This window comes from Centroberyx gerrardi, chromosome 11 (assembly GCF_048128805.1).
Source record: "Centroberyx gerrardi isolate f3 chromosome 11, fCenGer3.hap1.cur.20231027, whole genome shotgun sequence".
NCBI lineage: Eukaryota > Metazoa > Chordata > Actinopteri > Beryciformes > Berycidae > Centroberyx > Centroberyx gerrardi.
This window is the reverse complement of record NC_136007.1, coordinates 28,955,931-29,077,105: the sequence shown is the minus strand read 5'-3', so window position 1 is coordinate 29,077,105 and position 121,175 is coordinate 28,955,931. Positions and strand designations below refer to the sequence as shown.

The window sequence follows — 121,175 nt, the reverse complement described above, 5'->3', positions numbered from 1 at the left end:
ACAAGGTTTTCAAATGTACAGTATGGTACCTTTCATGGAGGAATCACAGTCCACCATCAGGTAAGGTATCCTTTAATGTGACTGCATTGAGCAGATGCGCTTTCACAGTGTGTGGGTGTCTGAAAGTACCGATGTATACAGGTCCTCGGAAGCGAGGTATAACTATGACAGATGTTAAACCCCGCAGTGTATCGACATGAGGTCTTGGATAGCCGTGACCGCAACGAAGCCCCGCTCATGTCCCGCCTTGACTGACTCCTCAGGAAATAATGGGAAGCGATGTCTCCTATAGAGCAGATATGTCAGCATATGGTGATGAAGAGAGCGGTACCGCTGTGACCTGTGGGCTGGTGGGAGGGTGGGGCGGTTATGGGACACACCTTATGGGATAAACATGAGAAAGGCCTGACCCTGCCGCCATACGATAAGATCCACAGCCAGGAGGGAGGCTGAAGACAGACACTTGATTGGCAAGGACTCACACTAGAGTACAAGCAGACTGAATCAGCCAAGAGCTGATATTGTGTGCTAATACTCAATATCTTTAAATTTGACCATTTTCACATCATAAAATTACAAGTATTCAGAGTTTCTCCCAGAATTTTATTCTTGTCAAGGTGGAAAAGCCTGTGAAACAGCATTTAGGACATGGGACACTGAAACTCTCCATTGAAAGCCACGATAATAGATAGATAGATAGATAGATAGATAGATAGATAGATAGATAGATAGATAGATAGATAGATAGAATTCTTGTTTTCTTACTTATGTTAACTGTTTTTGTGCACAAAAAGGATAGGAACATAGCTGAATAATGTATAAAATAAACAATGGATACAACAAAGTATATATAAAATAAACCCTCCCATGGGTCAACTGGCAAAAATAATGAATGTGGAAGTCTGTACCCACAGATTAGTCAATCGTGAGCACAAATATGTACATTGATAACGTCAGAGAGACACCACAGTAGTCCATAGAGTTGCATATAACATTTATAGATGCATGCATTAACATGCTTTTTCAACAAGCAGGAGTAAATAGGTTTCATATTGTCACCAATTTGGGAATAAGATGAACACACATCGGATCATAAATTATACCTACTGGTGTGATCAATCAATGGTTATGGTTCACATATAGGCCTAGATGCCTAATGGCTATTATAACTCACTATATGTATGCCAAGTGGTGCATAATGGCTATGGCTCACTGTATATAGGCCTAAACGTCCCTCATTGACATTATCAACATACAACACAAGTATTAAACCAATGACTTAACTACAGATAGTTCTACCAAACCAACAGTACAAACTACATTTCCCAATCTAAACTCACTACAACATTATATATCATGTAACATAATTGAATTACTGTGTATGTGTCCTGGAATCAAAAAACAAGCACAGATCCAGACCCATGGCGCACCTGTTCAATTCAATTCAATTCTATGCACTGAAGCACTGCGACACGATTATTGGTTAAATTATGTAATTCCACTAATTTTACTTAAATACCATATGGTAATAACGTTACCTACCATTAAAGTTTGTGGCACAGCAGAAGACTGTTACTATTTACAAATACCGTTGCTCGTCACTGGCAACTTTGTAACAGTCTGTGGAATGTTAAGTTTCACTTTCTTTTTCAAACCGGGAGACTCTGTTGGATTGAGAACAATCCATATCAATATCAATATAGTGTGACAGCAAGGCTGGCACACTATATTGATAAGGGAGAGAAGCTACAATAGCTAGGTAATACACCAAAGACCAACAACGTAACGGTCTGGGAGCGTGCAAGTATGAACGTTTTCGAAAGCTACACTACAGTTTCAATATAGGTCTTTTCCACTCAGTGCGATTGTACGGAAGAGGATTAGGGCCACATGTGAAAGAATTTTTTGAGTTCTAAGAATAAGAGAAAAAAGTCAGAATTCTGACTTTATTCTCAGAATTCTGACTTTTTTCTCAGATTTTGACTTTATTCTCAGAATCTCAGAAGTCTGACTTCAAAGTCAGCCAGCTTCCTCTTCTCAGTTGTTAAAAAAGTTTAATCTGGATCAGAATGATCCGGATTTGGAAATCCCATGTTTTGCTATCCAGGATCAGGTAATCCATTTTACTTTTGTGCCGGTTTTTCAAAGCAACATTGGATTGGATCACCCTGATCCAGATACAAACTTTTCAAGATTACAAAATCCGGATTACCAGTGCTCTAAATGGGACTACATATCACAATATAGGCTATTAGCTATGTAAAGAACAACAGGTAGAATAGCCAGCGTGGGGTCACTTTAAGTGTTGTTATTTGAAGAGACAGAAAACAGCACAATAAAACAATACAAACATCCCCTTCCATTTTCAATTTCTTTTAAACAGTCAGACCCCTCATCTGACCCACAACAAATAAATAAAAACAAACAAATAAACATTATTCACAAATACATTGTGGATATTTTGAACATGATTTTTAAATCATAAAAAGGCTAAATGTCCAATAGTTAACAAAATAAAGAACGTTCAGAGTTCTTCTTCATTTGTGGAGAGACCAGCTTTTTGAAGCCCTGCTTTTAGGAGGCAGATTTCAAGTCTGGCTTTGGTTTGCTGTAGTTGGGTAAGAAGTGACTTATAGGCATCATCTTTTTTTTTTTTTTACTGTACTGAAAGGCTTAATAGGTAGCCTAATGTCTACTTTATCTACTTTATCACTGTAACGGTTAAACAAATCAAGTGCAAAATTTAAATAAATGTATATATACTACATGATACAAATATTGTATTATTTGACCAATTTTAAAGTTTTATTACATTTTGTTCCTGAAATCCACCCTGAATCCACCCTTCTGCTGGGATCAGGATAATCCTGATTTTTTTGGATCAAAGGTATCCCAATCCTACTAAAAAGTTTTGTCAACACATACTGAAGGTTTGATCCAGATCAAAACCAAGACTGGATTATGTGATCTAATCCGATTTCAGAATCCTTTTTTTCTTTTGAACAACCCATTATCAAGATTTGATCCAATCCGATAGCCGAAATCCGATCAGATTACTTCTGAACAACTGGGCCTGGAGCTTGTTAAACTCCAAGTATTGCTTCCTCTTTCTCAGAGCTGCTCAGCAGCCCCAAGTCAAGCTTCCTCTTCTCACTCATTACTTTCTTACTGAGACCTGTGCCAAAGTTCATGTAATACACATTCGTTGTTTCCAAAGAATAACTGCAACCTCATACTGATGTGTCATCACTGCTGCTCCTTGTGGCTGAGGGTCAGCAGCTGGAGACACCTGCTCTTCTGCTGATGCTTGCCACTGATCCGATAAGACATAAGTCTTTCCTTCTTCTGTCATCACAACAACTTCCTTTAGTGCTGGCAGGGACACAGGTGTAGGTGGAGGTGGTGCTGCAATGGATTTACCCCCTGTGAGGCCATATGGGTCTCATACCTCCTACATCTACATCTACATATGGGAAGCGGGACATTCGAGATGTCCGGCCTTTCGACAATTTGAACCCACACGGCTGCGATTAGGACTTAGCCTTAATGGTATGCAGTCTACCGGTTGAGCCACCGGGGCGCCCCCTGGCTTCAGAAGACTTGGATTATGCTCCTACCATTGAGATAGAAAGAGTTGCGTCAATGGAGGGTCGAAAGCTAGACGGTCACATGGCAGTCACATAGCTCTGAAAGTTCCAAGCAGGCAATTTGAATCCAGTGTTTTCTAGAGGGAACAGTACTAACAACAGTAACTCTGCATATAATAAACAATATGACAATTGATTTTGAGTATTGTGCCGAGTTAGATGTATGTAATACATACTACTGTTGAGGAAATCAGCAAAGACTCAGACTCGGGTTAGTAGTGTCCAAGTATGGCCGTTGTTGCTCCTCTGAGATAGGGCTGACAATTTATACAGTGAAACAAACAGGAGCATCGCCTCACTTGTCCTTGAAGCAAGATCACTAGGACAAAGACATACTGTGAGAAATCATGAAGTAACAATTGTTACACTATAAGCTATTCACTCAAGTTAAACACAGGCTGCTCAAGTTCCCTACATGTAGTAATAGGATCAGATCACAGGACCTACTTGACTATGCAATAACCACACTTTCAGATGACGTCACCAGAAGGCAGGTTTGGCCAGCTCCTCTCCTCGCGCCACCCTCACCAATAAAAGCAGTTGTCGTCCAAGTTGTGCATCACTGCTCTGCTCCATCACTCCAGACAACTTCAGCCCATTCAACATCTGTTTCTCAGTCAGCAGAAGCACCTGCTCCAACTGGTGAGTTGCATACCTGATAAAATGATTGGTATCGGTAAACAGAGTAATGAATTAATTCATCAATTTATGGATACATCTGTTCTATCAAACTGGAGAGGTTTTTCTACAGTTGGAACAGGAAAGTTGCCAAGACTTAATTTTTTGGTTATTGTTAAGAGTTTTAAAGATAAATTCTCCACAAAATAATTGCATTTATTACTAACAAACCTGAGGGTGTCTTTCATACAACTCAATGGGACTTTAGCATGTAGGGTGAATTTTGCTTGACAACACAGAAGCAGAATGTGGAATATGTGGTTCACTTATGTACAGTATGTATGTCATTTTATTCCAGTTCCTACGTGTCAAAGAAATAATAAATATTCACCTGCTTGACACAACATGTGAAAATGAAGGTGTTCCCTTAGTGCAGTATTGGTTGTCTAATTTTAATTTGGAAGTAAATGGGAAAATTTTGTGCAAAAATAACAAGCAAAAATTCAATTATTATAATTATTCAATTATAACACACACACTCAAACCCTAGTTGGTATTATTTTCAATGGAAATATGTGTTTTTGCTGATACAGCCACTGTGTTACTGGGCACCCTTTGTTACCCAATCAAACAAAGGAAGCGCTGGTTGTGGCTCTTGTTGTTGCGACACAGGTTTCGATAAACCAATTGCAGCTTTAATGAAGCAACAGTCCGTCCTTTCCATTAAAAACAACAGCAAAAGGAAGATAGCAGTGTGAAGAGACACCTAAGTCCCCATGAGTCATTTAGTCCCCATTTTGTCCCCAGAATCATGAGCCAGACCTTCATCAGTGCTGACCAGGAACTCCGTAAGGGGGATTTCCTCCTCAGCAATGATGGGAACTACAAAGCCATCTTCCAGGTGAGGAAAAGAAAAAAAAGTGCTTATTCTGGACCAAACCAGAGGCTTGATCTAACTTTTATCTGCTTGATGACTTTAAAAGGTTTTAGGTGATGTCATGATAAAATCAAACACCTAATTTCATTGTGGGCCCCAAAATGTAAAGGTGGCAGGGCAGGTTAGGAAAAACATATTCAACATTAGCAATAATGTGAGAAATTACATGAAAATTAAGTGCAATCATAACTTGCAAAAGTGTGCTCACAAGGTCAAACTATCCAGCAGCCAAGTTAACAAACAATCGTAATTTTGATTTAAATAATTTTGTGTTTAAAACGAACAAAAACTACTGTAATACATATAGGGGATACCGGGAATGATTGTAACACTTTTCGCATTTCTCTCCATATCTCTTTGCTCATTTGAGATATGGTGTAAACTTTTTACATCTGTCTGTTACAAAATTGAGCAATGTCAACATCTCCGTGGTACACAGAAATAGAACTATTCTGTCTCAAAGACAGGGAGAGAAATGTTACATTCTACCCCACATCCTGGGTTAGTAACAACACTTGTGGTAAAATGTAACACCTTTTGTAAAATCATAAAAAACTAAATTGGATCCAAACCACGCCATTCCAACTAAAATTATTTGTGCATTCACGGTGAACAAATAAAGGAATACACTGACCTTTTGGCACAATGTTCTATCAACTTACACTTGTGTGATGATTTTGGTAGCAGTTTCACGTGTGTGTGTGTGTGTGTGTGTGTGTGTGTGTGAGAGGGAGAGAGAGAGAGAGAGAGAGAGATATAGAGAGAGAGCACTATTAACAAGCACCTTATTAACTAATCACAGGATGACGGCAGCTTGGTCGTCTACAAGTGGTCTCCCATTTGGACCACGGATACCGTTTCTGCCGAGGCGTTCCGAGTCCTCCTGCAGCAGGACACCAACCTGGTTATGTACACCAAAGAAGACAGGCCAGTGTGGGACACCGGCACCTACACCAACAGTGTGAACAACAGGATGCGGCTCACCCTGACTGACCAAGGCTTCCTGGTTGTTGACAACAATGGTCAGAGAATTTGGACCTCTGAAAACTCTCGTGGTATTAAACACTAGTCAGAGGTTCAGCCTGAAGTCATGATGTGTGCACATTCATTGGCGTGTGCCACCAATCACATGATGCGTTCTGCTCTGCGAGTGAAATAAAGAGCTCCTATCTTAAAGTACATGCGTTTATGTGTATTATCGTGTCAATACTTTAGTATAATGCACCTTATTGAATATAGACACACATATTGATGTTAAACTTCTAATTTCTGGGATAATAAACAACAAATAATATTAGTTTTCTTCACTGATTTGAAACATTTCTCCAAACTAAGGTCCACACTCTCAAAATAGCCTTCATAATTTTGCAAAACTAACTGTACATTTTCATTATTTACATGTAAAATACAAACATCACACTGACATATTTCAATATAATTAGTTTAAAATTAAAATTAAAACACTACATTCAAAATGCTTGTTCTAAATTATTACATATTTAATTATATAAAGCACAATTTGTATTACCTGAGAGTGTATTTTGTTTATTATAAGAACTTCTTTGGATTGAAACTAAGACATTTTGCAATGTTCTATTAGAAATAAAACAAATAAAATCTACAAATAATGAATATTTCTTCATTATTCATTATTTGTATTGCCTTATTTGTCTTCTATCTAATATATCATTATTAATGCATTTTAATTAAACCAAAAAATAATAAATACATTTGTGTCCCTAAATCTACTGTAAACCCTGTTACTCTTAATAATACTCTGACAAGTCATATGATATGATATTTCAGGAAGTGAGTATGTAGTAAGTGTGTATTAATTTTAAGATATTTAATAAAAGCATGTAAACTCTCATGCATACTCTCATACATACTACATACATGCCATATGTTCCCATATGTTCCCATGTTCTTGCTACATACAGTAACAGGGTTGACATTATGTTAAAAAAAAAAAAAAACAGTCTGTAAAGCTATTCATTACTTAGAAATTGTGAATTAATATTGTAGATATTAGAGATTAGTGGCAGTTAGGGGAAGGGGGGGTCTAAGGGGGATCTAAGGGGCTAGGGTCCAGGGGCACATTGAAGAACAGCCTGCTCTGTCCTTTCCTGTAGAGCCTCAGTGTTGTCCAGTCCAGTTTATTGTTGAGCTGCACTCCTAGGAACCGATAGGAGTTCACCATCTCCACCTCCTCCCTCTGGATGGTGACAGGGTTTGGGGGCCTCCTACTCCTTCTGAAGTCCACCACCAGCTCCTTGGTCTTCGTGATGTTGAGCTGGAGGTGGTTGTTGTCACACCGACCTACAAACCTCTCCACCAGCTCTCTGTATTCCACCTCATTGTCCTCCGTGATGCAGCCGACAGTGCGTCATCAGAGAACTTCTGCAGGTGGCACGTTCTGGAGTTGAAGCAGAAGTCCGAGGTGCAGAGGGTGAATAGGAATGGTGACAGTACGGTTCCTTGGGGTGCGCCGGTGTTGCCCACCACCACGTCTGACAGGCTGCCCTGCAGCCGGACGTACTGAATCAAAGGTTTCTTACCGTTACTGTTCTTTTACTGCAAAATGTACTGAGAATAGTATGCTGAGGCTTACTTGTATTTCATTAAACTTAATAAACTTAAAAGTGGTAGTATACTAAAAGCATACAGATATGAACATAAAGTTGACTTAAAATATACCTACAAGTATTTAGTCCCAAGTAACAAACTAGTACACTTAAAAGTCAACTAATAGTTTACCAAAGTCAGTAATACACTTCAAGTTTACTACTTTATTGTAAGGGTTGCTCTTCACCTACTTAAAATGCAAATGTCCCAAGAAGAAAAAAGATATTCTTTTCTAGTTTAACCATTTCATACCTCCCACTTTCTGCCACCTTTCTCAGTTCATATCAGCTGCAGGTGAGAGCCATTCTCCTCACACTGTGTGTGAGCTTACTGCCCTCTGGTGCTTATATGAAATAAAATAGAGCGCAGTGTAGGAAATATGGGTTAGAGGAATAATGCTGCATTCAAGTGCTGTCGGAAATTTCAGCTTAAGTGCACATTAACACTCAAGAAAGTGTTAAATACAAATGGCAAAGTGAGAATTTTCTATGATATTTCTCTTCATGCTGTTGCTGCATTGGAAATGAGGTCATTCCACTTGTTTCCAATGCAAAGTGACTTTTTTTCAAGAATTCTTCTTGAATCAAGTCTCATTTTCTTGCATGATCTGCCTTATTCTACTTCTTTCAACGTATTGACGCTTGTTCCTGGGAATCTCCCTAAAAGAAGGTGAAACTGCATTAGAAACAAGTGGAATTATCTCACATTTTTAAGACTTTTAAGAGTATGAGACTTGATGACTTGTTGAGATGGATATTGTTTGTGTTGATCAGCGGTTCTCAATGTCAAGACTGTGTCCCAAAGAGCCACATCTGGACCAATGTTCCCTCTAAGCTGATAGTTTGATAGACCTACCTCTATTCATTTATCTCTTTGACCAAATACTCATATATTGTCTGTCTTCAGTCTTTATTCCACTTTGTCCCCAGATGTTTAGTTGCTAAAAATGGGTTTGGAAGTTTTGGTGGCAAATGTAATTAGATGCAGGAAGGTTGCTGTACTGCACCTTGGGGTTTAGTCAGTCGACGGCCTTGTCTGCACCTTCTAATGAGAAACGCAAAGTGCTCTTGTAAGATCTTCCTGGAAAAGGAAGTGTAAGCTGCTCCCCTTGGGGTGACGCTGTAAAGGTAGGAAACAGGAGACGGTGGTTTTGCTGATTCTGAGGTTTGTGTTTGCAGTGCAGCATCTCCACTAGCAGGTAGGCCTGCTGTAAAATGAGTAATTATGCGGAGATGCTGTTGGAAACTGTGTGGGAAGTTAATTTTGCTTTTGTCCATGTGCTCATAAGAGGAACTCTTCAACGCTCCAGTGACTTCATCAAGGTCTGAAGATGCTTCAGTGTCCCTCGGGGGCAACACTGGAAATCTGAAAAACTCCATTTCTCTAAAACTGTCAGGGGGGGAGATAAAAGGGGAGATTTTTAAAATTCACTAGATGACTCTCAACAAGGCTTATCATTTGCAACGGCTATCTCTATGTTAAGTGTTAAGTGTCTAGTTGTTGGCCCAAAAACCCAACTACCTCTTGTTGCAGACCTTACTCTAAACTTTGGGGATTGCTTAATTACCCAGAGTCCCACAGTTAAAAACCTTGGCGTTAGTTTCGACTCAGCTCTCTCATTCGATGCTCACATTAAGGAAATCACTAAGATAGCATTCTTCCACCTTCGCAATATCTCGAAAATTCGCTCCCTGCTAAATACGACGGATGCTGAAACCTTAATACACGCTTTTGTTTCATCAAGACTCGATTATTGTAATGTCTTACTCTCTGGCCTACCTAACTGCAGTATTAAAAAACTAAAACTGGTGCAAAATGCTGCTGCCAGAATACTAACCAGAACTAGAAAATTTGACCACATAACTCCAATCCTAACCTCCCTTCACTGGCTCCCAATTCAAGGAAGATCTGACTTTAAGGTGCTTCTGTTAGCTTATAAATCGTTACATGGGCTTGCACCATCGTATCTATCCGACCTCATCATCCCTTATATTCCACCTCGTGCCCTCCAATCGCAGGACGCTGGCTACCTTACTGTCCCTAGAATCAAGAAAAAATCAGCACGCAGTAGAGTGTTCTCCTGCCAAGCTCCCTGTCTCTGAGAACCAGCTACCTCTTACAGTCAGGGAAGCTAATTCTGTCGAAATCTTCAAATCTAGACTCAAAACGTATCTTTTCTCGCATTCATACGACCTACCTTAGCACCATTGGCCTGGGCTCGACACAGTCTATTCTCTTACCCTAGCCTAGACAGTATTTATATAGAAATTTGCCATTGGGAACATAGCATAGGGCTGCCTCCTGGTTACACTGTGTCTAATCACTTTCTATCTGCTGTCTGTATGAGCGTGCCTGTGCCCAAATACGTCAGAGGGTTTTTTGCTGCTTCTGCACAGCTCTGTGTGTGTGTGTGTGTGTGTGTGTGTGTGTGTGTGTGCGGCTGGTTTCTCCACCCTTTCTCAGATTCCTCAGACCCTGATGGTCTTCGGGGCTGGCCTTAGTCCCATCCCTGACGCTGCTCCCACCTGGATCTCTCTCTCTCCGTCTGTCTTCTCTCCCCTTCCCCAGACTCCGGTCCAGTGTTCCACCTGCCAGTGGACAGGTGTTGCTCCGGCCTGGCGGTTATCGCCGCCGGCCTTGGTCCTGCTCCCACCCTACGCGTCTCCCGTGTGTTCTGTTGCTGCTGCTTTCTCCCCCTCCTCTCTCCCCTTTTCAGACTCCGGTGCAGTGCAGTGGTCGTCAGTGCCGGCCTCGGTCCCATCCCTGATGCTGCTCCCTCCCATCGTGTCTCTGACCCTGTGTGTTCTGTGTGCAGCTGTTCTCTCCCCTTCGTCTGTACGTGTGTGTGTGTCTGGGTGTGTTGTGTGTGTGTGTGTACGCTGCTTCCTCTCTCTCCTCTTCTCTGACTCCAGGTCAGCGTTCTACCTGGCAGTGACGGGTGCTGCCCTGGCTCTTCATCGTCAATGCTGGCCTTGCTCTTCCTTTCCGCTGTTCCCACCTGGACGCTGAATTACGACTGCTGTCCTCGCTTCTTTAGTGCTGGCCTCAGCCCCCTCTCATCGCCGCATGCAGCTTCTCCACCCTTTTTGTCTCTCTCTGTTTTCTCCTGTCATCATTGTTGCCCATGACTCTGTCAATGTTTTGCCCGGCACCTATTGCACGCTAAGCCGTCCCGGGGGGGATCTCTATTTGCCTCAGCCCGCCCAAGGTTTCTTCCAAGTTTTCCTACTAATGTTTTTCCTGGGAATTTTTCCTTGTGTGCATTTAGGGTCTAAGGCTGGGGTGCCGGGTAGGTTAGACTATGTAGAATGGGTATATTGTTTGTCTTGCTAAATCTGCTCCTGCCTACCTTGTGTTTTTCGCTATGTTTGTCCTACATAATTTTGTTCACCACTGATTGTGTTTAGTTAGATCTAGCTAGACACATTCTCTGTAAAGTCCTCTGAGACATGCTTGTGATAAAGGGCTATATAAATAAACTTGACTTGACTTGACTTGACTATGAGTTTTAAAAGGCCTCATATGCTATTATTATATGTAATTATATCTAAAAATTACCATTTGACAACTGAGGTTATGATAAGCAAAGCACTGTGGTGTCAATTTACCTCTCTATGTGAGCAATAATTAATCCTGGGGAAGAATTCACAGATTTTGCTTACATTTATAATGAACATATCACTGTGTATAACACAAGACCTTGTATCTCCAAAATATCAACTTTTCAGCAACTTGTTTTCAGCTTGATGACAATGCATCACTGAGTTTATCCAATGGGGCTTTGAAAGGTTTTCATCAGCCTAAGTGTCGTGGAGTTTTCTCAACCCATAGTGGAGCATGTAATCCTTCAATTGAAGTTAAAATCATCAAAATTGGAGTTACAGGGTTTTGACCTGACATATTTTTGATCTTTTTATTGTTTGTAAAATTTGCTCCTGTAGCAGACAAATCAAGTTGCTTAATAATAATAACAGAGGAACAAACAAAGTTTCAAAAAGTTTATTTTTTTCTTGGTCTACAAGTTATATCTACTTAGATTTATAATGAGCACATATTTGATATCTATTAGTCCATATTTAAGTAAGTAATCAAGACTGTTAGTAACATTTGTAAGTAACAGCTGTAAGTAATCCATATCTTTCCCATATTTCCAACTCATACAGTCTACTTAACGTGTTGTGAATTGTCAGCTGAATATGTTCATATAACCCCACAATTGTTCATATTCTACTTTATTGCTTTGTTTTTATGGTTTTATTATTTTCACTATTCTTACTGTTTTACTTCTTTCTATTCTCTTGTTTTTTATTGCCTCATTTATGTTCTATTTGCGTGCTTATATTCTATTTCCTTTTCCCTCCTGGCTGTATCCTATTACAATCAATACAGATCAATAACGTTTAATCTTTTCTCACACCCTCTGAGAACGTGCCTTTACCCAAAAATGACATACTGGGAAACTTTGAACTGAGTATTGAATATATCGAAATTCAATATATCGCAATACAAAAATGTGACAATACGTATCGTGGGGCAGAAAAATGAATGGTGATATTAGCTCCATCTTATTCTGCTGTAGTAATCACAAATGACACGCTTGACCATCACAGTTTTACAAGCTCTCCATCCAAATATTATTATTATTATTATTATTGTCACTCTGTAACAACATTTTTTAATTGTTGTTTACATTCTAGCAAGCCAATGCCATCGCTAGAAAGATTTGTGGCTCAGAAATAAACATAATTCTGCACAGTCAGACTTTGTTGTCATTGAACTTTTATTTATTACATCATATCATGGTTATATTGCATTATGAACCCCAGTATCGCGTATCGAATCGTATGGTGAGATAAACTCACAACAAGAACACCAAGAGTTTAGGAGCTAAACGAGTCACAGGCTCATGACACACAGGTAGCTGTCATGGTGGAGTTGCTGAGTAAGCTTATCTCTATCTTTTAGTTTGAAGTTTGATATTTTGATTTGGCTTCTCCATGCAGACAGACAGAGCGAGCTCCAACTCAGTAGGAGTTTCATCTGTCCATGGCAGCTGGAGCTGACCGTGGTGCTGAAATGTTTTCACTGAGTTACTGTGGATGCCAGACAAACACAGCAACACTTCACTGTATGGACACTGGGCATCTGCTAGCTTTGGATGAGCTGCTAAATTTGACAAAAATAAACTAAACCCAAAAATGGTTGGCAGTTGCACTCTCAGTGTAACTGCGTCTCAAAATGACAAAAATGTAAGTCAGTTCAGTTGAGTTGATTTATTTTGATCATGTACAGATAAACAAACAAGTATACAACAAAGTTGTATATAAAGTCATGTTTTGGCCGAAACATGACCTTGCCGTGGCTTTAAAATGGAAGTGAGGCACAGGTACAGAGGTTACAGTCATGATAAAGATGGATACTGACTTCAGTTCCCTCTACAGCTGCAACCACACTGTTGTCTGCCATGCAAATGTACAGTTTCATATAAAATATTGAGTGTTGAATGTGTTAAGTCGGTAGTAGCATTCTATTTTAAAATAGAATAGTTTGCAGACACATGCTTTAAAACTTTAAGACGCCTAACTCTACCAATGTCAGAAGTCAGTCTTTGTTTTTGTGACATCACGCTGATAGAACTGAACTACATACATTACTAATGAAGCATTATGGGGTCACACTTTAGAACTCCAGAACACCAGAATATATACAGTAACTGTGAGTTTGAGTGTCATTTTTCATCTGAACTTCAAGATATCCGGTGAACTTTCAAATCCAGAGTGTTGAAACTCTTCTGATTTTCGACGACTTACCCGATGTCCCCCCCTTGCTGATGTCTCTGAGGGCTCCTGCGGTCAAGATGGATGCTGTTGAGGACATGGAATGGCTGCCATGTCCCCCATTCAACGATGATGTTGAGGACATGGAATGGCTGCCATGTCCCAAACACTCCAACAAGAACAATAATGATGTTGAGGACATGGAATGGCTGCCATGTCCCAAACACTCCAACAAGAACAACGATGATGTTGAGGACATGGATTGTCAGCCTCTTTCCCAGTCCTCCATCATCCCACCAGTGAGGTGGGATGATGGAGGACTGGGAAAGAGGCTGACAATCCCAGCCGTCCTCATATCACCATTCAATGGAGGAAAGTCCAGCTCCAGCCGTGCCCTGGAGAAATGGAAGGCCTCAGAAAAGAGCAAACAGAGGGAAGGGCCAGAGGAAGGCATGCCTGCAAAGAGGAGAAAGATCATGCATTCCAGCCTGGGGTCATCCTAAACCCCCTGCCTTCAGGACTCTGACAATAAACCTTCCAGCAAGAGGCTCTGGAACAGTCTCTTCCAGAGAGAGAACTGACTGAACAGTCCATCAATAATTGGACTAAGGAGAACAGCATGATATATTTTCTGTTCTCAAATAAACATACGTTTAATATAGTATACAGTATTTATTGTAGTCATTACATTATATAAATGTAGAGTCGATAATGAAATGGAGGAACCTCCTGTCTCTTCAGATAAGGTTTTCATAATGAATAATAATGCTGTAGACTTACTGCATGTGATACTGTTTTCGTTCAAAGCAGTTCTATCTATACTGGAGGGAACATTCATAACATGCATCATATATCAAAATACTTTCTCATCAACTCATGGTGTTTAACTGTCTTTAACTCACATACATGGTTTTGTGTGAGTAAATGCTTGCAGTGACCACTGTCTGGTTAAATATTGATTGTACTGTATATCAGCATATGCAAATTTATATTTATATTTAAGAAAATGATGCCTATTTAATGCAGACTATTACCTGTAGTCAGTAGTAGCCAATGTCTGTAAGCAAAACAGTCCAGGGGAAACAGATGAAAATGGTATGCTTTATATAATGAAGGAATCTATAATTATTCATGATGGACTCACCATATTACAGGACTTATTGTTCAATAAGTGCAAGATGTTATGGATCATTGTGAACTGTGGTGCAAACCAATTGAACACTTGGTTCCAATGAGCATTTATAATTAAAACAGAAAGCAAAGATGAAGGTTCAGAACAGCAGTACTGGCCATAATAAGATAGTTCAGTCATGTCAGCTTGTGCATCTAAAAAGACAAATATCAGGATGGATTTATATAGCCTGAATATAGAGTACAGCTAAAACTAACCTCACACAGAGAGTGAAAAATATACTATGGCCATTAAACAGTACATGTCACTCTACATAAATACATAATACACATGTTCCTGTTTGCTGGACCAGCGGTTTCATAGAGTATATAGTTTTATAGAGGGACATGTCAGAGCCTGCCTCCTCACACTGTGTGTGAGCTTACTGCCCTCTGGTGCTTATATGAAATAAAATAGATAGCAGTGTAGGAAATATGGGTTAGAGGAATAATGCTGCATTCAAGTGCTGTCGGAAACGTCATAATTTCGACTTCAGTGCACATTAACGCCCAGAGAAAGCGTTAAATACAAATGGGAAAGTGAGAATTTTCTATGATACTCGAATTGCCGAATTGTACACATAGTGTAGATGACAGTCATTGAGTGGCCAAAATATATTTTGGGTATTCTTGCGTATATATGAAGAGCACACAGCAGGAAAATGTATTTCCAGTGTCCAACATATATTTCAAATGAGTGTCATCTGGAGGACCGTAACTGCCAAAATCAAAAATAAATAAAGAAATAAATAAATGACTCAATAAATAAACTAATATGCCATTAAATGCACCAAAAATAATATTAAAAATAAATGTAGGCATTAATTAATGGATAAAATGTGACATAAATTTATATTTCTGTTTTAATTTGCTTCTGTATTTATTTACCTTTGTATTAATTCCCCTATTTATTTATATTTCTGTTTTAATTTGCTTCTGTATTTATTTACCTTTGTATTAATTCCCCTATTATTTATATTTCTGTTTTAATTTGCTTCTGTATTTATTTACCTTTGTATTAATTCCCCTATTTATTTACTTACTTACATTTTTTGCCAATTTTTTGTAAGTTTTGAAACATCTCTAAACATACTCTTAAGTATATATGAAATGTATTGTTTTGTAGTACTGGAAATTAGGTTTGCAATCCAGTCCTGTGGTAAGAACACTGTGAGGATATCACTGTAATCCTACATTTGTCCAAAGCACAATCAGAAATGCTCATATACATGAAAATCAAACTGTCCTAAATGTAGCGGACGTGCAGGAAGTATTGGTTTACTTTAACGTAATAATCTGCAATATTTTCAAATAAATACTGGATTTTAGCCCTTCCCATAATGCTTTGCTTTACTAGTTGTTCTGGTCAATTGACCTTATTCACACGGCGGCCATTTTGAACTCCCAGGGTGAGAAACTCTACCCAGAAGATTGGCATAAATATATAAAACTAGCATTACTTTAACACATAAGCAAAGAGTTCAGATAGACCAAACAGTTATCAAATTAGCTAGCGATCTCGGGAACAACAACCACAACAACTGCTTGAATTTAGCAGGGAAGTTAGTTAGCTAGATAGCATTGACCCGTCAGCCCAGCGGTGGGAATGGTCAGCAGCTGAAGACGTAGTTGGGCGAACAGTCACATGTATAAACCATTTATGATTATTTATGACTATACATTACTACTACATTACTACATACATGATCATATATGCAAACTGCTCTTGTCACGATTCTTTGCAATTTCACTCACCACTTTTATAGCTTTTATATCACGGCACTGTAATAGTTTGAAAAGAAAATACATACACATAGAATGTAAACATATTATGTTTATTACTACTATCATCATTATTAGTAGTAGTAGTAGTAGTAGTAGTCTAATAATAAAATCTAGCGCAGTACATGACTAGATGACTTCTGTTGTAGATGAGCTAACTATCTCAACTGTCGTCTAACGAGCACTAATGCTACCTCTAATTAGCTACTTTTCCTTGGAACAACTGTTATGCGATCAACCCTCAGCCAAGGTAACTGGTAATATGTGATATATGGCTGAATTAGTTGATATTGGTTACTGTTACTGTTGATCTGTAGCCTAAATAAAGCATGTGATTTGATTTTTTCTTTTCGTTTGTCTTTCATCATAAGCTAAGGAATTCACATCTTAAAATGTAAATAGATTACTTTATAATTCATGATTCACTCAAAGAAGACTGTCACTGCCATCTTCCTAAAGACTTAGTGGCCGTCAACTTGACAAAACTGGCAAATTACAGAGTTACTATTACCGATGTATAAGTCCGTTAACAACTTTGGGTCAAATCAGAATCAATAACGTTACCTAAGAAAGCCAAATATATCAGCATAAGATGCACTGTAGCAATTATATTAAAATACATTTAACTAACGTTGGCTAGCTCCCTAGCTAACCTAGCTAACTGTGACCAAATATCTCAAGTAGCCTAATCCAAAATAAGCTTGTCTCGGCTGATCTTCTTCATTAACAGTACTTGGTGTTCCACTGATGAGTTGGAAATGTCCAATGCAAGTAATATTAACACTAAATTAGTTGTTTATAGTCACTTTATTAAGTTACAGCAACAATATTACACTCTCTTCAGTACGACTGAACGGCAGTCGGCAGGCAGTGTATTGACCAGAACAACTGGTAAAGCAAAGCATTATGGGAAGGGCTAAAATCCTCTATGTCTGTTTTGCTACTGTCTATTGCCATTTGATATAACACAATATTGATCAACCTATATTCAGTTCATGAAAGCTTTTACATTGTCTGTTCTAAACACCCGGCGTCTGGTAGCTCTTTCCTGGGTAAAATCCTCTGGCTCATAGGAAGTGATCAAGTTTGTTTGGAATCAACAGAAGAAGAACTGGGTAGTTAGCATGAGCAGTGATAGCAGCCATGGCTGAACAGACAAAGAAAAGAGCGCCACCTACAGAAACTCAAACTGCAGAAAATCCAAAGAAAAGGACGGAGGCTCAGGCAACTATAACATTAATTGACATTTAGCTTTTATTGTGGTCTCAAAAAGTACAGCACAGACAAATGAAGCGTACGACTGTATCATTTCTAGAGGGTGTCTCCTTTTGCCCTAGGCTTTACAGTAGAGTACAGGATGCCACAGCGGTGACAGTGTGAATATTACCATGCAGATTCTGGTCTCATAAGCGGTTTCAAAGCAGTATGTACAGCAGCATGTATCTAACTTCATCTACATCATCGTGGGACATATCGGCCCCTTATACTCCAATAACACAAATGACTGTTTCGTTACCATAAAGGAAACAGGTTTTTTCACAATAGCGCACTGCTGACGATAGCGAAGCGAAACAAAACGGCGAGAGATGAAACCAGCACTGACATTCACTGAAGTAAACGGCTGCATAATACTGACAGAAAGCATTGACATTCACTTAAATGTAACAAAGATATTAAATACTAGGCCAACACAATCGACGGTGCAAGCACGGCGTTCAAATGATATCGTACATTTCGAGGTTCGCGGTGACGAAGTTTGTCCAAGCTGGCAGCGTCGACCGCTGAGCGAGCGATAATGGTTCTAAACACAACGTTCGCATGTTAAAGAAAACCGACATCGCTGCAAATAAGTACGGAGGCTTTGTGTTCAGGTGTGTCAGATGTGGGCTTTTGTCGATTTGTCATTCAGTGAAAACTTCGAGGTGTGATTCAGAGCTGAGATAACAGCCAAACTGCGGCTCCAAAGACAATGAATGGGAGACAGATTTTCTGGCTTTTGACACCCAAATACGCATTATCCTCTAGCAGTGTTCACAGTTTTGAAGCAGATAAACGCGAGAACATCTCTATCGAGTGCGATCAAAGTCACTTTTACTGTCTTTCCTAATTCATTATCTGTGGAGCAGCTCTAAATTTAACATCTTAGTTCTCCGGTTGCTGCCTTTGGAAGAGAGAACACTATGTGAGCTATGTGAAGCGTTTTGTAAATCAATCCATCACTGTCAAATTAACTGTGATACCTTGGTATAATTAATGTAAACAAATAAAATCATGGTTGAGATGATTGGTAGCCTCTATCTCACACTGATGGTTTGCTAGTGCTAGTGTTTCTCAAGATTAAGACCACATTTCTCATAATCCACATTGCTTCCTTTTGCAAGGTCAAAGATTTTCTCTCTTGCTTTACATGTTGGATGTGATTTTTCCATCGGCCTTTCATTCCTTCCACCATCTGCCATTTTGAGAAACTCTGAAAGCTTTAGCTCTGTTTGCTCTGGAAGAACAGCGCCCTCTTCCTGTTTTGTGCCGTAAAGCAATCCAGCAGATTTCCCTCCAAATCTGATCCAGTTGCTCACACTGTAAAATGCAGTGTAGAGGCTGCCAGTCTCTCCCAGCGACGGCCTCATTTGTTTACAGTAATCCTACTAATGTTTCAACTCTGAGTCAGAGGCTATTAAACAAGCAAAACAAATACATAGGCAGGCACGGTGCAAATAAATACATTTTAAGAAATGTGCACTGGAATGAATGTAAATTATTGCTTTGGCTGATAAAACAGTGGTTAACAGTGTCACATTCAATGAATCAAAAGAGAAAATGCACATCAAACAATCATGAATATGATGGAACATTCATAAAAGAATCTCTGGGGTTAACTCAAAGGCAAAACTTTTGGAAACCTGTAAAATGATGTCCGGAAAATATTTTAGAACTTGTACGTCGACTTTTGTGAATGTGTAAAAAAGTGAAATAGATGCAAAATATGTGAAAGCATTTTGTTAACCAGCAAAAATTTGACATGGTTGCCTAATTAGCCAGTTGGAGAACTTGATTTTACCTGTTTTTTTTAGTATCCAATCAGGGAACAATGCTGCCCATGCAATTTTTTTACACACTCATTTGAACATCATTTTGCAGGTTGACAAAACGTTAATTTGAGCTCACAAGAAACAAACTGCTGCTGTGATTGTGAGTTCTCCACATTCGATATTTTGGCAAGGAGAAGTCTTAAGTGTTCTTGTCATGCAGACATAAAAAATACAGTACAATCTATAGTAATTAACTAATACAGAACAAAACCATTAGATAAATCGGCCCTGTCTTGTTGGATAACATTTGGTTGAATTAATATCAGCAACATTTCTTTCACATTTCAGCAGGTCAGTTAGACCTACATAACTTTCACATCGCTCTTCTCCATTTTTTAAAATACAAAAACTTGTTTTCGAAGCTTTTGGCTTCACGCTGGCTCCGGCCCGACCGGCTACATCGCCAAAATATTCTAAACTGGTGATCGATAGCAAGTCGCATTCAAAAGGGGGATTATTCGGCTGAGAAAGCAAAGCATTTGGTGCGTTCGAAGAATAAGAAAAAGGATACATGACTGTTGAGTCAAGGCTGTGGTACAATCATGTCATGAACCGTTAAAGCAACTGCTAACAATGAGTCGGTGATGGTGTGGTGCAGCCTCCACATGCACAGCTACAATCGCTATGGTCATCTCTGATGCTGGTGGTCTAACGGTGCTGTGAGGGCATAGAGGCAGTGTGTGTGTGTGTGTGTGTGTGTGTGTGTGTGTGTTGGCTGAGTGAGCTGTTGGCAGTGACGTGACATGACGTTAGCTGGGAGGAGGTGGGTTCAGCAGAGAAGGAAGAGGAGGAAGAGGAGCTCCCTAAGACGTCTTGAGGATCCTCCTGTTTGAGTGGAACCAAAGGGTATTCTGATTTCTGACAAGTATTCTGCCTACCAGACATCTAGGGGAGACCTCTACTGGGTTATGGTTTGGGGGGGGGGGGTCGTAGGTCAGGGGTCATGTTTAGAGGTTGACCAGGTGAAGGTCGGAGGCGGAGAAGTGGGGGCACAGCGCCATGTCGGGGTTTTTCAGCTGGCGGAGGATCCTCCGATGGAACTTGGAGCGAACCCGGTTGAACTCCATGATGTCGCTGGGATCCTCCTCAATCCAGAAACGGTGGAACTCCTGCATCAGGTAACCTGCGGTGGAGGAACGGAAGACTTTGACTTTTCATCCTCTTTAAAGAGTAGCTAAATCCCAAATCCAAAACTGTGGTGAAGCCTGACAACTAATGTTGAAAAGTAGGATATTGGCTAATCTTTGGTGCCAGGTGATGTCACCACCTTACTTACTCTTTAAGTCTGTGATCGGCAACAGTTTTATCATCTCGTCCAAGAACTCTGCCTATATAGTGCACGATTCAAGGTTTATTTTTCACATCAGTGTAAGGTGGAGCGCGGCTAAAGTTGAGACATTTTAAACTTGCAGCATCCCCCAGAACGCACTGTGTCTGAAACACCAGGCACACAGGATTCATTGTTAGCAGCAAGAGGCTAACAACGGGAGCTTGCCATTTCAACTGACAGCTGACTCGCAAGCCAATATTGTCTGCAGGTCCAAGTACTACAGCTATGTAAGAGGCAAATTATATAGAATATAAGAATATTCCAGAATTGCCAAACTTATCCTTTAAAAAAGCGTTCTGTCATCACAGCCCAATGAGGCATCTCACACAAAAAAACAGAGGGGAAAGCAACTAAAATTACCTTAGAAACCAACTGCCACATATACCCACCTACACACTTAGATACACACTAGTTTTCAACCAACATTTGTTTTTGAAAGCCGATACCAATACTGTTATTTTTTATTAAACCTGCCGATGAGCTAGCTGTTGTTATTGTAATGTTATTTCATCTTTTAGCCTTGAAGTTTGTGTTATTGGATGTCACTGTATGTCCTAACCCAAAGGTATGTGGGTGCAGCCTCTGAATGTTTATCAATACTGATTGAATGATTATACATGAGACTAAATCATTTTCAAAATATTAATAAGGATTATGCTCCATAACCACAACTAAATTGTAAGCAAAGGTTTCAAGATGAGTAAAGTAAAATGCAACTTACATCAAAATCATACGAGCAATGAATTTCTAAAAGTACGTCAATTTTTCAAATGGTGAATGTTAGGCCGATTGACTGATATAGGTTTCTGATACATATGCCAATATTTTTAGATTGAAGCTACCAATAGCTGATATTAAATATCTTTAACCTTTGACCATTTTTATGACAAAAAAAAGTATTCAATATTTCCCCCAGAATTTTTATCTTGTCAGGGTGGAAAAACCTCTGAAACCATTTAGACCATCATGGGACACTAAAACTCTCCATTGAAACCCAGGATATTAACAATACTAATGCTAATACTAGTGTTACTACTACTACTATCACTACTACTAAAATACTAATAAATATTCATGCATACTTGTGTGGAATCTGATTAAAATGCAATATTATATTACCCAATTTCCCACTGACAACCAATGTGGTATTAGTAGTACTGATTACAATAAATATGTAATCAATCCTGCATCATATCCATCATATCAGAGGCGGACAAGATCACATTTTAAATATAAGAACACAATCAGCTTGGTATATCTACAAATGGATATATCAGTCTATATATTGATGGGCAGTTGTACAGAGATTCAGAGATCACTCCGTGGCTGTTTTAAAGTTTTGACTGCCTTGTCTGTCTGTTTTATCTTTTAGAATGAAAACGCGACCTAGTCATACTGACTCTATTAATTTACACTTGTCAAAGAAAGGTTTACATATCGCTCATGTGAATGTGAACAGTTTGGTAAATAAGGTGGATGAGATACTAAATGTTGTCCAGAAGAATAATCTGCATGTGCTTGCTATTACTGAGACTCATCTTGACCAAACCATAACAAATGGACAAATTGATTTGAAAGGATACAATATTATAAGGAAGGACAGGAACAGAAGAGGAGGAGGTGTTGCCCTATATATTCAAGAGCATCTGCTGTTCAAAGTGCGGGATGATCTATGTGTGAATGGACTAGAGATCCTGTGGATTCAAATTCACCTCCCTTTCCAACAACCAACGTTAATTGGATGTGTTTATAGGCCCCCAAAATCAAACACATTATACCTGGATAAAATATGTGAAAGTATTGATCTTGCTCTGGATGAAAGGAAGGAATTATTTATGCTTGGGGACTATAATATTGACTGGAAAAGTAGTCACTCTGATGGGAACAAGACTAAGTTTACTCAATATATAGAGAGTCGTAATTTATTTCAAATGGTACAGGATATCACAAGGTCCTCAAGAAACAAATTTGGGCACAGAACTGAAAGTATTATTGATCTGATATTCTGTAATGCTCCGAATAAATGCTCAAATGTTAAATCTGTCCCGTTATCGTGGACAGATCATAATATTGTGTGTATTACTAAATACACCAAAGTGCCAAAAAGACCTCCTAGAGTGACTATAAGACGGAGTTTTAAAAATTTTAACTTAGAAGACTACCAGACAGATTTGGCCGCTGTTCCATGGGACCTTGTGTATCTTGAGGATGATTTGGATTGTGCTGTTGATTGTTTTACGAAATTGTTTACTGATGTTGTTGAGTACCATGCTCCTATAAGGAAAAGTACAATTAAAGCCAAATCATCCCCCTGGATTGACCAACAACTAAGAGAAGCAATATCTCAGAGGGATGAGGCAAAAACTGTAGCATCTAGGTCAAGATTAGATTCAGATATTATGCTATATAGAAAATGCAGAAATTTTGTTGTAAAATTGAATCGTCAGAAAAAGACCCTATATTATAAAACAGCTTTTGAGGGATGCAGAAACAATTCAAAACAGATATGGCATACAGTGAATGGTTTGCTTGGTAGGTCAAATAGTACAAGTCCTGTTAGTGTGGAGGTTGATGGAAAGATTAGAACAAAACCAGTAGACATTGCCAATTACTTTGCTGACTATTTTGAATCAAAGATAAATGATCTCAGGTCCAATATGAATAACAATGCCTCAAATGAATTACTGGTAGGTGAAGTAGACAAAAAGATTATGAAGGGGAAAAATTGCAGTTTTGTATTACCAGATATATCATTAGATGACATTGAGAAAATCTTGATTTCACTTCCTGATAATAAATCCCCAGGGTACGATCTTATTGACAACAAATTGTTGAAATCTGCAGCCCCATATATTGCTAGACCTGTAAAGTATCTATTTGATCTTTCTTTGCAACAAGGAAAGTTTCCCACAGAATGGAAACGTGCAAAAATCTGCCCCATTCCTAAGGATGCTAAAATAGCTTTTACTGCACCCAACAGTCGCCCAATTAGCTTACTCTCCTCCTTAAGCAAAATTTTGGAAAGAGTAGTAAGTGATCACATTTGGAAATATATGGAAACTAATAACCTTCTAACCCATGCTCAACATGCATATCGTAAAAATCATTCTACTGAAACCGCTCTGTTACATATGACGGATGAGTGGCTAAGTGCCCTGGATCAAGGTAAACTTGTGTCGTTACTTCTTCTTGATTTCACTGCAGCGTTCGATTTGATAGATCACACAATTCTACTTAAAAAATTAATTCATTATGGCTTCAGTAAGAATGCTATTAATTGGATGAAATCTTATTTAAACGGTAGAAAGCAATCTATTTATGTTAATGGCTCCTTTTCTTCTCCACGTATGATTACCTGTGGCATCCCACAAGGGAGTTGCCTCGGACCATTGTTATTTATTATATACACAAATGATCTTCCCTTAGTGTTAGCCAACTCAAATGCACATATGTTTGCAGATGATACAACCATCACTGCAGTGGCAGATTCACAAACTCAGTTGCATGAATATTTATCAAATGATTTTAAATGTGTCATCAAATGGGTGGAAAACAATAAATTGGCATTAATGTAAATAAAACGAAAAATATGATTATATGTACTACAAGAAAGAGGAAGAAATTGAAGCCATGGTATTTAACATATGGCAGTGTTCAAATTAAAGAGGTTACAGAAGTCAAATTATTGGGAGTTAAAATACAAAACAATCTCTCATGGACGGCTCATATTACAGATCTTTCTAAAAGAGTGATGAAAATGGCAGGAATGGTTGGACGAATTGCAAAGTTTTTATCTAAAGACATTCTAAAGGTAATATCTCATAGTCTAATGTATAGTCACATTAATTATTGCTGTGCAGTGTGGGGCAATGCAGCTCAGAGAGATATGAGGAGACTGCAGATCACACTTAACAAGGCAGCAAGAATGGTCTTAAGGTGTGGGTTTGAAAAAGGAGTGAGTGAACTACATATTACAATGGGATGGCCCACAGTAGTAGAGCATGTGAGACAACATTCTATAGTACTAATTTCAAAAATTCAAAAGTTTAAAAAGCCAGTTAGTATTAAGGACAAACTGCTATTAGTACGTGATAAACATCAAGTTAACATAAGAATAAGAGATAAAAATCACTATGTACTACCAAAAATAAAAACTGAAATGGGAAGACGGACTTTTATTTTCAGAACTGTTAAATTATGGAATTCATTACAATAACTCACTCAAGAACAGTACGGCGGTTGGATTGTTGATTGCAAGATTTCAAGATTTAAATGTAGTTATCATCACACTATTGTATTGCACTGTCAGTAGGTTTGTAGAGTGAACACATGTAGATTAATATGTGTATATATGTAGGTCCATACGGGATAAGTGTCAATGTATGTAGGTTATATGTGTCATGCATGTATGTATATGATATATGTGTGTCAATAATTATGTGTTGTATAATATGAATTATTGTATGCTTAAATGTTTTTAATATGGACTCTTGGAAGATTAGCCAATAGGCTAAAAGAGATCCAAATAAAATAAAATAAAATCAGTCTAACCCTAGTGGACAGCTTATTTAGCAGTGAAACTCCTCATGTATATCAACTCACAGAAGGTCTGCTGGAAGTGCAGCAGGCTGGGCATCTCCGGGGCCACGTTGTACAGGTGGGTCTTCAGAGCTCCGCTCACCAGCAGAGAGTAGGCCAGGTCTGTGATGTTGATGCCCACGATGGCAAAAGAATAGCTGGATGGGAGACAATAGAAATAACAGATTTAAGTGTGTAGAAGCCTGTTTTCTGAGGGTTTCAGTCAGAAGCTATACTAAAGGATGCTAGTGGGGTTATGGATGGGTGCTAAAGAGCTACAGTGACAGATGAAAAGAACATGCTATACCTCTGCGGAAAGGATTCATTTAACCTCAACAGATTTTAGTTGCCTCATTTCTACTGCATTTTATGTAAATAACGATGAGTTTGGTATGATGTTGCTCTGTTAACCCACATGGTAGCATTTCAAAAGAAGAAAAGCCGACGCAGCAAATATTTGACCGATGGCGATGTGCAGGAGTTGGCCAGGTTTAACATCAACCCAAACAAGCACACAATTTTCACAATATGGTATTATGGCAGGGAGAAAAATCATATTAAAACAGCTTTGGAAACTGTTTTGAACTGAAATCCCTATTCAGAGGTCCCTGTTTCGGAAAACCATGCAGGTAGCAGCTACGTCTCAACTCTCATTTTGGAGCTGTATTTACATGGGTTAGGCCATCACACCAACATCTGTTCTATGCTGTATGGGCCACTATGTAATACAGTGCAAACAATATCCATCTTAACAGGTCATTTAATCTAGTATTGAGTCAAAAAAGTTTGCTTTCCTGAAAACGTGAAAAAAAGCAAGATAATTTGGTTGGATTTAATTCAGGAACATTCTTGAAACAAGCTGATTTGCATTAGAAACAAGTGAAATTACCTTCACCCTGGATGTTTTTTTTTTCATTTCTCCTAAACAATTTTACAACTCAATACTAAATGATGTATTAAGCAGGATTCTTTTTGCTGTAACTGAAACACTGAATAGGCTTGTGAAGATTTTACATGTCCATGCATGTGTGTATGTGACTGTGTGAGCTTTTGTGTGTGTGTGTGTGTGTGTGTGTGTGTGCGTGTGTGTGTTTTTCGAGTCAGCCCTTAGCGCTTATCAGAACTAATGCAGACTGAAGGCAGAAGGCGGAGCAGTAGCTTTCTGCTCAGCAGCGTGCACAGTAGTGAAACACCTCCTGCCATTTTAGGCACAGGCATGGAAACTCAAACACACACATTCCCCCTCTATCGCTTACATACACACTGTCTCACACTTACACACACACACACACACTGCCTGGAAACCCACGTCACCGAGCTCCTCCACTGCTGAAACTGCCCTCTATTGGGGCCAAACCTCCAGACAGCTCCAGCAGCGGTAGCCCAGATCTGATCCCCCCACCTTGCACACACACACGTACACGTGCACGTGCACGTGGATGTACACATGCACGCGTCTGTGCACGCAGACACTTACCCGATAGCTTTGTCTACGCTCTTCTGTTCCCATTCGGATTTGCTCATCTCACTGTGAAGGACACACAGTTCAGTCATGTACCGTCTACAAATGAAGTGACACTGCGCATCGTAATGTGGACCTTGTGCACAAAAAACCTACTGGAAAATCTCAAGGAGTATCCTTTAGTAGCATAGCCATGTACCACAATTGATATATTTTAGACGTGTTTATATATGATTATGAAATGTTTTTGCATTAAAGCTGCACTATACAACTTAGTTGGTGGCTCCAGATGGTAGTAACGGTTTGAATTTGGAGGATTTCATTACCCAGAAATCATGTAACGTTATGTTTTGTTATGTTTTCTTATGCTGCGTTCCATTCAAAGTCAGAAGACTGAAATTTCCAGCTGGTAGATTGTAATTACAACCTCTGTGTGTTCCAGTGGTCCGAAAAAGCAGATTTCCCACCAGTGACCATACCAACACCAGAATTTAATTTGTCCAAATAGGGTGAATCCATGGAGTCTCTATTAGTGGAGATGGGACGCTCTTCTCTGTTGCTGCCCCACTTTGTGATTTAGGCTGATAAGATGATATTTTTACATAAAAACATTGCCTAGCGCAGCTTTAAATGCATGAAACAACAGTGTGTGAAACATCAAAGCATAAGAGAAAGCTATGAATTCAGCACAAAACTTGTGAATGAAAGTGAAATCAAGTACCTTGGCTTTCTGTGTGTGCTCCTACAGTGCATGTGAAAAAGAAGGAAGCATGGGCAAAATGGAGATGGAAGGGAAAAAAAAGAAGAATAGTGTTCATTTGTGAAATGAGACAGCTCACTGAAATGCCGATGCCAAACGATACAAGTGAATGCTAGCTTCGTCACAGCAGACCATCAAAGACGACACAGTGAATGACATTAAGTAGTAAGAATGAACGCGATCAAGCAGAATATGGTCAATGCAGAGAGCTATGAGTGGTATAGTGCAGTTTAGTTACTGTTAAAGGGATACAGCAAGTTTTTGGGAGATTGTCCCGTTGGTCAACTTACCTGTTAAGTGATGAGAACATAGACATCAAAATCATTCATGTGTCCCCGGTAGATCATTGGCTCCAGACCTCCATGCTAACACTTTAGCATACACTATGTTGAGTGATAGTAGGCCTGCCATTATCCAAAGTAAGAAGACTGATGTTTTAGTAATAAACAGTTGTTAATGCTTTTTATTATATGGCCTGTAGATTCATAAAAATAAAAAATGCAATATCATCAACTCAGTATAGTTGATGTAGCCAGGTTTGTTGTTGGAACTATTTCAGGTGAGCAATCACATAATCTTTTACTGTGCAGTGATTTTTAGCTGTACACAATCTCCCATCGTGCAACACATTTGCTGCCTATGGAAACAGGGAAAGTAGTAGTTTGTTGTGTTAGTGTTAGCATGGAGCCTACTATCGCTCAACATAGTGTATGCTAATGTGTTAGCATGGAGTCTATTATCGCTCAACATAGTGTATGCTAAAGTGTTAGCATGGAGACTACTATCGCTCAACATAGTGTATGCTAAAGTGTTAGCATGGAGCCTACTATCGCTCAACATAGTGCATGCTAAAGTGTTAGCATGGAGCCTACTATCGCTCAACATAGTGTATGCTAAAGTGTTAGCATGGAGCCTACTATCGCTCAACATAGTGTATGCTAAAGTTAACATGAAGCCTACTATCGCTCAACATAGTGTATGCTAAAGTGTTAGCATGGAGCCTACTATCGCTCAACATAGTGTATGCTAAAGTGTTAGCATGGAGCCTACTATCGCTCAACAGTGTATGCTAAAGTGTTAGCATGGAGCCTACTATCGCTCAACATAGTGTATGCTAAAGTGTTAGCATGGAGCCTACTATCGCTCAACAGTGTATGCTAAAGTTAACATGAAGCCAACTATCGCTCAACAGTGTATGCTAAAGTTAACATGAAGCCAACTATCGCTCAACATAGTGTATGCTAAAGTGTTAGCATGGAGCCTACTATCACTCAGCATAGTGTATGCTAAAGTGTTAGCATGGAGCCTACTATCGCTCAACATAGTGTATGCTAAAGTTAACATGAAGCCTACTATCGCTCAGCATAATGTATGCTAAAGTGTTAGCATGGAGCATCAGAGCCAGTGATGTACCCAGGACACCTGTATGATTTTGGTGTCTATGTTCTCATCACTCAACGGGTAAATTGACCAAAAGGACAATCTACCAAAAACTTGGTGTATTCCTTTAATGCATTCTTGGGGCTGGTAAAAGTAGAGAAGAAGGGGGTTGACATACTTGTGCTTAGGTTGCAGGGAGTCGTGGAGCACCTGTAGAGCGGTGGCCTTGTCATGATCTGCAAAATACCTGCGGAAAGATGCAGAAAAACCTCAAGGAAAGGACTTTCAGAGCACAAACTTTACCATTGCATCATGCAGCTGTCAGACTAAACATTTTGCAGCATTCAACATTCTGCCTCTATTTACAGATTTCTCTATCATACAGTCACACACACACACACACACACACACACTTACAGCAGGTTGTGCAGGCCCAGCAGGCCCATGCCTCTGAAATCAGTCTTGGGATCGCTGCCTTGGAAACCGATCTCACACCACTGTTTGGAGATGCGGCCGGTGAGAGGTGTGTCAGGACGCAGCTCCTTCCATAGCTGTAACACACACACACACACACACACACACACACACACACTTGTTCCTTCAACAATTGCATGAACTTGTAAACAATGAGCAAGGTTGCATGCATCATCATCATTTTTGTTACATTTTTGGTATTAACATCATTCTTGGTACTGACTTTAGCATTGATGAACAGGTAACAGAGGGAACCATTTACAAAATTAAGTAATTTTTATCATTTAGTAATTTGTAGAAAGTCATTCATCCTTTTATCTCCTTGTGTTTAGACTACTGTAACTCTCTTTATTCTGGCATCTACCAGAAGTCTTTCACCGTTCAAAATGCAGAAGCTCGGATTTTCAATGCTACAAACAACAAATCACATCACTCCAGATCTGGCATCTCTACACCAGTTACCTATTAGATTTTGGATTTTACTAATTTTACTGATATTATAAGATTTAAGACAGATATAAGATAAGACAGATCACTTTTAAAGCGTGGTTAAGTCTGGCTCCAAGATATAACATAGACCTTTTAACCACCTATGAGTCAAAGTCTAGGCCGAAGACCAAAGGTGAGCAGGCTGTTGGCATTGGAGCTCTACAAAAAGTATTATTGTTGTTGTTGTTGTTGTTGTTACTGTACCTTCATCAGCATGTCCTCGTGGTCGGGGTTTTCACAGTCGTACGGCTCCCTGCGTAGCTTCTCCACCTCGGCCACCAGGCTCCTGTAGCCCACAATCTGAAACAGGCTGGCCTGGAGAGAGATGCTCAGCCTGGGGACAGACGGGGAGTGGAAGGGGTCAGACTGGAAGAGTCTCCTATTGTTAGCCTGCCTGTCTTAAGGTCCTCGTCACACAAGCAATGTATGTACGAGCTTATGAAGTTTTGTGTGTGCGTGTTTGCATGGGGAAGTAGTAGCTACTGTTGTAATAGAGCTCAGATGTGCCTGGCCACTTACGTTCCAGATGTATTTAGAGATAGTTTACATTAGATACATGGGGAGCTCACACCCACAAATGGAAAATAAAACTGTTCTACTGTAACATATGTGACACAGTAACATAGTAATGTGATATGTAATGCAGCGTCTCACTGTGGGTTGGTGTCAGGGTTGATCTTCTTCAGGGCCATGATGTCGTCAATGGTCTTCTCCACTTTGTCAGGATGGACGCTGAGGGCAGACTGCAGCAGCTAGGGAAGGAAAGAGGAGAAAAGACAGAAGAGGGAACAGGACAAAGGGAGAGAAAAAGAGAGGAGGAGAAAGATGGAAGGGGGAATAAGCAAGAGACAAAGGTAGAGGGAGAGTGAGGAGGACACACACCTGTAAACAGATTGCAGCTAGACAGATGCCAGTTGAGTTAAATGCATTGATCTGATAGATTCAGAGATACTTACCTCATTCCTGGAGTACCTGAGAGACGACTCTGGAAGAAAATAGTTGCACAGTGTGAGGCTATTTTTACAGTGTAACGCAACTAGATAAAGTCAAATGAAAGAAATTGCAATTTAGTAGCTTTCAAAATGTATATTTTTACGTTTTGAAGGCTGATACGATACAGATATATTTTGGATTCAAACTGTCGGAAGCTTTAAATTTGACAATTTTCATACTAAAAAGTTTCAAAAATTACAAGTACTGAGTGTTTCCCCCAGAATTGTATTCTTATCAGGGTGGAAAAGCCTCTGAAACAGCATTTAGACCATTATGGGACACTAAAACTCTCCACTGAAATCCAGGATAATAACAATAATGTAAAAGGACAATATTCGAATAACATATCAGTGTAACACTATTTTGACCAATTGATTCGTTCTGCTTGACGCTTTTAGTTGCTTTTAGTTGCAAAGACCTACATAAAGTAATAAAAAGCTATACAGGCAGTGTATGGGCCTACCGATCTTGAGGGTCCTGCGGGCTCCGTGCTTGTTGTTGTAGCAGATTCGCTGCAGCTCGCAGCGTCCCGTAAACTTCCTGACCACAAACTTAAGTCCTCGCCACAGACATTTACAGTACAGGAACACAAAGAACTGGGTCACAACTCTGGACAGAAAAAGACAGGGGGAGGGGTAATAGATAGATAGATAGTTAGATAGATAGATGGATAGATACATGTAGATATACATATTACACATAGATACATAGATTTTTTGCACATTTTCTTTTGCTACAAAATTAGTTTGAAACACATATTTGGGATTTTTGGTCTAAAATTCATGCAAAATTCTGGAGTGGAAATGTTTTTTGCCTCATGGGTAAAAACATTTAATAATATTTTTTTTTCTTCATCTTGAGGTAATAGTAGTATAGGATTTTAGACCACAAAAATCCCACATAAATGCATTTTGATCAAATTTTATTGCACAAGACAAAAAGTCAACGGGGTGAATAGTTTTCATAGTCACTGTAGATAGACAGTAGTATCACTGTAGAGATAGAGAGAGAATAAGAAGAGAGGAGAAGGAGGGAGGGAGAAAGAAAGAGAAGGAAGTCAGTAAAATGTATTTTAGTTCTTTCCTACCAGGGGAGATTTGCAACAGATCAAAGTGTGCTATTTTTACAGGTGACACTGAGAAACAAAATGGAGACGTGGGCGTCTTGGGAAATGCATAGTGACCCATTAACAAACTGTGGAGAATAAACGGTTTCCGGCCCTCACTTGTCTCCCTCTGCACTGAACGATAAGTCTCTTCAACTGTGGAGAAAGTGTTTGCATGTGTGTGTGCATGAGCTTAGAGACAGATAGAGAAACAGCCTCCCTGTTAGCTGCTATACAACAAGGTAGGCCTCAGATAAGAGGGAGGAAGGAAGGGAGGGAAGGAAGGAAGGAAGGAAGCAAGGAAGGAAGGAAGGAAGGAAGAAATATATACAGTATATACACACATATATATATATATATACACTGTATATATATATATATATATATATATATATAGAGAGAGAGAGAGAGAGAGAGAGAGGAAGGAAGAAAGAAAGAAATATAGACAGAGAGAGAGGACGAAAGGAAGAAAGAAAGGAAGAAAGAAAGAGAGAGAAAGGAAGGAAGAAAGAAAGAAATATTGAAAGAGAGAGAGGAAGGAAGGAAGGAAAGAAGAAAGGAAGGAAAGAAAAAAGAAAGATAGAAAGAAAGAAATATAGAAAGAGAGGAAGGAAGAAAGAAAGGAAGAAAGAGAGAGAGAAAGAAAGAATGGATGGATGGAAGGAAGAATGGAAGGAAGGAAAGAAAGAAAAAGGAATGAAGAAATAAGACAGAATGAAAGGATGGAAGTAAGGCAGGAAGAAAGAAAGAAAGAAAGAAAGAAAGAACAAAAGATAGATAGATAGATAGATAGATAGATAGATAGATAGATAGATAGATAGAAAGAAATCTAACGCTATTCTATAATCTAACTATAACCATTCCTCCAATCTAATCTAGAACTGATCTTGGATCTGTGGTTCACTGGAAAGTCCCATTAAAACACTTCAAACACACATACACAGCAGGTGATGCTCACAAGCAGATTTACACCAATAAGTAGGGAGGCAGTGGAGGGTAAACCCATCACAACTCAGTTCACCCTTAGCTGTGTATCCTGCAGGAATCTTATTCTCTCTCACACACCAGCTTTTCCTCATCTATTATGAAAGCACACATCGGCAGTGAAGCCAGGATCTGTGGAAAATACATCTGTACAATATCTGCACTGTCAGTTTAACCACTGTTTTCTATTTGCAGAACAGAAGTTAACAACCTTGCAGGGCTGAAATAAATCTCTCTAATGCTGTATCATCATAGTATAAGTGTCGAAGTGATGTACATTATATGAGGACAGGCAGTCTTTGAAGGGGAATAATGAAATGAAAGTATAATTGATTTTTCTTTATATTGGTGGTCTGTTGCCTTATGAAGAGAACCGACTGAAGGTCATAGTTTACCCACACTATATAACTGAAAATGCCACTGTCTCACAGTTGATAATAGCATGCAGCATCTTCCATGTCAATAAAAAGAAAGTGATCATAACTACGGTCCTGAAGGATGAATTCCCCTCTATAGGCCTGTGGATGAGACTGGCATGTTAAGCAGCACGTTGAGAGAGGCACTCTGTCATTTTTGTCATTTTGGGACGGGGTTGGGTAACCAAGTGGTCACAGGTTCAGCACCGCCGATATGTGTTATCTCAAAGTGTCTTTGAACATGACACTGAACTGCCAACCTGCAAATCATTCCAAGTCGCTCTGGATAAAAGTGGTAGATATAAACCAAAAACCTTAAAGGTGCTGTGTGTAGCATTTTCAACATCAATAAGTCATTATCACATTCATTTTGAGACATTAGTATGATTACTGTAAACAAATGAGACCATCGCTGAGAAAATTGGCAGCCTCTACCAGCCTCTACACTGCATTTTACATCGTGAGCCACTGGATCAGATTTGGCGGGAAATCTGCTGGATTGCTTTACGGCACAAAACTGGAAGAGGGCGCTGTTCTTCCAGAGCAAACAGAGCTAAAGCTTTCAGAGTTTCTGGCAACGGCAGATCAGGTCGGAAAAATCACTTCCAACATGTTGAAAGTGTCTTCAGGGAGGGGGAGGGGAGGCAGGAAGCAATGGGAGTTTATGGGAAATGTAGTGTTAATTTTGAGAAAAGCCAACACTAACAATACCACCGGTGTGAGACAGAGGCTACCAATCGTCTCCACCGTGCTCGCATTTGTTTACGGTAATTATACAAAGGAAGAACTATTAATTTGACAATGATATATTGATGTTTAAAAATGCTACATGTAGCACCTTTAAGTGTACATTTAGGAGAATTGCTGTGTGCCTATGCAGACTGTATGTAGGGCTGAGAATATGTAGAGGTGAAATTTATCACTCAATAAGAGAACTCTTAACATTAATAGTGATACCAGCGGAGGTGGGGACTCGAGTCACATGACTTGGACTCCAGTCAGTCAGACACGAGTCACATGACTTGGACTTGAGTCAGACTGGAGTCACATTTTTATTTGCTTAAGACTTGGCTTGGTGCATTAAGAGAAGACTTGAGACTTGACTTGTGTTCTAGTGACTTGGGACTTGACTTGGACTTGTACTTTGATGACTTGAAAAGGTTTCTAAAGTCTTTGTTCCACCAGATGACTGAATTTATCTTATATCTACTATATCTATCTTATATTTTTGATTCTAGAAATCAAACACATGATGCTCTTACCAAGTTTGTATCCTATTAAAACCATATTGCATTGGAAAGTCCTAGATATTTAGTTTTCTTTAAGATATTAAATGAATACTGGACTCTGACATTAATGACATGGACTTGACTTGGACTTGACTTGGTAATCTACATTCAGACTTGGGACTTGACTTGAGACTCGTGCCTCAAGACTTGAGACTGACTTGGGACTCGAGCAAAGTTGACTTGGTCACACCTCTGGATGCCAGCAATGATTTTGTAAGAATAGGAGTCAGTTTTCTCAAATAGAGTTATTTCACAATGAACCTCTTCATACAGAGTGAGCATTAGAATAGGACAGCAACAACTAGAATAGACAGAAAATACCACTTATAACTAATAATACTAATAATAAGAATGTTACTAAGAATAGGCTACCAATGGGGAGCATTTGCTTTTGTACATGTGCTCTATAATTAAGAGGCCTCTTCTTGCACTCAAATCTATTTAGACCACAACAGCCACTTACTGGCCATACAATACCAGCCATCGATTGACTAGGGGTTTCAAATGGGAGAAGTGGGAATTCAGATGCTACAGTATTCCGTATAAACATGGCCAGGCTGTGACAAATCCCTATTCATTACAGTACACCCAAAAGGCACACGGGGGACACGTGGGGAAGGGGGGGGGGGGGTTAACTCAATTTAACCTTGTGCATTCCTGCATCTTTTAAGACCTGTATCATATTTTGTGACGACTAAGAAAAACAAAATGTAGCACAGCACCCATGCAATGATGGAGTCTCCTTGGCGTCTATTTACCTCAGGAAATGCTTCATCTTGAGCGGCCGTCACTCCCGTCGTATCTTCGGCGTTGCTTTGGATGGAGTGATTTTCCTGGAAAAAGATGAAATGACAGTGAGAGAGGGATTCTCTATGATTCTACCCACAGAGGCTGATGTAACGCTGTCATGTCTCCGCTTTATCCAGCGGGGCCCTTTTCTCTCCGGAGCTGTCCGCGGTGCTGAAGGATTAACACGCATGTAATCTGCGGCTGTCGGCTACACCTCGGTGCTATGTGGCGTTTCTATTTCATTCGGTGCGAATAAAATCGAAAACAGACATGGAGATCCCGTTTGCAGCCCCTATGCATTCCTCATAGATCCAGTAAACGCGGCTATTCCCCGTCTCCAGACTGATTAGCGACCCAAGGCACAGACACCATTCATAATCCGTACAGGTGCAGCCTGTAACGTTGATCGCACCCAGAAATAAAACAACCCACATGCAGAAATAGGAATGAACGCTCCCCTCTCTTACCGATTTGGAGAATTAGGCGGAAAAAAAACGGATGAGATGCGGCGGGTTGCAGCGTTTTGTCCTCTTCACTCGGTTCCAGCCGCCTGCTTCTCCTCCATGATGACAGAGTCACTGAGGCTGAGGAGGGCTCAGTCTAAAAGCTACAACACAGCATCGCAATGCAGAACACAGAGGGTCAGAACCACAAATCAATAGGCCTCTGATTGAAACCCGTGATCGATTGACAGATCACTAAACTTTTGGTGGGATTGTATTCATGCCTTCTATTCTTATTTGATGAGATTTTGTCCTGAGGAATCCCATCTGAATTTTTTTCTTTATTGTTAGTATTCAGTGTAGAATTGCATAACTATCCTTAGTATATTTTATATAGAATGATAACCTCGGGGTGGAGAGTGAAAACATCCTTCTATATTCTCTCATAGTAAAAACGTCAAATAACAGTGAAATTAAAGGAGCAGTATGTAATTCTGGCCTTTACTGGCCTCTATAGGCGACTAGTCGGAACTGCAACATTGATAAAATTTATCTCCTGCACAAGTCTCTGGGCCTCAACCCATTTTCACAATAGAGAGGAGAGTTGCTAATTAGAGCAGAGATCCAACAGAAACATAATGAAGAGGTGATGTATCACCACGATAAAGGCTTTTTGATTTGCTTTTCTGTCTTGAGAACGAGGCTTTTTAGCGGTCCAGAAAGTGAGTTTTGAAAGCCAGAAATCTCAGCACGTGCTCAAGTAATCATTGAGTCATTGGTATTGATCAATAACCCGATCAACTCTCCGCAGATGTGTTATGTTTTTATGCTATGAGGCAGAAAAGTACGGGAACCACTATTCTGGGCTATGTGGAGGTAGGCTGTCAGAATCAGCAACCAACACAATTACATCAAAAACATCTGTCTGTGGGATATACAGCCAAATGTGCTTTGCTGTAAAACACATGATAAAATTATGATCACTATGAACCATATTATATTTTCCAACCATAAAATGTCCTACATACACCTCAATCCTAGTCAAATTAGCATGCTGATCCGGATAATGTGGATGTTTTGCTACATTAAGTGTAAAATGTAATATTGTGTAAAATCTAGTCTAAATTCTACAGTAGCTTTAAGAGAGACTGACTCACACAAATAGGCACATTTAAAGTGGCAAGTAATTGAGAAACAATGTGGACCAAGAGATAGAATATAAAATATCATTTAATAGTAAAAGACCTCTTGCTGCATGTTATCAGGCATTTCTTTTGGCAGAACAAAGCAAAGAAACCCACGCGCTATATATCTGGCAGACTACCAGAATGACATGGGATTCTCAAAATTGTAACCATAAACCGTGAATAAAAAATAATCTGTTTTATTCACAATCTGTCTGTGAATAAATTCAGAAATAAACTTTGAACAAGTGCAAAAACAAGTGCAGCAACACCATACAGAGGTTAGTTTAAAAAAAGGAAAAGAAAAGCACTAAATAAAATGTAAAAAATATTTATATAAAACGGACAAGTAACAGATCAGGATTCAAGGCAATATTACTGCATGGCTTGTGCTTACCAAATTTACATACAAATGCAATAACAGGTGCCATTTAATAACGGTTAGTCATGGTTAAAAAAAGACAAATAAATAAATAATAAATCTATAGTCATTTTCCCATAAATAGAAATCTGGAATTATGAAAAAAAGAAAGACAACGACAAGGCAATGCAATGAGATTTCAGGACTGCATTTTCTTCCATAGAGAATGCAAAAAAAAAATTTAAAATGGTTAAAATGGAACAAAAAAATCTCTTCAGAGCGTTTAGGCGAGCCACAATAGGAAGAACCTTCTCTTCTCAGTTTCAGTCACACAGGTCAAAGCACGGCGACCGCTGCCGGCGTCTCGGTTCTGTCGATGCCTTTCTCCGCTGGCAGCAGGCGGTCTGAGGAGGTCTCCGCCGTCTGACCGGCGAACTCTCCAGCGGGGTCGTTACAGTTCGCATCTCTGGAGTCGTTCGCGGGCGAGTGCGTGGGCACGGCGTTGAACATGACGAAGCCCACGGTGATGACCACGAACGAGATGATGTACAGGCCCGAGAACTGGGCAGGAGAGACGAGAAAAACAAAAACCCACCTGTGTTTTACTGTATTTCACCATCTTAAACCTGCCAAATGTTTTTTAAGAATGGAACAGCTCCTACAGAGGATGGCTGGTGGCCTGCCAAAGTGACTGGCAGGATAAAAATTGTAAATTTACAATTTGTTGAGGAAGGCTTACTAACTGAAAGCGTTTTGTGTCCCCCCTCAATAAACCTTTTACTCCTGCCACAGTTAAGATTTGCCTGTATCTGGCTGGTGGCTGGTGTTAATTTCCTACTCCAGTGGTCTAAGGACAAGCATGTCTTTTATCAGTGGTCGTTTGAGTAGCCTCAAAGCTTTTTTTTTTTTTGCCACCCCAACAGAACTGTCTACCATAAATTAATTCTGATTGCTACCACCTCCTTTAAACACGCTTTTTTGCAGTCTAAAGAAATATGTCGACCTCTACCAATTCTATTACATACTTCTGCTGCAAGTGAAGTGGGGAGATCAAGGACATGTACTGCTGCTGTGAAAAATATTTTAGGCTGCGGACAGGTCACCTGACCAATTTTCATGTCTCTGAGCTGGCAAGGTATAAACATTGACCAATCAGATCAAGCTTGGCTAGATTTCAAACTCATTGTTTTCAGTGAGAAAATATTTACAGCAAAATTTGCCCTAAAGATTTGCCTGTGTATCATCACTTTAAGAATGCTTATTTTGGAATTAGACAGTGAGATTTTTAAGGTTTCAAGGCTCCTAAGGGTTATGAAGCTCAATAAACACATAAATTACTATGTAAATCTTCAATTAAAGTATAAAGAAAACACACCCAGGTTGGATTCATGTAGTTTTTACCTGACATTTTAGTAACAGCTACTGATGTTTTTTTTTATTATTATTATTTGCTTGGCATTTTTGCCTCTATTACATAGTTCAAGGTTGAGAGACGGGAAAGAGAGGGAGGGAGAAAGAGGGAGAGAGGGAGACCACTGGGCGCCCCTTGACGATGCTTGTTTGATGAGCCTTACTGTGTAGCGGAAGAGGAACAGGCCGCAGAAGAGGCTGAAGAGGTCAGCGGTGAGCAGGGACAGATTGACCGCTGTGGCGCTGGTCATCTTCACCACCACGGGCATGAAGCTGTAGAGTGCATACATACACAGGGCATAGACTGCAAACAGCATGCCTAGGGAGAGCAGAATGGACAGACTTTAGTAAGGGCGGGTGGAGTGAATCAAGTCAAGACAGCTTTAGTGGTTGACATTGTGCTGTGGTATTTGTCTAGTATTTGTGATTTCAGTGATGCAAACATTACTTACCAATCTTGAGGTTCCACTTTATTGCCTTTACTGCACATGGTTCCAGTATAGCTCTGCAATGCCAGACAACACAGGGTTGGACAGTGAGGAAAATGGGTGTTTTCACAAAGCAGCAGGTAGGCAAAGGAAGCATCCACCCTAAAACACTGGAACACTGTTAAAAAAATGCAAGAAAACACCAACTGAAGTATAAGTAGACTAGGCAGGTTGAGGGAAAGTGGGTACAATAAAAAAGTAAGTAACAAAAAATAACTCCTGGAATGCATTGAACATCACAGTTTGATGATGTTGAACAGTGTATGGGTGGGTGGATTTTTCCTTTAAGAAAGCAGTCTATTAGTCAAGGTTACTGGTTAATTCCCTAGTACAGCCAGCAGCCAGTACTACTGAAAATCCACTGAGAAAGGTCACCAAACCTCCATGTACATGTGTACCAACCTTCTCTCACTAGTATTAAAACAAAGGAGGTAAAAACAGTGTTAGAACATGTATTCTTTCCCTGTATTTTTGTAGCATGGTGGTTCCGGGTTAATTTTGTGTTTTTGACTGAAGGTCTTTGGTCCCGGTATAGGTTTTAGCGCAAGTTTGCAGTGCTAAAACTGGTCTTATTCAATTGATGCTACTTACCATGATGTATACTATGAATTTACCACATAAAAGCTTAATGTCAGGGGAAAAAAGGTGTGTAAACAATTTTGTAAATAAACTCAGTGGGTAAACTGAGCTTAGGTGGGTTAAGTAAAACTTAAATGATACTTGTGGGGAAAATGACTTGTTGCACCAACAAATAAAAGGACAGAGCAAAGAAAAACAGAATATAAAAAGGAATATAGCAAACAATAGGGGGCAGTAAACATAATGTAACAACTTACAGTTGCATGCCACTGATGAGCGTTCCAAAGAGGCCCATCATGCCTAGGAACTCGACTCGGCTCAGGTTCTTCACTGTGTACTCCTGACACACGTTGGACACAGCGTAGAGAACGGCACTCAGCAGGACCAGGCCATCGCCCAGCAGAACGTCACTGGCTAGAGGGAGAGAAGGGGGGTATCTTTAGAAATGGATAGTCTAATGTTTTTCGTGGATTTACACTCTTGGGTGTTCTTTGTTCACAGTAAAAAAGTAAAAATTGTACTTGTACTATATGTCTTAGGAAGTTTCCTGGAAAGAACCATGAAATTATGTACTAATTATAGGGGAAAATAGAGAAAGAGTTCAATGGTAGTTGGTAGTTGGTAAGTTCCTCCAAGTTCTTCTGGAGTTTCCAAGACAGAACCATGAAATTATGTAGTAGTTATATAGACATTTTTAAATTAGAGGAAGGAATTCAACAAATAACTATATTATATGATTATATGAATAATGACTTGGGTTACCAAATTTACCTCTGCCTATTATTTTTCCAATAAATAGTTTATAGTTTTGCAGTTCTTTCCAGGAAATTCTTTTAGAAATGTTCAGTATCTTATCGACTCCACCAGACTGCTGACATTTTCATCATTACATGGTTCTTTCCAGGAAACTTCCCAAGAAATTAATAGGAAATTAAAGCGTTGCAAACTAGGGTTGGGCGGTAATACGGTAATACGGTATCCCGGGGTATTTGAAAATAGCAACGGTGTCCGTTTCATTACCGTCATAAAAAAATTTCTGGCAGAAGAAGAGGAGAGAGATGCCCAACCTGCACCCCCGAAAAAAAAGATAACTTTGGGCAGTCTCTTGCAAAAAAAAAGCTGATGCGGCGGGCGCGGCAGGTCCCGTCGGACTCGGCACCATAGAGGAGCGAGCAGAATCAGAGATGAATGCCTACTGTCGCGAGCCTGTGATTCACGGAGACAAAGATCCCCTTCTCTGGTGGAAGTCAAATGGAGCCAGCCGCTTTCTGCTGATGTCGAGGGTGGCCCGAAAGTACTTGTGCGCGTGTGCCACAAGCTCACCATCAGAGCGGGTGTTCAGCACCGCAGGCAAAGTTGTAAGTCCGTTACGTGCCCTGCTCAAGCTGGAAAAAGTAAATACCGTATTTCCTCTAATAGTGGCCTGTAGTCAATTAAAAGCCGGGTCTCCGATAATGGCCGGGGCCGTGGTCGACACGAACAAATAAAGGCCTCAAATACAGGCCGGGGGAAAAAACTAGGTCAAAACCTAGTACATGGCTTGACCATGTCCGTCTCCTCTCTCCGCCGCTGCCTCTCCACCGCGCCCACGGCCCGCATTGATCCTCCCGATCCAAGCCCCGGACCCCCGCCGAAATCTCGGCCGGATCACCGGGAACACATCGGTGCCCAGGTTCAGTTAGCTTCAGCTTACATGCAAACAACGGTGGATACTGGTAAACTCCTGGTGCCTGTTTGTAACTGTAGTTTGTAGTAACGTACAAGTGCCACAAGACGGCTCGGCCGGCGGAAGTCTCTGGAGCATGCCGTCGTCGATTACCGTAATTATCGTAATGCATTGCAGTAACAAAAAAACGTCTACCTAACGTACCGTAACAGAAGCAGATCAGAAAACAAGGAGGCTTCGTACTAAAATAGGAGCAAATATACTTATCAAACAGAGGGAATTAGAAATAAAGATAGATGACATGTTGTTAATTTTGTACATGTTTTGTTGTTATTGTTTCAATATTCTGTTGTAAATATGCAACGTTTGCTATTCCGTTTCTGATGTTGTTCAGAGAATAAAACTGGAACATGTATCACATTTTTGTCGTGGGAAAATCACAGTTGAAGTGCACTGCAGCCACCTTGTGGCGGGAAACGGTATAGCAGCGACTACATAAATTCATCATTTGGAATTGGCGGCTCCCTCCAAGCCATACAATGTGATTTTTAATCAGATGGTAATACCGTATACCGCGGGAAAATTTGGGGAAGGTTTAACGGTGTCAAAAATTGGATACCGCCCAACCCTATTGCAAACATTGTCAACAGTTTTGGCACATAAACGATGATAGAAGTGTCCTTACTGGATCCCTGGTCTCTTCCGGCCAGCAGGTCGGCCCCTACCATGGCCCCCACCCCTAACAGACAGACCGCCACGGCCACAAAGTGGACCGGCCGGTAGCGAGTCTTCAGGAGGAACCGGGAGAGCACCATCAGCACCGGGATCACAAAGCAGTCCAGTAGCTGAAAGACACGCCGCCGCCACAATGACACACCAGGATTTCATTGGTCTGTGAGTGGGAAGGTCATGCTAGGCAAAAACACTTAGGAAAACATGATAAGCTTTGGAGGTCACCACTGTCTATCAAGAATTAAAAGACTTTGCCTACTCTGCTAGGATTTTTGAAGGCCAATATTAATAGTTTAGGATTAAAGGCGCCGATAGGCCAAAATATTACAAGTATTCAGTGTTTCCCCAAATTTGTATTCTTGTCAGGGTGGAAAAGCCTCTGAAACAGCATTCAGACCATCATGGGACACTAAAACTCTCCACTGAAAATCAGGATACTACTACTACTGGTAATAACACATTCATGCATGCAAGAAAATATGTTTCAGTAAAGGTTAGCATTGGCCAAATACTGCATAGTACTGGGAAATTTGACAGATCACCACTAATGCTAATTCCTAACCAGTAGGAATCATGACTATCTTGTCTTACCTGTATACTGGTCAGGGTGGTGAACTGGTAGGCCTTCACGACTGCGTAGTTCGCCTCCACGTCTGTCAGACCCATCAGCAAATACATCCACCACTTGGTTTTTAAAATCTGTAAAATGTTCCCATCACCTTTAGAAACAGACAAGGGTTCATAAGATTAACCCCAATTAAGAAAAACACTTTCCCCCAGTCTAAATCTCCTGCTGTCCATCTGCATCAGTGCTATGATTAGCATTTATGATATACGATTACAAGGTGAGGACAGATTTCTCCAAGTTACATTTCAGAGCTTTGTGGCCTTTTTAATTCCAAATTAAAATTCATTTTACAACTAATTTCACCTCCAAAGAGTATAAAATAAGTTTGGCAATATCATTGTATACATCTTTTTAACTTTTTAAAGCCTCAGAAACCATACTGAAGACTCAAAAGCAACATTAAGCCATATTTAAGACCTTTTAAGAATTTAATTTTAGAGTTTTTGTTTTAATAATTTATATATGCATATGCATGATCATGACAGGCGCAAAGAGGCTTTTTTTTATCTTTTATTTTATTTATCTATTTTATTCTGTTTTATTTACTGCACTTTGAAACCATGTTTTTGTGTCCATTTTTATTTTGCTTCATGTCTGTGAAGCACTTTGGAACTCTGTTTTTGAAAAGTGCAATAGAAATAAAGTGCAATAGAAATTACTATTTTATGACCAGTGCTCTTAATTACGCAGCTTTTCCACTCATTGCGAATTGCTGATATAATACACGCTCCTTCCTGTGCAAACCTTTATCTGGGTGGCAAGACTGTTTTTTCCAGCCACCCTGGATAAATGGCAGTCTGACCTTTCCTGGTACAGAGGTAGGACGTATAGACGAGCAGCAGCAGGGCGTAGTTGAGGAAGCTCTGGAACATGGGCGTCTCCACCCCAGCATCAGCCAGGTACTGGCAGCTCACTGCCGTCCCACAGATCAGCAGCGACAAAACCTGGCCCATGGCTATGGTCTTCAGCAGCCGCCTGGAGAGGGAGCGAGAGCAAGTCAATTATATGCACAAGATCAGTGATTCTCAACCTTTTTCATATCAAGAACCCCTAATGTAGTACACATTTGTAGTAAAGTAGTACCCCCATTTGACCCAAATCTGAGAATATTTTTATTGTTATATACGATTTTGTCCAGAATTCCATGACTATCTGTATTGTAGGTAGAGAGATAACAGTGAGACTATGATCAAAATAGTCATTCTTCTACATTCTCTAGTTGTGTTAACTTCTTGTAAATTAAATAATGGTCAAGTTTAACAATTCATCAATTTGCTGGGGACCCCCTGGAACCCCCACAAGGACTCCTGGTGGTCCCCGAACCCCACATTGAGAACCACTGCACTAGATTGTGATTTACACAGGCATGGTATAGTATGCCAATATATGTCTGGGATGCTTGTTAGGGTTACCCTGATATCAGTGTGTCAATATATGGGGCTGATATTTGTCTTTTAGTAAACTTTTTAGTTTGGCATACATCCAACACACAAAATAGCACTTATTTCAAGAAAATGTCAACTTTTAGAATTGGTTCACCTGTTATTCCCACAATGTTGTTCCACCAAAATACACTGTGGGTGGCAGTGGCAGGCAGAATGAATCAATTCTAAAGAGTCGGATTTTACTGAAATTAAGTGCTCCTTGGTGGATCATCAGTGCGCCGAATTTACCAGAAGACCCTAATGATTCTTAAGTTATGTTCTACCAGGTGTGTACATTAGCCAATGAGCAGGGCAACATTAAATGCCCACATTCTTTAATGGAGTTTGGCGTGACAAAGATAGACCGTGGCTTTGACATATTAGGCGATAGAGCTGATTGATACGCATGTCTTTTGCTAGGCGGTTGGATCAGCGCTCACCATGTGAATACATCCTTTAGGTTGTAGCTGTACAGTCCACCGGCAGCCCTCCAGCTCCCACACAGCCTGTCCCCTACAGGCTCCTCCATCTCCTTCAGAGCTAAGCCTGGAACGAGACAGAAATGGACAAAAAGAAAATTATGAACAAAATTAAAGAATTAGTGTCTTTCGCATTTACCTTCTACATCAGACGGCCATGAGAGCAGATCATGGTACCCAATAATCTCCTCCGGAATGTAGCGTGGTTCTCTAGGGATTCTCCTTGTCCACTTCTCACAAGGATTATGCTACTAGTTAACACAATTCGATATGAAGTTAGCCCCGACAGGTACTGTTCTCTCTAGTATGGAGAGAACGTCACACTGAAGTGCATTCGGAAATCTAGCAACTCAAAGTTTCCTTGGTTATTGACAAATGTACACACCTCGCAGAGCAGGACTTTCTTTATCTTTATCTTTAGGCTCTTCTGGTGAATTCGGCATGCAAGTGATCCGCCAAGCAGCACTTAATTTTAATAAAATCTAAACTTTTTCACACTCCATCTGCCCTTCGCAGTGTATGTTGCTGGAAGATCACAGCAGGCGAACCAATTTTTAAAAAAATATATGAATTACTGAAACAAGTGCTACTTGGTGTATTAGATGCCTGCCGAATTAAATAATAGCTCCCAGTGATTCGTAAACGGGGTTAAGTCGTGTTCTAACAGGTAACGTTATGTACAATAAGCCAATAAGCAAGTCAATATTAAACTGCCATATTTGTAACGCAGGCGCCGTGCTCTCCATACAAGACAGCACGTCATGTATCGGGGCTAGCCAAGCTGCAAAATATGTAAATAAGACTGAGCAACTGCTACATGCTAATACGTTAAGAAACTCTACCTGTACATCCGTTTTCGTCTTCATTCATGATAAGTTTGAGGAAAATCGTCAACTGGGAAGAAATTTCATCTTTCTTAACACACCCCCAGGGTATGTTACAGTACAATCCATGCGGCATTCACTCTGGATCAATCTAACTTTAATATTATTGGTCGCTATCTCGGACCGCCTTCTGTGCTTTGATTGGTCGAAGAGCCTGTCACTCGGTCAAGCAAGTGGCGTCTGCACCGTGCAGTCAAACGTAATGTGTACCGTTAACGAGAACGAGAAGTTAATCGATTCATTCTTAAAAAAGAAATACATTTACGTTACATTACGTTCCAATACATTTACATTAAAATATGACTTTAAGACTTTTCCGAATCTTTACGGGCAGCTTTTCAATTCGGCACAATTACTTATTTCAATAAAATATCAACTTTTAGAATTGGTTCGCCTGTGTTTCCTGGCTGGTGGGCGGCAACGAGCAATATTTAAACCTTCGTGAAGGTTAAGTCCTACTGCTGTGTGTGAGAAAGAGGTTGACCGAGAGACAGACATGGAAAGAATGATAATAAATATCAAGTTTATTGTGAGAAACTCTAACCGTCCTTGAAGCTATAAAAAATATTGTCTTCTTGCCTCCGATTTCACTCCCCTGCAGATGCTGTGTAGACTACACGACGCCTGTTATTAACTCAACTTTTTATACATTGCTTTATTGATTTCACCATATAGGCGTTGTGAAGCCCCTTGAGACTGTAACAGTAACGGGCTATACAAAGACAGAATTGTATTCTAGGCAGGGTGCAAAAGCCTCTGAAAAAGCAGCAAATAGAATATAAATATGAAAATAGCAAATGGGGATTATTAAACATAATGCAACCGACAATTTCTACGTGTTGAGAACGTATTATGAAGAAATATATGAATGAAAGGTATAAAAGATGTTAGGAGGGTGTGCAAAATAGTCTAACTGCAGTAGACCATACACGACGAAATTGAGTGAAACGGTATACAATATGAAAATACACTAAAAATGAAAAATTTGCAGTATAATATACAATAATAATTATTATTGTTTATCGAAATATGTGCAGTAACTTTTATTCAAGTGAGATAGAATATGGGGATATGAATAAAACAAATATCTGAGTTTACATCTTATATTTTTACATTTAAATTAAAGCAGTTATCATTCATAATTATCTGAAATTATTATAAATTTGATTTATAGTCAGTGGCAAGTGAATGATTCTGCTTAATCCTGAAAAATACCAAAAATAATAGAGTCGAACTACCGACGTACAGTCCACGCGAGATTTTACGAGAGGATAAGTTGAGGGAACATGGCGACGTCTAATTTGCTAAAGGTAGGACCTACTTCAATTCAATTATTTTTATTTAACGGTTAATAAAGTGGCTGTCACTGGTTTAGTGTAACGTCACCATTCAGCTCTAACTTGAACGACTAGTACGCTGCACCCATACACGACTGTATTGTCAATATTTACTTTAACTGGGACCAGTTAAGTTACCTCTGGCTAACATTAGCTACTTATCACTGATTTAGCTGGCTAAATAGAATAGCTAGAAAACAGCTACCATTTGATACACAGAGAGGGAGAGATAGACAGAGAGAGACGTAACGTTAGCCTACGCCAACTTGCAATCTTTGCCCGTGTAAGCTAGCTGCATTATGAAATCTCATAGCTATCATCTGTCAGCCAGTGCCACAAGAATCTGCAGCTGACATGCCATTTAAAAACATGAAAAAGGGTAAACACCAGAATCAACTGGCGTCAGTATTTTGTGCCATTAAGTGAACGTCAATCCACTGCTGGTAGCCTGCTAGCTAAGCTAGGTCTGACAGGCATATATGGCAGAGGGAAATACATGTCGTCTAGCAGAAGGACAGGGGAGGTGACACAGGAGAAACAGACCAAATTGTGCTATTCAACAGGACAGTGACATTGCAATCATAACTGAAGTCCTGAGAATTTTACCGCAGAAAGTTAGTAACTGTACACACGGACAGTCACGCAGTGCTGAAGCATATACATGTAATGTTACTCAACATTATAGCTAGCCTTAATGCATTCATTATACTAGCCCACTGCCCATTCTGCTCTGTTCTCTCTTTTTCCTGTGTTCATTGAGGGTCTAAGGTTGGTGGTCCCGGGTAGGCTAGGCTCGGTTAGGTAGATAGGTAGGCCTGCTATGTCTTTACAACATGTTACTTTGTGTTCTGTGCTTTATTATTTTGTTGCATACTGTATTACATCTTTTTGTTTTGATTGTTGATTAGTTACAGGCGAGCTTGTTCTCTGTAAAGTCCTTTGAGACATGCTTTGTGAAGAAGGGCTAAATAAATAAACTTGACTTGACTCTTGTATGTAGAGAACAGAACGACAGACTGTTAAAAAGTCAGTTTCATGTTGCTTTGGTTAGCGGCAAAGGTACACATCTGGTAGAACATGACTCAATTTGGCAAACATCCCATACATCAGATAGATATCACTCATTCCAATAAGATTTTAGAATTTGTTTGACTGTTATTCTCACAATCTTCTATCACCAAAATACACTGTGGTGGGCAGTAGCAAGCAGAGTGAACCTATTCTAAAAGTTGAAATCTTACTGAAATAATTGCTGCTTGATTGATTAGCCTATATGTGTGCTGATTTTAGCAGAAGGCCCTAACAATTAGGTCATAAGTTATGTTCTAACAGGTATGTACACTGCCAGATTTTTGAATGGTTTTGTGCAGTGGTTTGGTGCAATGTTCTCTCCATACAGAAAAGAAGGGCAGGTATTGGGGTTACACTGTAGCTAACACTAATACATTGCTTATACCAGCAGTTGTGCTCCAGTGTTGTTAATTTTCCACATTTCTGAAGAACAAGCCATACCCCAGTTATATGGCACATAAACAATTGGTATTACGTAGTTTACTTCATTCTTGTCTGTTTCCAGAACAAAGGCTCGCTTCAGTTTGAGGACAAATGGGACCTGATGCGTCCCATAGTCTTGAAGCTCCTGCGCCAGGAGTCCGTCACCAAACAACAGTGGTTCGACCTATTCTCGTAAGTTTAATGTGTTAGCGAGATGCATCTGCATTCAGCTAAGGCAGAAATACCCAGCTGGTTGAAGCAAATAGTTTGATAATCCCTCCACCATTGTTTTTCCTCCTTGTTTCCATAGAGACGTCCATGCAGTATGCCTGTGGGATGACAAAGGTCCAGCTAAGATCCACCAGGCCCTGAAAGAGGACATCCTAGATTTCATCAAACAAGCACAAGCAGTAAGCATAGAACTATGATGGGAATTGTGTTAGTCATGGGATCTGTAAAATGATGCAATTTCATGTCACAACTACTGTATGTTCTTGCTTTTCCCACATTAGTCCACGTCTTTTACCCCTTAGGTGGACTAATGAACGAAAGGAAAAATCCACCCTTGGATACTTTTACCCTGTTCAATGTCATCAATTTGTGATAATTTTGTGATGAAGTGGTGTAATTTACTTTTTGGTGTACCCACTTTCACTCAACTTGCTTTGTGTACTTCTACTTCAGTTGGTGATTAACTGAACTTAACTAACGTAACCTGTTCCTTTCAATCAAAGGTGGGCAGATGGGCATATAAATATAGTTAGCTAGCCAACTAGTTGTTGAACATTGTGGTGTGTCTATGATTGAGGCTGCCCTTGCTCTTTGATTCTGAGAGACTGACACCAAAACCTGATGTTAACTGTCGATGTTATGGATAGCATATGTGACGTCACCTTGTCTATGTTTGGCCAGGTATCCACAGGAATAAGAAAAATACACCATCAAGCAACAAAATTGACCAAGAAATGCAACCTGTGTTGCCAATAACAGTGTTAGTGTTTGAGGGTGGATTTTTCCTGTAACACCTTGTTTTTACATAATGCCCAAATAGTTGATGGCGGTAATGGTTTGCCACTGTGGGCATTCATAAGGTTCTCCATCGTTAGCTACTTTGCTGGCTGAGTATCTGTCAACCAGCAAGACTTTCCTCCTCTGACCATAGATCCCTTAACCCTGTCCTACCCTCCATTCCCACCCTATCCAAGCGGGTGCTGAGTCACCAGGATGACACAGCGTTGCTGAAAGCCTACATCGTGGAGTGGAGGAAGTTCTTCACGCAGTGTGACATCTTGCCCAAGCCCTTCTGCCAGCTGGAGATCACCCTGATGGGCAAGCAAGGCAGCAACAAGAAGTCCAACGTGGAGGACAGCATCGTCCGCAAGGTGAGGAAGAGTAGGAACAGCCATCAATCAGTTAGAATAGACATTCACTCTACATAAGAGATCAGTGATTGGCCTACTCTGACTGTTTCGTCTGATTGAATGAAACTATGACTCTTAGACAATAAAATAGAGAATCTCAAAGCCCAACTCATCATTACATTCTCTGTATCCCAAACCATGTATATCTTGTATGCTGTCACCATATTGTGAGTAATACTTCATTCTGCTTGTGTGTCTCCTGTCTCTGTCCTCTCTGTGGTGTCTACAGTTGATGCTGGACACATGGAACGAGTCCATCTTCTCCAACATTAAGAACAGGCTACAAGACAGCGCCATGAAGCTAGTCCACGCCGAGAGGCTGGGTGAGGCCTTCGACTCCCAGCTGGTCATAGGAGTACGAGAGTCCTACGGTGAGAAACACTACAGTAGAAGTATCATACGCCATCTGAGGGTGGTGGACACGCATGTTGGACCATGAATGCATTCTTTTAAGAGTGCAGTCGCACCTACAGCATGTTTTCTTTGGTCCCAACCCTCATGGAGAAGTTTACTTCATTGCATTTTTATATCTGGTTCATTTAGGTTCACACTGGCCAATTACAAGCAAACCAGGGCTTGTAAACAAAGGTCACATGGACTCACAAGTAGCTCGCTTATTTTATTTGATGCAGAGATTTGATTTGAGATTTTGGTGGCAGGGGGAGGCAAAATAAATCTGATTCCAGCCCCTGTTGCTTTAGCTAAATATGATGGATTTGTCTGCGCTCTCCAGGTTTGCTCTTTGTTCATTTTTAGCCCAGCGACAGGCTATCTTTATATAGATGTTGTATAGATAATACAATGATATTCAGTGTATAAATCAGATGATGGCAGTCTTATGGTAATTATTATGTTTTCATATTATCTATGTAATAATATTATCCAGAATTTAGGATTATTCAGAGTTGGTGCCACCAACTTCACCAAGTTATGGCACCAACCTCAGATCTGTTCTTATAAAGCAGAAGTAGGTCTCTTGTAAGTGTTGCATGGGTAAGCAGGTTAGGTCTGGTCATGCCGCTAAGGTTGCACATTTGTTATGTTATATGAATTTCAAGGGAAGCAGGCAGCTTTGCCCCCTCTACAATATTTTTTCTTTATTGTGATATTAATTGGCTGCTCCACTATCTCGGTGTGTGATTGTATTGCCTGTTTCCTCTGAGCAGTGAACCTGTGCTCCAACCCTGACGACAAGCTGCAGATTTACAGGGACAACTTTGAGAAGGCCTATATGGACTCTACTGAGAGGTTCTACAGGACACAGGCGCCCGCCTACCTCCAGCAGAATGGGGTCCAAAACTACATGAAATATGTGAGTACAAGCTGGAGCCAAGATGGAGCCCAGGTTTCCCGCTGGTCATGGAGTTGGAGGTCGCCATAGCAATGGAGTTATTCCAAGGCGTCTGCTATAGTAAATTTGTGTGGTAAAGACATGTGAATCGGCCCTAAAGCTTCTGTCAGCAACTTTGGAGAAATGAGCAAGAATTTGAAAGTACACAACAAAAAAGTCCACCCCCTCCCTCTCTATGCAACAAAATTGATATAGATTTCTATTGCTTTTTGATGTAAATGCTTATTTCATGTTGAATTTCTCTGAGGTGAGAGATACTTTTGAGTTCTGTACTTAGATCAAGTGTGTGTCTGTGTGTGTGTGTGTGTGTGTGTGTGTGTGTGTGTGTGTGTGTGTGTGTGTTTTCCAGGCTGATGCTAAGCTGAGGGAAGAGGAGAAGCGGGCACTGCGTTACCTGGAGACGAGACGTGACTGTAACTCTGTACAAGCAGTGAGTACACTGGCACATCTTATATTGCTGATAGATCTGGGGTCGAAGAATAAGTTGAAAAAAACACATCCAAATCACAATATCACCCACTGTTATTTCCAAATTGCTGCAGGTTGCCATTTATAAATATTTATATAAGAAATATGATTACACATACCTATATTTATACATACTTAAATGTACCTATGGATTTCATGTCTATTTGCTGCACTGTTTTCCCTCTGGACAAATCTCGTCATACTTGTGCACATTTTCTCTTTACCAAGTGTATGCACACTAATGCACATGCAAACATGGACACTAATAATTTGATCTTAACCCAGTAAGGCATATTTAAAGGCTATTGTCTTTAACTGATTATCTTATTTGAGATAATTCGAGTGAACATAACCCAGTGAACACACACTTCATTTCTGCTCAATCTTTCAATTTTTTTAGGCCATGTTAAATGCCTTAGTCAGATTTTGATTATTAAACTGAATTGAATGAATTGAAATATTGATTACTCCCAGTTATGAGGGTATTGGTGTGTATGTAAAAGTACTCATTGTTGGCAGCATATGATTACATACCCCCACAATTGTTAATATTCTATTTTATCGCTTTTATTGTTTTTATTGTTTTTAGCATTCTTATTGTACTGTTTTTTATTGCCGTCTTTATATTCTATTTGCATGCTTATATTATTAGTCAGGTTTTTCCATTCTGAATCCTATTACTTTTGCTGCTGCAATGACATAATTTCTCCATGGGTGTCAATAAGGTTTTACCCTATCGTTTAAGAAAAATAAATTACTGTATAAAAAGCTGTGTCCACTTGTACTGAGAGGGATATTACAACCACAGCATTCAGTGAAAATACACTCACCGGTCACTTTATTAGGTACACCTATCTACTACTGGGTAGGGTCTCCTTTTTCCTCCAGAACAGCCCGACATAACATTCCATAACACACCGAAATGTATCACTCAGTGCATCTTTGTGTACTTTTTCTTCTCAGCTAATGGAGTGTTGCGTGAACGCGCTGGTGACGTCGTTCAAGGAGACCATCTTGGCCGAGTGTCCAGGCATGATCAAACGAAATGAGACAGAGAGTGAGTACGGCAGGACCGCTCCCGCCAAAGGCTCAGCCAGCTCAGGTTTGCACAAGGAAACGGCCCTGTCCAAAACCACCTCGTCCAGCACCTTTTAAACCTGTAGAACACCCATTTGTGTCACCACCTCTGTCTGACATTAATGTCTGATCATACACTGAGCATGTCTGTCCCGATCAGTGTCTAGACTGTAATAACCACCCATCATGTGTCCCGGGGCTGTACTTCTAACCACAGTGTGTGTCCGTGATAACGTCACCATATGTAATGGAGTATCTGTGTAAGTCTGTGCTTTTGCAGTATGGTTTGAAAATAGACAAAGGGCATCCAGTAGGGTATTTTAAAGCCCTTTTAACCCATCTTCTGTTAATTTTAAAACAATGCAGCTGACAAATGGATTAGCTTAGTATTCAGTACATCACATCAAGCAAAGGGTTCTCCATTTTGCTATTTCATTTCTCATACCGTTTTGTTTAACTCTGAGATGTAGCAGGGAATATATTTTTGTTTTATTTGTGTGTTAAGTTGCTCTTTAAGGGCTTATAATGTAACTGCAGCAATTAGTCACCCTTACCACCAGGCTACTGTGGACTCTTCCTAGCTCAGAATCCCAGTTTCTCCAGTATGTGACTGCAGTGCTTTTTCCTCCGTCGCAGAGTTGCACCTGATGTTCTCTCTGATGGACAAGGTGCCCAGCGGCATCGAGCCCATGCTGAAGGACCTGGAGGAGCACATCATGAGCGCTGGCCTGGCTGATATGGTGGCCTCAGCGGAGACTATCACCTCTGTGAGTGTCACATACATGCAAACATGTAAACTGATCAGGTTGGAAAATGAACACCAGCTTGTCTACCGCACCAGCCAGTTTTGCAGGTGAACAGCTATTACTTGTAGGTCCTGCTTGATTCTGAAAACCTACAACAGTAACATGGTTGGTGAATTTTGGGATCTACCAACCAGTGTGGTCAATAAAGAAAAACATTACTGGCCTGCCCTGATACTGATGCAGTAACTTGACTTGCATATTTTCAAACTTGAAGATTCTTATGCATAAGGTATGTGGACAGACGTCTTAATTCTCTGACACACCAACAGGGCCTATCTTTGCTTATGCTACTTGTGCTTCTTTGTAACAGGACTCAGAGAAATATGTGGAGCAGCTGCTCACCTTGTTTAACCGCTTCAGCAGACTGGTGAAAGAGGCCTTTCAGGATGACCCACGCTTCTTGACGGCTAGAGACAAAGTGAGCCCGACTTTTACTAACTTGTCCAGTAACAGTATCACGCCATTTGTAGGATACACCTGTTGGCAAATGTGCTTCATTGACTGCAATGCTGTTGTTCTATCCTCTTTGCAGGCATATAAAGCTGTCGTGAATGATGCCACTATATTTAAATTAGAACTTCCTATGAAGCAGAAAGGGTATGATATGCTCATTGTATATATACATTTTGTCCCTTTACTGATGAAGGCAGTGATGTGTGGCCGCCGTGTTGACGCTCCGCTCCTCTCTCTCCTGTGTTTTTCAGGGTAGGTTTGAAAACCCAACCGGAGTCCAAGTGTCCAGAGCTGCTGGCCAACTACTGTGACATGCTCTTGAGGAAGACCCCACTAAGCAAGAAGCTCACCTCTGAAGAGATAGAGGCCAAGCTCAAGGAAGTGGTACGTTTTGGGGTGTTTGGGCGAGTCCTTCTTGGAAACGTCCGTTCAAAGAATTGTGGGCCAAACCAAAAGATTGGCGCAGTCCTTTAACATTTCCTCATGGGCTTCAACTACAGATTGCTAATTTGGAATGCGCTATATTTGAGATGTTTATGTGTGCTCTTCTTAGCTGTTAGTGCTGAAGTACGTCCAGAACAAAGACGTGTTCATGCGGTACCACAAAGCCCACCTGACCCGCCGGCTCATCCTGGACATCTCGGCAGACAGCGAGATAGAGGAGAACATGGTGGAGTGGCTCAGGGTATGATCTGTGTGGGTGGGTGTGAGAGAGCGAGGCATAGCAGTATTCAGTATTCACTTGTTTGTCTACTGGTCTGAAAAGTTGTTTATTGCTCAGGTCAGTAATGTTAAATATAGTCAAAAAAGTAAGTTTCATTTGATATCACCCGCCATTGACTGGCTATCTGTGCTATCTATCTGTCATGTATCGTAATAGGAAGTAGGAATGCCAGCTGACTATGTCAACAAGCTGGCCAGGATGTTCCAAGACATCAAGGTGTCAGAAGACCTCAACCAATCCTTCAAAGAAATGCACAAACATAACAAGCTTGCTTTACCAGGTAAGGTATACGATTAGAGAATAGCAGTGAGCGTGCATTACACTTACATTAGTTTATATTCTCAGTGCAAGTGACAAAGTCCTCAGAAGAAAGTAAGGAGGGAGGAACAGGTAGAGGGGAGGGGGGAGAAGAGAGGAGAAAGTGGTAAACAGTGTCTGGGTGTTGCAAGTAAATTATTAGATTTGAATGGATAAGAAAATAAAATGGTGGTCAGAAACATTGCACAGAGCAATAACCAAAGCCTCGGGGGTGTTTATAACAAAAGTCCAAAAAAGGTAATAGGTTCTATTTCTATTTAATATGTTTCTATTTCCTTTTTTGGACATACTTACTACCTGAATGATGACTGAAATGAATCTGCACAGACGGACTTTATAGTGAAAGATTTGTATTCAGTAGTCGAAGTTTCGGGATTTCAGAAATATTTTACTTAAAAGCAACAACGTTGTTACAGTCATCAAAAACGTATACAGATGAAAACTTAAATTGGGAGCTGCAAGGTAAGTCGACTTCAATTCAAAGTTTCTGCTAAAACAGGACGGACCTGATGTCTCACTTCCTTGTATGTTCCCCTGCAGCGGACTCTGTCAACATTAAGATCCTGAATGCCGGTGCGTGGTCGAGGAGCAGCGAGAAGGTCTTTGTATCCCTACCTACAGAACTAGAGGATCTGATACCAGAGGTAGAGGACTTCTACAAGAAGAACCACAGTGGCAGGAAGCTTCACTGGCATCACCTCATGTCCAATGGCATTGTGAGTCCTATAGATCTGCTCGGATAAAAACACAAATGCACATAGATACACTTAGAAAGCTACATGATTGGGTCATCCTGTCTCTAGAAACACTCAGAATTGACCTCATCTGCCTGTTTGCATGTTGTTCATACTTTAATTTGTAGTTTGACAGTCACACTAAAATCTTACATTGCATTTATCAACCTTGTATGTTCATGTTAATAAGAGTGTGCTTATTCACGTGAGTAGTTCATTAACTAAATTCAATCCCAATGCGTCAGTATTATTTTTGGTGTTCCAACAGTCATATTTTCTTAGTCACTCTGTTAAAGTACCTGGCAGATTTGACCAAACTGGACCTCCTTCATCCATCTGTCCAGATCACTTTCAAGAATGAAGTTGGCCAGTATGACCTGGAGGTGACCACGTTCCAGCTAGCCGTGCTGTTTGCCTGGAACCAGAGGCCCAGGGAGAGGATCAGCTTTGAAAACCTCAAGCTAGCCACGGAGCTGCCAGATGCCGAACTGCGACGCACTCTCTGGGTAAGAGGAGGGAGGTCCGGGGCAGGGAAAATGTTGCGAGACAAGTGCTGCTGATAAAACTGCTAAAACTCATCGGCAGGGTTAGAGTGATGTTATGGGGTTAGGGTTACCCCCTTTTGATCAGTTCTGATCCATCATGTTTTTCTCCATCTTCCCAGTCTCTGGTGGCGTTCCCCAAACTCAAGCGGCAGGTGTTATCGTACGACCCGGTGGTGGCTTCACCCAAAGACTTTGCGGAAGGAACACTATTCTACGTCAACCAGGAGTTTTCTCTGATGTAAGGAACGTTGTAAATGTAGTCGTAAAAGTCAGTTTGCTCAACATACCTCTTCTCTTGACATGTGCAGTGACTCAGCACATTTTGTTTTTTTAATCCAACCTCACAGAAAAAACTCAAAGGTTCAAAAAAGGGGGAAGATTAACCTGATTGGTCGGCTGCAGCTCACCACAGAGCGAATGAGAGAGGAGGAGAACGAGGGTATCGTCCAGCTCAGGATACTAAGAACACAGGTATGGAGAACAGTTCACTGCATGTAGGATTAGATACTGTTTGTCTGGCCGCTGGAATGTAACACCACCCACTGTGAATAAATAGTCTGACGTTTCCATTTCCCATCATTGAGTTTCACATATAAAACAAATCACGCTCTTTCTCACCCTCCTTCCCATTCCCCAAATCCAGGAGGCCATAATCCAGATCATGAAGATGAGGAAGCGCCTCAACAACGCCCAGCTGCAGACGGAGCTGGTGGAGATCCTAAAGAACATGTTTTTACCACAGAAGAAGATGATCAAGGAGCAAATGGAGTGGCTGATAGAGCACAAGTACATAAAACGGGATGAGACCGACATAAACACCTTCATCTACATGGCGTAGCACAACACAGCACATTACGAAGACTCGTGTCGACTGTGGTTTCGGTGGGTCAGGCCTGATGGACACTAGAATACTTCCAGGCCCCCTTCCTCCATATATATAAAAAAAAAAAAAATGTCTTGTGCAGGGAGGCATGAATTTAAGACTGAGACCTATTTAAAAAAAAACAAAAAAAACAGTGGAACTTCCTGCCTTAAAATTGTATAAAGAAAAAAGAAAAAGTCTGCACCAAGCGTTTTATAGTTGTTTCGAGTTGGAGGGAGTTTCCTCGCTGTCCAGAGAGGCTGTAATTGTCCGTTTTTGATGCCATGGTGTCTCCCCGCCACCGTGATGGCCAGTCACCCCGGTAGCCCCCCCCCCGCAACACTCCCACCGAATGCTTGTGCGAGTCTAAAGGCATGCTGAGAGGAAGAAAACGGAAGAACCTCGGCTCTCACAGTACCCGCAGTCCGGTTTTAATCCAAGTCGAACCCAGAACATGTGAACCTTGACCAAAATGTGTCCCTGTCCGTTGTGACACAGAGAGGATGCTGCTTTAACGCAACGTGTTGAAGCAGCGATGGCGGTGACTCTCTGCGGTCTCAGGTAGAGTGATCAAACACGCAATCTGGACATTCAGTACGTAAAGAGCCAGAAAAAAAGCACTTCACTGTTTTCAGAACGGAAACAGACAGTGAGTGGAGCCAATTCCAAAACTTCTCAAGCCTCTGCCCCTAGGTAACGAGTAGAATATGGAAAAAATAGCATATTGCTATACAAAATATGAAATCCATTTTGAGCTACCAGATGTGCCCAGGGGCTAGAGGTGGAATAGGAATTGAACCAGCAGCTCCCTTATGTTGGCTACACCCCTCCTTTCTGCAGGTAGCCTGGGAGAAGAGGGTGAGGTCAGTATTACACGTTAACTACTACAATTCAAAGCTATAGGAGAGTGTACAATGGGATGTGAATATTGAAATGATTAAATAAACAGCACCTTATTATAAAACACACAGGCTTGTCATTCATCCTATTATGCGCTTACAGCAGACAAACCATCATCTTTTTTGGTCGGCATATATCTAATCTCTAATTTTTTTAAATCTGAAATTTGAATAATGTTTAGCTAATACGATGTTCAAATCATCTGAATCTGAATCCTCCTCTGGCCAGATCTGATTACACATGGTATATAATGAATTGTGCTGCATTTTAAATGCAGATAATTTTTCTCTGTGCCTCCCTTTGCTGATCTGAAGTTCGGGAGTGCCTAAGCATGTCAGCTGTTTCTTTATACCCAGCTACCTCAACAGGAGTGATTTGTGTATGTGTGTGTGCCTGTGTGTACATATATACACATGCATATGTGTAGGTATACAGCTTGGACAGTGCCTTCAGAAAGTATTCAACCCCTCAACTTTTTCTGCATTTTGTGGTGTTACAGCCTGAAATGGATTAAAAATGGACTAAATCAAGATTTCTTAAATCACTGATTCAAGCAAAATAGCCCATAATGTTAAAGTGGATGTATTTATTTACATCTTTTTTTCACAATCAATTAAAAATGAAAGGCTGAAATGTTTTGGGTCAGAATAGTATTAAATATTCAACTCTTATGCAGTGACAGTCCAAGCTACGGTAAAGTGCATCCAAATTCCTTTGAATGTCCTTGAGATTTCTCCAGAACTTTATTGGAGTCGACCTGTGGACAATTCAATTTACTGGACGTGATTTAGAAACAAACACTTACGTCTGTATAAGGTGCTACAGGTGCATGTCAGAGCAGAAACTCTACCATGAAGTCCAACTGACCATGAAATTCAGTGACAGAATTGTGAAGAGGCATAGATCTGGTGAAGGTGTAAAACAACTTCTGTTGGGAGTTCAAAAGTTCACAGAAGGCTCCATCATTACGAAAAATATGGAACTAGCCAGGCTCTTACTGAAAGTTCAATCAAACTGAGCAAAAGGACAAGAAGGAGCTCGGTCAGTCAATAAGCCAAGGACCACTCTGACTGTACGAAAGAGTTCCTTGGCTGTGATGGGAGATTTTACCAGAAGGATAACCGTTAGTGCAGCACTTCTGGGCTGAATGGAGGAGTCCGCGGAAGGAAGGCACTCCTGGGAAAAAAAGGCAAGTTGTAAATGGTAGTGACTCAGTGACTCTGAGAGCATGAGTCAAAAGATTCTGTGGTCTGATGAAATGAAAATTGACCTCTTTGTGTGTAATACAAGTGCTATGTCTGACATAGTGTGGGCACAAATCATCACCCTTCTAACAGCTTCCCTACCACGGAACATGGTGATGGCAGCATTGTCTTGTAGGGGGACTTTTCAGCAGCAGGGACTGGGAGGCTTGTAAGGTTTGTGGGAACAATGAATGGAGGCGAACTTGCTTCAGAGGTCAGTAGAGACTGACAGGAAAGTGAGGGCAGAGGGGGGATGACATGCAGCAAGGGCAAGGGCCAGATTGGAACCCATTCCACTGTGATTAGGATTCGCCTTAATGGTATACGCTCTACCGGTTGAGCCACCGGGGTGCTGTGACACTGTATATCTTTTGCACCACAAGTAAAGTGTAGTACAGCCCAGGCCTCTCATTCCCTGGCATCCATCCACCACCACCTCTTGAGGGGTCCCAAGACGTTCCCAGACAAGCGGAGAGATATAATCCCTCCAGCGTGTCCTGGGTCTTCCCTGAAGCCTCCTCCCAGTCAGATGCACCTGGTACACCTCCAAAGGGAGACGACCAGGGGGCATCCTTGTTAGATGCCCGTACCACCTCAGCTGACTCCTTCTTACCTTACCCTTCTCACCCTATCACAAAGCGTGAAACCTGCAACCTGACGGAGAAACCTAATTTCCACTGCTTGCATCCGTGACCTTGTTCTTTCAGTCGCTACCCAAAGCTTGTGACCATAGGTGAGGTTTGGGACGAAGATTGACATGTAAATAGAGAGCTTTGCCTGGTAACTCAGCTCCTTCTTCACCATAACGGTCGGATAGCGTTGCAGCATTACTGCAGCCGCTTCACCCATCCGCTGGTGAATCTCACGGTCCCTCTTACTCTCAAGACCCCGAGATACTTGAACCCCTACACTTGGGGCAGTTGCCGCATTGTTCCTCCTGAATCCGAGGTTTGACTACCAGTCCGAGTCTCCTTTCCAGCACCCCATAGGCTTTCCCAGGCAGGCAAGTGTGATCTATCAATAGAAAGACACCTTCCGGTCCTCTTTTTTAAATATGGGGACCCCCACACCTGTCTGCCAATCCTGAGACACTGTCCCTGACCATCCATGCGAGATGAGGAGGCATGTCAGCGCCCCAGAATCCTCTGGAACTGTCTTCTGTACAGAAGGCGTGTCTGTCGGGTTCAGGAGTTCCTCAAAGTGCTCTTTCCAACGATATCCCCAGCGTTACCCCATCCTTGCTGAAGACAGCCTGGACAGTGCCCCGCCTTCCCTTCCCGAGTCGTCAAGTTGTTTGAGGCCACCTGGAAGTCCTTTTCCATGGCCTCTCTGAACTCCTCCCATGCCCAGGTTTTTGCTTCTGCAACCGCTGCAGCTGTGGCCCTCTTGGCCTGCTGGTACCTCTGCGATGAATCAGGTGTCCCCCATGCCAACCAGGCATGGCCGACCACCATTTTCAGCTTGACAGCCTCCCTCACCACTGGTATTTCAAGATCTAAAGAAAATCATCCGTTGAGGACTGAACCTTTATACTTCTCAACTTCAGCGCAGCGACAAAACCACTCGATCTCGACCATGGCAGTCGCATGGTTAAAGAGAAGTCTGGACATGTAATGAATGGGACTTGAACCGAGCATCATAAAATGTGCTTTCATGTAGCATAAGCTCTTGACCAACAAGGAAGACAGAAGAGAAATGGAAACTGAGACTTTATCTCTTTCAGTCTCTGAATGTACCTTCCACATGATCACTTTTTCATCACTAACTACTCAATTTTTCCAATTTTATCTTGCTGGAAATTCATTTGGGTATAAACACTCAGCTCTTACACTTGTGTGTAATGTTGTTCCTTATTCCAATATACCAATTAAACAGTGCTATTGTTTTTGCTGGCAGCTGGTTCAGAAGTCAACAGTGACTATTACATCAGTCATTACTCTCAGCTGGAAGACTGAGAGGCTTCCTCAATGCATATTTCAACTTTATTATGTAGCACCCTCTGCCATGAACATATATAAGCCTTCTGAAATTATTCTTTTTAAAATGTATTTTATTATTTTTATTTTAATTCCCAACAAGGCAAAAGTTAAAAACATGCGAAGACGTTTTGTAGATAAAGGGAGTTTCTTGAAAAATGTAAATGAAAGCACTGTGCATGGGACAGTCATGAGTTTATTCAGAATTAGTGCCACAATATTATGGCACCAGCTTCAGATCTGAGCTCATAAAACTCAATAGTACTGTCTGCTGAATTCTCATTAAGTGTTGCGTGTAAGCAGTTTGGTTTGGTTGTACAGCTAAGGTTATGTTTGCATTACCAATTTAAGGAGAATAGACAACCTTGATTCCTGAAAAAAAATTCTCTTCTTTGAGACAGTAGATGGTGCTAGAGCACTGGCCAACCCGGAATAGCATGGGGAGTGGGGGGGTTTGTCTTATTTTAAAATAATTTTAACTGTTTTTATTCAGCGAGACAGTGTGCAAAATGCATTACCTCTACAAAAAAGTGTTAAACTAAAACCTATCTTGATTTTTTTTTTTTTTTTAAACTGTCTCTGTCCCAGTTCTGCTAGAGGCAGCTCCGTTACTTCACACCAAGAATCAGTTTTATTGGCCAAGTAAGTTTGCACATACAAAGAATTCAACATGGTGGGAAAGTAGTATATAAGTATAAGTAGCCTAGTGTATAAAAGTATATATTAAAAAAATTGAAATTTAGGAAATGGTCTCTTTTCTATACAGAATGCACATGGTTCTCTCTTGGATCCTGACTGATTGCACTGATAGGAATCTATGGAATCAGAAATAAAAGAAAACAAACTAAACAGAAATATATACAGATCCAGAGAATATCACAATGGGTTCTGGGTGTTTTGAACACTGCAGGGGAAAAGGAGTGAAAAGCAACTGCACACATGACTTGGCATGGTATAAACAGAGTAAAAATAGATACACATATATAGCTATGCAGCCAGAACAGAGCTGAGTATAAGAACTGACTATAGGATAGTAGATGCAGGTTGCATTAAGTCATTCTGTGTTAGTGCCTGGCCAGTTAGGACCTCTTAATTAATGGAAAAGATGGGATTTTTTTGGTGGGGAAGCTCTCCCCAAAGCCCCAGGGTTAGATTGCCATTGATTTCCCAGCCAGCACTGACTTGAGAGGGATCCGAGTGGAGGGAGAAAGTAACAGTGGGGAAGGTTCTGGTGGGAGTCAGTCCTGGGTATTTCTGGTCCCAGAGGTGAGCCATGACACCTCTCCGCTGTCTCTGCCATTGATTCTGTGTGAGTGTAAGATGGAGCCCGTGGTTTCCCACCGGTCACAGACTTTCCAAAATGTCACGCGATATTGAGAGGAGTAGAGTCAGTCAGGGAAGTCTGTTTTTCAGGTTTATGTTCCTTTTAGCCACCAAGTGAAATTGCAAGGGCAATACAGAATTGATAGGACAAGGTGGGAGGGGGGAATTTGGTCACAATTGTGAATGGTGATACCCATCTACAAATTGTGCTGTCAGTATCATCCACCTCTAATATGATGGATATGAAGCAGTTTGATTGATTCCATATTTAGCCTAGTGTAGAATTAATTAATACTACACTGGTTGTCTATGAGAAGCCTTTAACCTGAATTGATTCTAATTCCATACTTTGATTGGATTCCACACAAGTATGTTTTATTATTTTCACTATTAAATGCTGCTTCAGAGGCTTTCCCACAATGCCAAGAATACAATTCTGGGGGAACCACTCAATACTTTTTTTTTTCTTTTTTTTTGCACGGAAATTGGTTTGATAATTGTTTAAATTACTGATTAAAAGTAAAAAGTGTGTCAGTCGTTACATTATAAGTTACTACACAGAATAAAAGCGTCCACCTAATGGAACATGTAAACGTTTGTCATCTAATATTTCTGATTTCCCTGTAAGGTGAATAGCTTAATATAATAAGTGAATATCCTCATGCAATATTTCAATATTTTGTTACTGGTAATGATTGTGATTTATTTTTCTCTCTCGAAAAGCATAATAAAGTCTATATCACAAAAAAGAAAAAGAAATGGACGTTTTGGAATATTTTGAGCTGTCAAATAGCAGCGTTGAGACAACTGGAAGACTGTAATTAGGTGGATAGCTTTTGTTAATTACAACATATTGCATCCTCTTATTTCTGACAAAAGGATTACAGCAGGCCTACTCGCTTTGCGCATGCTCAGTCTGTAGCCCCCCCCCCCCCCCCCCCCCCCCCCCCCCCCCCCCCACCTCACCTCCATCCCCTCCGCGCGCAGGCTCCTCCTTGGCGGTGCGCGTGAGGACCAGTGTCAAGACAGCAGGCATAAATAATAAACCTTCCGGTCATTACCGCCAAAATAAAACCCTTGTTGAGGAACTCATTTCAAATATATATAGAATATATTTATGGAGAAATCTGTGGTAAATGATACTAGTCTACTTTTTTGGAATTCGTCCATTTTTTACAACATATATTAATAGCCAAATAGGCCTCTGCAAGATCCCACCTGTACAAGGTATGTTCAATTTGTAATGCCTAATCAAATTACAAAAAATATTCAGTCACACGTTTTGCGCTTTTATTTTGAAAGCCATACTTCATTACGTCCGGTTTTACACTGTCTGTTCCCCGGCAGCTTGACGCCGCTGAGGAGAGGAGAGAGAGGAGCTCCGCCAGCGGACCGGAGAGAGAGCGGGGTGAGGAATCCCAGCAGCCCCTGGAGAGTGAGAGCCGGACTGGCCGGACCCCCGGAGGAGGACCCGAGAGAGAACCACGTCGCCACGGGAGAGGCCTCTGTACAGGTAACAGTACCGGAGAATCGGTTCGTACCACTTCCCAGGCAGGTGGTTTCTAACGGCTGCTGGTGATGGAGAGGCGACGGCTGGCGAGCAGCATGAAGCGGCTTGTTAAATCCAGGAGCTCCGAGATCCTATTACTTACTTACTGTAGCCGCCTGATGTATGGCCTCTCTGTCCGGGATTGTGCTGCCGATATAACCGGGAGGGAGGGGGGGTGTTTATTAAACCGGCGTGCTTTACCGAAGTGAAATGGGTTTATCTCCATGGATTTGCTTTGCGCCAAAATAGCGGCATAGGTCGGCTACCAGAACCGCTGTTTCCCCTTTACTGCCCCTATGTGATGTATGCTGTTGAGCCTATTTTCCTGTTCATTAGACATGGGCGTCAATTGGGTATGGCAAGGTGTGGCATTCACCATACTTTACTAAATGAGTCCAAATGTTATCTTGTTGTTTTTACCATTATAGTGGAGAGCAAAGATAAAGCCAGATGTCTATTTGGAAGCCATATAAACGCACAACAGGGGGAGCATTCAGCACCAGTGTTCCCTCTTAAGCTGATAGTTTGGTGACCTAAGACAAATAATTTATCACACTGACCAAATAATAATATCTTGTCTGTCGTCAGTCATTGATCCACTTGCAAGAGGTTTGCAAGTTTTGGTGTCAGTTGATGTTAGGTGCAGGGACTTTGTCATCTGCCTGCCCCTATCTGATGTTGTTGAGCCTGTTTGCCTTTGCATGGGGATGGATCGGCGCTTGCAGTGGTAAATGATTTCAGAAGTATGTTGTTGCACAGAGGACCAAGTTGGGAGTGAATGCACATAGACTGTGTCCATGCGTATACCCCAAAATCTGGCTATTAGCCTAGTATAGTGGTTCCCAAAGTGGGGTCTGGAGACTCCCAGGGGCCCTTGAAGGAGTAAAATGAGGAGTGATGAGTTTAATGTCACTACAATTCACTAGAAATTATTCCAATTAGAGAATGTAAAAGAGTGACTATTTTAGGCCAATCATAGGTTTCACTTTCACCACCATTATCACCCTATGTGCAGTGCAGATGGTTCTGCTATTCAATACTTAATCAACAACCACTAGAATCTTCCCATATGGGTCCCTGGGACTCAATCTGATCAGATGGGGGTCCCTGACTGGCAGCACAGAGTCACACTCAGCCCAGCCTTAGTCCACCTCAAATGAGGCTCTTGAAAATGGAAAATAACCACAGCCTAATATGAGCCTAGTTGGGATGTGGGCCATTTGTCAAACCATATGCCATCATTAGCTGGAGAGAGAGTAATATGATCAAACCTAGAGAAAAATCTCTATAGTATTCTCATAGGAACTCATGAGAGAGTCTGCAGTATTCAATAATGAGTTTATAGTGATCTATTAATGGTGTTTCCTGTCTCCTATGGAAATTCCTGTAGGATATTCTCTATAGTTTATAGTTTTACTGTGATATTTGGATAGTATCCTTTGAAAACATGTTTCTTTATTGTAAAGGGAGAGTGCAGGTGGAATGAATCGGAGGGAACCAAAAGTCTTTCCCCTTACATAAACAAATCCCGGCGATGTTGCCTCGTAGCAGGCGAGCGAACGACGGCTTCATTCAAATGCGCGGCGGATCGCGAGGTAGCGGGAATTAAGCGGAGAGCGTCCAGCCGGCTAGACTTTTAAGCAGAGGAAAGTGACTTTCAGTGCAGGTGTCGTATGTCATGGCCAAGCCTACAGTAGAGCTGGCAGGGGGAGAAGACACTGCAGAGGGGGAGATCACGATGCTGGGAGGAGGAGGATGGGATGCTGGGATAGCCCTCCTCCCTGATGCGGGAGGGAGGATGGATGAGGGATGGTCTGGTGCACCCCTCCCTCTCTCTCTGCCTCTCTCTCTCCCTCTCTCTCTGTCTCTCTGGTATACTGGTGCATTACTGCTCGCTCCCGGTTCACTTCTCGGAGTGTAATCAGTCTGTCAGCAGAAGCAGACTCAATCAGTCATCCCGCCCCCCCCCCACACACACACACACACACACACACACCCCCACCCCAACACACACACACCACCACCCTCACCCCTAACACTCACTCTCCCGATCTCTTGACCAGAAAACAACCACAATCTGCTGCCTGCTGTGTAGCCTCTTTCTCACGCACTACTGCCCTGATTCTCTGTTTTGCGAACAATTCTAATCATGACATCTAATGGGAAAAACGGAGACGACAGCAACGCATCTGTACAATACAAGCAATGTAACTGGAGAGGGGGTATGGGCACAAGAGAAGGACAAGAGAGTGAGAAATTTGTAGTAAATTTACAGTATGTTTTTCCTAATGAAAAATCACTATAGTATTCCTATAGGGACTTATAGTGCATCTGTGCTCTATAGTGAGTTTATAGTGGCCTTATTGTTCTTTATCTCCGATGGTATCACGATAATATTGCTGTAGGATATATGTAATTAATCGTTTGTCTGTGGTATTTGTATATTCATTCTAGAATTTGTTAAAGGGTTCATAATGCAAGCATAACATACATGTATAAGCACTTAACTAAGAAGAACTGGTGTATTTTTCTGTGGAAATTGGTTGACGCTTTCTTCAAAGTCTGATTAAAAGCCTCAGTCTTTACATTTATTAGGGTGCAATCACAACTACGGTTTGTTTCCTTTGGGCCGAACCATAGAGGAAAAGGTTATATTGTTGCATTTTTGTATTTGGTTTGTTAAGGTTCACGTTGCCCAATTACAAGCCAACCAGGACTTGTAAACAAAAGTCACATGGACTCTTAAGGAGCTTGTTTATTGGACAGAGTTTGGTAGCCTGTCATCCAATGAAGTTAGAGATGTTGGTGGCAGCAGGGGGAGTCAATTCTGATTTCAGTCTCTGTAACTTGAAGCATGTCAGACTTGTCTGTGCTCTTAAGTCATAATTCACCTTCTCTGCTTCATACCAGTTAAGAAGACATGAAGAAATAGCTGAGTATGAGCATCAGTCCAGACTGTGGTTTGCCCTCATTTATTTTATTTTATTTTGTTATGAATATGCACACTGTTGCTTCCCTCAGCCTTCCAACTGATTAACAAATGCTTTTTAGCCCAAACAGCTCTTGGGCATTCCCAAACTGAGCAAATACTGCACATAGGCTGTAAACACAAAACTGCTTTGCTAACTCTGTATTCTATAATTTGGGCAATGACTATTATTATCCATCTGCCATGGGAGTCCATTTGAGTATAATGAACCTTAAAATCCCAACCACTTTTTTTTAGGCATTTTCATCACTTCTCTTTTTTTGAGCTATGATAATAGTAGTCAGTATTCCACCCAATCCCATCCTTGGTCACTGAATCCATGTCCTGCAAATCCTCTATAAATTATAGTATTACATTTTTAGCAAGGTGAAAATAGCTAAGCTTTTTTGATCCAGTAGCCTAGTTGGCAACTGAATTTCATACCTTGAACTGTTGTCACCCTCCCTTTTGTGTGTCCCATACATAGCTACCATGAAAAACCATCTGTTATTTTAACATTTTGTTAATGTAAGAGCAGGTAGTGCTGATAGTTATACGCTCATGCTCAGCTATTTCTTCATGTGTTCTTAACTGGTATGAAGACCAGAGAAGGATACGGCAAAGAGTGTATCATGCTTAGCTAAAGTGTCCAATAAACAAGCTTTCAACAAAGTTAAACTTTTCCACTATGGTTTGGACCAAAGGAAATTAACTGTAGGTATGAGGTTAGAGAAAGAAATTAAGAGAAATAAAGTAAGCGTTGCATGATTTATCAGAGTTAACAGAGTTAGTCATTCCAAATCAATTGCCTTCCCTCCACTTTCCCATCAGGGTATTGATCATTGTTGGAAAAGGGCTTTTCCCCCTCCCCAACACAGCAACCGATCCCATAGAGACCCCCATCAACCTGCTCATCTGTCTTTCACTCATTTGGGCCTCAGCAGATTATTCTTTATCTTTCTCCGCCAGTCATGACAGCAACATATTATTTCTCATTCTTTGGCGTTTCAGGTCTAGGAATTCTGCCTTCATTTGTCAATCATCTTTTTGTAACGTTTTGTTGAAGCTCTCCTGTATTACGAGAATAAGCTTGTCATTCAAGCCGATGCCATTATAAATGTGAGTAAGAGCCCAGTTTTTGCAGTAAGTCCAACTTTGGCAGTTTTTCTCTCATGCTTACCATCTTTACCTCGGATTTTTCACTCAAGGCTCAAGTCTTTCATGGACATTTAGGATCTGCTGTTGAGATGTATAAAATGTATTGCTGCAGTTCTTCGTTTTTTCAGTATACTTTATTTACATTTGGTGATTCATTAAATAACTAAGTATGATGAACGGTGAGAATGCCGTTTTGCATCCACACCTTGCCAGCCATCTTCAATCTCTCCTTCTTTATCGTCCATTTTCTTTCTTAATGAAAAAATGTCCCCTAAGCAAATTAGCCAGTAGGAACCATTGTATGACCATTCCTGTTTCCAACATTAGGTATCATTTGTATTCTGAGGTTTACTGGACTGCTGCAATGCAATCCTGTTCCCCCCAACAGTGTAGCCAATTTCTGTTTCGTTTCCACTGTATTCCTTCTAATACTTTCCCATCTGTCTCTCTCCTGTCCTCCACTCACAGGAGGGCTGAACTCATACATCATCACAGATAACTTTTCCCCAAACATCTGTCCGCAATCGAACTTCAGCATTTTTTTGCACATACAAGCATCCGTGCCCACCGGTATGCCGGTAACGCTCACGACAACATGCCTAGCCCTAATTCTTATCTTAAAATAAGCAGTTTTGGTTGCCTTCAGTTTTCACAATGCACCAGATATCAAACACCAACTCAGTGAGTTCTTTTTTTAGCGTCTTATTTTGTAATATGGTAGAGTGAATACAAGTTGGAGGAATATTTTTTAGCAGCTGTGAATGTTGCGGATTTCATCTATCTTCATGGGATTACTGCTGCAAAGGCAGGTAGAGTGTCATTTTGGCCCTCAGTTTTTAAGGGAAGTTCTTCTACTTTTGTGAGCAATGAGCATTTAACAAACTGATTAAGGTAAACTAGTTTTAATCTCAGACTGGTCACAGATGAAATAGCCTATGTGCATATGTAAAAAGAAGCAGTTGATAGCCGGATTTCTTCAAAGAAGTAAGAAAATGTCACATCAGTGACAACATCAGAAATTTTCCCCCACTTCTTTGTATTAGGTAGAGCAGAAACGTCAAGCATGGTTAACTTCATTTAGACCAGAGACACATGGCATCCCAAGTTTCCCATCCCATAGTTTGTTAGATGTGTAGAAAGTTTGAAAATGAATAAATGAATCATAACAAGAACGATAATAGCAATGCGGAGCAACCCAGGTCGAAGGAGTCCTTCAGATCTTGAAGAGAATGAAGTCCTCCGTGGTTATAGATGTCACTATATAACACTATATATAACACAAATACCCGCACAAGCAAGTGAACGACATTGAACCAGTTGCAGTCAGAGGATCTCCGACCGTGGCCCGTAGGAACTGTAACAACATCAACAGAACTTGTCTCCTCTACCGCAAGTCTCTGGCACAAACAAAGTGACATTTTCACGATAGAGAGAGAGAGTAAGCTCGCTATTTCATGCAAAACACCAAGAATAGTATTGCTTTGTCATTTGCTATTTTGGGCGGTTCCTCGCTCGTAGCAGCGTCCTGTGTCGCTGAGCTGTTGAAGATGCGAGCGTGGGGTACGCATTTATGAGGTCAATTATTTCGGTGTGATCTGATGCGACGTGAAGCCAGACGGACTTAGTGCCGTTATCCCTAAGCTATTTTACAAATTCATCGAGCCCATTTCAAAATCTGGATCTGAATCTTTAATTATGTTATGGGAGCGCTGAGCTTGAGCTATGGCGATGCCGGGTAGGACCGGGACATAGGATGGTTGGGGACAAATTTGACATACACAATGGGTTTATCCTGAGGCCTAGATGTAGTCCATGGGCTATAGTTTGTTCTGTCTTAAATGTAGCCTTCAGTTCTAATGGAGAGCAATAGGCCTTGTGAACCTTTTAATTCAGTCTAAGTTCCATAAAGGAATGGACCACAGTAGTAGAGCCATACAGTAGCCTCTTAGTATTCATTCTAGCAGGTAATACTGTTGGCGCGCTGTACAGTGCGCATGACAGCATGGTTTTTCCCATTGCAGTCACGAGCCAAGACACCACGCCATCTGTCACATTTAGCTTCCAACTGCGACCTCTTCATTTCCCCAGGAATTTACTTGGTCACTCAGTCAACAGTCAGCCAGCTTGCTTATTCCTCAAAATTGATGTTATTGGATATTTTCGTTAATTAAGGCTGCATTTTTGCTATGCACGGACCTTGAGGTAATGGCAACAACACAGGCCAAGTGTTATTTGTGACCTGGGCTTGTGGACCATCTTCACCTGTTTGTTAGGCTGCTTAAGGGGGCTCTATTACAGGCATACTAATTTCCCTCTATTTATATTCATATATGATCATAGATGTTTAATGGGGACATTGTTAAAATTAGATTTTGTCTGAATGGTTAAATTTCCATCCAGATCTATAGATCCAGTTATCTGCAATTCTGAGAGAGAGAAAGAACTAGATCGCTTGGAGTTGGGACGAATAAATTGGGAGTATGAGCCTGTGAGCATGAATAAATTCACTGCCGATTTGAATGAATTGGAGGGGAGCAGTTGATTGTTATGATAGACAGCTCTCATGGAGCTAATGCTAGCTTATTGTAAGTTTTTTTAACATTAAGTTTAGTTGCAGGACTGCTGTAATGCCACACTCAATGGTAGACGCTGATGTTGGATTTAAGTGTAGGCTTATGTTTTATAATGCTGCCCAGCTGATGTTGGGATTCAACATGTGGGTGTGTTACACATTTGAAGTAGATGAATCTGCTCTCCTTATTCCTTCTCCTGGGTGTCAACGTTTGGTCTTTACGCCCTCAATATAATGTTAGGAAGGTGTTCAGACTTACTGTTGTGCTTTTGATTTGACTTTCATCCATTTGTTTTCTGGTCATTTAATTTCCACCACATGAAGATGAACAAATCAACTAGGCCTAATTAAAAATGACTTCCTTTGATAGTGTTGCCTGGTAGTACTGTGGCATTAAGAGACCTAACTGGCTTTAGTTTTATTACTTGTGTTGTATTGCAGTGTGCACTTAGGAATAGTGTATGCATTTTAAATAATGCAATTACGTTGTGGCTTAGATAAGTCAATTGTACATTGCTGTAGTCTTATGGTAAAGAGAACTGAAAATATGTACATGTTTGCCCAGGTCTCATTCTGTAATAAATGTATTTTATCCTATAGTATTGGATTCTAACTTAATGGATTCAGTCTTTGGAGTCGACCCTTGTCTTTGTGGGAATTGTCCATGATGTTCCTGCACTGGGCAATTTGTCTGCAGTTGTCTCTCATTGCATTCCCATCCCTGCCATGACTGACAAACAACATCAGAGGAACATTTTGTCAGAGTGTATTACAAGAGTTTGAAAAGCTCTAGAGGAAGGCTAACTGTCCCTCCTACACCGTATGAACATCTCTCCCCTGTCTCTTTGTTGGAGCGTAGCATTCGTTACAGGCTGTATGTGCTGAGTCCTACCAATTCTATCAAATGCCTGAAGCAGTTAGATTATACCTAGATCCTTTTTTGTATTCAGTATGTTAGAGTTTCATTACAAAATGCTCTATATCCATTTTGGCAAAGTAATTCTTACCTGATGTTCATTGCTGAATCTAGAGAAAACATAATTACATTCCTTAAATGTTATTCTATTGCAAGTATGGGTATTAACAAACCAAATAACTTAAACTTTTATTTTCATGCCAGCAATCACTTTTTTAAATGGTTTTTATCTCATTTTGGAATGAAATTGTTCAATCATTTACCATACAGTCGATATGACTGGGTGCCTCTGTTGATATAACTTGCACCTCTATCTTATAATTTTTTAGGTGCTTGTTGGCAATTAAGTCAAAAAATTGCAGGCTGTCAAATTAACCTTTAGGACAAGATGTCTGTATTGATCTCCATGCAAATGAGGATTTGTCAAGCCTTGATCCATACCACGTATCGTGACATGGGAAGGTCAATATTGTCAACATGTCAAGTGTACATAGGCCAACTTGTGCTTCTGGAGTTCTCTCACTCGGTGCCACTTGTCTCCGGTCATGCATATGTATGTTGGTGACAGCAGCATGGATGATCGCTGCATTGTCTGTGGTGATGCCGCACGGTTTCCTCTCATTTAGATTCTGTTCTTCCAGCGCTCCAAGCGGCACTTCTGCAATGTTATCTGCGGTGTGATTCTCTGGAAAAAAGCTGGTCTCGAGGCATGACTTAAAGGGCAACCAGAGCTCCCCGCTCATTTGCCAGCAAAAGTCCGCTGGGTGACGCAAAACGCATTATCCGGCGGACTTTGGAGATCGGCCTTGGACTACAAACTACGTTTCCGCATTTTCTGTAGTGGTGCCTTCAAGGACGGTAAAATGTGGGTCTCCCAAAACACTCCTGTCCCATGCTACGCTAGCGATAGGGAAAAGCAGACACTAAAATATCATACTATTAAATACTTTAAAATATCAGTATATTTGGAAGAAAACTAGTTTCATGATACGAGGCCGAATATCGCGCTGTTGAATCAGACACAACAGAGTCTGGAAGAGGAAGCGACCGCCGGACTGGAGCGACGTTTCAGCCGCAGCTAAGCTAAGCTAAGCTGCTAAGTTTCTCCGTGATTCATCCAGAAGAGCTGAATCTAACACAAAAAAACAACTAGCTTTACAATATAATGTCGGAGCAGAGATGTGGCGCCACTATTACAACTTATGAGGCCGAATATAGTGCTGTGGAATCAGACAAAACAGAATGTGGAGGAGAGGGCGACCACGGGAGCTGTAACAGCGTCAGCCAAGAGAGACGCGCCTGCAGCCGGGGGAGGCTGAACACCTGTGAACGCCCGGTGATGATCGTCAGGGGGACAGACAGAAAACTCCGCGCTGCAACAAACTTCATGGTGCTTTGGTGAACCTGACTTTGTTTTCTGACAGAATATTATATCAGACTTTGCCAACTCTGAATACAGAACAACAGCGAACAGCGACTGTGTTAACTTTACCTGTAACTTGAGGCTACATCCAGCAGCACCGTTCAGCACTCGGTAAGTTGATCCACTGACTCCAGCGCGCTGGTTTGTTTTATGATCCTTTGAAAGCGGGCGCGATTTATCCAGACTCGATGAGGAAAAACGTTTTGTGAATGAAAATAAGCCTCAGTAAAGAGATATAATGCTACTTTGTCTTTGGTGCTACATTGGCCGTGAACACACCGTCAGAGTCAGTGACGTACGCAATGCATTCTGGTTGTTGTAGGATTCCCCCTTAAGAGCGATATGGGGAATCTACAACCGTTTTCTCAGTTTTCTCTGGTCATAGGGCTCCAATTTCAAAAATAATTGCACATTTCTACTACATGGGTGACCTAGTTTTAATAAATCATCATATTCACAGCAGTGAAGTAGGCCTTTAATGCCTGTTTCTCTACCATGCGTAAAGACAGCATTTCCCTCGCAGTGAATATGGTGACTGCGGTAGTGCACGCTTTCCATCTATGGCTATCCTTTTTGTATTTGCCTTATTTGGCAAAAGCCCTATTGGTTGGCTGTGCGATGGGGACAGTTGGCCTGGGTCGTTGAAGTGGCAGGGGCTGCTGATGAAGGGGCCGAACACGATGCCTCCGTTGTTGATGCTGACCTTTCGCAAACATCAGTATGGAAACAAGGAAGACGGATTGGCTGTTGACGGCCGATGACTGCGAAAAGTTAAGCCGTGACCGACATTTCTCAGCCAACAAGCTTGTTGTCAGCCAAATTTCCCCGGTGGCTCAGCTCTACAGGACATGAATGGACTTCCGGTCACTTGTTGATCGTGTTACTCACAGTGTGAAAGCCTGGGCTACTCTTTTCACTTTTGTTTTTTGCTGTTTGCCATCAGACCTGTCTTTGAACTTTCACCTACAATTGTTGGATGTTGGGTGCCGGCGTCATAGGCAAATTTCTAGGAGTTAAGGCATTTCCAGCATCGACTAAAGCCTGGCGTTCTTGATGTATATGATTCATTATAGTGAAAAATATAATTGACTCTCACTTGGAAGTTACCAGCTATTGCTCAGTCAGAGATGGAGGGGGTAGCTGGTGGGTGGACCGTTCTGTCTGTGGTTAGGAATATTCTGTTAGTGTTAGGGTCAAAGGTCCATGTAAACAGATTAACTGAATATGACTTTAAGTGGAGTATGGCCAATAGCCGGGTTACTCCTAGCCAAAGTGTGTAACAGTAGAATAACCTTCCATTCCTAGATCTCCAACATTACAAGCAACCAGTAAAAAAAAGGAGTGCAAGGGTCAGAGCCATAGTGCCACATTGGATATACAGTAACAACCCTGTGTCCCTAGAATGATCATGTATGATAGAGGAGCACTAGGTAATGGAATAACAACCAGGAATAAAGGTAGAAACTTTTTTTCCCTTTGTCTAGTGATGCAATATTGATTGGCCTTTCAATGGTTCCATCTTAGTTTCCCTCTGCCCTGGCTCGCCATTTCCTCTGTATGCCCTGCCAGTGCTGATCAATGTGTATAAGGCTTGTTCAACGCATAGCAGTGATAATTAGGCCCCAGGGATATCGGTGAATTGACAGGTGAATCATTTTGACCCGGTGACTCCAGGTTGCGCTCAAGGCAGCGGCGCACATCGACTTTCCATTTCCACTGAGAGCTTTCACTGTTAAGGTATTAGGGCCTGCTGGACTCTGCTGTCAGTCAGCTGTGTGCATGAGTGTGTGTGTAGAAGTCTAGGAAGGAAAATTGGTTACTGAAACGCCAGTAGAGTTTACTTTTTGAAGGGAAAGTAGTTTTTGAGGTAATATACACCATAGGTATCCTGTTTGTGTGTGTGTGCAACTTGACTTTATCTTTAAAGAGTAAGTAAACCCCAAACCCAAATCTGTGTAAAGCCATCTAATGGTAAAAGACATACTACTGAAATTGCCATCTGCTATTGGCTGATCTTTGGTACCATGTGATGTCACCACCTGTTGTACTCTATAGAAGGTGACACCTGGTACCAAAGATCAGCCAATAGCAGATGGCAATTTCAGTAGCATGCTTTCTACCATTAGATGTCAGGCTTTAGACAGATTTGGATTTGGGGTTTACTTACTCTTTAAGCCCCATCTTTAGTGCCCCATCGGTCTGACTGGTGCCCCTCCTTGTCCTCTGTGCTGTGTTCTCCAGGGCTGCAGCATGTTCACTTCAGTGAAAGCCTTTGAGGGGCAGCAGTACTCCACCCTGAAGAGGCAGTGCTTGCAGAGCGGCCTGCTGTTCGAGGACCCCCGCTTCCCCGCCACCGACGACTCCCTCTTTCACCAGGGCAACAGGATCGGACGTGTGGTCTGGAAGAGGCCGCGGGTAAGTTGGCACAACAACTAGGGTTCGACCGATAAAGGATCTTATAGGCCCATAACGATATTTTTAGATTGAGGCTGCCGATAGCGGATAGTTTGTGTGTATTTCCGACATACATTTAACCATTATCAGCCTCCCCTCCCCCTAGAAAAATAAGTATTCAGAGTTTTCCCCAGAATTTTACGCTTGGTGGAAAAGCCCCTGAAACAGCATTTAGACCCTCATGGGACACTAAAACTCTCCAGTGAAATGTATAGTGATGAAATTATTTTACATGTAGGTAGGTTAGCAGCTCCTTAAGGCAGGGTGAGGCACGTTTCACTGCAGGTTTTACAGACCGTTGAGTCAAATCCTCCCACACCACAGTAGAATGATTTCTCTGGTCAGTCATCTGACTTAAAAATTTATAAAAATAATAAAACATATTCATAAGCTGCAGTCAGGGAGGAATCTCCATCATATCAGAGGTGGACGACATGACTGGCCGGTATCCGATTTTTAATAAAAAGCCAATATCAACCCCATATATCGACAAGCAAATGTAAAGGTCTAACTCTAACCAGAACCTCCAGTAACTGGTCCACTCCTCTCCTTTGAAGCTGTGATACACCTTAGCTACATTTTAGCCAGCATTACTGAATGAGTTCAACTTGACACTCAATCACTACATTGATTATATATACACTAGCTTCTCCCTCACTGCATCACTCCATCTTAACAGGTGATTTCATCTAATATTGACTCAGAAAATCTTGTTTTTCTTAAAACAAGTGAAATTTACCAATGGAAAGGGAGGACAGTAAAAAAAACTTGATTTAAAGAGAAAGGAACTCCCTTCCAAATCTGTATCTGTATCTGTCCCAACTAGCCTCTCCCACTATTCACTCCAGATCTACATTTATTCAACACCTTCCACTGTCTCCCAGAGATGTCCTTCACCGCCACCACCCATGGGTGTCAATTGGATATGGCAAGGTATGACACTGTCCAAGCCTTCGCCTAAGTGAGTCCAGATTTGAGCTTGTAGCTTTTCATTTTGATAGAGAGCAAAGATTCCAAAGAGTCCAAAACAGAATACAGGTTGGAAAATGAGTTTCAAAAGCCAGAAATCTCAGCACCTGGCCAAGTAATCGTTCAGTCATTGGAATTGATCAACAATCCTATCAAACCCCTGCAGATATATTACATTTTGTAGTTATTGCACCTTTAAAACATTCACATCTCGTGAACATTCAGTGCCAGTGTTCCCTCTAAGCTGATAGTTTGCTGATCTTCGTCTAATAATTTATCACATTGATCAAACCATAACATCTTGTCAGTAGTCATCAGTCATTGCTCCACTTATCCCCAGATGTTTAGTCTATTATTTATATATGCAGGTATGTAAAGTTTTGGTGGCAAATGATATCAGATGCAGAGACTTTTTGCCGTACCTCAGCCTTTAGTGAGCTGACTCCCCTGCCGCCATCATCCCATTTACCCACCAGGCAGCAGTTCTGGATGGAGTAACCTCCTTCTGCATGCGTGGCGCTGCAACGACAGCTAGCGTTTATTGCCATGGAAACTGGGTCACACAGATTGTATGTTTCGGTCTCCATGGTGATGTCAGCCATGCAGACTGAAAACTGGAAGATGTCAAGAGGAGGAAAAGCAGGAACGCCATCCTCTTCATTTTCGCCGGTTCACGATGGCAATTACTGTCTTCGCTGCCAGTGTTTAATGTCAGGGGTTCTAGCGTGTTTTCCTGTCATGTAAGACAAATAGACAATCATTAGGCTTCCAGATTTCATTATTTTGTCCCAGGGACCCATATGGGAAGATTTTTGTTGTTGTTGATTTAGTATTTGCAGTAATGTCTACACATATACATGGGGAGATAATAGTGGTGAGAGTGAAACCTACAGTATGATTACAATCGTCATTCTTATACATTCTCTAATTGTGATCATTTCTAGTGAATTAAATAGTAACAAAATTAAACTTTTACTCATTTTACTCATTTTACAGGGAGGTATATGGATAAAACGAGTGAAGAGGGTTCAGACAATTAGTTGGTGTACACCACACATGATATCCAGGGCCGTACTCAGATATTTTGGAGGACAGAGGCTTAGAATAAGACAGATCCCCCTCGCAAAAAATCACCAACACCACCACTACAACTTGATCTACTATCCCTACACTTTCAAAAAAGATGTATCATTGTCAGCACATCCGTGTCTGTAGTTTTGGGTAACACACAATTTTGTTACTTTTCAATGCGAGATGTATTAATTACAAAAGTTGTTGATGCAACATCATCTATTAAATCTCACCTATGTGACTATATTGAGTATAAAGCTAGAACCACTTAACTTTGATTGTATTCTAAAATGTGTGTGCATGTGTGGCTTGATATTTTGAATAAGCTTTTGTCAGGAACTTCATTAAGTTTGATTGTTCTGAACATTTCATTCTCCCAAACCCACTCAGTAGTTTATAGATAATTGATGTTACACTTTATTATTGAGCACTCCCCCCTGCCCTTCATTGAATGAAACACTGCAATGAGAATTGGCTTTTTATGACCACTGAAAGAAATTCAGGAGGAGTTTCCAAGGTTTCCAATGAATTGGTATTATTAGAATTAAAGTGCAGAGGTATTCAGTATAGTGCCATGATCTAGCCTATATAAGCTTATAAGCCTACTCTCAGTTTATTTGTTCAAACGTTTGATAAAGATATCAGATGTGTTAGGCAATTTACTGTAAGTGCCATACATCTATGGCTTTTGTGTCAGTTGCTGGTGCTGCTATGGTGTAGCTAAGTATAAAGTGTTGGTAGCTCTGCCAAGTGTTAGACAGTTGGAGTGCAGTTGTACTTTTATGGTGGTGGACGTTGCATTAAATGTCTAAATGTAGACCTAAATCTTCATAGTGTCCTTAACACCTTCAAGGTACACTGGAAAATAGCCGCAGTTAGGACTTTGCCTATGCGCTCTACCAGTTGAGCCACGACGGCACCCCCTTTATGTAGCAGGTTTTGTGGGTGCATGTTAAGAAAATGTTTAGAAAAATGTGTCATTCAAGCTGGTAAATCACCTCTTTAGGGACTTCCAGGTCCCTAAAAGACTGACCTACAGTCTCTGAATCTGTACAATATGCACTATATACAGCAAAGGCATGGCAGTGACTATTGTGTCAGAACGACAATAGGCAAGGAAAAGAGCCTACAAAACAACAACCCATTTTTGTTCACACTCTTTCATCTCACATGAATTATCTTGATATTAATGAATAGCAAATCACTTTGAGTTTTATGCAGTGCAATCCAACTACTGTATGTTATTCTAACACAAACACTAATAGGGATATTAATATGTAAATTCAAGAATTAGGGTGTTTTCAAACCCGTAGTCTGTTTGCTTTGTGGTTCCTTTATTGCATTTACGCATTGGCTCTGTTACGTTTCGTACAGCGAAATTTCAAGCAAATCATGATTTATCAACCAAAGCTACGGTTGCAGCCATTTTCTTAATTTGTCAGAATTGGGTCCAGGAAAGGACTTGCTTATGGGGTACACCTACCTCGTCCTTAATCCATAATTCATGGTGTGTTTGAACCATAATCCTTAGTGCTTCTGATAGATGGGTGGGATCATTCCAAACACAGCTCCATGGTTGGATTGGTCTCCACAAGGTCTCGGTCCGATTGCTGTGTTCTCATATTCCCAAACAAACCGGACTGAAGCAGAAAGCGTGGCAGGGTTTGAAATAACTGCTCTAAACCAACTGCTCTGAACTTTCACTAGGTGTGAAAATGCCCTTGCTCTGCGTTGACAATGCGAGCAACATGATCGACAAGTTGGCCCATGTGTGGACAGTCAACAAGCTTGTCGGCTGAGAAAGGTTGAACTTTTCGCGGTCTTCTGTGATTTTGTTTCATGAATAATAGCTCCACCTGGCAAGTGCAAAATGAACGAGAAATTGATTAAAGCCATGCAAAGCTTCTTAGTTGTCCAAAACTTTAATATGAAAGACTACTGGAACGGCTGCATCCATCGTCGGGTCGATGGAAAGCTCGGAAGTCATTTTATGGATTTTTTTCTGTTATTTTTGATTAATCCTACCTCACTGGTGCTTGCTAGCTATGTCAACTCATCAGAACAATGTAATGGTATGAAAGGCAATACAAAACCACTACATAGGCTAGATGTAGTAGAGCCTCTGGCACCGCCCACAATCGGTCAGAATGGAGCGACCCATCAACCAAGTTGCTCGCAGTGTGAATTCAGGGCTAGTGATCCAAGAAGGCATTTTATCAGTGGTAGGGTGAAGGTTCATAGGCTTAAACCCCCCTAGAGCCCTATCGCGCTAGGTGTTATCCTTGCTCAAATGGATCTAGGCTATGTTTATGGCTGTGATGAAGTCCCAGCGGCGGAGTGTGTGAGCATAAATAGCAGGCTCTAATAAAATATTCCTCCTCTCTGTCTGTCTCTCATTCTCTTTCTCTGTCTCAGCCTGTCTCTCTCTCCTGCCACCCTCTCCCCTCCCACTCTCTTCCGTATCCATCTCTTCTACAGATTAGTTGAGGTTATTTATATCTTGACTGACAAGAAATAAAATTTGAGGGCCATTTATTTGTTAGTACAGGCCTGGCTTCGCTGTCCTTCCCCAACGAGGATCCATACCACACTTTACATCTTTACGTCTTCTTGTGCCTGTGCGTTCATGTGTGTGTTGTATGATTATGCGTGAACGGGGTGTGTGTGTGTGCATGCTTGGTTGTGTGTTTGTACACTGTGGCTGAAGGCTCCTGTCATAAGCTGATGGATGTCGTCGGGGAGGCGCTATGAAGCCGGCTGGCAGGTTCTCAGCAGCAGGGTAAATGATTAGGCTCTGCCAGCGACAGCCACGATATTCACATTACTTCAGTGTCCGTAGGGCCGGGCGGGGATCTATTACTCCTCCACCTGAGCCAATCCCCGACCGCCGGGCCACCGTAGGGAGCCCCGACCGCCGCTCAGACTCCGATCAATGGTAATGCAGACAGAGAAAAAAAAAAACGTGATTAGAGATCTTAACTCTCGGTCAGACACAATTCCACGAAACGGCATGCGAACGTATGCGTCGTCTCACGCAGTCGCGCGCGCACGCACACACACACACTGCAGACGCTGCCACTTCCACGCTGGTCTTTGTAAGGTGAGAGGGACTGCTGTGAGAGACTGGGAGGCCTCCAGGGAGCTCTGCAGCAGCTTCGGCCTCTGATTAAAAGTTTGCTTTTGCAGCGATCAGCTTTGTGCTGAGTCAGCAAATTACTGACCTTGGTTGTGTCCTGTGTGGGTGTGTGTGTGGGTGTGTGTTTGTGTATGTGTGTGTGCGCGCGCTTTTCTGAAGGCCACACTTGAACACACACCCAAGTGTACATATTCTGTGATCCGTATTTTTGCATAACCACATACACACACTGAATAGTGCAGGGTAGCGTTGGACCGATATGGGTTTTTAAAGGTCGATACCGATACCTTTCGATACCTACCTCTCTCTCTCTCTCTCTCTGTCTTTCTCTGTCTCTCTCTGTCTCTCTCTCTCCCTCTTTTACTTTTCTACCCCTAGTTGAGTGCTGCAAGTGTGTAAAGATAAAGAGCTGTTAAGTGGTGCTGTGCTTTCCGCTGTCTGTTGAGTAATGGCCGAGGTGCCCATCGACCCGCCAGTCCCATAAAACAGAGTGCAGAGAACAGGCAGACCGTTCACACCCAGACTACGCCGAGCAATGCTGTACGGGCAGCAGTAAAAACGAGGATCATGCTGATATATATCGGGCTGGTATTAGCCCTTTATTAAAAATCGGATATCGGCCAGTCAGCGTCGTCCACCTCTGATATAATGCAGTGTGTTTTATTTCATTTATTGCAGAACTGATCAATACTACACTGGTTGTCTATGGGGAGCCCTTAACCTGCATTGATTCTAATGTGACATTTTGGACATTATGATCAGATTCCACACAAGTTTACATGAACATGTTTTATTATTGATACTAAAGAGTTTTAGTGTCCCATGATGGTCTAAATGCTGTTTGAGAGGATTTTCAACCCTGACAAGAATCAAATTCTGGGGGAAACACTGAACACTTTTTAGGCATGAAAATGTTCAAATTTAAAGGTGCAATAAGTCAGATTTTTACTGCCCCATAGCACAAAATGACCATAATATGTCTGTGGGGGTTGATAGGGTTGTCGATCAATACCATTACTTCACCAGGTGCAGAGATTTCTGGCTTTTAAAACTCACTTTCTGGCCCGCACTCTGTTTTGGAACAAACTCCCCACCCACTGGAGTTTCAAGACACTCTCACACACTCCCCAAAATGTCGTTATCGGCAACTTCAATTAAAAAGATATCTGTATCGGCCTTCAAAATGTATATCGGTTGAGCCCTAGTAAAAACCACTCACACCAGTTTTTATCTCTCTGTAAGACACTCCTCTCTTTTCACTACTGGCCAACTTTCACTACGATGAAAAGGCTCAGGCCAGCCACAAACAGAATATTTGGCTGTTTTACTTCGAGGTGGTCGCATTGTTATCCCGCACGTCGCCATCAGCTCATTTCCCCCTGCGGTCATGGAGCTCCATGACGCGCTAACAGCTCCCTTCCCTGCATTATCTGCGTTGACAAGAACCTCCCCTGGGCAAGGTTTCTGAAAAAGAACCTACTAGATACACAGAAATCTTCAAATAAACAATTGGTGCTCCTCGGAACTTAAAGAGAGTACTGAAATATTCCCATGGTGGAATTGTGTATAAAAAACGAAATAGGTTAAAACATTTGTCACCTTGATTCCATGTTATTAGTTGATAATAACAATAATAATAATAATAATAATGTGCTCTATTGATCTCTGTAGGTGTGTGTGTGTGTGTGTGTGTGTGTGAAATTTTCAATAAGTTTGATTTGAGGCAAGCATCAGTACTTACCCAAGCACTCCACTATGCAGTGTGTAATATGAACTGTTTGTAATATGTTTATGTAGACAGATGGAAATATAGGCGTTGTGTTCAGACAATAGAGAGGACAGTGTGTCTGTCTATCAATGGATAGTGTCGGCCCACAGCCCAAATGAATCATCCCACACATTATCACAGGGAACGCAGCGTGCTTGTGTGTGTGTGTGTGTGCATGTGTATTTGCATGCATGCACGTAGGTGGGTGGGTGTACGAGTCTTTCCTGTGCACATGAGAGAGAGAGAGAAAGAGCGAGAGAAAAGGTGATGGAGCACCGTATTGTTCGCTGTAATAGTGGTCTGTCCACACTGCGGAAGAAAATGGAAATCACCACAGCAGCCACAGGTAATGTGATTCCACAGATGCACAGAACCCTCCCACACTTAACGGGGTAGATTTTCTAAAGATCCTGAAGTGGAAATGTGGGCGTAAAAGGACAGATGGTCTCTTTCTGATGTATGAACTCGCCCCTACAATCCATTTATGCTCCTAGCTGTGTCTTGCACTTTGTACCATACACCCAAACGGATATATGTCTACCATAACTGTTGTTTCACATGCTTTTCCATCCTGCCAAGAATAAAATTTGGGGGGAAACACCGAATACATGTCATTTGAATTTGAATGAATTTTTTAGTATGAAAAGGATCAAATGTAAAGATATTAAATATTGGCACAAAATATTGGCTATCAGGGCTTCAATCTAAACAAGCACAAATCCTGTAGAGGCCCACGACGAATGTGTTCAATTCAATTCAATTCAATTTTATTGGCATTGTACAATGCACAAGTACAGGTACAACGAAACATGGACTTGCAAGCTCCCAAGAGTACAGTGCAAACAGGTATCCAAAAATTTGGCATTTAGAATACCACAAAATAAAGCGAAACCGGCCATAACTTCAATTTAACAGATAATAATCTGCGCAATGTGTATAGGCAATAACATCCATAGTTAGCTAGCTAGCTAAGAGTTCAGGTTAGCTAACAATATGCTATAGTGTTATATAGCGCAGTTAACTGAAAAACACCGACTGTATCTTTTTTTTTTTTCCTCAGCTAGCGCGACACAGTTATCGGTTAAATGACCTAATTCCACTAACGCTATTTGAATACCACAAGGTAATAACGTTACTTACCGTTAAAGTTTGTAGGGCAGCAGAAGACGTGGATGTTCCTAATTTAACAGCAGAGAGTGGGACTCAGTGTGCGGGAGTCAGTGTGGCATTTAGCTTATAGGAGAGAGGCCAGCCAAAGACACCCTCTAGAGGCCATGTCTTGAAGCATTGCTGACCGACTGCCTGCCTGCCTGCCTGACCTTGATGCACCTAAAAATATCAGAAAATACCGTGTAAACGTGACGCCCTGGGTTCGAATCTGGACCTGGACCTTCGCATGTCTTCCTGTCTCTCTTCACTAATATCTAATAAAGGCAAAAATGCCCAAAAAATAATCTTAAAAAACAAAAATACACGTCAAACCCTTTTTAGGACAGTGGTTCTCAATCCTGCTCCTCTTCTATCCTACCAGCTAGTTAATTACATTCACCTGGTGTAATCACATAATTAACTACCAGGTGAAATAGAAAACCAAACTCTAGCTCCTTAGGACCAGGATTGAGAACCACTGTTGCAAGGTATTTGGTGGTTGCTGCTGGTTGAAGCCTCACCTTGACTTTAAATTGGGTAGGGGAACTTTCTGGTTGCTGGATCGCCACCTTTGCGATGACCAGATGAAGTAAGCTGTGTGGCAAGCGGCCCAGATGAAGCTGTGACTGCAGTTCCTTGTTCTGTTTGCCAAATTCACTTTCTCCAACCTCCAAGATGCCACGTGTTGTACCAGCCGGCAACTAATTTACCTTTCCTTTGTCTTTCTTTATCTGTTTTTTCGAACATAGGAGCTGTGCGAGGACCCTCACCTGTTTGTGGATGGCATCAGTGCGCATGATCTGCACCAGGGACAACTGGGGAACTGCTGGTTTGTAGCAGCATGCTCCAGTCTGGCCTCCAGAGAGTCTCTGTGGCAAAAAGTAAGTGTGTGCATGTGTGTATGTGTTTTTCTCTGTTCTGCAGCGTTTATTTCTTACCATGAGCACCAGGACACACTCATGGTTAAATCTCATATGGGTGTGTAGGAGTGTGTGTAACTGTAAGAGTTTTGTTCCAAAATGAGATCTGCACCATTTGAAAGAAGTGGTGCCTACTCTTACAAAATGGTGGATAGTACTAAATTAAAACCAATTATGCAACTTTTTAAAGAAAATAAGGTAATTTAAGTCTTTGGTTGAGAAAGTGATAACGCTTTCTCCAACAAGATCCTTTATTATTAAGAGATATTGAAAGATGAACTTCAGGTAATGATTTTTTTTTCTCCAAAAAGAATATAATGTATTTTGGAGTAGAACTCAATTGAGTACACTTCATGTACTCAGTTGTAAATGTAGTGCACCATTCCACCTCCAGTGTGTAAGTGTCCATTAGGAACCATTACATAAAGAGGAGTAAACACCAGAGGACTCATTACAGCGCATCAACGCCTCCCTGGGTCTCAGCAGACCCCACCAATCGGTAGAATAATTGAGCCCAAATTAGACTCTCACAGGACTGGCTGTAAGCACGAAGGTTAGACCGGTGTATTGGTTTTTGTCGCTAGTGAATGTTTCATTTTGTTTTTTAATTTCACATTGCTGAACAGAGAAATCATTCCAGCTTCAGGGGTGTGAGTCTGTAAAACCTGCAGTGAAACCTGCTTTGCTTTGCCGTAAAGCTGAAATACAGGATTTCCTCACATTGTCTCCCCCTCTGCCAGCAAAGTATTTGAAATTATGTTTGGACTACAACCAAATAACCACAGAAGTATTATATTATCAATTATATTATCAAAAAAGGTGTAGCAACCAGTGTGGCTCAATTTGACTTTCAATGACTAACTTTGGTAATGAAATTAGGCAATAACATGGCATATGATGGTGTAAATATTGTGACTTGACAATAATAGCAGCCTACAGTGTGTGCCGCTAGCATATAGCAAAATGATTTTCAATGTAAGCTTTTTGGCTAGGCTAGTATGCTAACTAGCTAGCAGCACTCGGCTACCTGACTCCAGTAACCTTTGTTAGCTAACGTTAACTGGATAGTTAGCAGACTGTCGCGCTACTCGGTCAAAAATTTCAATAGTGGCCTATGGGGAGCGTCTTCAACCATGATAATACTGCCAGCTACTGGGGACACATGGATGATTTTGTTGGCTATATCTTTGCTACTCAACAGGCCAGTTTCCCCAAAAACTTGGTTTAGTCCTCTAACTCATGTTCATAGGGTGAAGAGCAAGTGTCAGCAAAAAGGACACATGACTATGAGGCCATTGAATAATGACAGGAGTGCGTGATTGATATTTATACGTTCAAGACTGTAGCGAGTTTGATTTAATTGAGACTCAGGAGATTGTGCAGCAGTTTCTCCAGCTCTGCAGAATGGGAATTTCTATTGGAGAAAAGGGGGTTTCACACGCAAATGGCTCGACGGTTCAGGCGGCAGGTTGGTTACATGCTTCGTTCTGATATGAAACAAGTGTTCTGACGTCTCAGTTGTTTCCTTTTGTTTCTCCTTCAATCGGACACAAGGCTTCAGTTCTCATTCACAGTCACAGTTAGGCTACCTCTCCATCCCCTGTGGCATGGTAAACCACCAAGGGTGACACCTGAGGGGGAGGGGTTGTTGTGCAGATGTAATCCCCCCCCCCCCCCCCCTCCCCCCCCTCCTCGTTTGTCAGGGTCACCATGCAAGATGGAGATGGATGAGGCAGCAGGAAGCCGCTTCCCTGTCCACTGGGGCGTACACACACACACACACACAGAGTGTCTCTACCCATTATCTCATGTGGGACTCATCTCTACCAAGCCCGTCAAGGCCGGCTGTTTGTCAAACAGGAGGAGAGGAAGAATAACATTTTTGCTCACCACATAGGCGCAAAGTTCAGATGTTGTTTCAGAAAATTCAGATACACCTTTTTGCTTTATTTCATTTATTAAAGATTTATTTGGATTGCAAATAGATTAGAATTCTTAAAAAGTGTATGTAAAAGACTGGATAAATAACTCATGATAAAGTTGTTACACAGTATATTGTTGAGCACCTTTGCTTCTTGAAGAATATTTATCTGTATTATGCCCAACATCATAGTAGCAAATAAATTAAACATTTGTCCAGATCAGCAAGTCCTAGTACCAGTTGTAAATAATGTTTTTGTAAGTGCGATAAGTTGTGTTGCAAAAGGATAAAGAGAAGGATAGAGAGTTAGTGTAGCCTACTGTCCCTTCTTGAGCCCATACATGATGTCACATATCATGGCAGGCTGGGCTTCCTCCTCTGTAACAGTCTTTTGCTGACGCTGGAATGGGAGCCATCCCTACAATAAATGCAGTTTTAACCTAAAACTTACTACACATACCCAGCCGAAAGCACATTAGCTCAGAACAAGTACAGTCACAGTCAGGTGAAGCATGAATTGTCAGCGAGTATCTTTCCAGTTATTGATACCCAAGTCTCAACTATCCACTGTGAAGGTGATGGAGCAGTCGACGCTCGCGGGGCTGCAGCCTTCCTCAAATGCAAACAGGAAGTACATCACCTTCCTCACCTTGGCCAGCTCGGCGATCCTCTCACCAAACTCTTGGGCGTCAGCCTCGTAGCAGTGGACGGCCGCATCGCCGGCGTCGCCCTGGGCCCTCCAGAAAACCCCGGCGGGCTCCAGCAGTTGACGGGTCATCAGGTGGGTCAGGTCGGGCGTCCAGAGCTGCGAGGTGGCTGTGACGGTGAGGCGCCCCCGCTGCGCCAGCCGCACCGCCCAGTGCGAGAATTGGAGGGACTGTTGGGAGAAGTCCAGCCGGTAGACGGCCTCGTCGGGCCGCAGCAGGCGCTCGCCCTCCTGCCGCCTCTGGCCTCGCTGCTGCAGGGACTGCACCCGCAGGCGCATCACCTCCGTCAGCTGGGGGTCCGGCCGGAAGGGCAGCTGCAACTCGGCAGACATGCTTGGACGTCGCACTTCAGCAGGCTAATAGGTCGATAGCAAATGCAAGGCTGGATTAGATCAGCGGCTGTGTCGAGACCGAGTGTCTTGGCTTCCACCTCCTCCCTGTTCACTTACTCTTCTCTCTCCTTTCTTTGCAGACTTCACAGACTAGCTAAGTGAGGCACGACCACGTATAGGTACCGCTTCTTGATCTCTCTTCACTTACCACTGTCTCTGCCTCCCTCTCAGTCTGTAGCACTCCTGTAGCACTCTCTGTGCTCTTTACTGCGTGTCTGTGTGCATGTGTGCGTAGCATCCATATGCACATACAACCCAACAACCTAAAACGAGGGTGGGTTTTGCACAGAGGTGCCGATGAGCAGAGGTGCTAGGCAACCAGATCTAATGACATTTGCTGCTGCAGCGTGGGGATTGCCCTCGGGGAACTGTGCACAGCAGTGTTTGCCACATATTTGTTTATCTCAGGTTCTTCGCTTGATTACAGATCCTCGCCTGTTATGCATTCTGCATAGCTGACGTGAAGTGTCACCAAAGGCAAAAGTGCCCGGTGCCCAGTGGCTTGCATGAGAGGCAGTGCAAATGTGAAATAACAAGGATGTGTCGTTAGAGCAAGGAAGTCCCTTTTTACATTGGAGTCGGACTCTTAAGACAGGTGAGGGGGAGGAGGAGGAGGGAGTGAGGGGAATGCCTCCTTACTCCCATTGGTCTGCGCTTAACAGACTGCGGGGGAAGCTGTCAGCCAAGGCGCCTTCCACTTGTGTGTCGGGTCAGCCAGTGCGCTCACCTACCCGAGTTCTGTTATTATAGAGCCTCATTGGGCCCTGGATGAAAGCTGAGACAGATAGACCCCTTTGCTTTCTCGCTCTCCACAGTACAGAGTCTCAGAGTGTAAGCAATAGCGGGGTGGGGTGCAAGAGAGACTGCCTCCCGAAGGATTACAAAATGACTCCGAGGTGTCTGTGGTGCAGTGCTTTGTTTTTTTTTCTTTCTCCCCCCCTCCTCCTCTCGTGTTTTTAAAGGAGCTGTCGCTACTTCACATAGCCGGCCCTCTGGAGAGGCCGAAGTCCCTCTATCAGCAGAACGCCGCCTCCCGCAGAGCCACTTGACAAGAACCGCTAAGGCCGTTTAGTCCGCGCTCCTCGCCGTCTCCAAGGACGACCGCTACAACACTGATTCATTTGATTCCAATTTAGCCTCTCCACTCTGCAGAGACTTTCATTATGTACAGTTTTTATCACGACTCGTCTTATTTATACTGATGGATGTCTCACCAATGTAAAATGTATAACAGGTGCGCTTCCTCGTGTAGCCTCTTAGTTGGGCGCTCTGCTGCAACATGGAATCACAGTTGGACCATAGTCCAGCTGTGCTAGTGGCACTTCAAAAACCCTCTTAAACACAGTTTGCCATTTTTATTTATAATAAGTAATGAGTAAGTGTGTCTTGAATGGATTCTCTCTGATCTTGTATGGGCTCTTAAAGCATTTGAGTCATCACAAAAACATATTAGTCATTCCTCCAAATCGGTGCATTTTAAGTCCCTCTGACATATTTCAGTATAATTTGTGTAAAATGTTTTACCAACGCTACATTCAAAATTACATATTTCTTTTAATACAGCACAATTTGTATTACCTGAGAGTGTATTTTGTTTATTAGAACCACCATTTTTCAGTGTACCCACAAGTATGTTCATCCAATTTCTAATAGAATTGAAACTAATCTACAAGTAATGTAACAGTTGTAAATTGTATTGCCTTAGTTGTCTTCTGTCTCATAATAATGCATTCTTAATTAGAAAAAATATTACAAAATACATTTGTGTCCCTAAATCTAATGTCAACCCTGCAACTCTAATGAAACACGCCTATAAAATAATGGATATGATTTTCAGGAGGTGATATCATTAGGAGAAACAACAGTGAGAAGGAAAGCAAGTTTTCCCAGCTCTATTTTGTCTTGTTTTTGAATCTTTTGAAATTTTAAAAAGTTAGTTAATAAATGCATGTAAACCTTCACTACATGCATGCCATGTGTCCCTGTGTGGCTGATACAAGCTTGAAGGGTTGATAGGGTTGACATGTTTTAGAAAACAGTCTGTAAAGCTATTAATTAAAATGTGTGAATGAATATTGTAAATATATACATATGAGTCCATCAAGTCAAAATCAAAAATTGCTGAGGGACATTCTGGACATTCTGGACAGTCTTGAGACGTACTGTTGGAATAACATAAGTTATTCATACTTCTCTTACTGTCTATTTTGTGTGCATAGTATGCTCTGCCCATTTTGCTTCTTTTTTGATGATGGGTCTGATCTAACTAACCAATTTCTGATACCATTGTGTGTGAATATGCTGTTCCTTTTTCACCTCTGTTGTGGAGAGAGGGAGGCCGGGTTCAAGGGGTTCCTTCAGAGCCCAAAGTGCAGGCAGGCAGTCAGTCAGCCAGTTATTCCCTCTCACCTATGTCCTGTTACTGCTGGATTTATGACTGGAAGAGCCAAGGTGATAAATTTGTCCCCTAATCCTGAATGCATCAGCAGACATGGGGGAGCGCTGTCGCCGGCCGCTCCACCTTGACATTATTTATGATCCGCGGGCCCGATGGCTGCTTGTTTGGCTTATTCGCCTTCTGCTCATCCTACCTTACTATTTCCCTCCTCCCCCCGCCCTCCCCTTCCCGTTCGGCAGGTCATTCCCGACTGGAAGGAGCAGGAGTGGGACTCGGAGAAGCCCGACTCCTACGCTGGGATTTTCCACTTCCGCTTCTGGCGTTTTGGCGAATGGGTGGACGTGGTGATCGACGACCGGCTGCCCACAGTGGATAACCAGCTGGTCTACTGCCACTCAGACGACAGCAACGAGTTCTGGAGTGCCCTGGTGGAGAAGGCCTATGCCAAGTTAGTATCGGTGCCAGAAAATACACAGCTCCAATTATAGAGATGAAAGACAGCAGAATAATCGTGGATTTCGTGATTTTACCCCTCTCCCTCCTCAAAGTTGAAACTATGAAACATTAATGATATTAGCCTAGTGTCCATTTTTCATCAATTCAATGCAACAGGCATTATTGGTATAACTTTTGACGTGCTACCAAAGCAGGTAAAAATGATAAAATGCTAAAAGAATGACAATAGAACAATAAGAATGGCAATAGAAACTGATCAAAATACAACATGTATTATCTAGATAGTGGTCACTATAATAATACAACAGTAACAATGTTGACATGTATGACAAAGGCATGACATACAGTATATTTTAATATGCCTCTCATAATCGTCATCCTCAGAGACCAATGACATCACTTGTGCCAAAATGGGCGGGGAGTGCACTAGGGGCGAGTGTCGATACAAATCGGGTGGCGCAGCGCAATTATGGGGTCCAAAAATACACTTGCGCCCCCACCTCCTTAGACCATGTTTTAACACAGATGCAGCCGTTCTGTGCTGTTTTCATGGGTTTAGTTGATGGAGACGCACCCACATAGAGCTCTCCAAAATCACGTAAATCACTTTTATGTGTGTTATGCTTGCCTGTTTCACTTTGATAGAAATTCCTCAACCACTAGACGCGTTTACTTGGACATCAACAATACAATTTTAAGGCAGAGTCTGTGCTTGGATAGATTAAACGGTGATTCTTACCAATATCTGTCACCCACAACTGCTTGTTGGATGTATGAGGGCCGTCCCTTTCGGTTGATTAAATCCGTACAGCCATCTGAAGGCGGCAGGACCGGTATGTCATTCCATCTGCAGCCTCATGTGGTGCGCATTTTCAAAGCGCTGTGCAATTAACGCACACCTCATCCAATGTGGCTACCTTGATTAAATCTTGCGCAACTAGCACAAGGCTGTTGCAAAATACGCTTAAAAAGTCAACATGGGTTGAATACACGTCTATATCAGCATGCAGACAATAGATCACTGACTCAATGATGATAATACAAAAACGCTAGCATAAAAATGCACCATAGACCTAATTGCAGCATTTACAGTAGATATGGATATGAATAGAAATAAGTATACTCAATATTTACATTGCAGTGCAGTCCAGTCAACAGTCAAGAATAAAGAAGCCCAAAAGAAATGTGATGATCTTCATTAAGACCTGCAGGTTGTACAGTACCATGCGTATATGTGTATATCCATATGTTTCTCTCTTTGGGAGGCGGCTGTAAATGTCACCTCCTAAGCATGGAGGGATCATAAAGACCAGATCAGTGATCCTGCCTGTGGGTACCAGTAACCAGACGCCTCCTCCTCTCCCTGCAGGGTGTATGGCTGCTACGAGGCTTTGGACGGGGGCAACACAGCTGATGCGCTGGTGGACTTCACGGGCGGCGTTTCAGAGCCCGTGGACTTGCTGGAGGGCCAGATGGCCACGGATGAGGCGGCACGCAACCAGCTGTTTGAAAGAGTACTCAAAGTCCACAACAGAGACGGTCTCATCAGCTGCTCTATTAGGGTGAGCGAAGAGTACTCAGATACTGCCTGGAAGATGCCTTTTGGACTGCTCTCATTTGAATGCTGAGGTCCTGAAAGTTAAAATAGCTGCCGACGCTTTTCAACTGTATCTAGGTCTTCATCAGGGCATGTCCAATGTCTTGAAATTACTTTACATTTTATTATTACATTTTATTCTAAATCTTAAGCCACCCCAATACCATACCAGTGTTTCTCAACCATGTGCCATCAAGGCCTAAGAGGCTGCAGGTTTTCATTCCAACCAAAGACTACAGCAGCTTTACTTCGCTGATGAGTTCCTCTTTTCTGGTCTCTTAGGCATTGACGGCACATGATTAAGAAGCACTGCTTTACACCCACCTCAGGGGTGCACTAGGTGTGCAGCTTCATGCTGGCTAAAAATTAACTTATTTGATTATTATTCTAACATTTCAGCTTGTGCTCCCCCGTCGGGAGTGTCTGTTACAGCTGTTGGTTTGGGAACACACTGCAGCCAGAAAGAAAGAAGAAAATGCATTATTACAATAGAATGCTTGCTAAATGATTCGAGGCAAAGTTACACAGGACTCGCCTGCAATGTGTTTCTTTTGTCTCTCTCTTTTGTGAATTCATATCTACTTGTTCAGAAATCAAGTGTATGCCCTTCTGTCTTATTCTCCAACATGGTCTCTCATTTGGTCCATTGGCATTGCTCAAGGTTTTTGAATGCAGTGTCCATGGCCATCCATCCATCAGTCTGTTGTCCATCTGTCTAGTAATTACCTAGATATTATTAATCAAAGTACCTTAACACATTCGTATGAATTTCACTCACCCTTTGTCTCCTGTGTCATGATGGTCCATTCCTAGACTACCAGCTCCGGCATCAACCAATTCACAATTCTCTATTGTGATTCCAAATTAAGTGCACCTCAGCTCTTAAGTGACGTGGCTCCTTTATATTCATGAGGTTTCAGCCTGGAGAATCCGGTATTCAACAGCGAGAGTGCAGAGAGCACAGCCAACATGCCAAGTACCCTAAAAATACCTTTTCTACCTTCCTTCGTAGCTCTTATTACTATAGCTAGCATTTCTCCATCATACATTATCATTCTGGGAACACAGGAATACGTGTTACATCTGCTGTCTGGGCACTATAGCTTTGACCCGGCACAACCTGAGACAGGAGGGTGAGGAGATATTCTTTGTTGGCCTGACCCTCACTGCCATGGTTGTTTGGTTATTGGTCCCTCTGTTCTCTTTTTGTTGTGGGGTTATCTGTTTCGAAGACCAACCTTTTTTTCTCTTTTCTTTGCTCTCCTTCCTCATTCCCCAACACTAGTCAGGTGAAAACTCAGGGAATGCTCAATATTCCTTCTCAAAGCCCATATTTGGACAGCCGCCTTGCTTAGCATGCCAGAAAGTAGCAGCATCTATTTGTCTTGTCTGTCTACCTGACTGTCTGTATGTCATATTAATCAGGCTCTTAGTTGTAGCCAGGAGAATACTATATGAGATCTGCAATGAAAAGTGTCACATAGAAGCAAAGTGCGTTCAACACATAATTATTGGATCGAAGAACCAATTTTCTGATAAGACAGCCTGATGACTCTCTCTCTTTTTCTCTTACTTTTCTCAGCTTTCGATGCACAAGTGGTGCATTGCAAGTATTTTAAAGTGTCGCATCACTCTCATTTGTTCTCGAATCACATACACCCACCGAAAAGCCTCTGTGTGTGTGGTTCCCCAGGCGACCACGAAAACACACCACAAAAACCTCGCCGTGTGTGGTTTCCGAGGCAACTACGAAAACCTCCCGGCATGTGGTTCCCCAGGCAACTGCCAAATTCTCAATGTGTGCGGTTTCCCGGGCAACCACAGAAACGTCCGTGTGTGTTGCTTCCCGGGCAACCACAAAAATCTCCCTGTACGCGGTTCCCAGGCAACCACGAAAACCTCCCTGTTTGCGGTATCCCAGGCAACCATAACAGCCTCCCTGTTTTATGGTTTCCCCGGCAGCCATAACAACTGTTTCACGGTTTCCCTGACAACCACAATAGCGTCACCTCTTTTGCGGTTCCCCAGGCAACCACGGTGGAGGACATGGAGGCGCGGCTGGACTGCGGCTTGGTGAAAGGCCACGCCTACGCCGTGACGGATGTACGGAAAGTGCGACTGGGTCACGGGCTGCTGGCCTTCTTCAAATCGGAGAAGCTGCACATGATCCGCATGAGGAACCCCTGGGGGGAGAAGGAGTGGAGCGGCCCCTGGAGCGACAGGTAAACACAATAGTTCCACCTGCGGGCCTCTAAACCCGAACCATGAGGAAAAGAGGACAATACAGATTGTCGTGTTTCACGGAGGCTCATGGATCCTTCTCCATCTTCATCCTCCTCATCTGTCATATGCAATATCTCAGACACCACCGATCTAGGAAGGTCAGAAGCGGAACGTTTCTAGAGATGGGTTAAAACTCAATAAGGCAATACAACTATGTGTCACCTTGTTTTGACCTGTAATTGTAGAACCTCTCTCGGACCAATCAGTTTAATTTTGAAAATGCCAGAACACAGCGGTGAGATCATTCCCCCCCGCTGGTTTCTTTAAAATTGGATCAAGATATTGCGTGTGACGAATGAACAAACAAACAAAAGCAACAAATGTACGAACGGAGAGCGATCCATTGTCCCCGTGACATAGACAACAACAAAGCCGCACAATGGGAAATGTCCTGTGGAAAATGAAAAATAGAGATGCAATCAAGGTAATGGGCCAAAGAGCGAGCAAAAACGTTGCTTTCCTTCACTCGATGAATCCGGCCCTTTTAGAGCATTGTTTGTTTGTAGAGAGCGATACCAGACAGCGCAGTGCAGTTCAGATACCATCATGCCCAGTACACTCCCGCGGCATCCAAATGGGCTGAATTCAAACGTCTGGGTGAATCAGAGTGACAGGTTTGTGCGAGTGGCCATTTAATCAGGTGGACAGAGCGATCTTTCCTCCGCAGAACAGACCGTCTCGTTCCAATACCCCTCTCCTTCATTACTCTCTCCTTTACTCCCTCCATTCCCGCTGCACCCTGGAAGAGAATAGATGAGGCCGGAATGAAGTTGGATGCCGCAAGACTCCATCTCTGCGTGTCTCTAAGTTGTTAGTCACCAGGCTCGGCGAAACAAACAGAGAGGTGGCGAGGCTGGATCATAATGGAGCCTGAATTTTTGATGAGAAAGAGAGAGAGATGTTATTAAAGAGAAGTGAGTTCTCTTCTCTCTCTCTCGCTCTCTCTCTCTCTCTTTCTCAAGCATTCGCTCACTCTGACTGAATAATTTATTTACGGTTTGATAAAAACTGTTACTGTAAATGGCTTCTGACAGACTGTCAAGATGCGGAGGCTTGTCAGTGAATCATAAACACAGAGCCATAAACACCGAGCTAATGTGGCCAGGAAATGCTTGTGTTTCCCTTGAGCAGTGAATACAGAATGACCCTCGATGTTTAAGTGTGATTCACAGTAATAAACACACATGCAGAAGGTTTTTTTTTTTTCTTCAACTGACACTTTAACCCAGCGGCGCTCATTAGTCCGATCCCTGTCTCAGTTGATATAACATTTGAAGAATTTCATTCCAAAAAAAAAAATGTGATGCTACTACTCTGACAAATTCCTGGCATGAAAAGTAGAACTCAGGCTTGAGTGTTGTTGAAGTTATTTCACTGTTTGGTTCTATATCAAATGATAACGTTTAAGTGGATGTGTTCACTGCAGTTCGGAGGAGTGGAAGAAGGTGAGCAAGAGCGAGAGAGAAAAGCTGGGCGTCACCGTGCAGGACGACGGCGAGTTCTGGTGAGAGCCATAACCGTTCCGGCCATTTTGCTGTTCCTTAAATCATCTCAATTAGGGTTAGACCGGTATAGACTGCTATTGGCCTTTTTTAAAGATATGATACAGTTTGATTGATTACATATTTGTTGTATAATTGATTAATACTATACCAGTTAAAGAGTCTTTTCCACCCTGACAAGAATACAATTCTGGGGGAAACACTATGCTTGAAATTTCTTGGGAATTTTGGTGTGAAAATGCTCAAATTTAAGATATCAGCAGCATCACTCCCCCAAAATATTGGTGTTGGCTTTCAAAAACCCATATCGGTCCAAACCTAATCTCCTTCCACGTCGTCGCCACAAATCCCAGTTCCCCTTTAACATGTAACACTTCCCTCTGTCCCTTATCTCATTTCCTCTATTTTTTTTCCCCTCATTTGCACTATTCGAGGTCTTCCCTCCGAGATTTCCCCTCCAGTCGGTGTCCACTCTCTCCAGTATCTTCTCTCCTGTCCTTCTCCTGCCCTCCTGCAGGATGACGTTCGACGACTTCTGCCAGTACTTCACCGACCTGATCTTGTGCCGCCTCATCAACACCTCCTACCTGAGCATCCACAAGACCTGGGAGGAGGAGGTGATGAGGGGCTCCTGGGTCCACCGCCAGGACCCTCTTCGCAACCGGTCCGGAGGCTGCATCAACCACAAGGCCACCTTCTTGCAGAACCCCCAGGTTAGTCTGTGTGTGTGTGTGTGTGCGTGTGTGTGTGAGAGAGAGAGGGGTGTGTGATCAGAGTTGGAGTGTTATATCGTGTCCTCCTTCCTTTCCCCAGTACGTGTTTGACGTGAAGAAGGTGGAGGACGAGGTGCTGATCTGCCTGCAGCAGAAAGAGAAGAGAGCCACGCCCAAAGAGGGCAAAGGGGAAAACCTGGCCATAGGCTTCGACATTCACCGGGTATAAACACACACACACACACACACACACACACACATCAAGAAACATACAAAGACCTTGCCACACACGGATGCTTTCTGCGATAGTGACTGCCCCAGCATATCTATAATATCTTATAATGTTGCCTTCTCATGCTGCAGGTGGAGCTCAACCGGAAGTACCGTATGCACTCAGCCCAGCAGAAAGTGGCGGGCTCCATCTATATCAACTCGCGGTGTGTCTTCCTCAGGAAGGAGCTGAAGGAGGGCCGCTACGTCATCATTCCCACCACCTTCGACCCCGGGCAGCAGGGCGACTTCCTGCTCCGTGTCTTTACTGATGTGCCTTCAGACTGCAAGTAAAGCCGACCGCTTAAATGATTGTATAGCTATGACAGAATATATTCAAGACATGCAATAAATTGGGCTTGTAATCTCGCCACTAGGCCGATGTTGTATTACAGAACACTACTGGTCCAAATTTGCCAGAACTTGGGTGAATGACGCATCTTGCCTCTGCATTTCTGCATTCACAAATGTATAGTGATTGGCCAAAGGGTCGGGGATGCTACAATTACAGGTCAAAATGAAAAATGTTAAAGGAATAGTTCACCCAACGTGAAAATTAAGTCATTATCTACTCACCCTGATGAAGTCTTTGGGGACCGATCTTTGGGGACTAACAAACTTCACCTGTTTCAACTGGCATGAGGGTAGGAGAGTAGATAATGACTGAATTTTCATTTTTGGGTGAACTATTCCTTTAACACTCCATATCTCCCACACCAGAAGTTTGATCAACGTGAAATTTGGCGCACATATCCGGCTGTCCTTGCTCTTCAAGTTTCCCTTCAGGACCACTATTCTATGCCATATTGGATTTTTTTTTACTTATTGAATTTCTTGAAAAACAGTTCTTCCCCTAAGGCTTTTTCATTATTTGGCTTTTCAACACCAAACCTGGACCACAGCATAGGAGGCTGAGTTCGTTTAGAGCAGCTATTTTGAGCGGCTTCCTCTTTGGTTTGTTTGGGCATATGAGAACACAATCGCACTTGGGTGCCAATCGCACAAGACCTTGTTAAAAGGGTGGTTTCTCAGTACGCTTCCAAACCGACCCAGGAGCGCTTTATTTGGAGCGATCTCACCCAACTACATGAAGTACTGTGCATTAGTTGGGTCGGATCACAGCCAACACAGCTGATGCTCAATGTTAGTTTACTATGGAGATCAAACAGTCTCATAAGGAGGCAAAAACAAATGCCACACGATTATTGACCATTTGCATACCTTAAGCTTAAGCCAAAGTCACTTCTGGCCGTTCAACCTTCAAAGTAAAAGCATAAAAGTTTAAACGTTCAAACCCTAGCAATTGTGGATTCCTTGGCGATTCACAGGGATTAGATCACTTTACACTTTTTCAAATGGTGGGTTACAGTTGCAAATCACTCTGCATTCATTATATAGTGTTTTTTGTGGTGTGGTGTCTGACATACCTATTCCTGAGTCGTGTGACATTTGTTTTTGCCTCCTTATGAGACTGTTTGATCTCCATACTTTACCCCAGAAGAAAGATCCCGCACCAAATTTCTGACCAGTGAAGGAAATGATTGCTCCCACATGGCATTTGTTGATAAATGATGGTTTGCTCGAAATGTCATGTGAAACATAACTGAACCAATGCCTAAATGCAACAAAGTAACCTGTCCCCTGATTAGGACTAAAGAGAATGAACTATAGGTTTGAAAACACATCCCTAAACTACATATATTGATTGGCCCAAGGGTTCAAAGCATTATTCATGGGGGATAACATGTTCACTGTTGCCTTGTTGTTTTTGTGCTGACCTTTGTATCAAAATCCAATACATCGTTTTTTTCCAAGCCCTCGGAAGGCACAGGGAATTTAGTAGAGTATTGTGTTACAATACACTGATGTACAAAATACTAGGGATGTCTTCCTGATATTGATTTGCAGCCCCTTTTGCTCAGTCCACATCTCAATTGTCTCAAAGCTTAAAAACTCTTAACTCATCTGCTTATCTTTATCTACATATACTCCTTCCTTCATATACTCCGTCATTCCATTGTGATTGGTGTAGATTTAATAAGGGAAATCAATAACTTCAATGGCTACTTTATGTGATGTAGCATCAGTGCAGGGTGGCTAAACTTCATGTGTATTGTTCCTCTACCAGAGAGTTGACTCTGGACGAGCCTCCCCAGACATGCTGGACGGGGATGTGTGGCTACCCTCAGCTGGTCACTCAGGTCCACGTACTGAACGCTGAGGGACTGCAGGGACAGGACTCCAATGGAGGTAGGACCGCTAGACACAGTGGATAGAGGAGGTCTACAGAACAGATAGACGAAAGCATTGAAAGGAGTGGAGAAAATATGAGGGATGTGTGCGTTTCCTGTTAGGATGCTCTGAACTGCACAGCGAAAGTCTGCTCAGCAGCTGTATCTTGGCTTGTCTTAGAGTGTGCATTGTGTTCAGATGTTAATGGTCGTGTCCCTATCTTGTAAAGCACTGTAAACTCCTTTGACCACCCACAGAGCTACACTGCCTCAATCCCAATAGGAAAAGGCACCTGACCAAAGCACGAGGTACTACAGCACCACCTAGTGAATGTGAATGACTAGTTATTTACCTACTTCTAGTCTGCAGTATACTCACTCCCTTAACTCTCTTACAGTGTGTGCATAACCCTCTCTTTTACCCTTGATCCACCTTTAATCTTTAGATTCCTTTGCTGTGGGAACAGATTGTCAGCTGGTCAGAGAATCGGTTGAAATGTATGTAGTGCAGGTGAAGAGTTTTATTCCAAAATGAGATCTCCACCATTTGAAAAAAGTTCCGCCTACTCTTACAACATGATTGATGGCACAAAATGAAAGCAAGTTGTGATGCTTTTTAAAGAATAGTGCCTATCTTAAGTCCTTGGTGACAAAATGATAACATGTCTGCAAAAAGGATCCTCTGTATTTGACACACTATGACATTGAATGAACCGCAGGTGATTATTTTTTCCAAAATGGATCTACAGTATACTGTTTTGGAAATGAACTCTTCACCTAATCAACCCAAATAAGCTGATACTGACATGCGTTATTCGTAAACATATACATAGATACACACATACTAAACACACTGGCCCATATTTCTAAAACTCATCAGCAGGATTAACAGCACGGTAGTGGGTAAGACTGGTGCTGCATTTTCCCTATTCATAAGCAAGGTTTACGGCCTCAGTTTTACCATTTCTGCTATTTTGGCACCACTGCCTGCTTCTGATCATTTGCATGTCCCGTAAGAGATTCATAAAAGCACACCACTGCGCAAAAAATATTACTTGCTCTGGCAAGGTGGTGTAGTTCCAACTTATGATTGTCCACATTTAGATGTTACACTTTAATTACTTAACAAAATATCTCTAAAACCTATGATTTGTCAGTGTGTCTGTCCTTGGAAACAGGTGTTAGTGGTTAATAAATTTAGCATTGTGTGAAACAACTTCTTCTCTTAATATACGGAGTTCCGTTGGTGAACAGCTTTCTTTGCCTTTCTGACAAATGCGATTCATTGTGCTTGCACATGGATGATCAAGGGGGTGTTTAATATGCAACACTTCATTTACATATCGATTCTGATTGGCTTTCGCCTGGGCCACCGCAGACAATAGTGTCTCTGCAGCTGTAGCCACCGCCACGGTAACTTTATGAATCACCTCAAATTACTGCGGCACAGATTTCACGTTATGCAATGCTGTTACCACTGAGTCTTATGAATATGGGCCAGTATGTCAATTATCAGCACAATGTAGTGATTTAAAGCCTTCTTCCCACAGCCTCAGATCCATATGTGATCATCACCTGTGAAGGAGAGAGGGTGCGTTCGCCAGTTCATAAGGACACACGGTGCCCGAACTTTGACGTCAAAGGCCTGTTCTACCGCAAGAAACCCAAGGAGGGCATTCACATCGAGGTGAGCTGTCAACCTCTAACACCACAACCCACCCCACTGTGGCTGAGTGCTAATACTTGCTGATCTGAACATGCACGGCTGTTGCCCATCTGAGGGCACTTGGTACTGAATTTATAACTGTAAAACATAAACAAGTTATATTGTGTTTCAGTCCAACACCACGCCATTGTTTTTAATGTACTACAGCATTATACTGTAGTCTTTGTGCAGGTGTTTGCACTAGCATCTTACTTACTTAACCTCTACTTGTAATTTGTTATGACAGCAGCTTTCATTTTCATGTATCACAACAAAAAATGATACTGTAGCTGTCTACACTGTCGGAGACGACATATGCCCAAACAAACATCTCATGAGACCGGTGATTTCCTGAAAGCTTACAACCTGCAGCAGTAAGCGTAGATTTTCCACAATAAATCCCTCTGGACGATGCTATCAGGCTAAAGTGAAAAGCTAACTACAAATGCATTCACGTGACAGAGTTGCAGACTACTCAGGCCTTGTTACGCTGTTACGGTCCTGATATATCTAACTTGACTGCATACAGCGTCTGCAAGATTTAACTGAATAAACCAATTGCATTTAGAAAGGTAGATGGATAGCTAGGTACTTTATTTATCCCAGAGGGAAAATAAAAAAAGCAACACACACTTAAGACACGGTACACAACATAACAAAATGCTATAATACAGCTAATCAAAATAAAAGTGCTGTGTTCACCTCCCTATACAATCAGCCCACCTCTTAATATAGCAAAATATGACACATATGACACAGTAATCACAAAAATTCTGCCCCCATAGAAATCAACAGTTGTCACAGTAAGCAATAAACAATAGAAATTCTACAAAACAATAATTCCAGTAAACGATACTACTGAAGTCTAATAATCCATTTTTACTAAAGATTTGAATAAACAAAAGAAATTCCATGCCCTCCCCGATAAGCTACATAATATAAAATATTTACCAAATCTGGCTCCATATATTACATAATTATATGGCATATAATGTAAATCCACATCTTCATTGCCCTTGTTGCCCCAGCTGCACATAATGGCATATCGACAGATTGACACTGACAATGAAATAATGACACAGTGACACATGATGGCACACTGCACATGAACACATAGGAAGAGATGGCATGTTGACCTATCAGCCACCACCTGAAGTGTGCTGACACTTGTGTCCACAGGTGGTCCAAAGAGGCAGGGAAGAGTCCTTTAGCACCCTTGTTGTATAGTCTGATGGTGTTGAAGAAAAATGAATCCCTGAAACGATCCTTGGCATATCCAGGTGGTATGAACCGGTTGCTGAAGGTGCTCCTCATCACGGAAAACTCATTGTAGAGTATTTGGGAGCTTTTGTCCATGAGTTTTTCTACCATTCTTTTTTGTACCTTTGCGTCCAGCAAGTCCAGGTTCAACCCAACAACAGAACTGGTTCTCCTGACCAGCTTGTTCAATCTACATGCATCCCGCTGAGTGTATCTGCCAGCCCAGCAAACAGCAGCATAGAATGACACTGGCCACGACGGACTAGTAGAATATGTACAGAAGTCTGTAGCACACAATCTTAAGCCTCCTAAGGAAGAACACACTGCTTTGCACCTTCTTGTAGAGGGCTTCAGTATTGGATGGCCATTCCAGTCTGTTGTCCATGTGGATTCCAAGGTACTTGTAGGACATTTGGCTGTAGGTGATTCTTTTTGCACCACGTGACAAAGTTCTCAGCCAGGCCCCTTTACTCATCCTTCTCGTCACTGATACAACCTATAATCACAGAAACTGTGAGCTTCTGTAGGTGGCCACAGTTGGGGTTGTATTTGAAATTGGAGGTGTGAAGAGCGAACAGGAAGGGGGACAGTAGAGCTGTGGAACTGTGGCCTACTGGTGAGATAGTCCATGATCCAAGACACCATCAGGGCATCCTTCTGCATCTCCCAGAGCCTATCCCTCAGTCCCTGGTGTCAAAGGAACATGGGAAAAGGATGGTTCTCAAATGTTGCCAGCTTTACCCAGGTGGGAGTAGGCCCAGAGGGTCTAGATGGGTCAGCACCAACCTCTCAAAGGTCTTCGTGATGTGTAATGTTAGTGTCACAGGTCTGTAGTCATGAAGAATGAAGGGATAACCGCCTATTAGGCATTGGGACTATGCACAGTTGTGGCACTCTTTGCAGTGGCACCCTTTGCCGATACTTGAATAGGCGCTGGAAGAGTCTGCCCAGCTGATTGGCACATGTTTTTAGCACCCTAGGGTTGATGCCGTCTGGCTGCCTTGCCCGAGTGGAGCCTCCTCCGCTCTCTCCTCATCTGATCATCAGAGATGGAATGACTAGGGTGAGGGAGGGAGGCAAGGGAGGGGCAGCTGCAACTAGGCTGCCTTTAATATGGCATGTAACGTCACTTACCTTCATACAAAAACCGGGCTTCATCTCTACACTTTTTCATTTTTCTTTTCTCTGCCCCTGAATCATGTTGCCATATTAACAACCATTTCTCACCTGCATGCATCCCTATATGCGTAACCGTGCACATCGCCGGTGAGTGGGGCTGTTGTGGCGATTTGCTGAACATCCATAACCAATCAATTAGGAACCCTATATCAGCCATTACTCTGAGAATATAAGCCTATCTACTTGTTATTGGAATTATTGTTTGTAATATTATACTGTTGGATATACTCAATCAGACCTGTGAAATTGCATCATTTATCACAGTAAGTGGAGCGGAGCTGTGGATGCTCTGTGGGTAGGTAATGCCTGAGTTCGCTGGGCCTGTTGATCACTTCCAAGTCCAGACTACAAACAAAAGGTGACCGGGCCTCTTCTGATGAGGTCTCTGGACCCTACAGTAGACTTTGGAATGAGCTGCCTAAGGAGATTAGGCTTGCCAAATCAGCATCTTTTTTTTTTATTTCCTTTTTTGCTTTTCTATTTTCTCTATTTTAACTGTTTTTATGCTCTGCACTCCTCTATTTTTAGATTTTTTTTGTGCATTTTTTAAAATTAAATATAAAGTTTATTGTTTTTGAAGAGTGCTATGTAAGTAAGGTTTGTTATTATTACTTAAACTCCTGTACATCAGCACTTTTCTTATCCTCACTCTCTCTGTGCTTCTTGGTATCCCTCCTCTACCTTCCATCAAGTTTTAATTTCTCTCTCCCTTCTGTGTTTTCTCCTGTGGAATCTATATTGTGACTGCTATTGCTCAGACTTTTTCCTTTTGTGTTTTTTCTCCCTCTCTCTCTGTCCACCTCATTTGCTATCGGGTCTCCGCCTTCCTCCCCTGATTGGCCGACAGATTTATAATAAGAATGTGATTGTGGATTCCTTCCTGGGTCAGGTGACCCTGTTCAGCGACCCCAACGAACGGCAGGAGCAGCACACGCTTCACCTTCGCGACAAGGGCAGTCGCCAAGACAACGACCTTCCAGGCACGCTCACTGTGCGCCTCATCACCTGCACCACGCTCACCAACATCTGACGCAATCGCCGCCGCTGGTGGCGTTTGACCACGGCCTCCATCCATGTCTTCGGTCAGCCGCGCGGTCCGTCCCAGAATCATCCTCCAACTCCCCTCTGGACCTCAGTGTCTTTTTCTGCCTCTTGCTCTTTCTGTCTGTCTGTTTTTTTCTGTCTTGCTGTCTTTCTCTTTTTCTCTTGCTTCAGCATTAAAATTAGGCTTCGACCGATATGGGTTTTTGAAGGCCGATACCAATATTTTTGGATTGTGTCAATATTCAGTATCTTTAAATTTGGCAGAACAGTCCAACTCATTACAACTATTCAGTATTTCCCCATGAAATTTGTTCTTGTCAGGGTGAAAAGCCTCTGAAACAGCATTTAGACCATCATCTCCATTGAAATACTATATAATAATAATACTATATATAGACCTATACTAATGAAATTCTTTTAGGTGGATTAGCAGCGAGGTGTGCCAGGGTAAGCCAGGTTTCACTACAGATCTTTTAAGCCCCTGACACACCAAACCGACAGTCGGCCGTCGGCCAATGTCGGGCCGTCGGTAAGCGCCGGTGTCCCTAGTTTTTGCGTTGTGTCCCGCACCGTCGGCACTAGTCGGACCCTGTCGGCGGCTTTTCGGCCGATTGAGCATGTTGAATCGGCGTCGGAGCCGTCGGTGAGAGAGATCACTCTGATTGGTAGTTTGTGTTTTGCCTCTGGATGATTGGACTGATAAATTCCTTCAACATGTGGAACTGAACAGGAAAGAGCCGAGCGAAAATTTTAAAATCGGAGGTTTCATTTATCTCCAGCTCTCGACACAGGTTCGGGAAAGCCCCTTGAGCCTGTCGCTGGAGTAACGTTATTCATGATTTCACCCATTTAGTGCGGTATTATTTATTTTTCGCCTCCGCCTCTTCCTTTCTTCTTCCACAACCAAAGACCAAGGGCTGACAACGCCAGTGCCATTTGCAACTTCTTATCAGACATATGGTTATTTCCCTTCACGCAGGCGCAGAACGTACGTGCTAGTTGGCCGTCGGCTGTAGTCTTTGCGGTGTGTTCAAGTGCAACTTTTTGGACCAGACACAGGCGACGTGAGGCGACGCAACAGTCGGCCTTCGTCGCCGCTGGTTCTTTGACGTCGGTTTGGTGTGTCAGGGCCTTTAGACAGAACCTCCATATATCCAATATCGGCAGTGGATGTCACCGACTGGCCTATATCCAGTTTTTAATAAAAGGCCAATATCGGCCCGATGTTTCAGCAAACGAATATATCGGTCTAACCCTAATTGAAACACGCACTCCCACTTGCAATCCTCTATATTCCTTTCTGCATACTGTCATAATCAAACACAAAAACACATACCCCCCCCCCACACACACACACACACACACACATGCATAAATACATGGACATAAACATGCACACATGCACGCACGTATGCACACATGTTCCTGCACTCTCCATGCATGTGCCAGTGTTTCTAAGGGCTATGCATTGCCTTAAGGCTGAGTCTGTCTGTCCAACCCTGGGACCGGCCGTGTATGTTGAAGAGGGGGGGGCGGGGGGGTTGTGTTAAATCCTGGGTGATTCTCTCTGTGTGTTTTTCTACTCCAACTGTCTCCAATTTTAGCACGGCCTCCATTTCAGCTCCTTGAAATCTGCCTCGCTCGCCACCTCGATCGGCATCATCATAACCATGGTCATAGTTTGTATCTCCTATTTATTGACGTACTGTATACTCTTTTCTAACTGTGGATAATACTGATCATCTCCCCAAGTGTCTGCCCACCCAGACACCTCAAGTCTTCTCCAGTTTGCCAGTGCTTTGGTGAGCATGCACCACTGTCTGTCTGTCACTTTTTACTGTGGACTTCACTAACAAAAGCCAACAGCAGCTATACTCTCCCTCTACTGAGAGCTTGCGTGTGTTGTTCTGTGAGTGCGCTCGTGTTTGAAATCTCACCTCCCGTCTTCCCTCACCACCATTTGAAACCCCCTAAGACTGCGCTTTCTACCGGTTGCTATGGACGGTCTCCAAGCTGCATGGCTAAAAATGAAACTCTTTGCCCGTATTGCACATCTTTCCACTCGTAGCTTAGCAGCCGGTGCTTTCGATAGTGCTCCCCCTTTCCCTCTCGACCCCCCCCCCTGTAAACCCCTTTTCCAATCCAGTGGAGTACAAAGTTTCACCCTGACATAATCAAGTGCTTTACGGGACCAAAGATGAGCCAGGCCCTCCCCTCTCCTAGTCCAGCTTGGACCGGCCTGGCCTGGCCCAAGCCTAGCTACGAACCGCCACCCCCTGTGCCACATCATCTCTTAACGGCAACACCACTGCCTGACGCTTCCTCTGACTTGAGTCACTTGGTCTGGGCCAAAGACTCATGCCACGTGACCCCAAGAGATAGCAGCTGTGCTTCTGTTGTTGGCATAGAACAGATGTGTGTTTGTGTGTGCGCGTGCGTTCATGTGTGTGTATGTGCGTGAGCGTACGTGTGTGTCTGCGTGTGTCATGCTAGTGCTGGTGCTGCTCTGAATGGGAGCACCTGGGAGTGCTCGGGTGAATGTATATCTGTTAATACACGTGTCTGAAAGAAAGTGAGTATCTGTGAGGAGAGGTGTGAATACTATTGGACAGAAACGAGTCCTTTTGGGGAACACACACCTTTGCACTTTACTTAGTTTTGATGGGAACGAGTGACCCACAAGGATCGGAGGAGGATGAGAGCGAGCAGAGGAGAAGCCCTGCCAAACAACCTGTGCCATCGCCTTGGTCCTGGCTTTGCCTCCACAGCAGGAACTCTAGAAAACGACGTCAAACACGGGATGTACTGTTTAGTGCTTTCAGAGGTATTTCAAATGGCTTTTGCATATCGAACCATCACTGGTACAACACAATCTCTGCTGAACCGTTGACATTTCTTGCGTAGATCATGTGGCCATCCTGTTTGACCTTCTGGCAACTGCAGGCTTTTGAGATAGAAGCCCTGACAGTATACATCACATATTTTTTTCTTCAGAAGTGCAATATGATTGCAGAGACTTTTCATTCCAGGTTTTATTGAATATTGGGTGTGTCTTAGTGTCTTTTTTGTTTTTTAAGTAACTATTGTTTCTGTGTTTAATAAGAAAAAAACATATAAGTTACAATCATTCTCAAGACATTTCTTTTGAATGTAACACAAAGAGTCAGCGGACTAATTTCTCAATCAAACCATCAAGTCCTTTTTACTCTTCTTAATTTTCAGCGCCTTTTTCCATTACTTGAACTGTCACATATGGCATTTAATTGTCACATTCCTTTGTGTACAGCATCTTTATAAATGTGTCTTGCATGGGTTATTTTCCAATATGTCCATGGCCTTGTATTGTACTGTTCTATTGTTACTATATATTTATTCTTTCTATCTCGGAGTCTTGGAAATGCTAGTTTTAAGCAATCAGCATGTCTACACTAATGCACCTCATATCAGTCTAATCATATCAACAGGTTTGAAACGGTTATGTCTAGTAAAATACAGTGATACATTCATAATGCCTTTAGCATTGGCGATCATTGTTAGCAGCAGTTGTTGACTACTATTTAGGTGCTATTTTAAATACCTGTCTTCTCTGTGCTCTTTTTATGTTGCATTCAGTCTAATAGAGGGACTGAAAATGAGGGAGAGTTATATGTAAGAGATAAAGAGACTGAATTTGAAAATAACAAAATACCATGTTAGTTTGCAGACAGCCAGTGTCAAGCAGTCTAAGGTTAGAGATGGAAGCGTGTGCCTGGAAGGCTGCTGGTTCTAACGTCCAGACCAGGTGGGAAAAGAAAGAAGCACTTTTCCGTCCCTCAGTAACTACCATTGAAGTGTCCTTGTGCAAGGCACTGAACTCCCAACTGCTCCAGTGGAGCCTCTCACTGGCCAACACTACAAGACTGTTGTACTGGGCAGCTCCCAGTTGTGAGTGTACATATTTGTGTAATTCTGCCTCTCCAACTTCTCGAACTCCCCCAGGTCATTACTGTGAATAAGAATGTGTTCTTAATCAGCTTGCCTGGCTAAACGAGGATTGAATTAAAGTTTCAAGGTGACAGAAAAGAGTGGTTGATGGTGCCAAAGGCATATGCCACTACATGGACGATGTAAGACTAACAGTATGCAGACCAGGGGGGTGACAATGGCATCAACTACGGACTAGCGGTTTAGGCTAGTCATAAACTCAACAAATACCCTCTCTTATCCTGCTTAATGACTGAGCTACCACAGAATTTTGCCTTTCAGCTATGTTATTGCAAGGCCCTGAGACAGTTCAGTCTGTAACAGTATCCATCAAGTGTCAACCATAGAAAAATCAAGAGAAACGTATATTTGTACCCATAATCTACAATGCTATGCTAATATACAGCTGCATAGAGAATGAATTGGTAAAGAGACTTTGACTGAATTTAGGATGGTTCTCAGGGTTAGAGGTAAATTTTTTGGTTTGGAACTGATAGCGTTATGATACAACATTGTGTTCACAGTCAGTTTCCCTTTGATTGTCGATGGAGTAGCTCCATGCTGTACATCAGTATCACAAATACAGTCTCTGTTTTCTTGTTCATGTACATAAATACTGATTGGACTGTCATAGGCCCTATTAATAACATGGTAACACCTTATTTGAGCTCAAACTTATTAACACACTCATAATACTCAAACAAGAATTTACTAATAGCTACATGGCAATTACATGAATACTGCTTCAATCTTTATGTCAACTTGCACTCAGTGTTCAAGTAATATTCATGCCAGCTTGACAATTAACAATTTGTATAATGGGGGTTCCCATCTCTGTCTCATCATCTACCAAAATGAGGTACATAGTCAAATCATAGAAAGAAATAACATACACCACAGTAAAAAATAAATCTTGCTGAAGTTAGATTCACTATAGCCAAGGAGAGCAAATATAATGTTAACGTTAACTAGTCTGGTATAAGAAGCTAGCTTCCCAGTTATGTCCTGTTTGAAAGTCTTGGGAATTAGCTATCTGGTTAATTTAATTAACATGCTTCATGAGCTATCAAACTAGTGTTTGCTCAATTTCTTTTTAATGACTGTAACTATTAAGTTATATATACAGTATATAGTGAGCTAACTGCAGTAACGGGAGAACAATTAACAGCTAGCAAAGCAGAAGCCAGCGAGCTAGAAGCCCAGAAGCTAATTGGTTGAACTTGGACTGTGAGCACAATGCCCACAAAACAGATTCATAACACAGGTTTTAATTGACACATCTTAAGGTATGTTTTGTTTTTGTTTTTTTAATGTATGTATCAATACATTGACACTGACACTACGTCACAGATGGCATACTATTACATGAAAACTTAATTAAGGCTGATGAGGAGGGAATCGTATTCATGAGTGTGCCATGTAGCTGTTAGCTGTAGCTATAAAGCTCTTGTTCAGTCATTATGAATGTTGTAATCCAGAGTTCTAGTAAAGTGCTGCCAGTAACATACATTGAGCTCCACAAGGATTTGGACGGGACTCCTTACTTTTATTACTTTGATTGTGAAATGACACAACAACATAAAGGCTAAAGCACAAACTGTCAGCTTTAATATGCTGGAAGCCATTTTGGAAGAGCTTTTAATATTTTAACATCTTGTCAAAAGGTCTTATAGTGTAATGACAACCCATAAACATCACCACACTCGATATCTTATTGTCAGGTTGTCCTGCCAGCCTTTTTTGCATTTCACTGTTTCTCTATGAGGATTTAGCTGTGACTGTACTCTGCTCTAAATTACAGTACTGTATAGAGTACATGGTACATGTACATGGTTGACTAAATGATTCAAAGTAAGCAAGTAAGCAAAGATCTGAGTTAGGCCGTGTTCATGTTGCGGAACGTTTTCTGCTTGAAATCTGCGATCTGCCTCGCTATGATCTTTTGAAAAAAGTGGTAGAAACTAAGCGGAGCAGTAATAGGTGTTGTTCAGTTTGTTGCCAGGCGACCAAATTAGCGCTGAGTTAATAGCGTGTCATTTCTATCATTTTGATTGGTTGTCTTGTGACAAGTAACACATGATGCGCGGATCTTATCCGCTCAAGTTGAACTAGTTTCAACTCTTTGCGCTGGCAACCGCAGCGGAAAAATCTGTGAACCGCTTCGCAGCTGGCGCTGAGTGTGGAATCCGTGTCCTTCCATAGGAAATAATGGCATTTTTAGTGGAAAGCGCTCTGCAATGTGAACACGGCCTTATGAACCAGCCTTGAGTCGTCATACTCCTGCTACAGAGATTTAGTTAGACATGAATCGATTAACTGTTGTTTTATCCTACGATGGAACTGTTTTTAGAGAAACAACCAAAGTTATTAATGTCTGTCTTTATGTTCTGTGTCAGGAGCATGATTAGAGACTGGCTTGATAATTCAGACCATGCACACCAGCAATGTTGTGATATACTAGATGGCACTGTTCTTCTATAAAATATCTACTGAGTCCGACTAAGGGACCAGGAACAATAAGAGCTGTACTTCAACTTCTCAGCCACTGTGGCTGAAAATAGCTGGCAGTCTGCACTTTAACCTCAGGTCCAGATTCATTAACATTGCGTTGCGAAGGCAACCTGCGCATTTCTTTGCACCTCAGCTGCTTGGGCTAAGAGCACAGAGTTTTTATCTTATTCACTAAGAAATTTATGCAAGTGTTGGCGTGAACAGCCCCTGTAAAAGAGCACTGCACAAGCAAATTGCCCCTTCATCAACAACTGCAAACGCAGCATGTGTGCTTCAGCTTTAAGACTAATCCACCAACACTGGCCCCCTTGCGCCCTAAAGCCCCTGCATAATTGGGAGCATTCTCTGATCTGATCTGAGATTCTAGGATGGAAAACCCTCTCCCTGGCTTGCCTGATTTGATGGTGATGATGCATGTGTCTTGCAGTAATGATAGCAGCCAGTATGAATGGACAAACTCTTTGCGCAAAGTTTTCACACCACTTATCAAAGAATTTGGTGTTGCGAAGTGTTTCTGAATTGGTCGCAATCTCTAACTGAGTGTCCTTGCCCACAAAGAACTATTACATGGGCAAGATGATGAGATTTACACATAATTTACATATGCATGACCATGACAGGCGCAAAGAGGTTTTATTTTTGACCAGCGCTATTAGGCAGCTTTTCAACTCATAGCGAAGGGTCAGTGAACAGCATGGCTTTCTGATTTGGTCATGTTGGTGATATAGCACACTCTTCCCTGCACAAACCTTTAGTGAATCTGGGCCGCAGAGTCACTGTGTCACTTAACAGTCTAAGTAATAAGAGTTAGGAGCCAAAATATCAAACGTCGTCCAAATCCATTTGTGCTCACTGAATGTGAATTCTTAACGAGGTATTCGTCTTCAAGGTTCCACTCATGAAAACTATGTGCCACAGCAGTGCCAAAATCAAGCGACAGATGGGTCTATAGTGAAGGGAGGGTTCTCGGGGGGTGATGAAGTTGTACTGTACATTGTAAAGATGTTTGCTATAATTGTTGGACAAACATAAGACAATTCAAATATCCTGGGAGTTTTTCTACCCCTTTTGTTCTCCACTGTTCTTTTGTGTCCGTCTTTGCCATGAAGTGATGCTGGTTGTAATGTCACTGCATTGCTATCGTTACTCATTGTAATTGTTGTCATTTGCCAAAAGTGTTATGGCTTCCACTGTTAACCGCCACACATACACACACACACACACACACACACACACACACACACACACACTCCAGGAACTATATTAACCGGGGTGGTTGGAGTGTACAGACCCTGACTGGTTGTCTGATGGTTGATATAAAGGTATTAGTTTTTTGTTTCCTTGTTCTGTATATATTTTCCACAGGGCCATGCCAAAGCAGGTTTTAAGAACACGAAACCATTTGAATGAAGTTGAAATGTTCAGATGTTGGTGACTTTTCTATGAATCCAAAAATGCCAGTGCATGTAGCAAACCGCTTCAAATCTGCTTGCACCATTACGGTTCACAGAATATATATTTTTGGTTCTCAAAGTGTTGTGAACATAATCAGTTGTTGCTACTTTGATAGACATACTGTGTGAAGTAAAAGGCTTATGTTGCACACTTGCATGCATTAAAACAGTATCCAGTTTTCTAATATTTTGTATCCAATAACCTGCAGTATACAGTATGTATATAAAAGTAGCAGCAATTTGAGTTATTATCAGTTACTATAGGATCCATGTTTTGATGGATGTGGTTATGTATCCTGGATATTATTTATTTAAAGAGGAAATAGTATGGTATTAAAGAGAACTTTTTTATAGTGATCAGCAAGAATACTTATCAGTGGATATATGAAACAGGAAATATGAGGGATCCAGAGAGCTCAAAAATGATTTGCAGGGCTCTATTTTCGTGACGGATGGTGGATGGTGGGGTTTTGCGCCGGCTAAGTGGTATTTTGACGTACCGTGAACTTGAATGCAGCGAAGTGGGAGAAGAGGCGCACTAGGGGGTGTGTCAGTAACAATTTTGGTGTCCAGGATAACAGGGATTTGCGCTTGCACCACCCGCCTGCTCAGACCAAGACAACAAAGGCGCACGGCACAAAGCGCAGCCTTGTTCTGTGCTATTTTTGTGGCTTTACCAAGCAATGTGCACATGATCAGATCAGATGAACAGATCCTACTCAAAAGCTTACCCGCAATTTTTGTGGATATGTTGTCCAATTTGACTTTGATATAAATCACTTCGAGATTAACTAAACCCAAATCTTTGGTGAAGCCTGACACCTAATGGTGATAAGTAGGGTACTGAGCTGCCCATCTGCTATTGGGTGGCCTTTGTGCCAGGTGATGTCACCCTCTATAGAGGTGGTGACATCACCTGGCACAAAGACCAGCCAATAGCAGATGGGCAGTTCAGTACCCTACTTTTCACCACTTTGCGCCATACGCCGTCGATTTCCGAAAGTAGAGCCCCTAGAATCTTTTGCGATTATTTCAAATGTTACTTCAAAGTCTGCACAATGGAGACACATTGTAAGTTTATCAGTTGTAGACAGAATGCCGACATGGTTGCAGTTTAGGTTCGCTTGTCTGCTGATCTTATAGCCTCGTCAGCTTGCATACCGCTGCATGTGTCTCGATTAAAAGACATCAGTCATTGACTTTCAGAAACAGTATGCCAGGTATCATGTTATCTCAATGATAGCATTATGTAGGCTGTATGACATTTGACTCAATTTTACCAAGTCACCGGACACCTTCTGTATTCTCGTCATTGACATTTTTATCCAAGATAGAGTCTTGTCCACTCAACGAATGAGCTTGTGATTCTCTTGTATTTTTCTGCTGATGTTTATTAACTGGAGACTGGAATACCCACTGCATGGTGACACTTCTAGAAGATACTACAGTCTTTATAACAAGTATCTTTTATCAGTATTTTATAACCTTGTTAATTTTATATATCCACTTAACCTTGCGTTCCAAACTGGTATGTTTACTGATAGCTAGGTATCAGAGAGCTGTGCTGTATGTTATGTGTTGTGTGCTTGTCTGTGTGTTCTTTTCAACGTGAGCTTTCTTTTTCTTTTTCAATGCGTGTTCATTGAATTTGGTTCTCGGTTACACTGTGGTTATTTTATAGCTACAATCTAAAAAAGATTTTTTTTCTTTTGTATTTTATGTCAACTTGTGGCATGACTTTGAAATAAAAGACAAAAACCTATGCTGGGTTTGTCGTTATTTGACAGAAATGAGCATGAATAGAGAAATCTCTTCAAATATGTATTTTCAGGTATTACAGAACATATATGTAGTTTTGTTTATGATGACTCCATGCGTCAACTTTATTACTCTTCTTTATTGTCTTTTCCATACAATACATTTCGGATTTAAGCATATAATCTGAACCCTCAATCTGAACCTCAACCCACAATTAAGTGCGCTTTCCACCCACTGTGAGTGCTTTGTGAATGGCACGTTTTTTTCCTCTGTCTTTAATGGTTTAACAGCCGCAAAAGCGTCACAGACCTTTTGTGAATTCACCCCAGAGTGTACAAAATATGACGACCACATTCTCTAATTTGGATTTTCACCCCCTTTTGCACAGTCCATGTCTTAAAAATTCTTCTTTAACCTTGTCTCCTCCCCTACACCTTCACAACGAAATGGATTTCATTAGAGTTCCACCGATACAGGTTTTTAAGGCCGTTTAAGGCATTTTTATACCAAATGTTTTTATTTAAAAGTTTTCAGTGTTTCCCTCAGCATTTAGACCATCGTGCGACTCTAAAACTCTTCACTGAAACTCACATAACACTACTACTACTACCACTAAGAAGAAGAAAAAGAATCACATGATACATGTATAGAATCCGATCAAAACGGTGCTTTATAATCAATTCAAGTTATGGTCTTCATAGACAACCAGCGTAGCATTGATCAATCCTACAATGAATATGTAATCAATCAAACTGCATATATCCAGCCTATCGGACGCAGATGACACTGACTGGCTATCCAAGGCAAACTAATATATCTAACCCTAGATTTCCCATTATTCATGGGATCATAGCTTTCACTGGGATTCCTATTTTTACAGATTTGCTTTCATGCTTGCTTCTTATAGATTTGCTTATTACTTTAAAGCACTCTGTAAATAAATAAAGTGTATCATTATTGTCAGATGTAGAGGCTTCAAAATTGCTTACTCTGTGGTTCATAGCAACAACCTGGACCTCATGACCTGGGTCGCCTCCCCTCCCACTTCCCAGCCGGTCGCTGTGTCTTCCACCAACAAGCTCCACCTCCCAGCTAATCAGGATCAGCAGCCATGAATGAGACAGAGAGAGGGAGGCTGGAGAGTCACTTCACTGACCCAGACATCAGACTGTAACCAGTCCAGCAGCGGCAAACTCCCATACAGTAGACTGAGACATACAGTAGACCGGGAAGAGAAAGAAAAGAAGTGGAGGGCATGGGACAGAGGAGAAAGGATTGACAGACGGGGACAAGAGTAGAAAAAAGAGAGCAAAACTTAATCCTCCAGCTTCCAGCTTCCTCTTCATTCCTGTACCATCTTATCACCTGTTGCCCCAGGCCACTTCAGACCTGCCCGGGTCAAAGGAGACTGAAAAGACTGGGAGAAAGAGACCAGGAGAGAGAAGAGAGGACCTTCCAGACAGTGTTGAGAGGTAAGTGGGGCGGGTGAACATGGGTCTGGGCCGAGGGCTTAGCCACCAGCCAGGCCGCAGTGCTGCTGCTCTGCTGTAGCTTTAGGCCAAAGCCTCTTACTGTTCACCGCTCACCCCCAAGCCCTTCGTCCTTTGCCAGCACTTAAAGGAACCATTATGCACACTTGAAGTAAACACAGTGTGATTGGCTGCATTGTTAGAAGTGTGGACGTCTGTGTATGTGTGTACGTGCATATACAAAGTTTGGATGGTTACTTCCAAAAATAGATTTGATTACTGCTTGTGAGATAAGATAAAACTTGAATGAGTAGGGAAATTGAGTCGATGCAGCAACAGATAGTAATAGGATACAGCAAAGAAATGTAGAATATAAATGAGAATAGGGGGAATGAGGGGTAATACAACTGATAATTACAACACTACAACATATTAAGTACAACCGTAAGAATGAAAATTATGAAATATATGAGTACACAACTCAAAAGTTGTGTACTTGCTTGTTTGGTTTGGGCGACAGTACTGTACTTGGGCCAACAACTCAGCAACATCAGAGAAATCTGAATTTGCTTTAAAGAAGGCACTGGTTGAGCGCAACTACCTTTCTCCCCTAAAGCTGGGGATACACTAGACAACTATTGCCCCGATTTTAGCCAGGATTCACAATCGGGCCGAGTCTGTCCTGGTCTGCACTAGTCTGCAGATTTTGGGGCAGTCGGCGTGGCCAGTTGGCACAGAAAATCTATAAGTGTGTGAGGGGAACAGACTCTAATCTCTTGCCTCCCGACGTGAGTTGGAGCCACTACGATGATATCAAACATGTTTGATTTTTACAAGCGGAATCTGGACGCAGTCGGGTAGTGTGTACTCGTCTCAACTCAAATGCGAATGGATCCCGTCAATAGCCAATGAAAAACTATGAAGCTATGCCATAACAAGCCAATACAGTGTTTAGCCCACACCAAGGAGCAATCAACTAATTCTTCATACAATAAATTTATAGATAGGCCTACCGATCTTTCTGGTACCAAGGCACACAGGAAAAAAATACAGGGAAGACTCAATTATTGATTCCACAAAACCTTGGCTGCCAGATGCCGATTTTAGACCGGAAAGTCAGGTTTTATAATTATTATTTATTAGCCTACATGTCCGGTTGATAGTCCTGACCGGACAATGTAAATGCGCAGTCCGGTTTTGCAACATAATCATCTGGCACCGTAGCCAGCATCCCCTACAAACGTTCTCAGCTCCCACTTCATAGCTTTGGCTCCATTATGTACCAACAGGTATTTGATTCACATTTGCTGCTCACCTCCAGCTCCCTCTGCAGTCTGTGTAGTCCATACTGACTTCCACACCTTTATGTAAATGCGTTTTGGGCTACCCATAAAAATGTAATGTGAATTTATATCTATGCTGTACCCCCATGTTTGCTTTGCTACCGGTATCTCGTAGCGTACCGCGAGAGCTCATGTTTTCATGTGAGTTTGGTGCGTTCAGTTTGGTTCAGTTGCAGTGAGTGCAGTTAAGTCGAGTAGTGTGTGATCCCTCGTCTGGCGCAGTCGTTAAGTGTGTGATCCCCAGTTTTTCAGTCATCATAAAAAAATCTGCAGAAACCAGTCGCTTAGTGTATACACCCAGTTTTTTCATAATCTGTTAGGATTTTAAAAGTTGTGTGGTGTATCCCCAGCCTAAGATTCATTCCTTGCAGTGTGTGGATGAAGGCCAAAGTGCTGTATGATCAGCCTGCACTTTGGTGCCGGTCTGCTTCAATTAAAAAATACTGTTTTAAGCTAAGCAATTGCTGCTGACATGAGTTTGACTTTACGATGAGACTCATTAGCTGCACTTATAGTCACCTTGAACCCAAGTCAGGGTGTTGGAGCTTTGTTCAATTGTATTCTAACACCGTACAATATGATATACTGCAGTACAACATATAGTACATATGACCGTAAGCTGCCAGGATTCAGCCCAACCTGGCCTATGTCCTAGCACCTTATTCATGAACAGTTTTAATACCACCAAAACAAAACCAGCACTCCTCATCAGACATGTTTTTTGCAGAGAGGCAGAACCACAGAACTCATGGAAGACATGGAAGCAAGGCTTTAAAACTTGCTACGTCACCGATGAACATTTCAAAGCCCTCTGTGCCTGCACCTCTGAATCCCTGCCATGTGAGTCATTATTGACATGCATGCCCATACGCCTCCCGGCCTCCTTGTTAGAATGGCATTACAGGCCACACACGCAGATTAGCAGCAGAATCCCCAGGCAGCCCTTTGGCATTAGCAAGATTGCTGTCGGTGACCAGGTTGACTAGGGCTCTTGTGAGTGTTTCATTGCCTGTGATGACAGAGGGTTTGGAACTCGGAGGTCTACTAAAGCATCTCCTGAACACTTGCACTGGTACTAACGTATTTGGAAGACACTGGGAGCACTCAGTATTCTGAGTTGTCTTAACAATGATAATGATCCCTTTGATTTCATAACCCAGAAAGCGCCAATTTCACTTTTGATCATGTGGTGGAGAACGCATGTCTTTGCTTCTTATGGATTGTCAAGTTAGCCTACTCATGTACGGCAACATTTTATTGCCCAGTGGAATGCCTGTGGCTAAAGAGAACGGGCAGGGGGATGATGAGGATGAAGACTCCTTTATACAGTCTGGGGATGAAAGGAGTTGAGAGATTTTGGTCAACTGTGCGGCTACTCTCAATTTGTGTTCAAACAAAAAACTAGCTTAGTGTTGGTTACATGCTTGCCAGCTGTGAGCGTAGTGGAAAATGAGAATATAGCAATGGACAATAAAATCCAAATCACCATGAATAGCTTACCAGTACAACTAAACATCTAACCTTACGGCTAACATACACTTAGCAAAGCCCTCTATGCTAACGCTACATCTTCAACAAAGTATGCCCAGTTCGTTGTAAACAAACTTACAACTAAATCTAACAAACAATATGCAAAACCTAATTCAAATAATGTAACGTAGAATGACACGACTTACCTTAATCAAGAAACGAGGGAACTTGAAAGGAATCTTCCACTAGCTAGTCAAAGGCTTCCACAGGCAAAATGTGAAATCAAAAAATCAATCTTCCAGTGTATCTGCAGTGAAAACTCGCATTAGCAGGAGCATCAGCTGGTCTATAAAGGTTACTACCAAAGGCATTTCAGTCATGACCTAATGACCTAAGGACCTAATGAAAATCCTACAGGCTCTTTGGCACATCAGTACATTGCCTTTCTGGCAATCCTAAAAATATAGTGTTTCTGTGTTTTTTCTTCCACCAGATGCCACCTTTCAAACACAATCAAAGCCCCAGAGAGCACCAAAATTGTGGAAACTTCATTTGCTTCACAGGTACTGGAAAATCAGGCACAAGTGGAGACAGCTGTGTACATGTTTTTTGTACATGTTCTCAGATGTGTAGATGTGGGCCTGTGAGTCATGACCGGCGGTTGTTTTGGGTGCAGGGCATGCCACGCAGTACAGTACAGCACAGGCCTACAGGTCCGTGTTTGGGACGGTTGCCAGATTGGCACCCTGTGGTTCTGGATAAGAAGCTCTGTCTTGGCATATGCTGCGCATGCTGTGAGGAGCTACATATGGATGAACTTGGCTGAGGATATACTGCATATAATATATCTGTACTGCACCCAAAAAGGGTTGCTTCTCCAGTCAGACGTGAATCAGTGGATTTTTTTACATATAGAAATTGTCTTTCATACAGATTCTTTGATTTGTAATTCATATCATTGACTTTCAAATTATCACATCCATATGGTATATCTATAGGGGCTATAAACTCAGTGTTAATCTACTTACTGGACCACTAATGGCTCATTAATACACTAGCGGAACCCCCCCCCCCCCCAGTTGCCAACTTCATCACTCATATGCATTGCTTTTGTTGCCCCGAGAGCCATCTGATATTGCCAGCTGCTTTTCATGTCATAAAGGAACTAGCAAGATAAAATTACTTGCAGGATAGAGTGGTTTGGTTCGCTCAGTTCCATTTTGATCACCCATTGAAAAATAAATCTTTTTTATTGCTCAACACCCAGACTGCACTTAGACTTAGAAATTCACTCTGTAGCCTACTTTGGTTAAAATAGCTAGCCTACATCTAGGAACAAAAAAGGCCACCTCGTCATCGGCATTGCAAGAATGGCTAACAAAGGAATGACGGCTCAGGGAGGTGTTGTCATGGGGGAGAAAATGATTCAGCAGCCATACTAAACTATGGCTTGTACTTAAGCGGTGGGATTAGCCCTTAGAATCCAAGTAAGCCTTGACCAGCCCCCACCCGCCCCATTACCCCCCCGACTCCTTTCCTTCACCAGCCTCCCATGTCCAGCTGAGCCACATGGCTGAGGCAGACATTGTGATTATCTTTACTCTGACTCTGCAGTATCTGTTATTACTGACCAGTTGGGAGGATAACAAGTAGTATGGTACGAACTAAAAGGAATACAACAACTTTCTGAGAGATTGAACTGTCAGTCAGTTTAGCCGTTAAGGGCCAGCAAAAATATAGACACCAATATCCATGTGTCCCATTGGCTCCGTTGCTCTATGCTAACACTTTAGCATACACTATGTTGAGTGATAGTAGGCTCCATGATAACACATAAACATACACTATGTTGAATGATACTAGGCTCCATGCTAACACTTCAGCATACACTGAGTGGTAGTAGGTTTTATGGTACTAGTAGTAGTAGTAGTAGTAGTAGTACTCTGGGAAATGTCTTTATCACAGAAACGCACAGAATCATAGACAAGAAATATAGACAAAACTGAAAATTAGACAAAAATGTTTTGTGGGATGGACCCTTTGTAGTTGTTAGCTTAGAAAGCATTGGCATTGCACACGTAGTATGTGCAAGTATTCAGTATGATTTGTGGGGGGGGGATCAAGTTGAAAAACTGAACATTTGAGAGAGAATTGCAATGAGTATGAAGTAGGAAGGAAAGAAAGAAGTTAAATAGCTATTATTATAGGCTATTGGCAGTATACAGGCAGTACTGAACAGTGTATAATTCAGCAAGTCCAATTACAGTATAATTTTATATTCTGTTTGATGTACCAAGTGATATGAAATTTGAATAGATTTTCCATCATGAAATTAGCAAAAGCTTCAACTGATGCCTAATCTTATGTAAGTACTATAATTTAAAAGTAGTATGAAAAAGTTGCATAAAACAAATATGAAATGTAGGCCAAAGAATAGGACAAAAAAAAAGTTGAATGGAACGTCATATAAAATACAGTATGTAGGAATTTA

General features: G+C 41.8%; 6 protein-coding genes across 11 annotated transcripts; 3 read left to right on the top strand and 3 right to left on the bottom strand.

The window, feature by feature from the left end:
- The first annotated feature begins 4,203 nt into the window (after nt 1-4,203).
- Nucleotides 4,204-6,381, top strand: LOC139921188 (B-type lectin plumieribetin-like). The gene is made up of 3 exons (XM_071911360.2): nt 4,204-4,289; nt 5,073-5,166; nt 6,005-6,381. The coding sequence occupies exons 2-3, from the start codon at nt 5,077-5,079 to the stop codon at nt 6,269-6,271; spliced, it is 357 nt and encodes a 118-aa protein (XP_071767461.1). The 5' UTR covers nt 4,204-4,289; nt 5,073-5,076; the 3' UTR covers nt 6,272-6,381.
- Nucleotides 6,382-20,592: 14,211 nt separating this feature from the next.
- On the bottom strand, nt 20,593-35,680 carry elmod1 (ELMO/CED-12 domain containing 1). 3 transcript variants are annotated; one of them, XM_078286772.1, is made up of 11 exons: nt 35,664-35,680; nt 31,575-31,720; nt 31,075-31,103; nt 30,773-30,870; nt 30,323-30,452; nt 29,573-29,706; nt 29,334-29,402; nt 27,737-27,757; nt 27,031-27,081; nt 25,578-25,711; nt 20,593-20,768 (listed from the first exon to the last, which is right to left on the bottom strand). In XM_078286772.1, exons 1-11 carry the CDS (start codon nt 35,678-35,680, stop codon nt 20,593-20,595), a joined length of 1,005 nt encoding a protein of 334 aa, XP_078142898.1. The 3 variants fall into 3 exon arrangements, with proteins under 3 accessions (XP_078142898.1, XP_078142897.1, XP_078142899.1); XM_078286771.1 differs by lacking the exon at nt 27,737-27,757 and having other exon boundaries at nt 27,031-27,114; XM_078286773.1 differs by lacking the exon at nt 27,737-27,757.
- A 1,669-nt stretch (nt 35,681-37,349) lies between these two features.
- Nucleotides 37,350-46,048, bottom strand: LOC139916368 (solute carrier family 35 member F2-like). The gene is made up of 9 exons (XM_078286624.1): nt 45,931-46,048; nt 45,050-45,155; nt 43,988-44,160; nt 43,149-43,276; nt 42,511-42,670; nt 40,417-40,573; nt 39,545-39,597; nt 39,257-39,411; nt 37,350-38,243 (listed from the first exon to the last, which is right to left on the bottom strand). The coding sequence occupies exons 1-9, from the start codon at nt 46,046-46,048 to the stop codon at nt 38,019-38,021; spliced, it is 1,275 nt and encodes a 424-aa protein (XP_078142750.1). The 3' UTR covers nt 37,350-38,018.
- A 1,194-nt stretch (nt 46,049-47,242) lies between these two features.
- cul5b (cullin 5b) lies at nt 47,243-58,512 on the top strand. 3 transcript variants are annotated; one of them, XM_071905221.2, is made up of 19 exons: nt 47,243-47,282; nt 48,886-48,995; nt 49,114-49,213; nt 50,009-50,185; nt 50,454-50,595; nt 51,391-51,536; nt 51,925-52,005; nt 53,007-53,100; nt 53,757-53,887; nt 54,237-54,344; nt 54,459-54,523; nt 54,631-54,763; nt 54,933-55,064; nt 55,260-55,383; nt 55,962-56,137; nt 56,500-56,661; nt 56,820-56,938; nt 57,048-57,171; nt 57,344-58,512. In XM_071905221.2, exons 1-19 carry the CDS (start codon nt 47,259-47,261, stop codon nt 57,536-57,538), a joined length of 2,343 nt encoding a protein of 780 aa, XP_071761322.1. In that variant the 5' UTR covers nt 47,243-47,258; the 3' UTR covers nt 57,539-58,512. The 3 variants fall into 3 exon arrangements, with proteins under 3 accessions (XP_071761322.1, XP_071761321.1, XP_071761323.1); XM_071905220.2 differs by having other exon boundaries at nt 53,007-53,145; XM_071905222.2 differs by lacking the exons at nt 47,243-47,282; nt 48,886-48,995 and having other exon boundaries at nt 49,153-49,213; nt 49,966-50,185; nt 53,007-53,145.
- Nucleotides 58,513-75,841: 17,329 nt separating this feature from the next.
- Nucleotides 75,842-104,702, top strand: capn5b (calpain 5b). Of its 2 annotated transcripts, XM_071905225.2 has the most exons (12): nt 75,842-76,006; nt 84,888-85,019; nt 90,716-90,924; nt 92,302-92,494; nt 94,558-94,751; nt 96,239-96,316; nt 96,832-97,027; nt 97,128-97,250; nt 97,391-97,587; nt 99,426-99,547; nt 101,085-101,215; nt 104,520-104,702. In XM_071905225.2, exons 1-12 carry the CDS (start codon nt 75,842-75,844, stop codon nt 104,700-104,702), a joined length of 1,923 nt encoding a protein of 640 aa, XP_071761326.1. The 2 variants fall into 2 exon arrangements, with proteins under 2 accessions (XP_071761326.1, XP_071761327.1); XM_071905226.2 differs by lacking the exon at nt 84,888-85,019.
- Nucleotides 87,536-88,018, bottom strand: ompb (olfactory marker protein b). Its single transcript, XM_071905227.2, has one exon. It carries the CDS (start codon nt 88,016-88,018, stop codon nt 87,536-87,538), a length of 483 nt encoding a protein of 160 aa, XP_071761328.1.
- Nucleotides 104,703-121,175: the final 16,473 nt, after the last annotated feature.

What these genes read in the sequence shown, in the direction of transcription:
- LOC139921188 (XM_071911360.2), top strand. Translation starts at nt 5,077, where the DNA reads ATGAGCCAGACCTTCATCAGTGCTGACCAGGAACTCCGTAAGGGGGAT. An exon ending in ACTACAAAGCCATCTTCCAG is followed by an intron (nt 5,167 to 6,004) that starts GTGAGGAAAAGA and finishes AACTAATCACAG; the next exon opens with GATGACGGCAGCTTGGTCGT.
- elmod1 (XM_078286771.1), bottom strand. An exon ending in TCAGGTACTCCAGGAATGAG is followed by an intron (nt 30,871 to 31,074) that starts GTAAGTATCTCT and finishes TTCCTTCCCTAG; the next exon opens with CTGCTGCAGTCTGCCCTCAG. An exon ending in GCACTTCCAGCAGACCTTCT is followed by an intron (nt 20,769 to 25,577) that starts GTGAGTTGATAT and finishes CCTCCACCGCAG; the next exon opens with GTTACCTGATGCAGGAGTTC.
- LOC139916368 (XM_078286624.1), bottom strand. Translation starts at nt 46,048, where the DNA reads ATGCCGCATGGATTGTACTGTAACATACCCTGGGGGTGTGTTAAGAAA. An exon ending in AGACGAAAACGGATGTACAG is followed by an intron (nt 45,156 to 45,930) that starts GTAGAGTTTCTT and finishes GTCTCGTTCCAG; the next exon opens with GCTTAGCTCTGAAGGAGATG. An exon ending in CTACCTCTGTACCAGGAAAG is followed by an intron (nt 43,277 to 43,987) that starts GTCAGACTGCCA and finishes CTGTTTCTAAAG; the next exon opens with GTGATGGGAACATTTTACAG.
- cul5b (XM_071905220.2), top strand. Translation starts at nt 47,259, where the DNA reads ATGGCGACGTCTAATTTGCTAAAG. An exon ending in AGGAGTACGAGAGTCCTACG is followed by an intron (nt 50,596 to 51,390) that starts GTGAGAAACACT and finishes TCCTCTGAGCAG; the next exon opens with TGAACCTGTGCTCCAACCCT. An exon ending in ACCTCATGTCCAATGGCATT is followed by an intron (nt 56,138 to 56,499) that starts GTGAGTCCTATA and finishes CCATCTGTCCAG; the next exon opens with ATCACTTTCAAGAATGAAGT.
- capn5b (XM_071905225.2), top strand. Translation starts at nt 75,842, where the DNA reads ATGTTCACTTCAGTGAAAGCCTTTGAGGGGCAGCAGTACTCCACCCTG. An exon ending in GTGGAGAAGGCCTATGCCAA is followed by an intron (nt 90,925 to 92,301) that starts GTTAGTATCGGT and finishes CTCTCCCTGCAG; the next exon opens with GGTGTATGGCTGCTACGAGG. An exon ending in TCATCAGCTGCTCTATTAGG is followed by an intron (nt 92,495 to 94,557) that starts GTGAGCGAAGAG and finishes GCGGTTCCCCAG; the next exon opens with GCAACCACGGTGGAGGACAT.
- ompb (XM_071905227.2), bottom strand. Translation starts at nt 88,018, where the DNA reads ATGTCTGCCGAGTTGCAGCTGCCCTTCCGGCCGGACCCCCAGCTGACG.